General features: G+C 41.7%; 2 protein-coding genes and 1 long non-coding RNA gene across 5 annotated transcripts; all 3 read left to right on the top strand.

Moving 5' to 3' along the window:
* The first annotated feature begins 1,640 nt into the window (after nt 1-1,640).
* LOC146549608 (uncharacterized) lies at nt 1,641-10,639 on the top strand. Its single transcript, XR_014890429.1, has 3 exons — nt 1,641-1,779; nt 4,543-4,673; nt 10,096-10,639. It is a non-coding gene; the product is annotated as an uncharacterized LOC146549608 (long non-coding RNA).
* A 3,179-nt stretch (nt 10,640-13,818) lies between these two features.
* topaz1 (testis and ovary specific TOPAZ 1) lies at nt 13,819-28,357 on the top strand. Of its 3 annotated transcripts, none has more exons than XM_085261826.1 (20): nt 13,819-14,252; nt 17,210-19,715; nt 19,801-19,850; nt 21,579-21,682; nt 22,009-22,055; nt 22,150-22,214; nt 22,365-22,423; nt 23,010-23,096; nt 23,305-23,362; nt 23,501-23,652; nt 23,747-23,839; nt 23,935-24,047; nt 24,125-24,188; nt 24,282-24,453; nt 24,588-24,688; nt 24,793-24,958; nt 25,974-26,126; nt 26,362-26,565; nt 26,767-26,950; nt 27,176-28,357. In XM_085261826.1, exons 1-20 carry the CDS (start codon nt 13,958-13,960, stop codon nt 27,372-27,374), a joined length of 4,872 nt encoding a protein of 1,623 aa, XP_085117952.1. In that variant the 5' UTR covers nt 13,819-13,957; the 3' UTR covers nt 27,375-28,357. The 3 variants fall into 3 exon arrangements, with proteins under 3 accessions (XP_085117952.1, XP_085117951.1, XP_085117953.1); XM_085261825.1 differs by having other exon boundaries at nt 22,362-22,423; XM_085261827.1 differs by lacking the exon at nt 27,176-28,357 and having other exon boundaries at nt 22,362-22,423; nt 26,362-26,380; nt 26,517-26,565; nt 26,767-26,906.
* Nucleotides 28,358-35,218: 6,861 nt separating this feature from the next.
* On the top strand, nt 35,219-73,853 carry trim71 (tripartite motif containing 71, E3 ubiquitin protein ligase). The gene is made up of 7 exons (XM_085261828.1): nt 35,219-37,055; nt 56,693-56,860; nt 60,254-60,388; nt 65,481-65,723; nt 65,847-66,344; nt 66,588-66,728; nt 66,924-73,853. The coding sequence occupies exons 1-7, from the start codon at nt 36,306-36,308 to the stop codon at nt 67,494-67,496; spliced, it is 2,508 nt and encodes an 835-aa protein (XP_085117954.1). The 5' UTR covers nt 35,219-36,305; the 3' UTR covers nt 67,497-73,853.
* The last annotated feature ends 48,043 nt before the right edge of the window (nt 73,854-121,896 follow it).

The raw sequence follows: 121,896 nt of genomic DNA, 5'->3' as shown, positions 1-121,896 counted from the left end.
GGACGCGGCTCTTTGTTTTTGTCTGTGGTAACTCGTCGGTGACAGTGTTAGTGCGTCCCGTGCGAAACAGTCGTCTTCTTTCTCTCGATGCTCTGGTTGAAGCAGAGATCTGAGATGAAGTAGTCACAAAATGGAGACAGGAGAAACACAGACCACACCTTATGTTATGAGCAAAAGGGAACAAACACGCAAACACACACATCGTGCGACACATCCTTCTCCATAGGGTTAACAGCAGTGCTCTTGCTCTGTCTGATGGCCCCCAGTGCTCTCACTCTGAATAATGTAGCCTCCCGATATCAGTGACAAGAGTCTCGAAACCAAAATAGCATCTTGAGCTCCGATAAATATAGAAGGTAATTAAATCGGCAGCAGGAGAAAGAGGCAGAGAAAAGCCAGGGAAAAAGGAAAGGTCTGCTTTATGTGCGAGGGTAAAACTCCCCTCTGCAGGGGATCGCGAGGATCGATTGAACGCCAGCAAAACGCCATTCGTTGTGTGGCCTCATTTTCCTCAAACTCGCTCTGTCGATTTTGTCATTTTCGGGGTAGATTTGCGTGCACGCACACACACGAGATATGGACTGCGTGTGTTTCAGGGCCTTCAGAGCGCAGTGAGTCAGCACTATTTCAGCGGTTAGTTCTCATGAGACTCGGCTGCATGTGAGCGCCGGCTGCCATCTGCCTCTTGCCACTCTCTCGCCCTTTTTACTGCCTCTACCTGCCCCCCTCCCCCCTGCAAAAATCAGATGTTTGCACTTCATATGAATATGAATCTGGGGATTGATCCTGCGTGTGGCAGAGGAGTGGGGGGGTGAAAGGTTACCGGGGAGGTTTTGGATGTGCTTGTCAGAGCAGCCTGGCCCCCATCTTGACATGATCTCCCTCTGGGAAAGTGTGTGTGTGTACACGCGTCCACTCAGTGACATGTTGTGACAGAAACTGACTGACAAGCTCTTTGCAGCTCAACACCAACCACTGCAGAGAGACTAATGATGACATCTCTCAGGCCGTACACACTGCTTTCTTTTTCTCCCTCTCCATCTCTCACACACACACACACACTGAAACACTCACACTCACGATGTCTTCCTATCCCTCACTCTCTTTGTCTTGTGTCTCTCTCCCTCGACTACCTCTTCCTCTATCACACGCCCACACAGACAATGGCATCCTGTATATTGTCTCCCTGACGCAAAGGCGCAAACACTCGCACACACACATTCGAATCAACACACACACTCACACACTTAAATTCATGCCCACAGTCATACTAGTCTGCATGACAAGTATTTCTCAAATGCACATCTTCTTTTCTCTTGCATTGTCTGTCTCTCTCTCACATGCACACTCTCTCTTTTTCTCTTTCTCACACACACACAGACACACACACAAACGATGCACTACTCTCTCTGTCTTGGAATTTTACATTTTGATGAAGGAGGAAGCACGTCGTCCAATCAGAGCGGGGAGAGACCATCTCGGAGCAGACAGCAGGGAGGTTTGGAGGCAGTCGGCCGGGCCCTCCCTGTCAGCTCTGGCCCCTTACGTCCCCTTGGCTCGGTGCGGCTGGTGGTACGATCCACCAGTGGCTCGATAAGAACCCCCTCCTCTCTGTCTCCCCCTCTTCTGTCAGTGCTAGGGTGTAGCTGCTGATCCCATGGTACAGCAGCGAGAGAGAGAGAGTGAAAGGGAGGAGGAGGAGGGACATCAGGTGTCACAGATCTGCAACCCCAGTTGAAGCTGCATTACCACGACAACCAACTCCGGGGGTGCCTCCAGGTGAGTCTGAGGACACACACACACACACTTTGATACACATGCTGTACACATGAAGTGACTGCACATGCAGGAACGTGTTGAATTGGCAGAGTTACATGCACAGGTGTTCAGCTGCTGATGTGCTCTGGCATGTGTCACTTTTTGGGATGCTGTTAACACAATAGTGGAGCTGAGTGGAGTGTGTGGATTTGTGTGTGTTTGTAGCCATGCCAGAATGTACAGTATATGCGTATATGTGTGTGTGCGTACGTACGCCATCCCTCCCTGTGGTGGTGGGAGACAAAGGGTCCCCTCTGTCTGGCGCTGTAGCACCACTGCTCACACCTCCGCCAATGGGTGGGAAAGTTCTCCCTGTCAGCAATCATATGTGATCAGAAAAAGCCCCAAAAAAAAAGAAGTCAAATAGGATGCCCACCACCACCACCTCCCACCCCATCCTCGTCGAACACTCCTGACTCACGGTGATAGGAGGACACGGTCACAGCAGATGATCAGCCGGTCGGTGGGGGTGGGGGTGCGCTCTGAGGACACGGAGGCTGAGAGGAAGGGGGAGGGAGGGTGGTTGGCGGTCATGACACTACTGTAATGTGTAATAGACGTACAGAACGGGGTTAAAATCTGTGTGTCCGGGCTGGGGGGGGGGGGGGGGGGCAGTGGGTTATCAGCCGTTCACATGACTACATGCATGCATGTGACAGAGTTCGAGCAGGCAGGGAAAAAATAGAACAGAGAGAGAGATGAGGAACATAAATGTGCCAATCCGTTACTGACCGATGATCCCAGACAAAGGGGCGTTGGATCATATGTGCAGTCTCGTGTCGTGGGTGGATGTGTGGGTGGGGGTGATGGGGGTTGGGTCCGTACATTGAATGGTATACGCTCCATAAACGCCTGCAAACTGTAACGCGTGAGCGCCACGTATGAGTATGGTGTTGTTCGTCTCCCGAAGATCACACGTGTGAGTTGCATTGCGCCGCTGTGCGCGTGGTCCTCTCTGACACCCTCGTTCAACCCGTCCCATTTGACAGCCGGTCGTCATCCCACCCTAACCCTCCGCCGTCTTGCAGCAGCAGCGGCACCAGCAGCAGAGCCTCCCTCTAACAAGGCTGTGAACTGGTTCAACCCCGTCCATATGACACTAAATTATCAATCCTCTCTTTGTGTCAGCTACTGTAATAGATGTTCTCATATCCTTAGGTGGCCTTTGTTAAATTCTGCCCATGTGACTGCAGATCTTTGTAGAGGGAGTGCAGTCTGGGGAAGTTTATAGTCCTCTTGATTAGCATTTTATGGGCTTTTATTTTAAAAAGGGGGGGAATGCTGTATCAGACAGTTGGACGCTTGAATTAATGAAGGTTTTTGCATTCAGAAGGACCCGTTTACTTTGGACAAAAATATCTCTTACGTAAGAAGAGACTATTCCATCTTTTTCCCACATCAGGTTTGTGGTGGATCGCGCAGTGTGGGTGAGACAAGAAAGTTAAGGGTCTACGAGGGTGGAAGAACCGGGCTCAGACCCGTGACACACAAGTGCACGGGACCCATATTCTGAACACAAGGAACGATGCATCGAAGTCAAACAGATGGAGGTTTATTAATTGCATGACAGGTGTGGGCTGTCACTCAGTGCTATTCTATACATCGTAAGATCTGAGTCATCCATATCCTCCCCAAAAAATGAAGCTTTCGGTGTCCAAACTGCACAGTCTGCGAGGGAAAATGGTGGTGACAAGAACGAGCTGTACGTTTCTCTTTCAGTGTCCTTTTCTTCTCTCTCCCTCCTTTCAATTTATTCCATTTCTCACTCTTCCATTTCCTCTTTTCTCCGAGCTCATATGCACACACTCATTCCCCCTCCTCCTCCTCCTCATCCTCCATATGTGAGCACTGACAAGCTGTAGGGCGTGCCCCCTCCCCACACACACACACACACACACACACACACCCAACACCGTAATGTACGTTTACAGCGAGCCATGCAGCGTACATACATCCACGCCATGTGGAGTTCACACACGGCTGCACACTCAACTGACACGCCGGCCGTCATACGTGTCGTGGGTTTCCACTGAGAGGCCCCCCACGCAGAGACACACTTCAAAAAAGACGTCAAAGACCCACAATTAAGGCGTCCTCTTATATATTTTGGATAATATGAGGTAAGTGGCACAGCGCGGTTTGTTCGTGTGACGGCTGGAACGCTGCAAAATGACGGCGTAAGCAACAATTACCCTAATTGAAGATTCCAGAACAGTCCTGCAAAATGGCTGCCGAGCCGGCATGTCGTCTGTGATGGCCGACAAGAGTGTGTAGGTTTGAGGCGTGTATAGCTGCGTGTGTGTATTTGTCTGTCTGTATGCCTGATTGTATATAAATGTGTGTGTGTGTGCGATAAGTCTATATGAGAGTAATCCTGCGTTTGCTTTTTTTTTTTTTTTTCGTTTGCTTTGTGTCAGGGGAAGTCTCCGCTCGCCGGAGAGCTCTGCTAATCCATAATTACCCACCTCAGTATACCTAGACTGTAGGAGCCATTATGTCAAACCATCTTACTGTAACAGTTGATGATTATGTTTCCTGGCTTCGGTAAAAAAGCGCAGACGTTTAGCTTTGAGAAGAAGACTCAACATCTCCGTTTTTTTATTTTTATTTTTTTGGCTTTCGGCTTCACGGCGGCCATCTTCAAAACGTCTGCGTTATCACAAGATCGCCATTAAGGTGCTGAATGTGTTCTGCCGAAAAGCTGACTTTGTTGTTTCTTTACAGCTCTCTGCCTTGGCCAGTCCAGGACCCAAATGCACGGCCAGCACCACGTCCAGCTACCCACCCACCCATCCATCCGCCCAAACAGCCAGCCCAGCCCTGCGCAGAACTGGCAACTCGCAGGAGTCATCAGGGTTAGTGCTCCATTGGCACGCCTCCGTGCCAAAATCATATCGTAAACCTATAGATCTGCACTTAAACCCAAAGGCCAGACAATCAGATAATATGGAGGAAAAGCCGAAGCGGGTGAATGAACAAAGAGCCGCTAATAAAACAAGGCTGCTTCTCGCAGTCACAATCCGAGCGACGAAAAGCGGCGTATCCTTGTCATCTTAAGGGGGGTGGGGGTTTACTGACGGCCATTTTGTTTGTTGACATCCTCGGATCTCTTCATGCGTTTACACAAAGAGCACAGAGTTCATTTTCCTCATCAGTTCTCTTCTGACAGCAGCTCGATACATTATCTAAGAAAGAGCAGCTTCCAGAGGTGGCTGCCTGCTTAAGTACACACGCACACATGTAGTCGCACACGCTTTTGTACAGAGATAAGCAGCATTCTTTCATTTACATACCCACTTTTTTCTGCTCTTATTAGCCTACACACACACACACACACACACACACACACAGATTATAAGCATCACTGGATTAAGCTAAAGCTGTGCCGTTTTGCTAATAATTCAAATACTGCAAGTGCTCGCCTTTTCTGCAGTTCATCAGGGAGACGCTCTAAAAAGACAAAGCTGAACTAAATGACTACCAGCGCTCGGGCCTTATCGCGACTGTGTGGGTGTGCGGCTTGTGTGCTCATGTGTAAGAGAGAGCGACGGCGTGTGTGCGCGTGCGCACGCCAAAGGTCGGGCGTACACATATAGATCTCTGCCGCCGCTTCCAGTGCATTTGTCAAGCGATGGCATGGACACAACGTCCTGTCGAATAGCGGCGAGGAAAGACGGAGACGAGTAACGCGCCGCCGTACGTTCACATGAGACGGGCCTGCTGATGGGGTGTGTCTGTGGATGTGTATGTATAGGTGTGTGTGACATAAAGAGAGTATGCGTGTGAACGTGAGATACCTCTGCTATCTGCTATTGATTGAGTGTATAATTGTCTCCTCTACGCTCTCGCTGCCAACTACTGTAATATCAATACAAAGGAGCCATTAGCTTAATGCCTATAAATACAATAGAGGCTCCAGGGGAGAAAAAAAAGGCAGCTTGGCTTTAAAAAAAAAAAAAATAGAAGAATTTAAGAAAACGTCGAATATGATCTCTGAAATTACCTTCTACTCTTAATGGGGACCAGATAACCGTAAACGCATCGTGTTGTTTTCTAAATGAGACAAACGCACATCCTGCGATATTTTATCCGTCATAATATCTGATAATTATACGTGCTGTTACAGAGCAGTACAAGTAGAGACTCACTTAAAAGAGCTTCTGGTTTTCGGTGCTAACCTAAGGACAATTTAAAAATCGGGCCATACAAGAGGTAAAGTTAAAGAGGCCGAAGTAAAGACATAATCTTGTTTTCTTAAACTGTTTGAATGGAATTATATGGATGCTCACTTTGGACTAAAAGGTAATATGAGGACATGAGTGTGTGTGTGTGTGTACCTGTGTTTGGCAGACGGCCTTTCAGACCTGAGTAAAAAGGAAATGGATGCTTGGCAAATGCTCAGCCAGCATCTTTATCGCTGCTGCTCTCAGAGCTGACCACCACAGCTCCTTAATAACAGACACACAAAACACAGAGTCACGTCTATTTATACTCGCAATAACACCTCGCAGCCTGTCAGTACCTTTCTAGAGATAATATATAAGATGTGCCGCCATACAGCGGACCGCTCGGCTCCATTAACGCAGACAGTTATCATCTGATTTAAAGAGGAAGAGGAAGGAAACGGGAAACTAAAGAAATCATCATTGTGACCATTTTTTTCTTCGTTTTCCCCAGCGTGTGATGATTTGCTAAAAAAAATAAATAAATAAAGAGGAGGAGAGTTTGACAGAAGTGGGTATTGCGGTTAATAATGTGGGTCTAAAATGCAGACAGGGGAGGATGTTCTCCACAGCAAAGCTTTTTGCCTCCCTGGCTTCCTTCCCAAGACAACAGACATCGTCATTTTCCAACTCAATTTACAGACGCATTAGGAGATGCTGAGACGCGCCCAACTCTCTCAAATGCAATCAGCCCGCCTGTGTGTTTTAAGAGGAAATTGAGGGTGCCTTCTTTATCGACTCCTTTTTGACTTCTCCTCTCGTCTTCTGGAGACTCGCTGTTTTTCTTTTTCTGCATGCAGACTTTATTCACAGCCAACCTTTCCTAATTCGACTTCCTTTTACATGAAAATCTGAGCACGTGTGTGCTGAAACCATTCTGTCAAAGCTTTAGATGTAGTCATCATTTATGCTGTGGTAGGTTCAAAATATCACTGCTCTTTAGATTTCAAAAAATCAGGTCTGTCTTTAGCTGCTTGGTTAATGTTCATTCATCTGAGCACGTTTTGCAAATTTTTGATTATTTTTAGGTGCCGAAGAACAACAAAGCCCTTTAAGTCCTAAGATTTAAGGCCTCACGTCTCCTGAAAAGAGGTTTTTCAATCAATCTCACAGTTTTATTTCAGTTAATGTTATTCCTAAGCTTCTTTTTTTTTTTTTACAAAGGGCCCATCTAAAATTAAATGCAGGGCTAAATGTTAAATGCAGCCCACCACATACTTACTTAATTACCAAAAATAAGCTAGTTTGACAGTTTTGTTTCTGTTGATCTCAGATCCTGATATAAATAAAGAAGCACTCTTTAAACCTGGCTTTGTGAAACCAGCAGATTCTCTCTGTCTCTGTAATTGATTTCACACGTTTAAGCTTCGCAGTAGTTTTGTGAGTGTGCTTAGTGGAGACACTCAGGACAAAGTCCACTCTATCCACGTAGTTCCAGTTGCAATGCCTACAATCCTGCAACGTGCAACATCCTGTTTGACCCTTAGCTAAACATATGACTAATTGCGAGCTCAAGGTAATAAAAAAAAAAGCAAAAAACTGAAGAGGCAGGAGCAGACAAAGGAGGAGGGCCGGCAGCGGCAGAAATCAGAGGAAGAGATGGAGAAAGCGGCGGTTGAAAGAGAAGAAAGAGACACGTTTGAATAGATCTGCCATTACGCCGCCTTATCTTTCGGTTCCTGCGTTCTCGCACAAATGTCACAGATCATTCAGCCTCTTTTTTCACCCTCCATTTCTCGCAGCATCACCCCATTTCTTGTACCAGCTGTTCACTCATCTGTTTCACTTTTGATCTGCTCATTTTTGCATCACACTCTTTCTCTCTGCCTCCTTAACAATTTTTTTTCCTCCCTCTCTTATAAGCCTTAAACACTCACTTTTCTTCAATAAGCACTTCTCCTGAATCGCCCTCTGAGAACTCGCTCACATGTATAGCGCCAATATTGATTATTTCTCACTCGGCGAGCACACAAAGCGTTATTCGTATATGCTGTTAAATGGCTTTTTTTTTTTTTTTTTGTCTGCCGAGCAGCTGTGTAGATCCATAGTGCTCAGGTGGAGGTGGGGAAGTGAGGAGGAGGGGTAGTGGAGGGGGGGTCTCTCTCTCCTAGCTTGTGGACGTTATCTTGAAACGAGGGGCTGGCTGCCATAGCAACCATATGATGAAGCAGGCAGGGCTATTTAAAGGAATTCAGCTGCTGCTCGCGTTCCCGTCAGCTTCAAACCGGTCCAGCGAAAGACAAAGAAATAGATCCCCGTCTTTCCGAGCCCTCCGATCTAATGGCTCGGTGACAAAATGGAGAAAATGTGACAAAGGGAACGTCTAAATGTAGACGTACTCCCCTTAAACAACTTACAATACGTACAATACTGAAATATTCTGTTTTGTTTGGTTTTTTGTTGTTGTCTACAACTCCTCAGGATGTATTCTCCAAGCACCATTTGAAGTGTTTTTAATAAATCAGCTTTAATCGCAGCCTTCCCGGCAAATCTCGCATCCAGCTTCTAACTGCAAAAAAACGAATGCACTTCCTGTTTTCTGTTAAAATATAAAATGTAGTTAAAGCTTGATGTTTGTGGCATTTTCTTTATTTTACATTGATGTGTATATGCTTGAATTATCTGCAGAAGGGGCCACTGTACTGTGTAATGTCTCAAATTATTCATGACAAATAAACCCATACTTTTCCTCCAGAGAGGTATTTCTCAGTGGACAGCAGCAGCACACGAGGAAACAAGTGCGAGACGAAGAACAACTGCTGTGCGCGCGCACACACACACACACACACACACACACACACACACACACACACACACACAGGAAAGCAGAGAGCGCGCACAAAGGGAACACACTCCTCGTACACCGCTTTCTCTGTCAGTATAGTCATTTGAAGATGCAGACTTGAAGGAAAGCGTACATATATTTCCTATTGCCCTCTTGAGGAAATTGGATTTTAGCTTAGCCTCCCATGTGTCGCAACATTTAACTGATGAATGAGAGGCAGTGCTTTATTTTTCTTTTACTTCTCCATCTCAGCTTTACACCAAATAAGCCCCCACAGGAAGCTGTTATGAGCACAGTATTCAGGATATAAAAGTTAGTTTTCCCAAGTCAGCAAATTAAGGCAGAGATCAAATAAGCTGCAGCAGCCTGGGCGATCCAGGAGTGAAACAGTGATGTTTATTAATCAAGGGGGAGGAGTCCAGACAGCACTTCATTTTTGACCTTAATTGTAGGTATTTGTGTGACGTTTACACAGTTTCCTAAACTGTTAATGGTTTAATTAAGAAAATAATGGGAAGGTTAATTTATATTAAACATGACAGCTAGTTGCAGACTTACTTTAATGGGTCTGTTCCAGAACAAATTAGCATCAGCTAGAAAAGTGAAAACGTTTAACACTTTGGAGGAATCAGACTCGCTGGTTTGGGATGACTGGGTGGATAGGTGATTCTTCCTCTCTCATTAATGTTCTTTTATCATGCTGATATTCACCACCATTTTAATTTGAAGTGCACAATAACGGATAAAACCACTGGTGTTCTTTATCACTGAGTCGAGCCCAGCGTGCTGTTCCAAAGCCTGTGAGAGCAGTCAGGAAGATTTAAAGTGCTTCATAGAAGCAAAATTATGAGTGACCTCTCTCGTAACACTCCCTCCGCTCGTAATACTCGCTCCGCTCTTCACTCTGCTCTTTATCTCACTCTAATCCCAACTCATTTCATATGCTAAGTAAAAGCTTATATCCCCTCTTCACTGTACGTACACACACGCACTTCATCGCTGTGGCGTGATTATAAAATTTGCATAGAGGATGTTTTCGGAGCTGTGGAGAGCTAAAGCGGGGGTTGTGGGTGGTCTAATGTCTGGCAGGTGTAGAGAGGTGGGACAGAGACTCCCAGAATCTCGCTCACGTCTGGATTTACGATAACCCAACAAGAGGAACCCAGAGAAAGTTCCCTCGTGTCTCGGCGTCTCTCTCTCTGCTCGCCTCAGATGGTTTCCTCGGATTCTAATTTGCATCTTCTTCTTCCTTTTTTTCTTTTTTCACAGCTGCCACAGATGTAGCGAAGATTAGGAGAGAGAAGAAGAGGCATAGCTGACTCTGTGCACCCAGGGAGGATGCAATGAGGTGGAACTGCCTCTCAGTTTCCCACTGGAAAAAAAAACTTTACCCATCAGAGCGCCATCTGCTGACACGGACACGGTGGGGCGGGACAGCTGGTGTTGTGAATCAGGCCGCCACAGTCCAGGGACCGGCTACTTCCCAACACCAGGGTCTCACCATCACCCCTCACATCTCATTCTGCGTGTATTTGTCAGCTAATGTTCTAGTTTGGTTGTTGTTGTAGTCTCTTACATTCGTTCATGTTGTTACTTGTTTGTTTTTTGTAAAAACTACTTCTCACTTGACTGAAAGTAAAATTGCCTGTGTTGTAAATTACACACTATAATACCTGAAAAAATACAACAAAAAACCCAGTTGAAGTGCCATTGTGAGAGTAAATCTTCCAAAAAATATGGAAAAAATGAGACTATAAATTATCTGTCGTTTTAGTAGGGTAATTAAATAAAGTCGTCAAAATATTTCTGAGAACATTTGTTAGTTTTTTTGTTGTTGTCCCAATTATAATTTGTAATAAAATGTCAGAGTTGCCAATACTCCTCACTAGTTCCATCCATATTAAATAGGAATCAAACAGTAATGGGATCCCACAGGGCTCTATTTTGGGGCCTTTATATTTGACTTTTTGACCTGTCCAGGTTGTACCCTGCCTCACGATCTGAAAGTTTCAGTGATGTAAATAAACTTAATTTATGACTGGACATCTGGACATTTATGGTTTTGTGTGATAAGCCCAAGGAAAGGGCTTACTGTGGTGCCAGCGCTCTTGAACTTTAGTGCACACTGACTGAATCACATAAGCCCCAACACATGTGAAACTTAACATTATAAAATGTGATGAATATATGGCACATCAGTTTTACCTCCTTCTTATTAATCTGCATCCATCATTATGCTGCATTCATCTCGTTTCCCCGTTTCAAGAGATGCATGATCTACTTGAAAACTATGCACAAAATACATAGCATACTTTTTTCAGACATCTGCATGAATAGCTGGCACAAGTGTGGTTGATGGAAAGAAGTATATAAAACACCTCTAAAATTAAGCCCCGCTTTCAGGATGCTATAGCCATAATTGGGCATTTTCAGTCAATTCAGAAAAGAACTACGTAGAATGCACTCCACACACACACAGTTTGATGCAGTGCCGGTCTCAGCTTTTTTTAAGCACACCTCTCCCGCCTCACTAAAAAAACGGAAAGAAGACTGTTATCAGTCCAAACGCCACCAGCTGTGTTCTCACCTGCCTCCCCAGCACCGCCCCGTTGAGCCCACTGCACCACTCCACCCCTGCAGCCGAGCCCGGGACCACACCTCCACCACACACTAATATCAAACAATTACAGTTTCGGTTCACTCGCACATCTACACACAGTATTTGCTGCACCACTCTAGTTCATGTCTTAGTTTTAGACCTTGGATAAAAACAGTTTTCTATTTCATCCCATTAATGTACTTATTACACTCACATGAGAATATGCAGCTATATCATCTAAATATGGCCTGAGGGCTGGAATGTGATCCTTGGACTATCTCACTCCAGTCAGTAATATCCTTAAGAGAATTAAAGAACCCTTAAAAATGAAAATGGGAAGGGTTATGCAGGGGAATCTCAAGGTTTATGACTGTTCTAACACTGCACTGCTACTGAACTCTACTCCATCCATCCATCCATCGTCATCCGCTTTGTCCGGGGTCGGGTCGCGGGGGCAGCAGCCTAAGCAAAGAGGCCCAGACCTCCCTCTCCCCAGCCACCTCCTCCAGCTTGTCCGGGGGAATACCAAGGCGTTCCCAGGCCAGCCGAGAGATATAATCTCTCCAGCGTGTCCTGGGTCTGCCCCGGGGCCTCCTCCCGGTGGAACTCTACTCCAGTGACATGTATTTCATCACTCATTCAGGTAGTGGTGCATATCAGACAACCAGCAAAATGCCGGCTAATTTATTTATTATTTACAGTACTGTGCAAAAGTCTCAAGCCACCATTTATTTCTTTATATATTTCTTGGAAATGTGGAAATATGTGAGGTGATTTATTGATATGTGCAAATATAAAAGGAAATACAGTATACAAGGCAAAATCGGAGATTGTACAAATCTAACAAGCTTGAAAGTCAATATTTGGTATGACCACCTTCAACACTACCTGAACTCTCTTAGGCAAGCTTGCTCATAATTTATTTAAAGAGTCAAGGAATAGTTCGAGGCTTCTTAGACAATCAAAGCTCTTTGGATGTTGGCTGCCTTTTCTTCCATTCTCTATTAAGATGATCAAGATGATCCCACACTAATGCTGAGATTCAGGCTCTGGGGAGGCCAGTCCATGACTTATAGTGCTCCATTGTGTGTTTTTATATCCAGGTATGCTTCATTGACAGTCTGTTTGGGATCACTGTCATACTGAAAAATAAATCTGCTGCCAAACCATACATTGCAGATGGTATTGCACAGAGCTCAATGTCTGATGGTACTTTTCTCTGTTTATAATTTCATCAGTGATTGAAATTATAAACACATATTATATTTTCAACAAGATCCTCATCGTAACTAGCTCATGTAACCCCAAACCAAGACAAAGTTTCCACCATCTTTTACTGATGACTGTAGAAACTCACTGTTGTGTTTCTCTTCTGTCCTCCTATGTACTTACTGATGACCATCCATTCCATTCAGGGTTGCAGATGTGCTAGGGATGGGGTGAAAAGCAGGGTATAACCTGAACAGCAACCTGTACATTAGTCTGTACATACAGTGATGTGAACCAAAGAATTTTGGGTTCCTTACGTGATCAGAAATGTTGTTCAGTCCACTTCTTTTGTAATTTGGCATACATAAGCCTTTTCTTCCCAGTTCCCTTTATTAGGTACGGCTTCTTTACAGCCAACCTTTCACTTGCAACATTTCTGACGAGGCTTTAGTGAACAGTAGATGGATCATCTGAAGGGCCAGATGCATGTCTCACGTCCTGTGTCAGGTCATTGCTGGGTTTTTTTCCTGTTTCTTACATACATGACTTTCAGTTGCTGTTCGTCTGCTGTGGAGAGTTTTTGGCAGGCTTTTTGGTACCATTTTTCTTAACTCTTCAATGATTCATGGGTCAAGTTTTAGTCATTTAGCACATGAAAATATTCCTCTGAAAATAGTCCAATACAGGGACAAGAATGAAAATGAGTGAAAAAGCAGCCAATGTCCAGAGAAGACTTTGAAAGACCAAAGCCTGGAGAACTAATGCACAATCATTAGAATTAAAATTCTCTTTGAAATAAGTTTGTGTTCACAGCAATTAATATGATTTTATTATATTAACATAGTGCGAGATTCTGTTGGCTTTAGACCAAAATTCCTGGTAGAAGCGTACTCAATTGTTACTTTTCCCTTGAGTACATTCCAGAGCCTGTACTTTGTTGCTTTTACTTGAGTGAATAGGTTAAATCATTAACAAGAGTATTTTAATACAAGTATGTGCACTTCTAATTGAGTACAGAATATCTATAGTTGGGCCACCTCTGGTTAAAAGTTAGTATAGTTATAGAAGCTATTTGGCAATGTGCGTAGGACGGCTAAGAAACGCAAAATGATCTGCGCATGCGCAATGATTCGGGCACGCCTTAGCTCCCCATGTCAATCTCAAATTAACAGTGAGCGGCAGCAACACGAGTGCGAGGGCCCCGAATAGTAACGTAATGATGGTTTAAGAAGAACAAGTTCCAGCGTTACTCTGAAAAATACTTTTATAGCAGCCTGGTAAATTATTTAATAAGTTTTGGAAGGCACAGTTTTAACTGTTAGCATGTTTCCATCTTCTAGCAGGGTGAAACTCAACAGAGTTGCGCTAAAAGACGTTGTTGGGTTAAAGCTGACCCCGCGGCGGAGACGAGTCCCAAAGTTACTGAATAGAATTAAGGCTGAAAGCAAAAAACAAGAGAAAAACTTTGATTCCGTGCAGCTAATTTCAGAGAAAGATATGGTGTCACCTCCGGGCAGCAATGAACCCGACCAAAACTTAACGCACACAATGGGTTCCGAAAAGAAGACACAGCCGCCGAGCACTCACGACGAGGAGGAGCCGGAGGAGAATGGCTCAGGTACGCAGAAAACAAAGAGTAAAGTAGACTCTGAGTCACGAGGCGCTGATAAACAAGACGGGCCGAACACTAGAGGCAAGTATCAACAGAGCAGGGGGGGGGTCAGAAACACGTGCCTCAGACCGCGGTTTATTTGGTGTGTTTTCAAACGGCTCCACGGTAGGACGAATCCAAGGAGTGAAAGGTCCAAATATCAAATGAAGCTGACAAGCCAGGCGACTCTGGCCAGGAGGAGGAGACAGACCGATTTAACGTCGGGTAGATGTCCTTTCAGACAGTGCGACGTTAATGGTAAAAGTGGTGTGGCACGCCGGGCTAAAAGCGTGAGGGTCGGTGTTAGAGAGGGACGGAGTTCAGTGAAGGCCACGTCCGCCGGGTGTGATCCTCAGCCCGCTGCTGCTTCTGCAAAATCGGGAGGAGTGCGAAGGGAATCCCAAGTAAGGTGCACTTTAGCTGGATTATAAGTTAGAGTTTTTAAGGTTAAAGGTTTTAAGGTTGGTTAAATTGCACTGCCTTTAAATTGATTTTACAATTGGGCGTTTTGTGATAGGTTTATGCTTTTAGCTAACTCTTTGCTAATTTGTGCCAAATTGTGTCAGATGCTAAGCTAACAATGTGGTAAAGTCCTACTGAACACGATCCAGTTTTAGTGGATATCATGCAGTTCATGGTTGAACCTGACATGAAGGATCTTCTTAGCTATTACTTGCCCGGATTGGAGCTGATGGAGTTTAATTATACACTAACTAGCAGCCTGCTAATAGCAGATACATTTCCTGTTCATATAGCTGGCACTCGTCTTACTTGCTGAACATGAGCTAGATTGACTAAATAAATCCCCGGCTCTATATTCCTATTAAGGTTTTTTAATATAATCTATTTATTTTATAAAGTGTATAAAAACAATGTTGTTACAGATTTGTCCCCATATTGGACGTGATAGTACCACCGGTTGCTAGGGAAACATGCCTATTCCCACACTTTTTGGGAGTGGTTCTTATGTTCTTGAACGTTGCTCAAAAAGATGGTGCACTTGCCTGTAGTTTTTCATGTTTGTCTGCAAATACTGCTCTCCCAGCTGAAGTAAAACCTGAAGATGGTCTTGAAAGTAAAAGTTCAGCCTATGCAAGTCATTCGCTATCATTTAAACCAAAATCCCGGTACTATGCCAGTGACCAAAGCAGTCAAAAGTATGTTTCATCCAAATGTTTGGAGAATACACCTTTTTCCCTAGTAGCAGGTGGTTGCCAGGGGGTCTCGCACCGGTTTATCAGCAATCCTTTAGTGAATGCCATTAACCTCTAGCATCCAGTCAAAACTGGCTGGAGTACTCAATTTTCCCTCATTACTGATGGTTGCGGGCCTGTGTGACTGAGGCCTTATTCACTTGCTCGTGATAGTCAAACGTCCAAATGGCAGGCAGTTTAATATCACCTGGTTAGTGCTTCACATATCGACAAAACCTCAGTTGGGTAATTTGGGGATTGTCTCATTCACAGCCTGGGAAGCTGTTCCACATAGCTGCCACTCAAGCTTAGTGAACCTACTCTTTACAGTTCTTTATTAGAAGTGGGAACGTTAACCAAATGTATGTTTTCCAGGCTCAGTCAGTCGTTGTTACTAAATCATAACCAGTTATAAAGTAAGAGCTTTTTTTTTCTTTCTCTAAACCTTAACACACATTTACATTTTTGTATTTCAAGTTCCCTAAAGTCAATCTTTTGAGTGATATTTTGGTTAGATGTCTGAAATAAGATCTCTGGTTAACACAAGCTCTAGACATTTTTTTCCTGCAATATGAAATACTTCAGTAAATAGTGCCCCAATTGTGAATCTTTTTTTTTATTTTTTACATTTTTTAATGATGTCCATTGTCCCAGAGAAGGTGTTGTCTGGTAAATTATGTGTACAGTGTCATTGCACTGAACACAGAACATTTATGGCCTAACAAAAGTGTTATAATTTAGTGTCTTCATTTATTTCCTATGGAGCTTATTTTCTGACATAATTCAAAACCTCTCTGCCTTTTTGTTGTACCAGTCACAATTATAATCAGTTATGGGTTAGCCTTCAAAAAAAGGTTGTGCCTGGGTAGATTCGGTAAATTAAACTGATATGAAAATCGATTTTTATTTTATTTATTTTCTCAAGGATGAGACGTTAAGAAGGACAAATCCTAACAAAGTTCTTCAAGAAGCAAGTCTCCGCGACTCAGAAGCCATCTCAGCTGATTTTGAAGCCTATACCTAAATGAACAAAGAGAGCACCTTAACTTTGAGTTGTCATCAGAATTTAAAATTATATGCGGGGGGGAAAAAAAGGTCCCTGCTCATCCTGACAGAACACTGAGCAAATGCCATTCTAGTTCATTTGAATAGACACTGTTGATTTAATTGATCCATGAGTAAATATATCCACCGCGATATATGTGAGGACGTCATCCACGTTCCTCAGTGCAGCAACACGATTGGTTCGTATATCTCCTGGTTTGGCTTTTCAAAATCAGAATCAGAAAGACTTTATTTATCCCCAAGGTGCAATTAAGGTACACCAGAGCAGCATGACGTTGAGGGTAAGGACGGGGCATAAACAGGCAATAAGAGTGAGATAATAAATACACAGAATATACAGTATATACACAGTTTTAAAATTTTGATTGATTTTCTTGATTTCTGTTCAGGTTTTTTTCGTTTGATGCCTCTGTGATTAACTGGTCTGTTTGACTTTCCTGCCTCTAATGAAATCAGTCATTGCTCTAAGCCTTTGTTCAAGATGGTGAATGAGATGATCCCAAATGGTGCCGATATTGATTGGAATCGATGCTGTTTGAAAAGCAGTTATTAAAAAGAAAAAGAAAAAAGGAAAGAAAGCTACGGTGATGTTTCTTTCTGATGCTTAGGTAAATCATTGTTATTTCGTTTTGCACTCTCTGACAAGTGTTTTGTTTCCACTTGCAGATGTTGGTAGACATAAAGAGCCAAACCTCTCCGGTCTTACTGGTTCAGAAGTGTTACTAAGAAGAGCCGTCGGAGCCTCCCACTGTGGTGTCTGTGGGGAATGTAAATACACTTCCCCTCAGCGCAAGGCGCCGGGTAAGCTAAAAAGAGCTAGCCCAGGGTCAGAGCCACCTGCTACTCAGTCAGAAATCGAAAAAGAAAACACAATCACTCAGAGCTCTAAGAAGATTATCGTGTGGATAAACCAGTATCCCAAAGTGATCCTTTGTGACGTTGCCAAAAAATGTGAAGCTTGCGGTCACGATTGTGGGTATGTGTTACCGGATGCTCTCGAGAACAAGGTTGTGCGTTGCTTCCAGCAGGAGATGAGAGCTTCAATACGGTTTTGGCCTACTTGTTTAAGGCATAATGAATCAGAAACTGAGAAAAAGGCTCTGTTTAAAAGTAGCAAGTGTTGTCCAAGTGCTCAGGATGAGAAGACCGTCTGTCAGTCTCAAAGTCTGATCCGCCAGAACCACCTGGATGAAGGCATGCATTCACAGCCATTATCCCATCATACCGTGAGTCCTTTCCACCGGAGTCAGACAGGCGAAGACTCTGCAACTTGTTCTGCTTCTTTTTTACTAGATGAGCATACAAAGACAGGCAACTGCAGAGGTGGCATGCGTGACAGAGATGCTGAAGTGGACCTTGGTCCAGGATCAGATCCAGTAAGCCCAGAGACTTGTAGAGAAAAAGGAAAGGTAGGGGATAGCATTGAGTGCAGCAGCACTTTGGACTTCGCGCCCACCGATAAGTGTAGCGCTTCAGGTAGTCAGAAAGGCGATCCCACAAATGCTGATGGATCACACGTGTTGTCAGATCTCATCGATCATGTTAGTGACGAGGATACAGATGCACCAGAGTCGTACACTTGCCAGAGAGTAAGGGCGTATTTGAGAAAAATACATTTTTCATGTGCACGCACTTACATGGCCTGGCCTTTCTCAAAGACTTGCACAGCAAATGCTTCTACCACAGCAGGGACTATTGATCCATCAGCAAAGGATGGGATTGACTCTGCAACAGCTAATCAAAGTATGCCAGGTTCATCCAGTAACCTGTTCAAGGACATTCCCCCGAAGGCACCTACAGAGAAATGGGAAGAGGATGGAGAAAGCGCTTTTGCTCAGGGAAATGAGAAAAGGCACAGAAAAGACATGGAGACCTCACCGCTGTTTAACCAGCCTGAAGAGTTAGAAACCAGGCCTAATTCAGATACGGCATCATTCCCCCCTCCAGCTCAGTGTGGAAGGGAGCGTGGCACTGATGGAGTCTCAGCCTCGGCTTTGCTAGTTAATGGACCAGAAACTGTCACCTCCATATCGACCCCTTCCCCCTCAGTCCTCGGCCTGAGTGACTGGGACACTGCCACCACTCTGTCTCTTATGTCATCTCCATTCACACAGGGCAGCATGAGCAGCCTCTCAGCCACAACATCTTCTCTCCCACCTTCATCGCTTATTCCCAAGAGAGTCAATGTTGCTGACAAAATATTGTCCTCCTGTGAAGAAGCCCAAACAGCTTCTTCCTCTCCCAATGTTCCTCTGCACAGCCCTGACTCCTTTCATACATGTGAATCCTTTGTCCTTCCTCAAGATGAATATGAAAATGACAAGGAACCATTCCCATGCAGGAGCCCCCCCAGACTGGACCCATATTATTGTGCAAGTTCGTTTAGGGGCAATGCTTCAGTGGGTTCACTATTGTGCAGCATCTCCCAGGAACACTGCGTAGAGTCAGACTTGAATGAATTCATGCTTCCACCTTTGCTCTCCCCTGTCCATTCACCACAACGGCAGTTGTGCCAGAGAAGCTTCTCGTGCTGCAGCTCAAGCAGTACAGATGAGGAAGAAATGAACAAAGATGTGAGCAACTTGCCACAAAATGATAATTGCAAGGATTGTCTTGAGCACCATATTGAAGAGTTGGAAAGAGACTTGTCAGACTTTACAACTCCTGAGACACCAAGGGAACCTCAGTCTTCTCCCAGCAGTGAAGAAGAAAGTGATGACGAGGATGATGTGGAGCAGGGTAACCGAATTTCAGAACAAGTTTCCTTACATCGTAAAATAAAGCCGAGCCTTAGCTCAGGTGTTCTGACAGAGCCCTGCTCTTCTTCCTGCAGCGACGAAAAGAACGGTGCGGCCTTGAGTGATGGAGAATCACACTCAGACACAGAAGAGGGATCAAGCCCGTCTAAAATAGCAAACAGCGAAGAGGATAAAACCCAAGGAGAAGCAGCTGGTGATTCTCAGCCTGGCATTTTGGACGAGTTAACAGCCTACGAACAGGACATCCTGCTTGTTGACGTGATCCAGGACGACCCAGAACTGTTTGACAACCTGCCTGATCAAAGTTTGCTGAAGCTGGGTCCTACCCGAGCTGCCGAGGCTCCGGGAACCAAACCTGCTGCTGTGGTGAATACTCCAAGAAGAGATGGAGCGTCACAGGAGCTGCAAGAGAGGTAAGGTCTTATATTTAACATTAAGTCCTGCAAGTGACAGATTAATTGTTGAATGCTTTATAAATAAAAGTTACTTTTGTTCTAGATTGGCTCCAGTTACTGTGGATTTGCCTTGTGACAGTCCCAATAACACAGGTACGATCAGTGCGCAGAGAAACTGAGCCATGATGACAGTGTCTTCTATATTTTATTGTTTCCTTCGATATGTATAAAGTGAAAATAAGACAAAAGAAGCTAAACATTTTTAAAAAAGGAAAATAAGTAAAAACAGTAGAACGCTCGGTAAAAGTAAAGGCATGTCAGTGTTTGTGACTCAACCTAAAGTTCTGCCACATGGATGGGACGCAGTGCTCGTCTGACAGCCAGAGTCTGTGATTTTTACCTGTTATGATCTAAAGTAACAGGGTTGCTGTTAGGGCTGTTCGATATAATGATATATATCAGATGACCATATGAAAACATCTATTGTTTCATTTTACGCTATCATTTGTTTCGTGGTGTCACAAAATAAATTGTTTACGGTAATATTTTTTTCATGGTTTTGATGGTCACTGTAGAATTAATTTTAATTAAGTTCTCTCTTTCTCTTATATTTAATATAACCACACTACGGACGGACAAGCGACTGCTTTTATGTGTTGTCATTAGCAACAATGACAGTAAAACTATCGCGTGGCTCCGCCGTCCGCTTATTTTCCAAATAAACCTTTCACAATAAAGCTGAAGATCCTGTTAAGATTTTTCAAAATAAACCGAATCACATGAAATAGTATGCAGAGTGTTTACGGACAAGAAGCTAAAAAGAGCCGTCAGGTGCTAAAAAATAAACCTTAGAACAGGATTTTGCCTGCAGCGCGCCGTGTAATAAATGCTCACAAATAAAACTGTGGCTGTTTCAACTTGTGCCTTAAAATGTAGTTTAATGCATCGGTGCCCAGCTGAAGCCACTTCACGCAAGTCAAGTTGCAATTTTACAGAAAATGTAAAATTTTTGTGATATTTATCATTGTTGGGATGATAAATGTCTTATATCGGGAAATGAGATTTTGGTCATATCACACAGCCCTAGTTGCTGTGAAAGAAATGGAGAAAGCTGCTTGTTTTTTTTGTTTTTTACAGATATAGATAAACAGCTGGAGTCTGGAGTTTTATGGATTCACTTACTTGCTGGAAAGAGCAGTCCGACTGCAGTTAAAGCAATAAAAATGTCCTGGTTGATTCTTTTATGTGGCTAAAATCCACTTTGGCACCTCTGCAGCAGTACATTACTAAGTTACTTAGTTCTTGCATTGCTCCTAATATCTCAAACTGTTTTTAATTCAAAGATTAGAGAGACATGTAAACTGGTTTTACGGAGCTTACTGAAAATCCCAACAGCTCCTAAATGAGAAACTCACTGCTTTTAAAAGGAAATTAAATTTTTTTGCATTTTATATTTAACTGACTGCTTATGATGTCCCACATGAAAATACCAACATGTCTAAGTTGTTTATCGCCATTAAGCTTTAAAGGATTGATTTTCTGGTTAATATTGTGCAGTAAGTTGATTTTCTTACACGAGTTTCAAAGCTTGTGGTCCTTTTGTGAGAGATGAAATGTGGTAAATGTGATTATATTTTGTCCAGTACAGATGTTTGTTCAAAATTTCAAGTTATTGTCTCAGACGTTTTAGTTAGTAAGTGGAAATTTTAAGATGCCTAACTCAACTAACTTTGATAATGGCCATTATAATGGAGACAATGGCCTGAAATGACCCAAAACTTTGACATACTTTAAAAAAAATTCCCCTCTATGATTGGAACAGACTTCAGTAGACCAGAGATTAACTTGTGATTGTTTTTTTTTCTTCTTCAAATCCTATAGAGGAGAGTAACAGCAGGCCATGGAGACCTCATTCTAGCAGCACCCATACTGGAACACAGAGCGACACATGCCCTACCTCCACTGAGAAGCAAAGCAAACATGTGGTAAAGTAATGGGTCCTCTGCACAATCAGATAGAGAAAGGAGCAGCGTGCACGTCAGTGGTTTTAACTTCCCTGAGGTTTTGTAGAAAAACATGGCAGGGCTTTTAACAGGGCTTCTTCTGCATAAATGCTCTCTGTGCATTTTACAGAGCACTGAGTCTGATGTATTACAGCGACAATGTTTAAAGATCTGACACATCAAATACTGAATTTAAATAATTTTATTTTCAAAGGAATGGGTGTTTCATACGTTATCCTGCTTCTAAAGTATAATAAATGCACAATAGTGTATCTGTCATGTGTTGTTGTTTTTTTTTTCTCCAATAGGTTCAATCTGATACCAACAGCAATCATGTAAATAGTGGCCCAGAAAGGTACCAGTTTGCTTAGTGCACATGACCTGATCTTTGATTTGTCACATTAATCTTTCAGTCTCGCAATCATCATATTGTTTATGTTCTGTAACAGGAGCCAGCCCATCAAGACGGTGAACTCCTTTCAAAACATCCCCCCACTCATGTCCATGGGAACCGGTGAGGGAGAATGAAAAGGGCTCAGACAATGAACTTTAATTGCTGTTGCGTTTATCTTGTTCTCACTAATAACTCCTCATTTTATAACTTAATTGCCAATGTGAGTGCTCAGCGTTACTTTATTCTTTGGCTCTTCTGGTCTCCAAGCAGGGGCATGGATCACAAACTCCGCAAACATGATGGATTTTAGGCGCCTGAAATCAAGTTCTGTAAGTGTTCCTTTGTATATTACCATGTTGCTACTGAAAAAATGCTCAGTTTAAATACATGTTCGGTGGCGTTAGCATAGATTGGACTTTCCAGTTATTTAATAGAATATAACTGAAATAAATCTGGAAAAGTCAGAACTGGTTTTGGAAGTTCTAGTAGGACAACTAATTTTAAACTTATAAAGAAATTACTGTCATATATACAGTATCTGGAGATATGAGGGTCCTTTCCATAGTCTGTGTATAAAGATGGATGTGGCCTTTTTGAAAATGAATCTTAAATACCTTTAAATCTCTGACCTCAGTAAACAACTCACTGATGAGTTTGTGGTCTCTAAAACTAATGAATCCTTGCTGAATACAGCACGATTTCCATTTTCTAAACCATGAACAGAAATGGCCTCAGTTTCACGGTCTGCTCTGACAATCATTCGGTTTCAGCTTGAGGTTTCCCTAAAGAATTAAACTAATGTCGCCGTGGTTACTGTAGATGTACAGTTCGTTCTTCTGTACAATAAATATGTTTTGCACTGTGGGTGAATTGCATTGCTATAACTTGACTGTGTGATGCTGTCTAAATGCTCAGTACTGCAGGCTGTACTTCAGTGAATCACTGACCTGTGGGTTCAAAATGTGTCGCTTCCAACATCTGCCTATGGAGGGGGATGAAAAGGTACACTCTGTGGTTTTTACTTTATTTATTTATTTATTTATTTTTTCTTGATTTCACCAAAGACAGTAAATTGTTTGTGTATTGTGTACATTTTATGTTTTTAATCTTGAATTTAAAAAATCAAATTGAATTGTTGGAGATTGCAGGGCCAACATCACCCTCTGTTGTGACATCGCTGTAATTGCACACTTTCTTTTTCATTTGCTAGTTTTGTATTGAAAACGTGACAAGATTCATCAAAAATCCAACGTGCCTTCAGAAAGCAGGTGAGTTTCCTTCCTTTCCTTCCCACTTCTCTTTTTCTCCCACAGCCTTTGTGCACGCTGCATGCTAAACTGATTGCCCATCTTTGCTCCGTCATCGGTCTCCTTTCTCCTCTCCTGCTCTACCCCTGTTCTCCTCAGGAGCTGTGTTTACAGGATATTACCAGAAAAACCCGCCAGGAGTGTATTTCTCTTTGCCGATATTTTTCTCCCTCCTCTGGGCTCTGCTGAAAGCTGGCATGTTGTCCGAGGTCTTTTCCGTCCTCAGTGTTGGCTTGGCTCACAACATAGTGGTCAGTGTAGCAGTCCTGACATTAACCACGGAGAAAACTAAACAACTGATTGATGCTGACATGAGATTAGACGTTGATCTTGTTTTCTTTTTAGCCCAGCCACGAGTTCCTCCTCTCCCTTTTTAACTGCGTGAGAGAAAAGGGTGTGATGGGCTTTGTGCCTGAACTCATGCAGCTCACTTTCAAGGTATCAGTTGTTTGCCTTTCATTATGCTCTGAGTTTAGCTCATTTGCTTTATGTGCCTCTGGAAGAATTTAGACTACCTGTCTGTATGTTTACAGATGGCCAACGCTGGACTAGAGCTGAGTTTGGACTGCCTCGACTGTGTAAGGAACACTCCTCTTTTCCAGCAAATGATTCATCCAAACTCGCCTTCGGTGTCCGGCAACAACAAGTGAGTGAGCCACAAAGTTCACAATTGTTTTCATTTGTTAATCATAACTCTTATAATTCTTATTTTCACTCTTAAAGGGTTTCCTCTGGTGCACCGTTTCCAGAGTACCTGAATTTAGCCCATTCCATTGTGGAAATGGAGGTAAGAGCTTCACATCTTTTGACAGCTTTGTCTGTAAAGATGGTGGTGCGTTGTGCTCATGTGTGTATTTGTTGTATTTGTTGTCTGTGTCAGCTTTGTATGAAACAAGAGGACTGGAGGAGGATAGGTGAGGTTTTTAGAGGGATCTGCCAGTCCAACCAGCACCCCAGCCAAGTGGAGCGCATCAGTGGTCGCATTGCTGTCGCGCTCCTGTCTGAGGGCAAAGACAAGCTGTCACTGCCCTTTTCTGTATTTGCTGAGACAGGTAAAAGCTCTAAGTAGAGATAAACATCAGTTTTCTTCTCCCAGTGTGGTTCTGTGTACTAGCACCTTCCAGATTCCAATCTGGAGGGGAAAAAAGTAGCTGTTCATTTATTTATTCATTCAAATGTTCTTTAGTGTGTCAGAATGAAAGTGAGGACAGCATGGTGAGGAGTTTCGTAGGCAGAATTGGAGTCTCTCTGATGTTACGGTACCACAAAACGCATCAGTGGGCCAAGGTAATCAGGCCGTGCAGCTCGCATCACACTCTCCTCGTCACATCTGAGCAGCATCTTCGAATTTAGGATGTCATTGTTTGTCTGTGTCATGTTTACTGATGCAGGGTCGCAGGGTGGTCGAGACGCTGTCTGTTTTAAAAGTCGGCTTCTCAACTCTGAAAGGTCTGTTTGGGAACGAGGACGGAGCGTCACGATGCTGCCTGATCACTGTGGCTGCAGAGGTCTTCCTCCTGAGTGGCAGCGTGGAGGGAGCTCTGAACACACTCCGAGGTAGTGACTCGTGAAGCTGATCGATGTTTATTTAGCTAATGTCGTCATGCTTAAAATGTAACCAGCGTTTTATTTTCATGGTTTATAAGTGCAGAGTTTCACAGCTCGAATAAAAATGGGATTTATGCTGCATTAGCAAAGCAAAGTCAACTAAAGGGCCAACTTTTAACTGGTGCTGAGATATGTCAACTTTACAGCTAATAGCTGTTTGTGTCAACAAGCTGAATCCCAAAGATTTTATTTTGCGCCTGTCTAAACTGTGTCATCTTTGGCATAAAGAAATGGGAACAAATTATGTCTGTGTAGTTTCTCATTCATGGTAGTCTTAAGAGCTTGGAAAAAAGGAGACTTCATTACGTTTGTCAAGACATTTGATCCAAGAGGCTTTTTCGGATCAGAACTGAAGTTTTCTTCTTTTTCTGAGCTCTTAAGATGAAAACATGATTTCTTTTGTTTTTGTGACTGGCTGCTAAAAACAAAGTGCCTGAAGAATCAATGTCAGAAATTGTCTGATATGTATGGGCCATTATGAATCATTTTATGCTTGGATGAGTTCTATGTCAGTGTTAAGTAGCTTTGCAAACAAGAAAGTGGTCAGGTGCAAGGACTGCGCTGAAGATGAGGGGAAAAGCAACCAATGTCTAAAAGACAGATTTGAATGACCATCAGAAAGTGCTGAGAGCTGCTGCTCAGGATCAGTTGTGTAACAAAGACAAGTCTGGCTTCTTGCGAGGAAAGTGTAAAAAATGACTCAAGACTTTGCACAATCCTCAATAATAGGTTTCCATTAATGTCTTTTCTTAACACTCACAAACTTAAAGTTCTTTCCCTGTAAATCAGTAAAAGCAAATTTGGTTTTATGTCCTCAGACTTTATGTGGAAACCTTAAAAGTGATAGTCGTCTCGCTGCCCTGAGAAATGCTAGCTTTCATAGTCTTGTAGGTAATGTTGTAGAACTGTGAAACCAGTTATTTGCTGAATTGTTTAAATTTTGTTTATACATCTGTTAATCCAGAAAACAAGTGGTTCCTGAGTTCGTCCTCATGGCCGTGTGAGCCTGCCGATCTGGAGAGTAGGACTCGTGTGCTGATACGTCTGGCTGAAAAAACCTCTCACAGAGACACGCTGGAGCTTCTCTGTAATCTTCCTGGAGTTAAAGAGTCAAGTGGTGAGTAACCTACAGAGAGCTGAAATTAAAGTTAAAAAAACAAACAAACAATGATACAGCAGGTTAGTCAGCTTTGCTACTAAACTGGCCAGATCAGTATCCCACAAGTTTAACTGACTCGCTACACTCTGATTAGAAAGTGCTGGTTTAATTTTGTACAGTGTTTGCTAGCGCTAACAGATGCTCAGCTGTGAGAAAAATTTAGTTGATAAAGAGGTTTTTCTTTTTTCTCCAGACTCGATGGATATCTCCAGGTACAGCCCCTTGTTTAACTCTCACCTTCAAGTGTGTGTGGACAGGCAGATACTTCCTGTGGCTTCAGACACGGTGGACTTTATGTTCTCTAAAAACCTGGCTGTTGACCACACAGTGCTTCGGATACTTTTACAGAAACTGGGCAAGCAAAACCTCTGGCTCCGGGCTCGGGAAGTCTTCAAACGTAAGTACCACACTCTGGTTTTTACTGCTACACTTACATCATTGCATCATAAATGTGAGTTGTCGAAGGCAGGAAACAGCTGCAGATTCTATTACGGCACCAGATGTTGAGTCTGATCAGTCTCAGCTAACGTTTACAAATGGTCAAAGATTTGGATTAGATTAGACTCTGAGGTGTGCTCGCTGCGTTCATGTTCATTAGATTCTCTGAATGTGGGCTACTACCCTGGAGTCTCAGCTCCCCCTGGTTTCATGACACTGATTGTCCCCTGTCGACTGGGGGAGGTGGAGCTGGCTCTCACCTTCGAGATGTTCATCACTGTCAACGCAACAGTCATTCACCACCTATCAGAGCCCATTACTTCTCTCACCATTACTCTCAAAAGGTAAATTGTGTTTTTGTGTATAAGGAGTCTGTTCAGATGGAATCAGTGAAATATTGGCATGGGGGGGGGGCTGGATTGATGTCAATTAACTTTGATATGTGATAATTTCACCCAGAAATAAAGAACTCTTTGCATTCAAAATTATAAAAAAAGATTGTCCATGGTTAGTGTGTGTAAAGATTCGACTGCAGTGGTACGTGATGTTCGTGCTTTCTCCTCTTCCAGGACTCAAAGCTGTGAGAGCGAGTACCTCTCTGCTGGCAGCCGCCTCCTCTCTGCAGCTTGTATCCCTCAGCCCAAACTAATAGTCCATTACACAGCAGTCAACTCAGAACAAGAACAAGTGTTCATGCTGGACGTTCCCTCTGCCCGCCGCTGGCTCCGCCACAATCATCTGTGGGCCCATGAGGTGTGGACACACTAAACCACCAGCTGTTTATTTCTTTGCTGTCTACAGAACTCCTTCTCTTTCCTTTAGAAACTGCTTGTGCTCAACAGCCGCTGACTCTCAGGAAAACAACCAATGAAATCAGGAATATGAAAGATTGCATATTTCTTGGTCATGTTTCAATTGACTTGAACTGAGGAGCAGAAAAACACAAAGACCAAAAACTACTATTCTTTTCTTTCTTTCTTTCTATCTTTATTTTTTTTTGGTTCAGAGTAGTTTTAAAATAGGTTAAGAGGTTGTTTCCTGAGTTCTTTTAGCTGATTTGTCAATCTGTTTGTGAGATTGACTCTTTGAAAGCAAAAACTCTGTTTAGGAACAGAGTCCAGCATGTTTGTTGCACGATTGTGTTTACTTCATTGTAAATAACATCTGAGTGTAAATAGGTATATATTTATAATGGTGTTTAGTCTTTGACAGTATTATGTTGTTATATTAATGTCAAAACCTCAATTGTTGCCAGTTAAGGAGCTGTGATTTACCTTTTCTTTGTATGAAGTTTTTATGTATCCATAAAAAAAAAGGTTCTACTTAAAAAAAAAAAGGCTCTTTTTTTTTTTTTCTTCTTCTTCTTCTTTCAAATGAGAAAGAACATTTCTCTAAAAAGTGATTTTTGGATTTGACCACAGTTGCTTCCCTGCAGTCTTTAACATTTCTCCTCCAGCAATGATGTAGCGGGTAAATGCAGCGTTACTGGAATCTCAGATTCTGGCCACTTTACAATACACAACATTACTTATAATTTCTGTTCCAGAGAACTTTCCTATTCAAAATTCTTTCAGGCATGTTTTCCTCTTCTTTTCGCAGCCAGCATCGCTCACTGTACGGGTCTCATTTTATGGTCCCTGTAGTAGAAGACGGGTTCCTCATGAAAGAAAAAAATCAGTTATCTGTGACTGCGACATGTTTGAGGAGCTTGATTACTGGAACATCAGTTGAGGCGTGAAGCATTTGACGCGGTGTCTTGGTTAAAAAGCACAACCCTGGCTGACTGACATGTCTGATCGTGCGTGACAGAAAGGTGGATTTAATATTGTTGCAGAGTCTTTGCAGCATAGGTTGAAATGTCTGTCACAAAAATATCAAAGTGCTGATTGACAATAAAAGTTTTTGCATACTATTTGGTGAGGTTTTTATTTGATTTTTTTACTTTGTGGCAGAACAGCTAAATAATTTAATGTAATTTAGTTGCTTCTATCCAGAACTCACTGACTTGACTTTCCCTTCAGTGCTTGGAATAAAAGCCCTGCTGTGGCCCTTACGTGGTGTTTCTGCTATTCAGCCACTAGATGGCGAACTTTGACATGAGCAGACCATAAAATAAACACATTTGCTGACACATGGTTTGAAAGCCACAGAGACCGGTGTTTAGAGAAGATGTTTCTCAGCTGTTCTGATACTCCTGACACATAAAGGATCACTGAAGGTTTTCGCTCAGGGAGCAGTTGTCCTCCTCTTTTAATATTATACAAAACAAATGTATAATATACATTTGGCCGCCGTTTCTGTGGGGATGGTGTTTGCTCTGTGTTGTAGCATCCTGATGACACTCGGTTTGAGCTCAAGTAGATGATTTTAAATGTCCCCCATTACTGATGGGAGTCTCACAGTCTAAGAAGGCTACCCGTGTCATTTTTCATATCCTTCCCCATGATCTTAATGCGGTGGTCCACCGAGTTACTGTGATCAGTGAACTGTGGTACGTCTTGAAATTTGATTTTCACCCAGGTGTCATCACATACCTGAACCAATGACTTGGTGTTTCAGGGCAGGATAACAGAGCCCTTTTTTCCACTTCTTCACTGTACAAGACAATTTGCCTATAAATGATCAAGAAACTGACCTCACAGCTCATTGTTCATTCAGTGGTGCTTATTTCAGTTATTATGCAAATGTACAGTGGGGCAAAAAAAGTATTTAGTCAGCCACCGATTGTGCAAGTTCCCCCACTTAAAATGATGACAGAGGTCAGTAATTTGCACCAGAGGTACACTTCAACTGTGAGCGACAGAATGTGGAAAAAAAAATCCATGAATTCACATGGTAGGATTTGTAAAGAATTTATTCGTAAATCAGGGTGGAAAATAAGTATTTGGTCACCTCAAACAAGGAAAATCTCTGGCTCTCACAGACCTGTAACGTCTTCTGTAAGAAGCTTTTCTGTCCCCCACTCGTTACCTGTATGAATGGCACCTGTTTGAACTCATCATCTGTATAAAAGACACCTGTCCACAGCCTCAAACAGTCAGACTCCAAACTCCGCCATGGCCAAGACCAAAGAGCTTTCGAAGGACACCAGGAAAAGTATTGTAGACCTGCACCAGACTGGGAAGAGTGAATCTACAATAGGCAAGCAGCTTGGTGTGAAAAAATCAACTGTGGGAGCAATCATCAGAAAATGGAAGACATACAAGACCACTGATAATCTCCCTCGATCTGGGGCTTCACGCGTGGGGTCAAAATGATCATGAGAACGGTGAGCAAAGATCCCAGAACCACACGGGGGGACCTGGTGAATGACCTGCAGAGAGCTGGGACCAAAGTAACAAAGGTCACCATCAGTAACACACTACAACGGCAGGGAATCAAATCCCGCAGTGCCAGACGTGTTCTGCTGCTGAAGCCAGTGCATGTCCAGGCCCGTCTGAAGTTTGCCAGAGAGCACATGGATGATACAGCAGAGGATTGGGAGAATGTCATGTGGTCAGATGAAACCAAAGTAGAACTTTTTGGTATAAACTCAACTCGTCGTGTTTGGAGGACGAAGAATACTGAGTTGCATCCCAAGAACACCATACCTACTGTGAAGCATGGGGGTGGAAACATCATGCTATGGAGCTGTTTTTCTGCCAAGGGGACAGGACGACTGATCCGTGTTAAGGACAGAATGAATGGGGCCATGTATCGTGAGATTTTGAGCCAAAACCTCCTTCCATCAGTGAGAACTTTGAAGATGAAACGAGGCTGGGTCTTCCAACATGACAATGATCCAAAACACACCGCCCGGGCAACAAAGGAGTGGCTCCGTAAGAAGCATTTGAAAGTCCTGGAGTGGCCTAGCCAGTCTCCAGACCTCAACCCCATAGAAAATCTGTGGCGGGAGTTGAAAGTCCGTGTTGCTCGGCGACAGCCCCAAAACATCACTGCTCTCGAGAAGATCTGCATGGAGGAATGGGCCAAAATACCAGCTACTGTGTGTGCAAACCTGGTAAAGACCTATAGTAAACGTTTGACCTCTGTTATTGCCAACAAAGGTTATGTTACAAAGTATTGAGTTTTGAGCAGGGTGCCGCCGGTGCATCGAGCCGCCTGGGGGGCTCTTCAACTGGTGGGGGGGATGGTCACATCTGGCAGGAGCTTTCTTCTCTCAGGAACTCTCTGCAGGAGGGGGAGATACAGGAGAGGTGGAGGAAGATCTCAGCCTGGGCGTTTACCGTCTTATGTAGTCTGGAAGATGTGTGGTTGGTGGGGTGGGTGCAGTTTTCTCTGTGGTGGGGTTGGGTGGACTGTCCAGGGCTCTGTGGAGCCGGGGGGCGCTACTGCACTGGGCCCCGGTCTGATGGGCCTGGGCCCCCCTTCCCTGGCGGGTCGCGGAGGGTGGGAGTGCCTACTGGGGTCAGCGGGGGAGCTGGCCCCAGGGAGGGGTTACCTGCCCCTCCCTTCCTTCCCTCCCCATCTCCAGCTGCCTCCCTCTTCCCGCTCCTCCACAACCACCCACACATGCAGGGCCTTGGAGTGGGGGTATGTCACCAGGGTGCAGAGGAGGCTACCCCCCCCCCTGTCCCCTTCTGGCTGCCTCTGCCTCAATTTTATCCCACAACTTAGACATTCACATTATTCACACTCTCATTACACATACATATAGGATCTTGGGGGTGGGCACAATCACGGAGTCCAAATCACCATCAGGGTGTATACCTCACCCCTGACGTCGTTGCCCACCTCTCAATTTTAAATACACTTAGTCATTGAGGGCTAGCAGGAGGGACCATGCGCTTACCTGCTGCTCCTTGGCAGGTAGCTCCATGCCCTCCTGGGTTTTAATTGCACCTTAGAACACATATGCATCAACACTACAATGAGCGGGTGGAGGGAGGTTTGGAGTCTTCTCCCACCCCCATTCTCTGCGGCCTGCTGGAGCGGGGGGGCTAGTAGGAGGAGTTGGCCGTCCGACTGCGGTCTGGGGTGTGGGGCCTCCCTGCTGCTGCGGAGTCGGGGTGGTCTGCCTCTCCCCACCGCAGGGAAAAGGGTAACACCACCTGGGTCTGGGTGCAATTCCCCCCTCCAGGGGCAAGGGTACCTAGACCCGGTTTGTAGAGTACGCTTGGGGAGTGTGATTGTGTGTACAGCGTCTCTTTATGTCTGTCTCCACGTTGGTTGAGTGTGGAGTGAGTGCATATGAGAGCATGAGGGTGGGAATGGATGTTTGTGTCTGTGTGTGCCTGTATGTCTGTGTCTATATGTCAGGTTGGGTATCAGACGCCACCTCTCTGGGGACACCTCAGGCCCTCCAAGGTTTGGAGGCCTATCTCCACCCACCACCACTTCCCCTGCCGGTGGCGGACTCCCTCAGGTGTCGGTGTGTTGGTGGTTCTTTGTGTCTGGGGGTGGGCGTCCGGGTACACACCGGCTCACTCCTTGGCGGCCGCTTGTCGGGGCCTGGGGCCTGGGGCTCGCTCGGGCCCCTTTGGAGGTGGGGTGCCCCCGGCCTCTCGGCCTAGGGCTCGGTCACTCAGGCGCAGCTGGGGGCCGGCGGAGCTCACGGGCGCGTCACTGCAACCCCCCCTGGCTTCTGCTCCGCGGCTGCTGAGTGAGCCCTCATCTGGGACTCTCCTCAGCTCTTACTGGAACAGTGGCGCGGCTGCCCCTCTGTTGGTCTTCCATGGTCTCTTGTGTTCTGGGGGCCTCTGGATGTCTGGAGTTTTGATCTCCTCCATACCCGCTTCACACCCTGGAGGATGGGGCTGTGGCCCCCCCACACTCCCTAGCAGATCATTACATGGAGAAACCTTTGGAATGCAAGCATGCTGATCCACACAGGTATGCACACATGGGTATTCACAGACGCGGACTAAAGCTTTCTTGGCTGCTGCCTCAAAGCACACTGTGCGCTGTCTATCTTGCGTGCTGCACAATATCGTTTATTACTTAGTAAATACTGATATCTATGACTAGCTAGTTTATTGTGATGGTGCTTTGTTTTCTCTATTATTATGTTGCTCTTTGTTGTTTGCTGTCTCCTCTGTTTGTTTGTTTGTTTGTTTGTTTGTTTGTTTGTTTGTTTGTTTTTTCTCCATACAGGTGACCCAGGAGTTTTTTTTTTTTTTTTTTGTCTCTCTTCCCCCCCCTTCTCACCGTCTCTTCTCCCCTTGGGTTTTCTTTCTTTCTCTCCCCCTCTCTCTCTCATTCATTCCCCCTGTCCTATTTATTAAAAAAAAAAAAAAAAAAAAAAAAAAATGACAAAGGATGAACTGAAGCTCTGCCATCACGTAATGTCGCATACTGCTGTTTCTGATGTCATTTAAAAAAAAAAAAAAAAAAAAAGAAAAAAAAAAAAAAAAAAAAAAAAAACAAAGTATTGAGTTGTATTTTTGTTATTGACCAAATACTTATTTTCCACCCTGGTTTACGAATAAATTCTTTACAAATCCTACCATGTGAATTCATGGATTTTTTTTGTTTTCACATTCTGTCTCTCACAGTTGAAGTGTACCTCTGGTGCAAATTACTGACCTCTGTCATCATTTTAAGTGGGGGAACTTGCACAATCGGTGGCTGACTAAATACTTTTTTGCCCCACTGTACTGTTTATAAGGTGGGTAAAACCTGCAGTCAGCTGAGACTGGGAAAGGTTTCTCCCACTGAAAACTCTTCATCCAGATGAACAGAATCAACTTTCTGGGATTTCCTTACCTGGATGGTTGAGCATACATCAAGACTGTCCAGATGGGTCATTCTTTACATGCATGTGTGTCTACTCTGCACTGATTAAACAGCACTGTGAAGGTGTGGCAGAGCTTCATACCCACCAGGGGGAAGTATTGTGTTAAGGTAGGGTCAGCAATGAGACAAATGCTGCCATTTAAAAAGGCAAGTGGAGTACAATACAGGCTTTAATGGTCCCTTTACTGACCCCTCGGTTTCTTACAATATGTCAGTATGTGATGGTGAAATCACTTTTGAACTCACAAGCTTCACTGCCTTTTAGAGCTTCATTTTGAGAGACGCTCAAGTAATAAGGAGATATGTCTTTAACAATGAGAGTCAAAATATGCCCTCACGTGTCTGTGGACTATGAATATCTGTAGAGACGACACTTTATGTGAACTCTGTCAAGAGATCACGAAGTCAGATGATACAGCGAGCAGGAAAACGGGCGCCTGTGCATGTGTCATTCCAGGATGGCACCCTAACAGAGGGCCGTTTGTCTGACTCATTTTCACTCAGAGCAGTGGTCTTAATGAGCGCCTTCTTCAGTCTCTCAAAACAACCCTTTGCACTTTGGCCCGTGTCATCTGACAAACGGGGAATTCTTCTTCTTCAGCTTTAAAGAATACACTAATTCTGCAGTCAGTGCCACGAGCAATCATCCGCTGTGCCTGCAGTAGCTTGTTCGAGGAACAGTGTAACACATCGTGCTTCGTGGACAGTTGAGTGCAATGTTCTCTCACTTTGATCATTTCCACCCATGATTGCGTTGATATGACAAAACTGAGGGAGGATGCCACCGTTTAGCCCACTTTAGCCACACCCCTGTGTTGGTGAACCCTGTGGCATTAGCTTAGCAGAGCATCTACTGTTATTTTAGAGAAAACAGAAAATTCTTTGCTTGATACAATGGATTAAACTTAAAAAAAAAAAAGAGAGTGAGTCTGTAACTACATCTGTAAAACATCCATCCATCATCCACATACAGAGATGCGTCAGGGGTTCAGTATCTTGTAGAGACTGATCAAAATATCGATGGTATTGATGTCGGTTCAACACTAGCATGATATGATTAATGCTGTCCTCCAAGTTCAGTATGCAGCCCACTGAATTGTGTGAAATTAATTATTATTTTGGAAGTGAAAAAAAATCTCAAACATGCACAATATAGCCTATAACACAGTTAAACGAGAGAAGCTGGCCCAACGAGACAGGCACATTTACATTTCAAATCCCCCCCCCCCACACACACACAAAAAACTATTTAAAAATACACAAAGTTTAGTTTTTTTGCTGTGTTAACTAATTATTGCTGAACTTAAAAAATCACAGTGATTTACAGGTCTTTAAAATATGACAAACTCCTGTTCCCTACATAAGATGGTTTGTAAATTAAAAGTATCGGTATTGTTTTCAGCAATACTGACTGTATTCACTTGGTAACAGATCAATATCAAAATGTGGACTATTGCACAGCGATAATATCTCACCAGAGGACATTTTGAGTTACATTTTGGATCAGGCAGGGTTCGAACCCCAGACCTTACAGTTGTCGTCAGTACACGCGGATCGTGATATTTCGTGCATGTACAAGAACACCATTGAGGTTACTCAGTAAAATTGACATTTTCAGGCCCAGATTCTCGACTTCGGCAGCCATTAGCTAGTCTAAACTAAAAACAACAACTATACTATTTTATAATAAAATATACGCGCAGTATATTATGAAGGGAAGGTAAATTGATGACAGCGAATCCCTTTAAATTCGCACTCACGCGCACGTGACCACATACCCCCAGCTATCGGGAGCGTGCGTTTGGCGCACACCCTTCTCTCCTCCCCTAGGGCGGAAGTAGCTGGCTCCATTTCTCCTCCTCAGTCCGATAAGAGCAGCTCGAGGAGCTGCAAGCCCAGCAGCACGCGCATGAGAGCGCACAGCTTGTTTTTAATTTGACTTTTTTTAAAAAAAAAAAATTCATCCGAGAATAAAAGAAAAACCAGCAGCAGCACATTAAAGGTCCAAACTGTCGCTGTACCGAGTTTCACCTGGTTGTAAGCCACCGTTCCCACCCCCACCCCCATACACCGAGCCGGGGAGAAAACCCTGCGCATTCCTCCACGCAGAACCCGGAGGGAGCGACCAGCAGCGGGGAAAGGTGAGCTGGAAGGGGGCCTCCTCACAAGGTGGGCCGGTGAATTCTCCCACACTGGGGATAGACGCGCTGTCTTGTGGTCTGGCTTTGTTGGAGGTTCGCTGTGGTTGTTGGTGAACCCTCGGTGACCAGAGGCACGCTATGATACCCTTGCTTTGATGAATAATTTAAGCTCTCGCGGTCCAAGGCTCGCGCTGCGACAACCATACGACCGTTGGCCGCCTGAACGGATCCCGACGGTCAGCCACACCGGTCTGAATTTGGAGGCTTAGCGATAACGGAGAACTAAAGGGAAAACATTTGAGGTAGCTACTCGTCCGGGTGCTGCTTTGTAGCTCTGTCCTGTAGTCATGTTGCCGATCTGGTGGGGGAGGAGAGACCGAGCCCCCCAGCCGACCCAGTATCTTTCCATTTTCGGGTTTATGTTATGAGCTATCCCGAACAGCATCGCACTATTTTTCTCCACGGAAGCACCAGCGTCGTCTGTTGCTGAATGCTGTATTTAAAAGGAGGACTGTCGGTTCTGCTAAAGAGAGAAAAAAACGCCTCACACAACTGATTTAAGTATTCTGATTTTTCATCTGATCTCACAACTGTTTTTGAATAACTTTATGAATAAGTGGCTACCTCCTTGTTTTGTTTTTTGTGGCAAATCTTTCTTCCTTTTTCATTTTTTAAATCGTTGAATCTACCTCAAACGCCACATTAACGCGGAGAGATAATTATCTTCTACACACCCCAAACGGGCTGATGTGTCTCCAAATGAATACCTCAGCCTCGTCGTCGTGCATGTTGTAAACTGAGCCCAGTTTTGGTGACGCTGCAGATGGCTTCGTTTCCCGACTCGGACCTGCAGACGTGCCCGCTCTGCAAGGAGCTGTGCGGCTCTTCTGCTCCCATTTCCTCCAGCTCTTCTACCTCATCGTCTTCATCTCACACCTCGTCTTCCTCCAGCCAAACCACCAAGAGGCTCCACGTTCTGCCGTGCCTGCACGCCTTCTGCAGGCAGTGCCTGGAGGGACAGCGCAGTCCCGGGGACCCGCTGAAGCTGCGGTGCCCCACCTGCGACCAGAAGGTGTCCATCTCAGAGGCCGGAGTGGACTCCCTGCCTTCCTCCAATTTCCTCTTCAGCAACCTGCTGGATGTGGTGGTGAGCTCAGAGGAGCAGATCCAGAACAAGAATGGCCACCACCACCACCACCACTCCCGGGGAGGTCTGGGTGGAGGCTCCTCTGGCTTCAGTCATCCGTCACGTGGAAGCCTGTTGCACTCGCACCACCTGGGAGAGCCTCAGTGCAGCTCCTGCGACGAGGAGAACCTGGCCACATCCCACTGCCTTGACTGCCAGGAGTACCTGTGTGATAACTGCGTGCGAGCACACCAGCGGGTGCGACTCACCAAAGACCACTTCATCGAGCGCCTGGGAGAGAACCTCCATCTGAGCAGGGTCAACGCTAACAGCAACGCCAGCCAGCCAGGGATGTCAGTGTCCCTCGCCCAGTCCCTGCAGAACAATTTCGCGCTGCTGTCCCTGTTCCAGGATCGCATGAGCTACTGCCAGCACCACGACAGCGAGGTAAGTCCAGCACTGGGGAGGACAAACACTCATTCATAGTACCAGTATGTTATAGATACTGGCTAGTTTTTAGTCTCAGTATGTAGTATGGAGTCATACTGGGGGGCCATATGGCCTTGGATTCAAAGGGAGCTAACTGGCTCTTCACCTAGTACCCTGGAGATGAACAGGCACGTGTGTTAAGCTGGATTTTTTCTCTCTCTCTCTCTCACACACACACACACACACACACACACACACACACACACACACACACACACACACACACACACTCTCTCGCTCTGTGTGTACACAGAGTCTGGTTAATCTGTACCACACCATCCATTCAGGGCAGACAGAGGCCCCTGTAGTAAGTGCACACATGTTTCTCTGACTGTTAGAAGTTCTTGGCTTTGGACATGCTGTGGAGATCTACTTTTGCTCTGGTAATGGGAAAGACAAGTTGGAATTCTCTCCTTGTGCGCTGTGTGATCTGGGCAGAACTACAAAGGCCCGTCAAACAGGAAAACAGCTTTTTCTTGGTAGAGTCATATGGTCAGGAAGAATAACAAATAGCACCAGCAGGAGGTCTTGGAATGTCATTTTTGACCCACTTCTGGTTTCTGTTGAGTTGCTTCCAAATAGTTCTCACTGCATCTTCTAGAAACAAAACGCAGTTTTGCCCGAGCAGGTCAGCAAACCGGTTGATCGAGAGTGGTCAGCAGATGCAGACCAGTGCAGAATATCACCCGGTACATTTACCTGCATTCTAGTAAGTCACTTAATCAAACAGAATAATAGACTGCAAATGTTAAAGCAGAGCTAACTTTTTCACATAACCAATAACAGACGTGGGTTGCACATCAATCTTTTAAGTTGCAGCAGCATGTGTAGCCTTGTCCCAGCAGTTAAACGCTGTAGACGCCGCAGGATGCCATTCATTGTTAACAGAACCTTGCAATGACTTAAGGCTCGCTGTGCACACTGAGAATACAACGCTGAGAAATAAAGGGTTTGACTTTATGAAAATGTGCCCTTTCATGACCAGACGGCTATTTGCTTTGTTCTAAACTGAAGCAAATTGTCATCACCATCAGCCAGAAGGTGATGGTGATGTCTTTTTATCTTTGTTTTTGTCGTCATTTGTTGCTGATTTTTGTTAAATAACAAAAGCAATTGACTTGTTTTATGGTTTGAACTTGCCATGAGACAAGTCTTAACTAATATGGGATTGATGTGATGCAGCTAACATCAGTAAAGGTTTTGTCAATATCGGTCTATAAGGCCAGTATCGGCCAATAGAGATTGAAAATGTGACGTCATTCAGGGGTAAAACCGCAAAGGATTCTGGGAACTCATGGCAAGAGGTACTAGCGCACGCAGGCTTTCAATTGAAATTGGTTACACAGCGATAAAAAGAAACAAAAAATGGCAAGAAGCTGTTGTATTATTAACTAGCGGTCGCATGTCAGCCACGGGAAGCCGACGGGTAAAGAGATCAATTGTTATCGGATTACGTCGTTGAAGAGAAATTGTTCGAGCCATGTTTCCGAAGTAACAAAGAGCCGACGGATGGCCTGGATTGCAGCCATTCAACGACCAAATATAACGTCCCAGAACACTCCAGCTCATAGGTTAGTCTGCTCCAAGCATTCCCACAAAGGTCAGTGTTTTTTAGCAGTTAATACGTCATTTTTCTTAACATAATTGGTGATATAGGTTACAAGCAAGTCTGGCGCTGAACAGAAATTGTCGCGCTATGCTCCTGTGTTTATTGTGCATAAATAGTAAATTGTCCTGACACAATATTGGGTTTCGCTTCTGTTATTATGGTACATTGACAAAAACATATATTTTTATTCACAGGATAAAACAGGTTTTTTGTATCACTAATTGCCCAGTACCATTACAGCATACAATATTGTCACTGCTACATATCTGTAACGCGTACCAGAAGGTATTTCCACTATTAATTAATTACTGTTTAGCTCAAAGTTCCCATTAATAAACTGTTAACGAATGTGTATTTATGAAGACGATTTGTGAGACTGGTAAACTTATGATACGTACGATGATTGTCCATTGGTAGCATTTAAGCATAAGAAAAAGAATAAGAATATGAAACCTTGGATAACTAAGGGTCTTGCAAATGCGTGTAAAAAGAAAAATAATTTATATAGGGATTATATAACACATAGAACAAAGAATGCGGAAATGAAATATAAAGTTTATAAAAATAAGTTGGTATTAATATTGAGGAAAGCCAAGAAAGACTACTATAAAAAACCTTTTCAGGAAAACAAGAATAATATTAAGGGCATTTGGAATATTTTTAAGGAGGTATTGGGTAACAAGAACACACCCTTAGATCGGCCTAATTATTTTATTAAGAATAATCAAGTTGTCGAAGACAAGACTGAAGTAGTAAACAAATTCAATTCCTTTTTTGTAAATGTTGGACCTACTTTAGCAAATTTAATTAGGAAAAATGACGATCCAGAATATGAGGAAGCCTGGAAAGGAGATAATAGAATGGTTAATTCCATATTCTTGGCTGATATTACCATAAAAGAAATGGTAGCAATTGTAGAAAATTTTAAAAATAAAAAATCTACTGACTGTGATGGTATAGACATGGTTATAATTAAAAAGACTTTAGATTGTATAAGGATTCCTCTTTGCTATATTTTTAATCTTTCGCTACAATCAGGAGTATTTCCTGATCGAATGAAAGTGGCAAAAGTGATACCCTTATATAAATCAGGAGATAAGCATAGTTTTAACAATTATAGGCCAGTGTCTCTTTTGTCACAGTTTTCAAAAGTGCTTGAAAAACTCTTTGCGCAAAGACTTGATAGTTTTATTGAAAAATATCAACTAATAAATGAAAATCAATTTTGAGTTCGTAAAAATAGATCAACGGCATTAGCATTGTTGACTTTCATTGACGATATTTCATCTGCAACCCATAATAATAATAAATATACAGTGGGGGTATTTGTTGATTTAAAAAAAAAAGCTTTTGATACGTTACAACATTCTATTTTGATTTCTAAATTGTATAACTATGGTGTGAGAGGAGTGGCATTGAATTGGTTAAGGAGTTATTTAGAAAATAGGTTGCAATATGTACATTATCTCAGCAATACCTCTGAAAGATTGAAGATTGTATGTGGCGTTCCTCAAGGTTCAATTTTGGGACCTAAACTTATATATTTATATATTAATGATATCTGTGACGTATCAAAAAGGTTAAATTCTATTTTATTTGCAGATGACACAAATTTTTATTGCTCTGGAGAGAATTTGAAAGATTTGGTTGAAATTATGACTTCTGAGATGTTAAGATTAAAAAATGGTTTGATGTAAATAAATTATCTTTGAATCTGACAAAAACAAAATTCATGATATTTGGCAATCGTCTAAAGGAGGATGAAGTCATTATGTCCATTGATGGAGAATTGATTGAAAGAGTTACTGAATTTCGTTTTTTGGGTGTAATAGTAGATGAAAATTTGACGTGGAAATCACATATTGACTATATTAGAAAGAAGATGGTTAAAAGCATTTATATTTTGGGAAATGTAAGAGATTTATTAGATTATAAAACAATGCGCATTTTATATTTTTCATTGTTTTTCTCATATTTTAGTTACTGTGTTGCAGTTTGGGGGAAAACATATGAGAATACTATAAAACCTCTAAACTTATTACAGAAGAAAGTGATATGAATGATTCATAATGTTAAATATAGAGAACATACAAATAAATTATTTATAAAATCAAAATTATTAAAATTATACAGTTAGCTAGGACTACACAAAGATTAATGAGTCCAACGGTTAGGGGTATACGACTGTGGAACTCTCTTCATTATAATTTAAAGAATTGTATAAGTTTACATTGTTTTAAAAAGTGTTACATGCTTAAAACGATAACTCAATATGAAGAATGCGAATGAAATTGGAGTTCATTGAAAATGGATCCATTATAATTTTTTGTTTTATTTATTTTTATTTTATTTTCTCCTTGTTACTATGTGGAATGGTATATTCTGATTGTAAATTGGTCATTTGGTTTGGGTTAGGACCGGAGATAAATGTTAATATTAGTTTGTTCCCTGATTTTTGGTGCCCACTTGTAATATAAGTTGGAATGTAGATAGGGGGCAGGGTTTAATAAGAATATTTTCTTCTTCCTGCTCCTTTTCACACATGGTTGTAGTGCTTTATTGATAGAAAGTGTGGTTGGTTTGTTTGATTTGTTGTACCAAGTGTTAAATAAATAAATGAAAATGAAATGAAAATGGTCTTTCGTTCTACACGGTGCATTTCAAGGTCCTGTACCCATCCGTCGGTAAACTGTACCTGGGCTTGTTGCAGTGACCTGAAGTTACTAAACTTCATGAGTGTATGCACTCACTCCAAGAACCGTATAATTAGCGTGGTGAAAGTTGGGCAGCACGCTAACGTATTTTGTCCACTCTGTGTGCTCGTAAGGGTCTAACCCTTTCACTCCTTTGATTTTTTTTCTTCTTTTTTTTTCCTCGTGTCTTTCTTTGACTTTTCATCAAGTCTGTCTTTGTACGGACTGGCATTGTTGCTCTTCTTCGTTTTGTACATAACTTTTTTGGGGAGCAAAGAAAAAGCAAGAAGGTATTGGAACCGGAGAATGAACGTTTTGCGGTGCTGCAAATGCTCGCATTTGATGCGGTACTTGGATTGTTTTGCCACGAGTTCCCGGCATGCAATGCGCGAAAGTCACGTGGTCTGTCAATCTCTATAGTTATTGGCCCCTAATTGTGAGTATAAGAACAGAAATATAAGAACAGAAATGCATTGGGGACTGTTGTTTCCATTGTTTCCAAGATGAACCTTTTTATGAGCAAAACACACACAAATCTACCATCATTTCACACACGAAAAACCCAACTGCAGTTCCTTGATTGGCCATTTGAGGCCAGCTCCAAAAATAAGTCTCTCTTCATAGAGTCTCATGTTAAAATGCATTTAAAGCAAATATAAACCTGTTTATAGTCTGGCTTAAAACACATGTTTGGTCTCTATGAGTGGTTTAACCCTTAATAACAAATGTAGGAGGGGGATATTTAGAATTTGCTAAGGCTTAAAGTTAGGGGTGTGGCTGTTTTCCCAGTTCTCGGCTTGCCTAATTTGAGCCAATGACCTGCACGTATCAGCTGTATTTGTGCTGTTGGTGCCTTTGGAGCATTAGGGTGGTTAGCCCAGTTTTATTTGCCGGAGGTGATGAAGGCTCCTGTGCTGTGTGTTAGTGTGTCACAGGAAATAAATCCATGACAAGCAGGGAGAAATGGTGGCTGTCACAGATGATTGAAAAAACAGCCTGAAAATGCTCACCCTCTACGTGCTGTGCCTGAGGCCCCCCAGATACCTAAGGGGAAAGCCTGTCATTAGTGCTCAAAAACTTCTCAGGGTGTGTTAAGTGCTCAGCCTTAAAGCACCCACAAGGCGGAGGCTTGTGAAGGGTAAAAAAGAGAACAAACAGCCTTAACCCTCTCTGTTTGAAACAGATGTTAGGAAAGTCAAATGTTGCCATTTAATTTTGCCAACAATAATGTAACAACACAGGTAATGTCTCCCAAGTAAAGTATCAGTTTAATGACTTTGCCTCCCCACCATTAGCGCTGTTTAGCTCAGCTTCCTCTTGCTTTACTTTTAGCTGTTTACTGGCGTGAGTGGGGTTCAGTTACCCGGTGTTCGTTAAAATGTGTGAAATTTAAGTAAATGGGGCAGTGTTTAAAAACGTAACCCAACTAATCACTAAAGCCCAGTTCAAATTTCCAATTTAATTTTCCAATTTAAGTTGTTTTTTTTTTTCGTTTTTTTTTTAATTTTATTTTTTTTATTAGAATAACCCCTACCCCCGCATACCCCCTGTCCATTGCCAGTAAGTAGGTGGGTTCAGTTTTCCAGTAAGGGCTTCATTTCCCATTCACTTACTCAGAGCTTCAGCCCTGGGGGAGGGAATGACACAGGAGCAGGCGAGTCTTTCTTTGCCTGCAAGCACTGAGAAAGCTGAGACATTGTCCAGCATCCAGGACTGTGTCTATCATATCTTAAACTTTCATCAACTGCCTAGTCTTTCTGACTGACGGGAGAAACAATTTTAGCTTTTTTATAGTTGGTCGTTTTTCATCAAAATCAGTTTCTTGTGTTATACTAAATCCTGTATACTAGTCTGCCTTATAGTTTACACGAAACCCATTTGAAAGACAATTTCTTAGGTTGTCTGAGGTAGGGGATTGGTTTCTTTGCTCCATATTATCATTGCTGATCTATTAAGAGTTGGAAACCTTTTAAGAGTGACAACATGATTTTAATATCTGGCAACAAAGTATCAATAGGAGATAATTTGATGTAATCGCTGAAGTGATAAATTTCACATCTTTTTTTCTGTCATCCAGTTACTGACATTTACGGCTTCACTTGTGCACAGTGAGTCAGTATAGCTTCTTCATAAACCACATATAGTCTCGTACAGTTCTGGGTATGAGAATGTAAAGGCCTCTCAATACTCTTATACAGCAAAGTTTTAATCAGATGTTTATGTACTGTAATTGTGTGCATCATGGGAGCTAGTTACTGATCACGGGGCTCTATATTTGAATTATCCTTTATAAATAGACATGTACTAGAGCAATAAAGGTTTTCTGCTTGACCGTCTGCAGAATATATTCTGACTAGTTGCTCCCTCTCATGTAAATCCAGATATTCATGTTTGTCTGGCGTTCAGCTGGCCATCAGCTGTAGGCTCTGTGTGTATTCAGGTGTAACTCTTAGCAGAAGTCGAGAGGTGTTATGTGCGGCTTTTGCCTGGGCTAGTTCTTCGAGGCTGGCTTGGTCTGCGAGGGCCCTCAAGAGTTTTTCTAGGAGCTGTTCCATCTGAAGAGTTAAGCAAGCCCACTGAGGTACTGTTTTGAGCTGTTCTGAGATTCAAGATGGCCATTAAGAGGCAAAACTTGACTCCAGAAGGACTTCTGATAATATGTGCTGAACTTCCAAACTCCCCCAGAAAACATTCTGAAGAACACTGGTTCAGGCAGCGGTTTGGTTTGGAGAAACACTAAAAGAAATGATGCAGTGCAGTCTGCAGACGTGTAAAGGTTTGGTGTTAATTGTAAGCAGCTGATGCTTCTTATTTCGACTGTTTGTACTGGCAGCTGCTGACGTGCAGTGGGAATCCTGTCTGTTGATACTCTGTGCATGATCAGGTTTTTCAGCCTCTTCAAGCATTGTAAGAAAAGATGTGATGGTGTTGGAGAGACGTGCTGAAACCCTCACTCATGTTTAACCTCATTAGCTGTAATGGAGAAAGCCACCCCTCTCCCCCTTTAAAGAATCCGTATAATGAATCTTAATTTGCTCTGGCTTGAGTTTTCTTGCCGTTTGCATATTTACCCTACTGGTTTAATCTACAGATGACTCGTTTAAGGTATTTTGGCTACAGCTTGGATTTGATTGATTTCCAACTGGTGGAATTGCCAGTGAAGAGTTGTGGATGGGAGACAAAGCTCTGTAGGCCGTAAAGGAAACTGGCCACACAGTATAAGATGTGATAGACCGGTCCATGCATACTCGCTAAGAATTGTTCACAAAAATCAAAACAGCTTTTTTTGAAATCTGGCAACAAGGGAAATGGCTACAAAAACAACACCACAGTGACAAAAAGCCACAGACTGAGCAGCAGATATATCATCGCCTTGATGTCCACCTTTGTTGTCGCGTTCGCGTTACATATTAATTGCATCACAGGACGCTCGGCTGCATTACTATGATGACGACCACGCACATTATGCATGTGGTACTCGATTGTTATGGAAAAAGAGTCGATCTGAGTAGGTTGTAATTTAAAAGGCGCTTTGTGGCGTTCCAAAAGCATGTGTCTAATAAGGAAGTTGAAGAGCACCTTCTGTACAACGTCAACTGTCACAACATTGCTGAAGGGTGTTTCTCTCGACTCTTCTTGACTTCTACCGGCTGTTATAAATGACGATACTGATCAATCGTCAAATGGCTAATGTTAACTGGTTTGCACTGCAGATATTCCACATTTCAAGAAAACATGTGGTAATATTAACATTTTATTTAAATTTAGTTATCATTTAAAATGTAAAAAAAAAAAAAAGGGAATATCATTTTATTCATGTTTGCAGGCAGCAGCACTTGTGAGTGTGAGCAAATCAAGAGCACTTTCCATCCTCCTTTTCCAGGTAGCTTCAGGTGCTGATGACACACCGTCTAATTTGAGGTGTGAATCTTCTCAAACAGTGCCAACAGCAGTATCACATTGCAATAGTAGTGACTCAGCATTATATCCAGTGACACAGCACTGTCAACTACGCCTGTAGTTGTAGTGTTCTGGCTGAAAACCTCAAATAAAAGTACAACATGGCTGTTCCACAGCTAAAAGAACACAATCTTGTTACCAGTCAGGAATGCACTGATATATGAATATTTTCTGCCTGGGAGGTCATATCTTGGGTGAAGCTTTTTAACCAGCTCTGTTCTTTCACTGTTACTGCATCAGTAATGTCCATCAACTTTTTGCTCGCAAATGCTGCAGCATGCTGATATTGATTGATTTATGAGGAAAAAAAATAAAATGCGAAATGAGGATGTAAAGATTTAAATTTGTGACTTTGTGTATGCTATCCTCTTGTCAAGAAGATGGTGGAGAAACTTGGGTTAATGAACTGTGGTCATCCAGAGTTCTTTCTTTATGGCTGAAGCTTTCTATGACTTTATTCTCTTCCTCTAAAAGAAATCTAACTTTAAAACTTGAGTTTTAAATTGCTCTTAATGCTTCTGGCTGGAGAGCTGGTATTGCTGCACTATAGACGATGGCCAAGTGAATATGTTGGTCTACTTTAGCAGCATAAATGCCCCTGCTCCTAATCTGGACTGTGCAGAGAGTGTCCCACGCTGCGTCTGTGTGTTAGTGTGAAGCAGCAATGGAAAATTGGATTACATCGAAGGAGTGCCCTCTGCTTGCTGTGGTGTCACCCTCCAATACCCAAATACATATGGATCCTGGTCTGAGAGAGGGATAATGGTATGATAATCCCACAGAATGTCACCCTGTGCTTCAAATTAAATTGTTGTCGCCATAGCTACGTGGGTGGTTGTGCACGTGCGTGGTTTTTCAGCAGCACACGCCCAAATAGTCTCGGGGGTTGGTGGAGCAGCCTGAGAGCAGGCACAAAGTGGATGCTGGGCAGTGAGTACCTAAATTGTGCAGCGGTATGAGGATGAGGTGAAGTTGAACTAATTACTTTGACGGTGCTCTCGTATCTGCTCAGGGACCAGTTGGGTCAGGATTTAAAGTCAGTACTGGTGAGGAGCGTTTGTCAGGCTTTTCCACAGTTCATCTTGTTATTTGTTAAACTTTACTGAACCATTGTCATGTTCTGCCAAGGAATGTGGTCACTTAAAACACATGCATGCTCGGCTCTGTGATCCTGAGCGCTACTCCCCCCCTCTCCCAGAGCTCGCTAACACAGAATGTTTGTAAGGAAACCTAACCCAACACTGACGCTGATACAAGGCCAGAGGAATTCCTGTAACTTGAGTTTATACCTCCTGGGTTCTCTTTCTCCCCCCTCTCTCTCACTCACACACACACCGGGTATTTCCTCTGTCGACTCCTGTCTTTCTCATCAGCACTCTGTTCTGTGTCAGAGACGATGACCATTATAGATGCAGAAAGTCTCCTCGGCGTGATGTAGCAGCTGTTGCTGTTGAGGAGCGAGTGATTTCTTTTCATCACTCAAAGTATCTGTACGAGTGTGGCAGCAGCATTTTCATCCAAGAGCATCTCCCATCTGTAGGTAGTTATCCTCTGAAGAGGATTTTAGTGTTTCTGTGTGTGTTTCCACACAGCCACCAGAGTTGGATTATATGAAGTTGGACTTCCAGAGTTTTAATGTGCAACATGTGCCTAGTAATTAGAAAGCATTCCTTGTTTCCTGTGTGTTGTGACTGTGTTTCATGTAGGCTAAAGGGAAGTGTGTGTGTGTTGACTTTGAAGTCCATTCGAGGACTTTGGGCCATATAAATTTAATGGATAGAAAGGAAGGCATTTATCACATTCTCTCTGACAACTGGATTTAAAACCCATTCAAAACCTGGAGCCTGCCACTTCCTCCTCCGTGGCTGTGTCCAAATGGGGTTTTAATTGGCCATTATTTGACCTCACTCGGTGGGATTGTGTTGTTAACACATTTGACTTTATTTGGGTAACACTGCACAGCTTCCAGTCATAATTTGTCCACCTCACTTTATTTAGTCTTTAGGCTTTAAGCAGGTGTTTGATGCAGTTGCGGTAGTTTGCATGCTTTGTTGTTACTTTTGGATGTGTTTTCCATGACCTGCTTTTTCTGAAAGATTGCACATTTGTGCAAGTGAAACACTGTGTGATAACGCTGAGTTGTTCAACACAAAAGGCAAACCAATCACATTTGCTACTTACTCTGGCTCACATTCCAACATTAAAGGTTTCCTCTTCCAACAAAAGAGAACGTTTATTAATCATTAAGATGTTAAGTGTCCTCCTCCTCCATGCCTCCAAAACAGAAGCAACGCTAACATGAAGAAGTAATCTTTGTACTGTACCAACTGGATTTGACCAGTGACTAACGTGCTTTCTTTTTCCAATAAGTTAGAAAAAAGCTGATATACACATTAGTTGTAAAAATTAAGAGAACTTAAGAAAAAAAAACCCACAAACATTCAGAATAACCCAAGACTTTCTTTCAGTCATTTGAATGTTTTATATTAAGAATATGTGTAGCAGGGAAGCTGTAGCTTTAAAAGAAAATAGAAAAATAAGTCTTAATCCTTCCTTCATAATATTAGTTTTGGGCTAGTCTGTATTAGTATCTTAGCCTTTCATACGTAAGAGTAGCTAATTGCCTGATTTGTGGTGATTGCTAGGGCTTCTTCAGTTTTCGAGTGATGGCTCTGTGCTTGAGGAACACGTGCACCAGTTTTTGATGCAACTCACACTTCAGGTCTTACTGCCACTTCACTTTGTGACATTATTTGCAGCCTCACTCACAATGAATCTCTCAGCTTTCAGGGCTGATGTTGTGGTGTGTGACAAATCAGATGATGGACGTGAGACCAAAGAAGGGTGACTGCAAAGAAAGGTGGCAACATCAGAGCATAAGTAATGTGCAGAGAACTGGCTACAAAAGTACAGAAAGTAAATGCTGAATAACAGCTAGGATGGCGGGCTGACTGTGAACATTGTGTTTTTGTAACCAGTGTCAGAGTTTATTAAATACGTTGTGAATATTTTCCAGCAAATGAGCTTTCAAGATAACAGTTGAAGCCTTATGTTAAGAAAAAGAGGGGAAGAGGTGGCTGTGACGAGCTGAGGCTCATGGAGCATGTGGGTTGTTTATTAGGCAGAACGCTGCTGCACATTACATCCTATTCATTTAATTCCTCTTTTCTGCCGGCTTGCGTTTCATAATTGTATTGTTGCGATTATTCCTTTTATCTGCCCCGTCTCTGTGTCATTACTTCAGTTTATTTATTTATTTATTTTTAAACTTCACTGCTCCAGTGAGCACATCACAATCACTCACATGCTGTCCATGCAAAGGAGGCCAGCTGACTGTGGGTTTTTCCTTCAGCGGGGCTGTCCAATCAGATCGTTGTATTACAGCCACCGCCCTCCGCGTGTTGTAGCTGGCTAAGTTTCAAAACATCGGCAGGAGTGTCCGTGTGCATGTTGTGTTCGTGGCAGCGAGCCAACGGGGGTTGCCACAAGAGGGCGGAGCAGCGGCCGGTGGGGGTGGGGGCGAGGTGTTGAGAATGAGGAGAGGAGAGAGAGAGAGAGAGCAATGGTGGGAACAAAGAGGGGAGGGAGAAACTTTGTGAACAAGATATGCAGAGCGTTTTCTCAAAAGATAAGAGTAGGTGTCTGTGATTTGCATCGAAGGACCTTTGTCTGCCAGATGGCTTTCCAAGGATTGCTGGGAATGTTAGGATCAGTTATTCCTCAGATTATCCAGCCCGAACATACCAAAGTGGCTTAGTGCTGATGCTGGCTGGTTAGGCTTTCATAAGTGGAGTAACTCTGCTGATCTTCCTCTAGTTTTCTAATTTAACTCCAGCACATGCTGAAGTTAGTTTGCTCACTGAAGGATGACTGATGCATAAAATCTGCCTGGTGTAACAGCCTGTTTGAAGAAAAAGGACCTCTGCTGTAGCTGAGACAGCTTTTTTTTTGCACTTCACATTGTGGCCTCTAAGTCATGTCTTAGTAAAGGAAGGTTTCGTGTGTGTACGTGCACATGCTTAACCTTATGTCCTGACGTCTGCTCCTGCCTGAAGTGTTGCAATGGGGTGTGCTGCAATTCTGGACTGGTAATCAAGTGTTTGGAAGTTTAAAACCGACACACTTTCTAAAAATGATAACAACAGTATTTATTTAGCTTTTTTTGCCTCTTTGTGATTGTGTGAAATATATTTATTGCTGAACTTTGTTTTACATAAAAACATCTTTCAAGTGAAGTCCAGTATAACTATCTTTAAAAGCAGTGTTTGAAGTTTTGTTGTCTTCAAAAAAGAGATGAGCAGTCTGAGTATAGTAATTACATAAAGTGAGTTACTTAATCACTTGGTTACTTGAAGCTTTATTTTTTCCACTGGTGAATAAAACTGCCTTTCACAAATTCACACTGACATGTGACATCAGCTTCTAGGAATTTTCCTTTTCACTCTGACCTTTTCTGTCTTTGTGTTGACAGGCAGTTAAAGAAAAGAGCACAGAGACCTGAGGCGATGACACAGATTAACAGAAGGTCTCTATTTAAATGATTCAAGCAAGTCCTGTTGTACTCATGCGTCACTTTTTGAACTTTGGAAACCATTTCCATTTAAAAGATGTTTTAAATGAATTCAACTTTAAACAGATTCATTCTGGGTTAAAATGTTCATGAGTTTTCTCACAGAGCTCTTACACACTGTTGGTGGAAAAATAAAATACAGGAGGAAACTCGTTTGGATCACAGCTGTTTTTTTAAAATTATGAAATTAAAGTGTAAACTTGCTAAATCTTGCTGGCTTCAGCTTACTTCAATTTACTTCAGTTGAGTTTAAAATGATAGTATTTGTACAAATTAGAGGAGGCTGCACATGCGGACATGCAGTTGCTAGCAGGGCTGTGAGTCGGCCTTCTAGATGCTGGAGCTGCTTACTGTCAACAACACTGGAGACAACAATCTTCTGCTTGTGCTGCTGTTGATCATTGAGTCGGCTTTGGAGGAGACGAGGTTCTGATATACAAAGTGTCTACATAGACAGTCACCCTTTGTAGACAAATACCTACAAATTTCAGCTGTCAAACATAAGTGCTTTGTAGGGGCTGACAGAAATATGGTTGCCAGGTCTGAAAATTGCTTGGTTTTTTGTGCAATTTAATAAATTCTTACAATTTTTTTCCTTTTCAAATCTCAATCTAGTTTAAAGGTCGTGTTAACAAGAGTCTCTTAACTGGTAACAAGCTGAATTAAGCCGTAAGTTTACAGATATCCAAGTGTCTCTGCCCGGCAATCTTGGCAGCAGGAAAAACTCAGGTTTTTTTTTTTTCTTGTGTTTGTTTGTGGATAAAGCGTGTTGCGGGCTGGTCAAATGATGTGATGGTAAACTGCTTTATTGACACTACTATGCTTTGTAAAAGTAATCCAGCAGGTTAACGTCTATTCATTGTCTGGTACCAGTGGGCAGCTGTAGAAATTCACTGCTGCAATGCGTGCGCGATTAGTTTTTTGTTTTGTTTTTTGAGCAAACTTGTTTTCAGTTTCCCAAGCAGCCCTGTTTCTGTGGCACCACTGTGTGACATTACATGGCCCTCGTCCCTTCCCCCCACTCGGCTGTGCACGCAGGGAGCGCATGCATGCTGCATGCAGTGATTTTTTTTTTTTTTTTTTTTTTTTTTTTTTTTTTTTTTTTTTAAATTGGCTATTGAAGTTTGTGCCCCCCCCATTCCCAGTGCATTGCATGGTGGGAAAGGGGAAACAGGATTGATCCTGCTGCTGTGTGAATACAAATACGGGGAACTTGCAGCCATTGTGCATCGCTGTTATTTCCCTCAGGAGTTAACCTTTTTGCTTTGTGACGGTGCTGCGGCGTGAAACTATTGGCATTTATTTAAAAAGACAAAAATGCAACACAACGTCAGATTCGGGTGAAAATGCACACCCTAACTCATCAGTGTATTAATCAATTCATGATTTTGAGGTTACAAAGATCAACACTAAATTTTTTTTATGTATTTATTTTTGTCATTGAATCAGTTTCTGTTTACTCCTCTTCCTCTCCAGCTTCTCCTCTTTGTTTTTAGTTTTATAATTTTAAGATTTAGGATGCCTACATTTCATACAGTAATAATAATAATAATAATAATAATAATAATAATAATAATAATAATAATAATAATAATAATAATAATAATAATAATAATGGATTGCATTTATATAGCGCTTTGAGGGTCTCGAAAAGCGCTTTACAATTCCACTATTCATTCACTCTCACATTCACACACTGGTGGAGGCAAGCTACAGGTGTAGCCACAGCTGCCCTGGGGCAGACTGACAGAGGCGAGGCTGCCATATTGCGCCATCGGCCCCTCTGGCCTTCACCAGTAGGCGGCAGGTGAAGTGTCTTGCCCAAGGACACAACGACCGAGACTGTCCGAGCTCGAACCGGCAACCTTCCGGTTACAAGACGAACTGCCAACTCTTTGAGCCACGATTGCCTCTGTTGCTGTTAGCAATACTAACAGCTAAAATTGAAGTTCACAACACTGAACAATGATTTTGGGGCAAATTTCAGGGGTCAGACCTCCTGTTTGAACAACATTAAAGTGGTAAACATAGGTTATCATAAATGTTAAAAAGTTAAAGTTGTTTAATGATTAAATGGCTAATATTAACGCGTATTGATGTTAGTCCTTTTGCTATTATGAATTACCCAATAATAGTATTTATGATGTGTTAGCTAAGGTGTTTACCATTTTCATGAAATCGTCATTTCATTTAACATTCTCATTACAGCACAAGGCTTTTGTGAACTGTGGAGCCGAATGCAGAAGAACCAAGAAGGTATAGGAGCAAAATAACATTCAAGCAATAAAAGTGTGCAAAGATCCAGCAGTCTGGACGTGATTGGTACTTGACCCTCTGTGTCACCATGCCTTTTGGATGTAGACGAGCAGAATGTCCCTCTGCCTGAAGCCTTTGCTCGTGCCACGCATTAGTGTGTAATAAATAATGTTGGTGAGTCTGCTCTGCCTCGAGGCCTCCCCTCCAGGCTGTTCTCTGTGGAATTTACAACTTTGATGGCATTACCCACATTTCACATCTTTTCATGTTGTTCTCATTTCTTCATGGCAAGCACATGGTGCTGCCTGATGTGACATCTACAATATTTTGGACATGTCAGAATTGTCTCTAGGGCTGCCACAAACGATTATTTTGATAGTCGACTAGTCATTGATTATTTTTGCGATTAGTCGACTAATCAGATCATGCATCCATTGGACGTAAAACGTACAGCTTATTGCGCCAGCAGCATCTGCTCTTATATAACTATCATTAGCTTACAGCTTTAAGTGTTTAAGGTATGTGCTAACTAAAAATAAAGACAAGATGGTAGTTTATTAAATTTTAATGACATTTGCAGATTGTTTCGGTGGAATTTAATAAACTCAGCCGTGTGCTCCTTGCTATCTAAAATATAACAGGACACCGGAGTATATTCTCGAGCATCTCACACTTCTGATAATCAGTTGCCTGCTTGACGTTTATTCAGCTGTGTAAAAACTATAACTTTAATCTCAGACAAACCGCTTTACTCAGGAACAAATAAAATACTGAAAAAAGCCAAACAATAACATTTTTAAGTTATCTAAATGACTATGTATCATGTTTAACCTGAGTAGCGAAAGACGGAGGTGGGTTTGAAAATTATTTGCCAGGAGTCCGGTGTTCTCACCGGCTCTAGTGAGCCGGAAAATGAAGGGCGCATTTGTCGGAGTCTTCAAATTTGGACAGTCTTCGTCGTGTCGCTGTAACGTAATCGGCCTACAAAAGTGGGCACAGGAGGATGCGGTTCCTGAATTTGGACACAGCTACGATACCGGACACTGCTTCTTCTTTTTCGGGGTTTAACGGCAGCTGGCATCCTTGTACATGCAGTGCTGCCATCTTCTGTTTCAGTCCGTTATTACACGCTTAATTCCTACTACTTATTCCTGCATGTTTTGGGATCTTACAAAGCTTCAAACGACGCGTCAACTATTAACAATTTTCAACACCAGTGCACATGTTAAGTTTGAAAAGTGAATGTTACAGTTGGGTCTTTCAAAGTCTGCAGACTGTTAAAGCTTTGCTATCTCTTTGATAGCTTTGTTTTTTGTTTTCCATCCTAGTGATGGCCTCTCTCTTAGCCTGGCTCTACCAGAGGTTTCTTCCCGTTAAAAGCATGTTTTTTCCTTCCCACTGTTGCCAAGTGTTTGCTGATAGGGGGGTGTCTGCTATTTGGAGGTTGCTGTATTATTGTAGAACCTTTATCTTACAGTTATAAAGCGCCTCGAGGCAAATGTTATTTTGATTTGGCAATTGAAGTTCTAGTCAGACGCTTTCAAATACAAGTCCAACACCTGTAGTCATCTCAGAATATTTATGTAATTTGTAATGGGGTGACCAGGGAACAGGCTTCACCTGACCATGACACTGCTCATCAATAAATTGGCCAGTTACTTTTGAGCCTCTGAAATTGGGGCACTGTTTACTTAAAAATGACCATAAGTCCTAAACAGGTAATGCAAAGTTGTGGTGGTACATAAACACAATTACAGAGTGTCTCACTGTCCAAAAGCCTGTGGGCTGCATCTGTAAATATTTTTATTTTTTTAACTAAACTCCTTTTTAAAAAGAAAGTAAATAGTCTTTTACAAAAACTGGTTTCCTCCATAACAGCTCCAGGGGAAGAATTTTGAACCTTTATTAATATAGGGTATTAGAGAGAAGACATGAAAAATGTGAGACAGCAGGGGGAAGACAAGCATTAAAAGGACTCGGGCAGATTCAATTTTTGACATTTTTTTTTTCCCCCTTTAAATTTTAAAATCAGTGACTGTGTAATACCCCCGTCCTTTGCAAATAACTTGACACATCACTGTTTCATTAAATGTTAGCATTTAACCTCTGGGCAACGACAGGATGGCAGTGTCTCTCTTTCATGTACAATCTGTGGTCCTAACTTAAAGCCACAACTCTCAGGCATGATTCTCCTATTTCTAATAAAAACAAAGTCCTTATACAGTTTAAAACTTGCAAATCCACTTCAACCGATCTCCTAGAAAGAACCTGCCTCAGACTGAAAGAGGTACTGAAGACAGAGGCAGGCTGAGAGAGAGCACTGCCTTAAAGAGACTGTATTCTGTGCAAGTCAATAATATCGATCCTTGCTCCTAGAGGCCTGGTGTTGTTATGTAATCTCCAACACTGTGTGTATGAGAGAGTATGATTCACCTCAAGGACCGTTGATGACATGTGTGGAGCAGATAGGATTAAAAATGTGTGAAGGGCCTTGCAGTGAAGATCTGCTACCGTGAAAGAAGACTCCTGTTGTTTTTCTCTTGGCCATGTTACAGCATGCACAAATGGCAGCCTGAAATAACACAGCTTTGAGGTATTGGTTTCTGAATGACCCATATTAAACTTTAGTGATGATAGAGGTGTTCAGTGGAATTGATTCCCTCTATTTGTCACCCTAAATGATTATAAGAAGAGTCTTCATCTAAAATTATTTTCCCACCCGCCTTAAACATGGATTTCATTAAATAACTGGTCATGCAGTAGTCACTTGGAGGAGTTGCGTTTGATCCCTGTACTGCTGATTTGCAGCTATTCGTCAATCGCTCAACCCCACCCCACCCCACATCACCTTCCTCATCCTCCTCACCCCCTCCTCTCCAAACCAGCTGCATTCCTCGCTGTTGTGTGTCCTGTGCTCCTGGAATTTGTGAGAAGTCATCGGGGGAGGGATGGGACAGGAAAGCCGGGAAGAGGAAGGCACTGAGTGACAAAGTGGTGCCGAGATCGAAGTGAAGCACTGACGTTAACAGAAGGAGAGATTGTAAGAAAAGCACAAGAAGAAAAGGATCCAACAGCCAGAGGCAGAAAGAGGAGGAAGTCTGATAAAGGGGGAGGTGTGCGTCCTATTAGATTATCCTGCTCCCCAGGGGAACAGCCAATATTGATGAATTGATTGCAGGCCCCTCCCCATCCACTCAGGTCTCCTGCTATTGGGTGCCACTGATCTGGTGTCTCTTTGGGATATGACGCCCTGTGCATATTTAATTAGCCCTCCATTACAAGCGATCGGTATTCAAGCAGGAGGGTTTAAAGCAAAGCTCAGCGTTTAGCAGCAAAGGTTAAATGACATCTTCCATTTCTGTCCTGAGGGACATTTTTGTCCACGATGATCAGTGCAGCTTTTACCTCATCTCCTGTATGTGGTGCATCCTGATAAACATGGGAGCATATTAGCAATATTTGTGTTAAAATCTCAACAAGCCCAAGACTTCTTTCCAGATTGAGTATTGATTGAGTTTTGGTGGCCTCTTGGCCGCCATGTTTAAGAAGAGAAGTGCGCTCAGGGGTTTTGAGCTCTGTTTGAGCCTCCCTGCTAGGACATGCATATGGATAACTTCTTTATCATTCAAAGCCTTTTCTCTTAAATTAGGTGTGTGTGTGTGTGTGTGTGTGTGTGTGTGTGTGTGTGTGTGTGTGTGACTAACTCTTATTGTGGTGCTTAATTTATTCATGCTGCTTGTCTCATTTTACCGTCGACCTTTTGTTGACTCACAGCAGCAAAACACAACGCCGACGCTGCATCCAGATTATAGTTGAGATGAGGAGTCGGGCACCGTTTCAGAAATAACATCCATCAGTAACAGGCGTGAAAACGCATATCACCTGAACATTTGCTGCTCGTGCTAGTAGCGATTTAAAATGCAAAAAAACAAAATACAGCATAGATGGAAGTCATCCAGTCAAACCAGACTCGTTTATCTTACGCTGGACCTCAGTGCATCGCCCTCATTGTATCCACTCTCTAAAACAAGCTGCTTTAGGTCCCGCCCTCCCTTTAAGCCAGCTTTCTTCTGTTTGGTTGCTCCACATAAACCGACGGTTCGAGAAGCAGATGGGTGGGGCTTTCTTTGCCAGACACAACCATATTAGCAGTATCCGAAAGAGAAGACTTGATTTTACTATTTGGAGATGAGGTTCATGTGTCAGCATGTGTGTAGCATTAAGCCCTATGTTAAACTGTTCTTATATAGCACTTTTCTACTCTACCCAAGTACTCAAAGCGCTTTGTACAATATGCCTCACTCACCCATTCATATAAGCACTTTTTTTTTTTCCTTTTTTATGTAAGTGCTATATAGCTATCTAACATTCACACACATTCAAACTCTGATGCATGCCTCTGAGACTGGAGTTGCTGTGGTCAGCACCCAGACTTTGGCCCCTTTGAGCTTGATGTTGATGTCTGAACGCACAGCTGAAACGATGCGTGTGCTACCTGTTTTCTCAGGTGTTTCTGTTCTTCTGTGAAACCTGCACGGTGCCTATCTGCAGAGAGTGCAGCATGGGCCGTCACATGGGCCACACTTTCGTTTACCTGCAAGACGCCGTTCAGGACTGCCGGGCCATCACCATCCAGCTGCTGGCAGATGCACAGCAGGGACGACAGGCGGTGCAGGTAGGACCGCAACCTCACTGATGATAAATTCTGTTGTTTGTATGTTGGTGCTGGTGAGGTGACTCAACACACTGTGTTGGAGAAGAATCAGAAGAACGTGATTTGAGTGCTAACTCAACAAACCCAAACAATTCAAGGACTTACAGGTAAGGTTGTCCTACTTCTGACAAAAACAAGGTTCTTGCCAAGATTAAAATATCCAAATGAACCTTTATCACTGCCTAATGAGGCTGAGTGGAAACTAGAGAGCAGCTGTGCGTGCCCCCCCCCCCCCCCCTCCCCCCTCAGGACAGAGTGACCACCTATGGGAGACAATCAGCTTCAATATGTTTGAGAGTGACCAGTCCCTGGTGCTGGGAAGCCTTAGGGGTTAGAGGTCTCCAGCTGGCCCTAAAAGAAGGGGGGGGGGGGGGGTGGGGCTGTATGGAATGAGTTCCTTTGAGTGGGGGTGAGGGTGGGGGGGATAAGGCTGAAGGTCAAAGGGGAGGAGGAGTGGAAAGGAGTATGGGGGAGGGTAGATGAGGTATTTAAAGGATTTCAGAGAAAGGAAAACTCCCCTCTTCTTTCACAGAAGTGCAGCACTTTGCCCCCCTGTATTCACTCGCTCCCCCTCCACCTCTTTCTCCCACTCCCACACAAACACACAACACCTCTCTTCATTTACATAATTATAGATTGGGTGGCAGCTTCCTAAGCCCCCCCACCCCCAACCGAAATTCCTGCTTATACAGTGACACATGAATAAGTTGGAGGAAAAAATGTGAGTTTTATTAACACTTTAGTCTGCCTGGTCATGTTTTGGGTTTTTGTGTTTTTTGTTTTTTTTGTTTTGTTTTGTTTTTTTGTCACATTAAAAATTCCAAACAATGAGCAGAAGGATTTTCTGTGAGTAATAGTGGAATCTTCAGTTATTCACATGTCAGTCTAAATTTTGATTAAGGTAGGGGGAAGAATGGATAAATTGCAATGAGCAGTTTAAAAAAAAAAAGAAAAAAAAAGAAAGTTTATAAATTCCTTTTTGAATGCCTTGTGGTCAAACACTCAGCCAATCGTAAAGTCGGGTAATGGATTAGTTGTTAGTTTGAAATGGTAACTGGCTCACAGGGATACGTCAGACACACGAGTGTTATCTAAGTTGCCTCAAAGGCGGGGTGGTGGTTGTGACTTTGGCAAACACTCACCCAAAACATGAAACACTAGCTCATTGCGCTGAGGTCACACGACTTGCTGGCACGTACTATCTATTCAGTAGAGCATGTGCCTCGCCTATCCATTTCCCAGCTTAACCTCTGTGTGACCGCGCCTTGCTTTGTACCTTAATGGATGGGTAGTTGTAGGGATGCACTGATTGTGAAATTCTCAGCCGATACCAGTGTTTAAAATAGCAAGTTAACAAATGTGGCTTTTTCGTGTGTTCGTTTTGTTGTTTGTTTTAACCCTTGGCCTTTGTCACACTCTCTGTATCTTTGTGCTGCTTGGCTGATTTATTGGTGCGTGAGCAGCGCTTATGTCAACAAATTCAGAAATGTCACCACATAGATTGCCAAACTCCTGGCCAGAAATAAAAGTCATGTCCCACAGCACACACTGGGATCATCATTATCATCAACAACAACAAACACCACACACTTGGTTTCATGAGAAGCACTGGGGTACGAGTAGCTGAGTCATAAGATACACCACCTGTCGTCTGGCAGCACCTTGGGCTTTGTGTGTGTGTTTGTGTGTCTGTCCACTTTTGTCCAGGTCACCGCGGGAGTAAATACTGACGCCAGATAATGTGCAAACAGAAACGTAGGCATAGGCAACACACACGCACACACTCTGCTGTCCCCTGAGGTAGGAAATTTCCGCCCACTCTATACCCATTATCTTCGTTGACCCCTAACCCTGGACTTGTGACCTCCTGGTTGGCCGGAGCTCTATGCCTCAGAAGGTTTGATTGGTTAGTTTGACTCTCTTTGTGCTGCAAGCTGTGCTCCTCTGGGAATGTGAAGAGAAATGCGGAAGATGATGGCGACACAGAGACTGCGAGGGAGAGAGAGAGAGATGGAGGGGTGGAAGCAGGAGATGCAAAAAAAAAAAAATCACAGGGAGGGAAACAGAGATGGTTAAGAGAGGAGAGGGTGAAAGAAATCGTTAAATAGATTTCCTATCAGTATCAAAAAATCAATCTTGTAGAAATGTACAGATGGTGAGAAAAAGGTGGTAGCATTTTAATTTCAACATGGCTCCTTATTAACTTTGACAACAGTCGGCCCCTCTGATTCCTTCAGAATTCCCGTCCTGCTGTTTCTTCTCTGGGGGCCTGATTTAGTTGTCCCTTTAGCTGGCTGTTTCAAATAGCCAGGCCAAAGAGAAAAGAGCCCTGCTGCCAGGCTTTATTGCTGCAGGGATGCATTGGGGGTGTTATGTGTCTTAAGACCGGGGCTGCAGAGCGCGAGCGGTGGTTTAGCTGACCTTTGATCCTTGCGGCCGATATCACAAAGGAAGACTTAAACCCTCCTCCCCTTCGTCCCTGTGAGGTCCTGATCACCCTCTGACCCCCCAGAAACTGCCAGAGGAAAGGCCAGATAAAACTGAGAGGCGGGGGGAGGCAAAGGGAAACTCAGTGTTGTAAAAGCTAAGACCTTTTGTTTGGTGCTATTGCTTTTCAGTGCTTGTATTGATCCAGGTTATAAACGTGCTCTTTCTGTTGAGCCCGACTGTAAAATGAGACTGCTTTTAAGTTCACAGAGATTCACATTGTAAATACTTTAGTCTAATCTAACCAGTCTAACCATGCAATGGCATCTTCCAATACTTTTCAGTATCCATTCTGTGGACTTTAAATCCTCAGTGTCTCAACAAATGGAGAAATCCACGTCAAACATGATCTTCATGTGATTTTTTTTTTTTTTTTTTTTTTTTTTCTTCCCCAAAGTCTGTCCCTTCTAGTAGGAAGTTGCATCATTTTTGGGCAGTGTGAAGTGACTTCCTATTCCTGGCTCATGTTTCCTCTTCCCTTCTAAAAGTACCACCAAATGTGACAAAAGAATAGATCACAAAATCTCTGCAGGTGCTCGTGCACTGATTTGGATGTCACATACAGTGTCCTTTTATGTTTCCTGATCCTCTGCGTCCTGTTTCTGGGTCCCATATGGCTAATAAAACAGGCCAGTCTTTATACGTTCCCGCCCTTTGTCACACTACAGAGTGACAGCTACATTTGCACATTATAGTCCTCTCTTTGTGCCTTTCCATTGCTAGTGGTATTTTTTTATTTTTTTTATTTTATTTTTTTTATTTTTAATTTTTAAATAGCAGCCTGGGTTTTCTTTTCTGTTCTGATTGTCTCCAAAGTTGACAGCATTTCTATGTCACATCTTACAATTTTGTGTTGTGTGTCTCTAGCTAAGCATGGACAAGGTCCAGGCCATGTCCGAGCAGGTGGAGATCAAGGCTAAAGTGGTGCAAACAGAAGTGAAGGCTCTTGTCCTGAGACACAAGAAAGCGCTGGAGGAGAGGGAGTGTGAGCTTCTATGGAAGGTGAGCTGCTACTTTGTGTATTTATCAGCCTTTAGTGAAACATTTTTACACCTGACTTTGAACTCATTTTATTCAAAAGGGACATATTAGTGTCAATGTGCCAGAGTTAGCCAAACGGCTACCTTTTTATCTGTAGTCCTTTAAAGTCCTTTAAAAACACACACCATCAAAGATAACAAATCAGTCCAAAATGAATGCTCACGGATCTGATTCCTCTTTAGCCATTGAGTTTTAAATGGATTGGCGGTAGTGCATTGTCTTATTATAGCTGAAATATTAGTCCAAATGTCACTACGTTTGACTGATAACACTTCTTTACTAAATATTGGATGTCTAAAAGGTATACTACTGGTCACTGTTCATGGTCAGCATGGTGGTGTGGTGGGTTAGCACTAGTGGGGCAACGGATCACGGTTGATCCGTAATCCAAACCGATCCCACTCCACGGTTTGGCACGTGATCCGAAGATTTAAAAACGAGGGGAGAAAAAAAAAAAGTGTGTGTATGGTGCGTGTGGTGGGTCTGTCAAGCGATAGTTATGGCCAGCGCTAGCGGTCCAAGTGGAGGAGCAGAGGAGTTTACAGTATTTAAGCAGCCCTTTGCTGCCCAGTCCGACCGGACTAAAGCTATTACAAAAGCTGCTAGGGTGTTTAGCTGCAGACGGGAGGCCGTATTCTGTTGTGCAAAACAAGGGGTTTAAACTATGATGAACGTGCTTGAGCCACGCTATGATATCCCGTTCGCGTCCACTTTAGTGGCAAGATCGTTCCAAGCATGTATGAGCAGGAAAAGATTTAAGTTGTGGCTGAACTGTCCCAGGCATCTTCTGTTACCCTAACTACTACAAATGGGTGGACCTCCAGGGCAACGAAAAGCTACGTGACCGTGACAGCTCATTATATCACAGCAGAGTGCGATATAATGAGCGATATGTATTATTCTAGGGTCTACCTTACAATATAAAGCGCCTTGAGGCGACTGTTGTTGTGATTTGGCACTTTATAAATAAAATTGAATTGAGTGGTAGATACAAAGACTGTACTGAACTATATTGTACCATATTGGGGTTTTTTTTAATTGCGTGGAATGAGTCTAGAGTTAAATGTTTTTAACAGGCAAAAAATACCTCAAGAAGTAAATGTTAAATTTTTGTCTTTTTTTGCTGATCCGAAAATTGATCCCATCCGTGACTTAAAACCGTGATCCGATCCGAACCGTGAGATTTTTGATCTGTTGCACCACTAGTTAGCACTGTCCTCACATTAAGAACATCCTGGGTTTTAATCTACTGACCGGCTTGGGTCTTTCTGTGTGGAGTGTATGTTTTTTTTTTTTTTTTTTTTTTCCTGTGAAAGTGGGACTTAAACAAAGCAAACTAGACTCAGATGTTGCTTCCAGTGTCGCAGAGTTACACCTTCCTATAGGAAAAGCAACTACAGGTCATGTTGTAGCAACAACACCACAGCAACAAGGATAAAGGACATTACACACAGAAGAAAAACACCCCACACTTCAGGATTTTTTTGGATTCAAACTTGTTGTAACGTATAAACAAAACGTATAAAAAAATTTCCTCAAAAATGCACTGAAGTCATTCAAGTGACGATGAGCTAGTCCTGACGTTTCTAAACAGAAACAGAGATTCTGGATTAATCCATTTTCAAGTTGAAGCTGTATCATGACCGCTTACATATTTCAGGTTGTTACCATTTCTATATCATTATATATCCAGCATCTGTGCATGTCTTGAGCTGTGAGTGCATTTGTTGGGAAATGCAGTAATGTGATTGGCTGGACCTGTTTATTTGCATGTGAAAAATGGAGCTTGGTTCAAAAATAGTCCAGAAATATTTTAACGCAGGACATATTCACAATCACTTTAGACATCCAGTCTTTAAAGGACTTCAGGATGGAGGTTTTTTTTTTTTTTTAAATCTGGTTTGCTCCATCCATTTTCTTTCTCCTTTCCTTTTACCTTTCAGTAAAATAACTGTTATTTAAGTGGTTCATATCCAATGTAATCATCTCAGCTTTAGCGTTCACGCACACCAGTGCAGGAGTGAAAATGCAAATGATAGCACCCATTGGGGCGGAGTCTCCGTGGGGATTAAACACGGGGCTGTAAATCATAGTTAAGGGGAATACGCAGTGCTTGAAAGCATACATGTCGAGATTGGTTAATTAAACAAAATCAGCTGTTACGCTGACAGTTTGGCCTAAAGCCTACAGAAGACGCAGGGCCACCCAGGTTTACAGGAAGATCCATCACCCTGGGATAACTCTGCTTCCAATTCTCCAACATGCGTATCATTATTTGAATCACATGAAAATAGTCCGTATGTCGCGAGTTTAGGAAATATGACTAAGTCTGATATTTTGACCTGATGGAGCGTGACACAGTGCTCCTCCAAACTCTTCTATTGTTTTAGTCATTCTTGTGGTTTTTCATTTTTCTCTTTTTGAATCCTCACCACAGTAATAGCAGCCTTTCATCCTCACAACACTTTGGAAGTCCTTAGCATAATATTGATGTGCTATGAGTTTTGCAAGCTAGTTTTGTTCCATTATGTGTCTGTTAATTTAAACAAAATGGTATTTGGGTTATTTGTAACTATTTTTCAGTAAAAACACAATTTAAAGAGGTTTTTATAATGGCTAATTGGAGTAAAACACGATGAGCATCAACCTAAATGCAGTGTAACAATGTAACCAGTGTTATCTATGAGGACTGTTTCCGGACTTTGCTCTCATACTATGGGGAACTTGCTGGGTGCACTGAGCAGCTCCTCATGTTTGACTTACTGCATTTTAAACCAATGCAAACGGGCTCCTGTGCTGTCTTCCAATATACCAGTTGCACATCTCTCCAAATGCTCCGACAACCAACTTGAGCATAAGGATGATTCGCCAACAGACCGGTCGTACCACACGTAAAACAGGACAGGGATGCTGTCTTCTGCTGGCCACTGTGAGGGTTACTGGTGGGCGCGGCCCAGTGGTGCTAGAATAAAGGAAACAGTCTCCAGTCAGGTGCTCTTCAGTCACCCAGCACTGTATATCTGAAAGTGGACAGTTTCATGATTCTGAGTTGAGGGTAAACATGCTGCATACGTGACTGAGTCAGTGTGCGCTTGAATAACTAGGACAGGAGCTGGTCCTGCTTTGCTCTGTCTCGTTGAAATGCACACCACCTCAGCCATTCCTCTCTTCACCACATTCAGCCGAGGGACTAAAACTAGTTGTCTGTTCATCAGAAAGCCCAACTTGAGTCTTTGTCCTCGGCGACTCTTAAGTGTAACTCTAGTCTCACAGATGCAAATTACAGTTTCACCTATGCCACGGGTTAACAAAGAATCCCTCTCTTCTGGAGTCTTTGTTTCTTTTGGGTCCCTCCCCGCTATCAGAAGTCCTTCTAACCACAGAGGCAGTCGGGCTATTGTGTTTTACTTCTTTTTTTTTTTTTCTTTTTTGTTGGGTTGCAGTAAGTAAGAGCCCAGTCGGTGCTTCTCAGGTTATACCACCCTCTTTAATGCTTTATACTCTCTGACTCTAATGGAACCTAATATGACTTCTAACAGGAGCAGTGTTACAGTTAAACGAGAGTCAAAGTACTTAAAAAGAGGTGGAAAAAACCACACCATTTTTTTTTTAAACTAATAAATCATTTTGGTTCTTCCCCTCTCAGCTTTTCATCTCCAGTCCTGGTGTCTTTGATACAGTGTTACGCACTTTATTGTGTTCTGTTGTTCAACAAAGGAAAAAGGTCTCTGGACATTGGTTAGGAAATCTTGACTAGAGTCGTCTTTTTGCATAGATGATGATGTTTTGTGAATGTTGTATTTAAAATATAACAGAAATATATAAGCAACTATTTAGAACATTTAAACAAATCTTTATCAGTGTTTTTCACTTGCAAAGGTCTTCTAAAAAGGTATTAAGAATATGTGCTACATCATGATTTTATTACTTGGATAAAGAAAATGTTTTTCAGTTCATAAAAGAGGAGACTGTTTTCTCTTTGCTTGACAGTTCAGAATAATCATCTTGTATGTTATGCTGGGGCTCAGTTCATGCTCTTGAAACGAGCTGTTTAGCTGCTCTGACTTAAGGCCAACTTTCTTTGGATTGACTGGCCTTCACAAATGGAAAATTTAAAAGGCAGATGACTGTTCTTTGGTCACAGCTGATGATGCGTACCTGAGACGGTTATATATCCTATCTGACATACAGGGCTAACAGTAGAAAAAACTGTCTGAAACGGCACATTTAGAGCATTTGATGACTGAGCTTTTTGGTTCAGGGTAAAACGTACACTGACCTGATATTTTCACTGCGTATGTATATGATAGAAAATAAGAAGGTGCGTAATCTGTTTCCTTCTAGTCGTAGTTTTAGCAGTTTGATAAAATTATTGAAAGTAACTTATAACAGTAGCATTACTAGCCTTCATTAAACTTAGTGGTTTAGTATTTATAGACATTATTGGTGTGTGACCTGATCCACATGGCAGAAACTATTCACCGGCCACTTCATTAGGCACATCATTAGGCTCGCTAACTGCTTGTTAAAACACACATCTAATCAATCAATCACATGGCAGTTATGCAGTGCTATTTAGTAGACATGGTCAGGATGATCTGCTGCAGATCAAATGGCATAGGAATGGGGAAGGAAGGTGATTTAAGTGACTTAACGTGGCATGGTTGATGGTCTTTGGAGTATTTCAGAAGCTGCTGATGTTCTGGGAATTTCCCACGGAAACATCTCTGGAGTTCACAGGGAACGGTCTGAAAAAGGGGAAAATATCGAGTGAGCGGCAGGACTTTGGGTGAAAATGAAAATTTCTCTTAATGATCTTTTTCATTTTCAGCCTTTAAGTTCTTTTGAACAAGAGGGGGTGACACCATGAAACAAAATAAGTCTGCTAACTGTGTGTGTTGATGGGTGCATTTATTTTTGCAAGACTCTACTTTGCTATTGTGAGTCAAAGTGCATTTCTAATGAGTTGAATCTTGTCGAACAGGATGCTCTTGAATGTGGGTAAACATTCGCTGTAGCTGTCTTCCTAATCACCCGTACCAACTCCTTGCAGGTGGAGAAGATCCGCCAGGTGAAGGCCAAGTCTCTGTACCTGCAGGTGGAGAAACTCCACCAGAGTCTCACCAAGCTGGACAGCACCATTGCTGCTGTAAGCCAGGTGTTGGATGAGGGCCACCACCTGGATGTGTTGCTGGCGAGGGAGCGAATGCTCACTCAGATCCATGAACTCAAGGCCCTCAGAGGCTTGCTGCAGCCACAAGAGGACGACCGCTTCATGTTCACTCCTCCAGACCAGGTCAGCATTAGAACGATCGCAAGCCAGTCTTAGCTTACCTCATTTCACTGTTCAGTATTTTCACATTTACAAATAAATGTTATAACACAGAAGCTCAATTAACTGCATCAATGGTCCCTGCAGGCTCTCTACATTGCCATCCAGTCCATGGGCCTGATTAGCAGTGGGGCTTTTGCCCCCGTGACCAAAGCCCACGGTGAGGGTCTGAAAAGTGCCCTTCGCAGTAAGCCTACCTCCTTCACTGTGGTTGGATACGATCACGATGGCGAGCCACGTCTTTCAGGTGGGGACGCGCTGTCTGCAATAGTCATGTCGGTTACAGATGGTAACGTGTCCACAGCTGATGTAACGGATCACCAGAACGGCTCGTACACCGTCGGCTACCTGCCAAAATGTGAGGGGGAGCATCTCCTGTCCGTGCTGGTGTGCAACCAGCACATCCAGGGCAGCCCCTTCAAGGTGATTGTGAAGTCTGGGCGGAGCTATGGGTCACTCGGCACCCAAGTGTCATCCTTTGGCTGTGAGGGCGAGGGAGACGGTCAACTTTGTCGACCCTGGGGCATCTGTGTGGACAAGGAGGGATACGTGGTGGTGGCTGATCGCAGCAACAACCGTATACAGGTAGGTTTGTTATTGTGATGTCATCACTAACGGAAAGACTTAGAAATAGCACTTTATTGAATTAAAGAGTGAGCATGAATTTTAGATATAAAATACAAGGAACAGCTTGGTTTGAGGTGTTTGAGTGATGCTTAGCATGAAAGCATTAGCTGTGTTTACATTAGCGTGAGTGCATGAATGAGTCTTGCAGTATGGAGCGCTGTGAAACTTTTAAAGAGTAATAAAGCGGTGTTTTCTCTCCAGATATTCAAGCCTTGCGGTGCCTTCCACCATAAGTTTGGCTCTCTGGGTTCTCGACCTGGTCAGTTTGATCGTCCGGCTGGGGTTGCATGTGACTCTCAGAGGCGAATTGTTGTGGCTGATAAGGACAATCACCGTGTGCAGGTATGAAAGCCCCGTTAGAGATGATCAACACAGCTGGAATTGCCTTTGACTTTCCATTATTCACAGAAAAATTAGGTGGGAGGGTAAAGCCCTTTAAAAAGTCAGCTTTTGATAAAACCTAGCGCCTCACGCTTACTTTCTGTCTACTCCTCATGTAAACATAAGAGGCTCTAAAATGTTTGCTCTCTCTGACAGGTGTTTACTTTCGAAGGCCAGTTCCTGCTGAAGTTTGGGGAAAAGGGTACCAAGAATGGGCAGTTTAATTATCCCTGGGATGTGGCTGTCAACTCTGAGGGTAAGATCCTGGTCTCAGACACCCGAAACCATCGTGTGCAGCTCTTTGCCCCTGACGGTTCTTTCCTCAACAAGTACGGGTTTGAAGGGGCCCTGTGGAAACACTTCGACTCTCCCAGAGGTGTAGCCTTTAACCACGAAGACCACCTGGTGGTGACCGACTTCAACAACCACCGCCTCTTGGTTATTCGACCAGATTGCCAGTCTGCTCGCTTCCTGGGCTCCGAGGGCACCGGGAACGGACAGTTTCTGCGTCCCCAGGGCGTCGCCGTGGACCAAGAGAACCGCATCATCGTGGCCGACTCCCGCAACCACCGAATCCAAATATTCGAGCCCAACGGAAACTTCTTATGCAAATTCGGATCGCAGGGGAGCAGCTTCGGACAGATGGATCGCCCCTCCGGTGTGGCCGTGTCGCCTGATGGAGCCATTGTGGTCGTTGACTTTGGAAATAATCGCATCCTCAAGTTCTAAAAGGAAAAAAACAACCTTTTTTTGTATTCTCTCCCTACCTTTGCCTTTTTTTTTTTTTTTTTTTTTTTTTGCAGTTTTTCCGATGAAGGAAACGGTGGAGAGAGAATGGATCGGCAGAAAGGAGGAGAGCTCAAAGATGATTGGGAGCATGCTGAAAAGAAGGGAAATTGAAACTATAGATTATTTTTGTCATTTTCATTTCTATTCTTTAAAAAAAATCTGATACCTGTGATATATACATCAAAGGGGGACCTCTAAAAATTGATAATCAATAGAAAAAGAGCCATATTTCCCTTCCTCTGCCTCAGCTGTTCCGAATTCTCTGTCGGCTCTCCTTAAGGAAACATCTCAGGGAATTTCTCACTTGTTCAAATCTTGTACTCTCTGCTCCGTACCTACCTCATTTACCTTATGAATGTACACAGTCTCCAAGCAGAGGTTTTTGTCCGTGAAGTTTTACAAAGAAGAAAAGTCTACCTCTATACTTTGTTATTTAAGAGAGACAAAAAAACAATAGACTCTACATTTAATATTTGCACAGGATTAATAGAATTCTTTCTGTGCATTTGGAAATTTGAGTAAACCTCCTGAATGTTGTTGCTGAGACAATACTCAGACCGCTGTAGAGGTTGCATGATTCGCCCTAATTAGAAGGCTTGGCTGAGAGGAAACTCGTAGAATAGCGTCTTTTGATGTTTGTAGTTTTGCTTTTTTTTTTGTTTTGTTTTTGTTTCTTTTTTTTTTTTTTTTGCTCTCGCATTTAACGTTGTCTTTGTGTGGCTCTGTGGTGGTGTTAGTGTCATGATAGCCTAAGAAGTCTGTGTGAAGCAATGCCAAACTTGATAGACTTAAAATGAGCTCAGGTCATTAATTAACTGTAACCTCAGGCTCTCCCTCTAGCTTTACTGGCTAAGGCTTTTATGTTGAATTTACTGATGTGTAGAAATATAAAGTTCAGGAGGTCAGATTTTACATAGCCCCTCTAATGATATGAATTCTTTGAATAATACCCCATAAACCCCGGCCTCACCTCTAACCCACTGACTGGATTAGTAATTACTACCCAGTCAGTTAAAGAGAGAGTAATATGCAAGGAAAGCAGCATCCTTTGTGTGGTCTCCCAATAGGAGGACTAGATAAAGGATTTTAGAATTGAATCTTCCAAGATCTGTACCTAATAGATTTGTCTGAACGTTTAATTAAGAAAATAAATTAAAATGGTTATTTAAGTAATCGAATGACACCCTTATGATGAGGCGTGCTGTGTGACGAAAGCCTCGGAAATGGACACCTCATTTGGCCATTCAGATGACATTAATGACATCAGATTAAAGGCCTAACATTACAATCCTCTGCATTCACATTGTGGTTCAAAGCCACTTTCTTTGGCTCCAGGGGCCAAGTATTCAGTCCTGTCCAATGAGAGAGGACGACCTCCAAAGCCCGGCCCTACTTATTGATGCTTGGAGTTGAGACGCCTCCAGACTGAACGCTAGTAGATCAATTCCTCTAAAGATGGAGGTCTACAGAATAACTACTAGAGTCAACCAAAGTTAGAAATCCTGCACAATGGCCAACGGAAGATTTGGCGATTTTAAAGCAAATCAGAATCTCAATTGTAAAACATTTCTCAAATAATCATTGTTGTTGAGAAGTCTAAAAGTTGATAACACTCATTGAAATGAGTTGTGGGTTTTGAAGAAGAACACGTGCTTGGGTGCACAAGTACTTCCACTTCCCACTAAGACACAGGCACTGCCTGTGTGAGTGCATTTTTAAATTAGATCCTTGTCATAGAGTACAGGAGATACTTGCACCAAAGAGAAATTCTCCCTCCCCCCTCACATTTATCACCCCCAGCTCATCGAGCAGTGCCACAGTTTTACCATAGGCTCAAAGTAGCGTCTTTGGTCATCCTCGCACATATCCAGATTCCCATAAAGTGATGGAGACTCATTTGTGGTGAAAGCACTATGGGAATCCCCTTGTCCTTCAATCTACCTCTCACCACAAACACCAGACTATTGCAGTTTTGTTAACCACTTCCTTAGCCTTGCAAAGTTCTTGAACTATTAAATATTGGCTGACTGGCTCTCACCTCTGAGGTGAGGTCTGTCTGCACGTGATCAGGATTTCCATCCTCTCATCTCACATTTCCTTTACCTCAGAACTGTTTCATATACCTCAACTCTTAAAAAATACCTCAAGTTTGTCACTCGTTGCTACTGTGCATGTAAACCTTCAAATACCTCTACTTTTGTTATTCATTCTGAATAGATCATGTTTACTCTTTTTATGCATACCTCCTAGGATATTTATACCTCATTCACATACCGCACAATACAGTACATGCCCCATAGTTCTAGGACCAAAGATCCACGGTACTGTTCAAAGTTTGAATGAAATGCGCTTTATGGTCATCGCTCCATGCTCGTAAACCTGAACAGCCCTTGGTTTGTTGCATCTACTGTAAATGTCGGGGTATGTTTATGCTTTTTCTCACCAAGAAACCAAATGATTCAGACGAAAGCATTGTGCCAAAATGATTTGTGATAGTTCTGTGCCAAGCAGAGTTAAAATTTTTTTGGACCATGCCTTTGTAGGCGACTAATGTCACTGGACTATTATCAAAGATACAAATGTTAAATCAGAGCACCTGAGGATAAATCCTCTTCCTCTGACTGGATGCACTTAAGAGGGCTGGGCCCCGTTTACCTTTACCTCATGATGATAATGAACATGTCCATTCCACTTGTAAGTTGTTCTAGTGAGCCGGGGGTGAGGGCAAGAGGAAATGTCCTCTTTTAAAGCGTTACCATCACATGTCCGCCTTTTTTGACTGCACATGAATTACCTCTTATTTCAGCACAATATTGCCGCGTGGATTTTCAGGATGCTTGGTGTTGGCTCTTCCAGAGGAGTAGCCTCTGGGAGTATCCTTTCAGACTGGTGGTTTAAAGCAGTGATTCCCAACTGAGCAAAACCTGTTCCCCAATAAAGATCGAGTGAAGATGAAGAAATGTGAGGTGTAAAGTTAACAAAAAATAAATCCGGAAAAAGCTGCAAAATGATTAACTAGTATCAAAGTGAGAAAATGGTTGGAAAGCTTGATGGTAGGCCAATGGCATGCAATGTAGTTACAACTTTAATCTGTTGTTTCTACACAAATTTAAATGAATACTTATAATTTAAATGTTATATGATGTCCCTGAAAATCACATTTAAACTGTTCACTACCCTTGTACTAATTTTTGTATGAAATAGATTTTTTTTTTTCCCCCCACTTTTTAAAAGGTGGTGGTGGTGGTGATGGGGGGGGGGTAAAATATCTGAGGATATTCTGAGGAATCAATGGTGGAGTCACCAGAGACAGTCTTGCATTTCAGATTTTCAACATCATTTGTATCATTTCAAGATGGGATTTCATTTAATTTGGGTTAGAATATCACAGTTGTCACCTCCTTTTTAAATCTTTGTTTTCTTGGTTTCCATGGTGACACGTACCCACTTTCTCTGGATAAAATCGTAGACTGTATACAAAAGATAGACTTGGCTAACATGATGGCATCCACTGTTATGTGAATCTCGCAAAAACCACATTTTTGATGAGGGGCAGGTCAGATTGTGAATCTTACTATTTGGCTAACGAGTAGTTAATCATAAATCATTAGCCAATGAGCGTACCACGGATAGGCCTCCATTTAAAAACATGGTATGTACAAGATTTATAAAATGGACTTTAGTATGACTTGAGACAGGTGGCTGAGCACAAACTTAGGAGGAAAGACAAGACAGCCATTTCCCCACATATTTCTGAAGGACCAGAAGCCTTTTTTAGAACTATAGCTATCGCCATCTAGTGGCCTTTGGATAGAATGCAGGTTTAAGGCACTGACGTATCTGCTTCGTTTTTCCATTCAAAAGCTACGTCCATGTTTCATTATACTCTGTGGTGAAAATTCTGCTTCTGACAAATGACTCACAAATTTGCGCTCGGTCACAATTCATGTCTATGACTAAAAATGTAAAAAACACAATCGATCAAGAAGACAAAAATTAGCCGCTATGTTTTTTGGGATTTTTCTTTGACAGTTTCTGGTTTGGTGCGAGACCAGGCTGTAGTACATGATGGATGAACTGTTAAATTGTTTGCCAAAACCATAGCCAAACAGTTGAATGGCAGTATGGATAAACAAATAAAACTGAATGGGTAAACAAAGGATGTAAAGGACACCTTAAACTGCTAGCTAAAATTATTTTTCCAATTTTTATAAAACATCTGTTATTTGACTAAAAGTACAGGTAGCAGATAAATTGTTAGCTAATAGCTTGGATTGAATAGTTAAAATAGCCAGATGGAATGTCAAAAAAATTAAAATGTAGTAGTAGTAATAGTAGTAGTAATAGCTACAGGTAGCGAATGAATGGCGGGAACATCGTGAAATAGGTTGGAATCACTGGTTTAAACAAATGCATGACAGGATTGTGGATGTAGCTATTAGCACATTTAACCACTGCTGCTTTGACTACAACACCCAGTTTCAACCAGTAAAGTAGAACATTTTTTTTCCTCTTCTTCTCAGTATTACTCTTTGACATGTTTGTTCATGTTGCATCGGGTTTTATTTTTTAATTAAGATTACAGAATTCTATCTTTAAGATCCTTAGGTCTTCACTCTTAAAGAGGAAAAAAATGTATTTTAAACCTTTTTTTTTTTTTTAATTTTGTTGCATGCTTTAAAAAGTCTATGTATTATACTGATGTCTCTTTAGATAGATGATAAACTGAGATGGAGTGGGTAGCTGATTATTGGGGTGGTGTTTCCAAAATGGATACCCAAAAATGCGTGTGTGTTTGAGCGCGCGAGTGTGTGTTAGGATTGCGTTGGATGGAATTAACCGTTGACTTTTGTGATTGTATTTCCTGTTCTCTAGAGGCTCTGCAAAGCACCCACTGTTTGGGTAGCCATACTTTGAATCCACAGAAACAACCGGCAGAGTTTTGACTAGCGTGACCCTCGACCGTTAGTAATGAATTTTCCTCAACTCCCTCTAAAATGCTTTATATGAGCGGGCATATAGGAATGCTGTCCTTTCATGCTGAAGTGATGTAAAAACCTTCCCTGCTCAAATTTAAGATGAGAAATCCTTTTAGTAGGTGTGAGGAACAGCACAAACTAAAAAAATCGCCTCCCCTTCTTGAATTCGAACCCGACAGCGTGCAGGGATGGCCGCTGAGCACATGATCAGTCGACTGTGGCCCTGCTCTGCGTTGCTTTTTGTTTTGTTTTTTTGTTTCTTTGTGCTACCATTTTATTTCTGGCCTCCCACAATTTAACAGGAGAGAACAAAGCAAAGCCAGGTGTGCGAGGTCATAGACCTGCTTTTAAATGATTGTATACGCTTAAGAAAAGAACGAGGGGGAAAAAAAGGGGTTGGGATGTGTTTAGAAAGGAAAAAGACAAAACTCAGGTAGTTCTCAGCAGCGCTGTGCTGCAGGTGTCTCATTGAATCGTGTAGTGATAATGTAGTGACTTTTTTCTCCCCACTCCCCACTGTTATGATCTCTGTACTAGTCTGATTCTTTTTGTGTGTCCACTTGCATATATAAAACAAATAATTTCTCAATTTGAAAATAATGCTTTCAATTTGTACCCTGATTTTATTTTTCTTTCCCCTCTGGTTCAAGTTTTGGTTTGTTTATTTTTATCTTTAACAAAAAGTACAACTATTCACACCACTTGATGCTCATTGGCCCTTTTAGAATGTATTTTGTGAAGAAAAGGCTTAAATGGCATCTTGCTGCTCACTCGCCGGCGCCATCTGCTGGTGGCAGATACACGACACGGCAGAGACCACAGAAAATCTGTGTTACCACCGGCCGAGGTGGGAGCCGTCTCGTCCTGTCAGCTGTATCCTGTTCTTCCAGCAGCTGGTTGTTGCGTGTCAAGTGGGCGCCATGTGCGTGTGTCTGCGTGTTTGCGCTGCATCTGTGTCGTCTGTGCAGAAATCCACTGAATGTATCCTCCTCGCAGTCCAAGAGCTGGGGTGAGCCAGCGTGGCCAGCTGAGTTTAGATGGGTGCTGCTGGTGCTTTCTCATCCACGCTGCAGTGTGTGTTGTTATCAGTTCAATCTCAGTGTGTGTGTTTTTACACATGTGTGCACACACATGCACGTTGTAATGGATGGAAGTGCAAATGTCAGGTCTTCAGTCTAAATAAGGCATCGGAGACTATAAGATAACGGCCACGTGCTGCTCTCTCTGCACTCTGTGGACTTTAAACATTTCCTATGCAGTTTTTTTTGGGGGTTTTCTTTGATTACACTTAAATAAAGTTGTGTTTCTTTGACTTAAATCTCCTGTGAGTGGTTTTTTGTTTTGTTTTTTTGCTCTTAGGCCACGCTAAAACACTTGAGGATTGCTTCACACAGCCCTGTTTCATCACATGTGGGCCGGCCCAGTGAAATTCTTTTAAAATAATTTTTTTTTCCTTTTGAGATTTTTGGTTTTTTTTTAGTGAGCAACCCATTTTCAAAGCTTGACACTACACATTCAATAATCAGTGAAACCTTGACACAACCACTGTTAGTACTGCAACCGAGACCTCACTCTGATAACACTACAGCTAACAACTGCTTCCTAATGAAAAAACACAATATTCATGCCCAGTTCTGTGCAGTTCTCAAACGGTGTGGCTCAGACGTCCACTGAGCCTTTTGTCGACCAATCCTGGCTTACTTCCCCAGACAGTATATTGGTATTTACAGTGTATGCAGTCCAGTGGAAAAACTAAGCACACCCAACAATTCAGTAGCTTGTAGCACCACTTTATCAGCAATAACATCAACTAATCTTCTGCATGACTTTATCTGTCCATCACATTGTTGTGGATGAGTTTTGGCCCTCTCTTCTTTACAGTGTTGATATTTGTGGTTTATCAGTCAGATTGAGGTCTGGACTTTGAACCACTGTTGCACCTTGATTTGTTTGGGGTCGCTGTCCCGAGCTGGGTCATGAAACTGGAAAATCTTTAGCTGGTAAACAACATAATACTGTGTATTAAAGCAGACATTTAGAGCCTAAATAACTGAATGTAAGGGTCTGTGTTAAGTTTCTTAAGTTTCAGTTAAAGATTCCAGGAATAACTGAGTAAACGGGTAAACCTGCCCTAGGCTGGATTTCCCCCCCCCCCCCCCCCCCCCCCCCCCCGGCCCCACCCAAGCTTACTATTTAACTGGATTGGACAGACACTGGTTTCACTGGGGGAGGGAAGCAAGCACTTCATCCTATTAGGCAATCATCCTTTCTTTGCTAACAGCTTTACAGTCCCCACTGTAAGGAAACAATGAGAAGTTTAAAAATATGTGAAGAAATGGAGCAGTATTGTTTGATTAAAATTGTGCATTAAGTTATAAAAGTCTCATGGAACTCATGTTGATAGTCCTTGATTAGCGCATTCTGGGCTGTCATCGCCATCTAGTGGACACGATGGGTAAAAATCTTTGTTCAAAGTTACAAGATCACGAGACAAGCTCACATGCAGGACTGAACTCCAGACCGGCGATGATCTTGTCAGCACTTCACAGACTATTTGTGCACTGCAAAGTTTTTAACCTGTTCGACTATATCCTTTGTTACAACCTGGCCTACTGCTGGGGTAGGTTGTAAACATTTAAACCTTCTTAGTAACCACATCTTAGTAATTTTGTCGTGCACAGACCAACACTCCCAACATGTTTCTGGATTTTATACAGCAAAAAGCACTCGCCTCTGACTTTTAAATCAGTCAGCTATAGCTACAAAACATGTGCAATAGGCTAAAAGAAGAAGAGTCTAGGGAAAACTCATAATGAACTTTTTAAGGTGTTGTGTGGAATTTTGAAAACTGCATCTAGTGAGACCGCAGCCCCATCTACACACAATGATTATTTTTATTTTGTAAAAGACCTCACAGCTGAAGTGTCAGAATAGCAACAAGATATGGTACTAAAATCACCATCTCCTTGAGATACATCATTTAAACTAATGCAAAATTGCATAATGTAGAGCGAAAACCTCATTCACCCCACTGGAAGTTTACATTAAACATCAGTAATGCAAAAAGCTTCTCTCTAATGTTGCTTTTCAGTGAAACGTCTCGCTACATCATTACTTCTTACAGAGCTCCTATGTGCATCAAGTGGGTGTCTCATTTAGTTTTCTTTATCACATAGCAAGAAAAATGAAATTAATAATTTAGAAAGCTGGTATAAGCTGGTTAAGCATATTCTCCAGGGTGCTGATATTTGTGTTTAAGGGCTCTCAGGGGAAACCTAAAGATGACTACATTTTAGAGTCTATTTGAATTAAAGACCTTAAAGCAGATTTAGATTAGTCTTTAATGTAATAGTCCACACCTTCACATCCTCTCTGCTGGACTCCTATCTCCAAAAACAGCAGATGGGGTTTCGTGAATTTAAGTAAAATATATGAAAAGGCTTTGAAAGGACTGTACACAAAAAACAATCACTGTTTTAGAGAAAAGGAGTCATTAAGAAAACCTTTAGGTACTAAGGTAATCCAGGGTTGGGTGATGCATGCATAGACTGCCCATACATAGCCCAATTTGGCAGCCGCTATTTTTGTTTGTTGTTGTTTGTTTTTTCATTAGAAAGAAATGGAAAGCATATTTGGGTGACAGTGGAGCGCTGACAGCAAACGGCTAGCAAGCTTGTTTATCTAGGTATGTTGCTGGTGACTCATTTCTTAGTTGAGTAAACAGGGGGAGGGCGGACATTAGACAAGGAAGACTCAGATATCAAGTTACATTTGAGAACCATTACATTGACGGCGTTAAAACTGTCTCAACTTATAAAGGTGTTGTTTTTTTTTTTTTGCTATCATTAGCTTTATTTTCTTTTTTGGCAACAAATAATAAAATTCAGTTAGCTGCTAACACCCCCTCCTTATTTCATGATTTGGTTTGGTCCAGGTGCACGCACTCGGCTCGTTGGGCTTCAAAAAAGAAAAGAGAGACAGGTGGAAAATAAACTCCTAGAGAAGTCCACATGAAAGAAACTGCTTATTAGTTAGCTTCATTCCTAACAGAAGATAACGTTTGTGTTATTTTAGCCAGCACGCAGACACTTTGGACATTTGAGTGTTAAATAACTAATCTGCCGACCTGCTGCCCGGCTAAACCGATCAACCCTCTGGCTCAGGCTCAGTCCCACTCCCATCTCCCCACACTCCTGACCCTTAACCAGGCCCACTGATATCTGAAGGGCCTTCGAATCCCTATTGATCCTCTAGTGAGTCTACCTAATCACACGACATGAGCCAAGGTGTAAAAACGGGTGTGGGTCACCAAAGTCAAAATCTGGGACTCTCCACCAGTTGCTCTTAAAACTGAAAATGTCACAGTCTGGCGAGGGCAGACTGTATGAATTGAAAAAGGACCCAAAATGCAGACTCCAAGGAACAGGGAACAAAACTTGAATGTTAACAAAAAGCGAGCCGTTTAATATGGCTGGTAAAAAAGGTACAAACAAAGGGCAAGGCAAACTGAAGCAAAATTAACACAAACCTAAACTGGGAAATCTAAACAAACAATAAGAAAAACCTAGACAAGAAACTTGGAAGCATGGCATAGGCAACATGGCGTGGACAACAGACGACCTGACAATCACACACTGAAAACAGAGGACTTAAATACACAGGAGGTGATTAGGAGAAGTGGCAACACCTGGGGAAACAGCTGGCACACATGAACATAATGACGTCACAGTGGGAGAGTAAAACTGAACACGATGAACACAGAAACGCCAGACCTCTTCACAATAAAACAGGAAACAGAGTGAGATATAGACATGACAACCTGAACTTGACAACATAAGCCACAGACATGAAATACATGAAAAGCAGGGGAGACTTAACATGGTGGAAGCACGAGGGGGAAATAATAACTAGAAACACTTAAGCATGATAACAAATGAACTTAGGAACCTGAAGGGCTTACATAAACTAAAACATCAAAAATGAACTAAAACTCAAAACACTGGGTCATAAGACCCAGGATCGTGACAGAAAAAGCTTCTCGGATGAAAGGTGAAACGTCTTCAAGAAACCTAAAAGGGTCCAGACACCTTTCTCTCCAAGATTATTTAGGTTATATTTACCAATACTAAATATTATAAATTAAAATCTTTAAACAATTTTACACAATTTTATTGAATTATTATTATAATTATTATTTTATTTACTTCATTCCAAAAAGTTAATGTTTATTTTGATGTAAGGAACCAATCAATGTTAAAAACAAAACAAACAAACCCTGATAATGTTGATTAAAATGAAGAAAAATGGCTTCACATCTCTCATCAATCTAATCAAAAAAATTATTTATCTAAGCAGAATATTGATCCATGTCTGCACAGTGTTATATTTCTGATTCCTGGTGGCACCCCTGCCTCTTATCACTAAGAGTAGCCCAGCCATCCTTTGGACAAGGCTCGTTTTCATTTCTTGGATCTGGGATCCTATTCGGTGGCCTTAAAAAACGAAACCCTAACATTACTATACCTGATAAAATTTCCCGACTACTGATAAAAGCAAGGAAAGCAAACCTATTAGTATAATTAAGTACAAAACTGCCTAAAATCTTCGTCTGACAATAGCATTAAACTTTTTTTGGCTGTTTCTCTGAAAGCAAAATTGATCAACGATGGTGCAGATCAATCAAAAATAGACATGGAGGTCCACTGTGCAGCACTGGGAGGGTGGAACCACTGAACCTGAAGGCAGCTGTTTTAAATGTGAGCTGTATAATGGAGGGTATTTTAATCCTCTCAACTTTTTCCATTTCTAAATCTGATTGTGTTTTGACGTCTGTATTGAGCGGCTCTTTTCTTCTACAGTTCCCGTGAGCTGGAGTGTTTTTCTGACTGCCACTCTCTCGCCCTCGAGGATGGAAAAAAGTGCATCCAATGCAGTCGAATGCAGTTCCCTTTCTCTACAACTTGATGTCAGCAGTGCTACACCTCACTTCCTAAGTGCTCCACTGTGGGTTAATTATGACACAGTGGATTTGTGGTATGATACCGTGTTGATGCAGTGACTGCGCTCTGATCAAGATGAGGTTTGCAAGCTGTGTGAAATGCAGGTCTTCTGTGGGCCATAAAAGTGATGATGATGATGATGAGCTCTCTTGTTGTGTAAAGTGCTCTTCTGGTCCTCGAGCAGAGAGAGGGGGATTCTTACAAAAGAAACAGCTGTTTGGACAGACATGAGTTGTGAACCGCAGGTTTGCAGAATCACAATGACAAGGAGCGGCGCGGCGTCACTGATCAAACACAACAGCAGGCTGCTGGGACCCCGGGCGTCTCCTGAGCTCAGAGTTGGGAAAACAGGAGCACCTGTATGTGCGAGCCCCCAGCAGATGGCTGGGAGGTCCTGAGTTGGTGTGTCAGTGTTTTTCGTGTGGATTTCTGCATCCACTGTGTTTATGAGTGACTGTACACGGCTCTCAGAGGAGCCAATTAGCTGCAGCAGACTGAGAAGGCCCCGCAGAGCACCGAGATCCAGACTGCTTCGCCTTGGTGGCGGCACAAACTCGACTGTTCTGCCAGAATCCGCCGAAAGCTTCAGTCACCTTTAGCCACCAAAGAGCTGAAAGATAGTTTCACAGTTTTTAGTAGTTAATAAGAGGGAAAAAATGAAAAATAACCGAATCAAGAAATCATGAAGAAATTGAAGTAATGATTAAAATGCATGAGGACCTTTCAGATAGCTAGCTAGCTCCATTAAAACCACTAACAAGTTAAAAATGGAGGTTTAACGTGAGGTTCAACAGCACATTCCCATTACGGTCCCATTAAAAATGATTCTTTTTAACCCTTTCCCCCTCTGACACCTACTTTAGGAAACCCTGGTTTCTGTTTTCTGAAATGAGCAGTTTCTGTCACATGGCTGGGCGAGGGTGAGCATTACAGCACTACACAGTAGTGCTGTGCAATACTGCAAGTTTATATAGCTTCATAGGGCTACCCTCAGAGACACATTGCATGTATATTGCGGTGTCAAATTAGATCAAATCTCAGTCATGATGATCTCAAGTGGGGGCAAAAGGGAAGGAGAAGGGAAGAAAGTGCATCATAACTCCAATACACTTTACTGGGTAAAAAGTCATTTTGAGTCATCTATGCGCTGCTACGTTTGCTGTGAATGAGTTAAGAAGTTTCTTTCTTTCTTCTTGGAGGGACCTGATTTTTCACCTGATACTCCGAGGCGTGGGCGGATTTGGCCGACCCCATTCGTACGGAGCGGAGCTGGCAGCTGACGCAGTCTTGACGTTGAGGCGATGACGGGCGTGACGTCCTCGAGGCTCCAGAGGAATGTGACCATCCCTTCCACCCTCCCCCCCCACCCTTTATGTGCCTTCACATCCAATTGAAGCCTCTGAGTTGAGGTGGTGTCAGGAAGGCGGTAAAGAGGGGGCAGATGTGTGGCACGAGTGGCAGGGAGAGGAAACCACAGAGAGAGAGAGAGATGCACATCGATTTTGTCTTGTATTTCACAGTCTTCAAAGACTTTTCAAGCACATTGACCCCAACTCACAGCCAAGAAATGTTTACGCTCCGCCTCATCACAGAGACAACCAGAAAACAAGCCTGCCCATGAGATAATGAGGCTTTCCACTCAGACAGATAACAAGACACACACAGTGAAGGCAGGGAAAAACAAAAAAAATCAAAAAACTTCTCCTGACCGGACTGACATAAAAACATTTTATGCATTTCCCCCCATTTTATTTTTCATTTAGCTCTCATGCGTTGTCTTAAGTTGCTAATGTCTGCTCCATCTTTTACTGTGCGCGGTGTCATGTAATGTGTGCAGTTGGATTTCTCTCTGTTGGCTCTTTTCATGCCTGCTGAACAGAGCTGTGGACAGAAATGCACAGACAGATTTTGCTCAGCAGGGAGCTAAAAATAAGGTGTTAAAGTCATCCTTATGTCCAGATGCAGCAACTGTTAGTTCTCTGTGGTTGCTTCTGGGACCGTTTGTGTCAGGCCAAGACTTTACCTCATCCACCTCATCTATAAGGAACAAGCAGTTTAAAAAAGGAAGCTAAAACATCAAAAACTGTCATTCACTGAGTAACCACTTGAGTCTGGCTCCAAAAGTGAGTAAGTCCCCCAAAGACTCAATTTTTGAAATACCCAAAAAGTTTTAAGCCCTTTGTGATTGGTTGCTGACATTAAAGTTGATTGCCAGTCCTCAGTTACACAATGCTGAATGTTCACCTTTTCCAGTTTTGGAAACAGAGTTTCAATCCCAGTGGGGTGCCTGCAAGTCAGGAGGTAGAGCAGATCATCTACTACAGAAAATTGACGGTTTGATCCCTACCTGCTCCAGTCTGCATGCTAAATATCCTTGTCCATCTGTGTGAATGTTAGAAAGCAAGCACAGATAAAATAGCTTGTATGAATTGGTAAATGAGGCATGCTGTATGAAGTGCTTTGAGTGCTCGGGTAGAGTAGAAAAGCACTACATAAGAACCAGTCCATTTACAATTCAGTGGTTAGTTTATGATTGTTTGCGAAAAAATCTGCAATTTCCATACAAAGTAAAGGTGACACTGGCAAATAGCTAGCAACCATAGCAATCCCAAGGAGGTTTTTGGCCCTTATTCTAACTAATTTCACCCAACAACCCCCAGTAACTACTTGCCAAACAGTTGGGGAACATACATTTTTCCTTTGCAATCAGATTGCCAGCAGGTCTGCAACTGGTCTCCAAGCCTGCTTGAGCTAGCTCTTATTAGTATTGTGGCTTAGCATTATTGCATTGTTAGAGGCTGCTAGCTGCCTGGATTACGAGGAAAGTGCTTACAGTCTGCTGTCACCCACACTTAAGACTCTTAAGATCTCTCAAGACTATTTGTGTTTTTAATTCAAATATGTGATAACAGGGCTCGCTGTGTGGTTAATATTGCCACAAGGCATTCAAGAAAGTTTTGCTACAGACTCCCAATCGAGCTTGCTAGTCTTAGTTCATAACTGACATCTTTTCTTCCAAATGTACTCACTCCCCCCTCCAAAAAACAAAGATGGCCATAATGCCAAACTTGAGACTTCATATCTTTTAAATACAGTGTCAGTACTCACTGGCACTGGACCACCTCTGAAATATTTCATGTATACAAGCTAACCTTCTTAACGGAAGCAAAGACCCATTTTCAGGACAGTCCATGAGTTTCACTCTCACACACAAACCCACTCTCATACATCCTGAGCACACTTACTCACCCAACTCTTCTACACAGATGACAACAATACTCAATGAATGCTAACCTAAGAAGTTCATGCCCCCTTTTCTAGTGAGGAAGATTGAAGTGACATGTTGAGTCATGCTTTCGCTCATTTTCCTTCCTGGTAGTTTGGGGTTTTTTTTGGTAACCCCTCTTTTCAGAAGATGGGATAGAGCCGTGTGGAAGACACTGTGCTGCTGTAGCAGCTGGAGCCATAGGGTAAGTTATAGACGTATACAATGAACTTTATTTCTTCCCATGTTGATTTCATCATGACATCTTCATCTTTCTCCCATCCTGTCAGGGAGTCATGGCAACTCCACAATTGCACCATTGTCAGACACAATGTGAGTAATGTGAGGCGGGACATAAATCAATACAGACTCACAGCAGCCTTGTAACCTCAAAGTTTGCCTAGGCTGACCACTTCTCTACGTGGTCATCGTGCATCACAGCTGTTTATAAGACAGACACACACACACACACACACACACACACACACACACACACACACACACACACACACACACACACACACACACACACACACACATTTGAGCAAGCCTTCATAGAAAGCAGTGCACTGACAACCACATGAAGTGACCGGTGCAACATAGAGTCATGTTGGAGCCCACTGACCCCTGCTGTTCTGGGCACAGTTATTCTCCGGTGCAAATTACCTGTCCATCCATCCCACGTACCCTCTTAGCACAAGGAGACTGACTTTGGATGACTGACTTTCCTTCACAGATGTAACCCCCTCCTTTCCAGAGATTAGGCTTCTTTCATTTGTGTTTATGAGCAGTAAAGTCACAGAGGAAGCATAGGAATGAAAATATATCTAAATCCTGTTAAACCTCACCACACACAGATCTGTGTTGTACATAAATGTAAGAATAAAAACATGATTCTGCAGGAATATGTTCCAAATCAGTGTTATATGGATTAATACTACTACTGAAACACACAAACTAAACTGTATAATCTACTATAGTACATCATATTCTATAAAATAATGTTTGTGTGACTCTCCTGTGAGGACCACATATCTCTAAATCTATATCTCTGTGTTGGCAAAACAGTTGTTTTAACTTGAGTGATTACGCAGAGATGCTGAAAGTGCTAGCTGAGGTTTGACCTATTCAGCACGCCTGTTTTGTTTTTGTTTTTTTCAAATTTGATGTCTCCTCTTGATCGTCGAAGTTTCCTTGCTAAAATGCTAAAGTAGTTACTAATAACCTTTTCACACTCCATCTTTTCTACATCAAAGATGTTTGCCAAGGTGGTTGGCGAGAAGAAACCCATGTCATGATGACAAATCATAGAAGGTTGTTTACCAGGAAATGCTTTCTGTTTCCAAAGTGCAACTTGTAACTGATCTCAGAGCAGTAAAAGTAGAGCCAGAGGCAGCTTTCATTGCGCGCCTCCCATTAGTTTGTGTCAAACACCACAGGCTTATCCACAATGTGCATGTGCAAACAAACAGAAAAGCTGCTAAACTGTTAGCTCGGAGAGCACCAGGCATTGTTACCGCACCTGTGAAATGGAGACATGCTACAGTTTTCAGCAGGATCCAAGGCGAGAACAGCTTTCAGAGACACAAGCGAACTGCGGTCACAAGATGGCAGCGATGCAAAGAATGGAAGCAAATAGGCAAGAAGCTTTATAAGAGGATGGGAAATATCACTTTCACTTTTTAATTGATAATTGGTAAGCCCTGCTTGCCCTGAAAGGAAAAATTACAGGCGATTGTTCTGCTAGCGACCAAAGCAATGACCACAAGGTTTTTTGGTCCACCACCAGCCTCCAGGAACCGCCTCCAAAAGCAAATGTTTCCCTAGCAACTGGTGGTTGCATCACATTCAATATGGCAGACAACTCTAATGTGTGCATGATGTCATATGAGAATCTCAAAACTGAAGTGTTTAAAAGTTTGTTCATGTGGTGTCAGAATCCAAGTGACCGAAAAATTCATATGACGGTCCCCTGAAGGTAAACATCAGCTCCCTCCTCGATTGTCTTTCCCTTTTCACGTAAATGACCTCCTCAAACCAGCGTTCCTCCCTGTCCAGGATAAGTACATCCTCATGCCTCAAAGAGTGTCCACTGGCCTGTAGGTGTAAAAAGACTGCGGAGTCCTGGCCTGACGAGTTAGCTCTTTTGTGTTGTGCCATCCGCCTCCCCAACAGTTGTTTGGTTTCCCGAGGCGATTGTTTAGCTTTTAGATGTCCCCCATTACTGATAGAAATCTCACAGTCTAAGAAGTCTAACCTGTCCTTTTTTATGTCGTCCGTGGTGAATGTGTTGGTCCACCGAGTTACTGTGATCAGTGAACTGTGGTACACCCTGAGATTTGATTTTCACCCAAGTGTCATCCACATACCTGAACTGATGACTTGGTGTTCCAGGGTAGGATAACAGAGCCCTCTTTTCCACTCCTTTCATGTACAAGTTGGCCACAATGAGTGAAACTGCCCAATTACATTTCATGCACTGGCTTGTGGACAGTAATACAGAAAGTTTTTCCAAGCAGCTGCAGTTTTGAGGTCCCCACATTTGAACTCACAGCAGGACGCAAAGGAAAAGACACAGGCTTCCTGCTAAAACATAAAACATCTTTACATTTTCAGTATAAATATTCATCTATTCACTTGTTTTTTGGTCTATGTCTTGCTTCCAGATAAGCTCAGTCTCTCCAGAGACTGGCTTAATTTAACAATTTGTCTGTTTTTTAATAATTCAGCCAGCCAATTTGTGATTTCCCCCCCACTCCTCTTGTTTGTTAAATCAACCCCCTAGAAGTCAGCCATGCATAAACAAGTGCTGCTGTCAATATAATACTTTTATTTATTCATTCAGCATGTCTCTTCATCTTTCTTGTTCTTGTTTCCTGCTAGTCTGTCAACAGCCTGAAGACTGAATGAACTACTCTTAAAAACTAAACTCCATGTAGCCGGTGTGAAAAAGTCAGCACACATGCATACATGCACGCAGGTCATCACATGAACACAGATCAATTATCATCACCCATTTTCCTGCATCTGTGTCACGATTGTGTTCTTTTCTGGGTCCTTTCTCTTAACCTCCCACTCATTCATAGAGTTTTCCATTTGTTTCTTCCTCTCTGGTGACTGTGGAAAACCCACTGGTGAAGAGCATCAAAGTTTGTTTCATGCTGAGGCTTTTATTCTGAACCTCTGATGCGCTGTAGATGAATTTGCTGGATTTTTAAAGCCTTGTGGCCTGTTTTATAAATTAGTCTAAGTAATGAGAGCTCAGACCTTAGTCACGTGCATTTTTGATAGATCCATCCTTCCACTGGATCTATCATCCTTCCACTTTATAAGACAACAAGAAAACATTAGACATCTCATGCATAAACTCCTGGGATACATCAAATGGGCAGGAATGGAGAGGAAAACCCAGCAAAAACCGAAAGACATCCGGCTCAGTGACAAAAAGTACTGCAAAATTATGTTCTGATACCAGCTGTCCTTGAAACGCCCATAAAAAAGGTAAAAAGTCAGACACACACGAGCAGCTGAGGCAGGAAACACTCACACGCCTCAAGCAAATCAACAGCACTGCTCTCTACGGGAAGCTTAAACTTTTAAGCTTTCAATTTTGGATGTTGCCCTAACTCATGGGTGTATCTCAAGCAAATTAGGTGTAGGATACGGTGAAGTCACAAGTGAGGAAACAGTTTAGCTGCTCTGAGGTTCACTGTTTTTTGTGGATTTACACACCTGAATTTAACCAGATGTCAGCAGATGTTTAATGAGTTGTCCTGGCTGATTTCCATCCTCTACACTGACAGTACACAGTTTATTCTGTCTTTATATTAGACACTGTACAGCTGGTATAAAGGTGGAAGTCAGTGAATAAACTCAGCATCAGCTTAAATTCAGATTAATCTCTGCGACACTTGATGTAACCTAACTCTTGACCATGAGCACCACAGCTGCTGTGCACCAGTCACACACTGTTCTTTACTTTAAATCCATCACAGTACAGCAAACTGAACTGTTTATCCTGCAGAGGATTTTCATGCAGTCTTTAAATAACACAGTTAGTCTACCTCAGTTAGTCTACAGCATGTTTCACAATATAAAAAAAACCCATAATGTTAAATGTACAGACCCAATATCTGCTTTAAAAACATAAAGACTTAGATGTAAGCTTTACATTCCCATTTCTTAAATCCCACTGAGCAGTCATTACCGTTACATCTAACCTCTTTTCTTCCTCTCCTGCCCTCTTTCTTATCTTTTTCCATCTCTGAGTGAAGTTAGCTGGACCTTTAGCTAGCAACACACTGTGAGACAAACTGCACACAGTTTGTGTATTTGCTGATGTTTGTTGAGCTCATAGAAACGCTGCATTTAAAATTACCTGCCACTTAAAAAGTCACTCTCTTTATGTTCTCTCTTTATCCTTTGTCGCGCTAGCTAGATGCTGAAGTTGCAATTACAACTTATGTACACCTGCACTGTTGGTCTGGTGTTATGCTAAAAAAAACAAAAAACTCCAAACAAAAAACAAAACATCCACTAGTTACCCAGATGATTCATAAAATAAAGAGACTGGGTCATTATTTGCCATAGATTACCAGGATCCGCCTCTTAAGTCTGATATCATTAGCCGTTTCCGGGTCCCAACTAGTTTTATTTCCCAAACTCAAACAAACACCTGTTAAACACACAAACACATTATTATTATTATTATGTAATAATAATAATAATTATTATTATGTAATAATTATGCAATCAGTTCCACTTGTCTTACTGTTTGCACAGTAGTTCACAGTTTTCAAAATATAAAAATATAATTTGGTGGGGATAAGAAAAAGAAGTTGAGTCTGAGGGTTCAGGTGGTAACTGTTCTTAGCATTTATTTTATTTAGATATGACTGATTTTAAGGACCCAAGTTGTTAATGATCTACAGGGGACACGTGGGTAAACCTTCGTTCATGACGGAGACAAACCGCACCTTGACATAAATGATATGTGCTCAACATGTAAAAGTCATCTGATAGCGAGATAAGGGACTGCAATACAGTCTTTGTTTCATTGCAGGTAATCATTCAGTCAATATCACCTGAGGACGGCAAACACGGAGCTGTTGGCACAACAAACCACTGAGTGATTAGGTTTCCAGGGGCAGGGTTGGGGTCGTAGTCATTCAGGTTTTAGTTGTGCTGTATATCCTCACATGCATTTGTTTGTTCTGGATAAGTGAAACTACTGTTTTCTAATAGATTTACTTTTCTTTTTTTAAAGGTAACAATAACAGGTCTGTCATAATAATATGTCACAATAACATGTCAGTGTTCAAGCTTGATGCTCAGTTGGCTTTGAAAATCAGGTCAGCACAATAAAAAAAAGAAAAGCAGCTTACAAAACCAAACCAGAGCCCTAATTTCACACATGCTGCTAATGTTCCCTTCTTTCTTGATGCAGGAGAAGAAAAAAATAAGCACAGCTCACAGAAAGCGTGGCCTCTTTTCTTTTTCACAGAATTGAGATTTAAACTTCGGAGCCAGATTTGCGAAAGCCGACGTGTGTCAGTTGACACCACAATATCTGCAAAGTCTCTGGGCCCATCAAATATTGAAGGGATGTGCATTAAAAATGCACGAGGTTAACAATAGTGAGTTGTTTCTCTGATCCTTTTCCCACTGATCACCTTTAAAGGACCCAGACAAGCGGCCGCTTACACAACGAGCCCTCGCACGAACATGAATCATCGCCAATACGGTTTCCAGTGCAATTTCACTCGATGGGTTTTATTTCTCTGGGAGCACACGGTGTTATTGACGTCGAACAAATTGAAAAGAAGGTTGTTTTTTTTCTCTTTTTTAGATGGCAGTACCTTTTTTATTATTGGAAGAATATGTCAAACATCTTCCACTTTACATCTTTAGAGGAGCCGTGACCCTGAGACCATTTCTCTGTCATCAGCACTTCAGTCTGCATCTGTAATTATACACTGCAGGTTTATGCATATTTAGATATTACGCTTCACTGCATTTACCCAAAGGCTCCAGTTTTTCTGCATTCCAGCTGGATACATTGCTCTTAAACTGATAGTTGAAGAGAATGGCAGAAATACATTTAAAGTGCAAATGTTCTTTGATATCTCTGCCGTCTCCCTACCTCTCTCTTCCTTTGCTCCCAACTCTATTTCCTCTTCCTTTATTCCCTTTTCTCTTTCGTTCTTACTCTGTAACAAAAGTTTGGAATAAAAACTAATGAAGACCAGGGAGACTTCATAATGGCACGTCACCACAAAGGTCTGCAGGCTTTCATGAATTAAGACGGAATGACAGTGAAGGATTTTTTCATCTTCATCATTATTATGATGATGACTTGACTTGAGCTAGAAACTCATGTGATATTTGGTGTAAAATGAGGAGCAGACCGATAACCTTCCACCATGCATAGACCCCTGTGTGAATATCCCTCTGCAACAGCAGAAGCACCGCCATATGCTGTTGTGATTGTTGTGTGTCTCAAGGCTGCTGTATTTTGACATGCAGTGATTGTGGATGAATCCATCAGGTTGAACAGGACAGGGGGATCAAGAGATTAGAAGCTTTACTGCCGTCCTCGCTGTCAGCATGGAGGACAAGTGATGTGACGCTGCTGGGAGAACTGTAGTACATTTTTAAAGAGGCAGTTATGGATGGATGCGTGCCTTTTTTTTGCATTCTCAAACGCATGCTAAATCTTTCACTTTGACAGCAAAAACACTGGTGATCAGTGGCACTACAAAAAACACGGAAGTGCCACAGGGTAAAAGTTAAAAATTTAAAATGTTGACACTTTATGGAAAAGCTAAGATTGGGTCTGCGGCTTAAACTGAGAGCACTGGTTTGTTGCCTAAGATAGATATCCTTGACTCATACACGATTGTTAAAGTTACTTATTGCAAATTCCTATTTTAAAAAGCTTTCTTTACATTTCTTAAGAAAATGTCAAGAAAAAAACTTCAGTTTTTTATTTCCAAAAACATCTGTGTGCAGTACTTTGTTGAAGTGATATCAGCTGAAGCTTAAGCAGGGCTGGGCTGTACTTTTGTCAAATATCAGCTTGTACCACTAGGTGGTGTAATGAGCTATTTAGCCAGGAAATGCATGCCCACTGGTGGTGATAGCGTTAGTGAAATTATTCAGAGTGTAATGAGTACAACATCTTTTGGGGACAGAGTTTACTGTTATAGATTATTTTTCATGACCTAAGCCAAACTAATACAAAGCTTTATGGAAGGATGCACAAAATAATGAAGTGGAAAACTGAACCATGAGCCGAAGGGTCGTTTTCCACTGACTTCTATGTAATTGTAATTTGTAAAGACTGATGTATACCACTACTGACCATTAGAAAGAATCCAGGTTTAAAGGACTCCTGCAATCCATTCAACTAAATCCACTGTTATGCTTAGATATTAGTAAAATTATTATCCTTACACCTGAACCTATTATTATTATTATTGTTATTAATTAATAAATTAGACTACTGGTGTCCTGTTGTTTTCAAAAAATAAACAAAAAGAAAAATTAAAGGGTGTTTGTTCACCAGAACAGTGAATATTAGTGCATTAGATAAGAAATTGGGGGAAGACGCACATTAATGTACCCTTGGTCAAACTCAGGCTGCTGCAGTGAGCCTTGCAGCATATGGTTTCTCTTTAAACCAGGTGAGCTAAACTGGTGCCAGTGCCCTATTCTATTCACAGATGATGTTGTAGAGAGCATAACGTTCACCAAGGTGTCTCCAGACTGTGAACCTGCTCTCATCTGTGCAGAGAATCGGGTGCCAGTGGTGGACCTGCTAATTCTGGTGATCTCTGGTGAATGCCAGTTGAGCTGCTAGGCTGTGACTACATCCCACCCTCACGGACACTAAGACCTTTGGTCAGAAACATGCCCATGAATAACCTGCTCGAGGTCATTCTGGCAGTGCTCCTCCTGTTCCTTCTTATGGACCAGATAGCGCTCCTGCTGCTTGGTTGAAGTCATTCTACGGACTTCTCGAGCTCTCCTCGTGTATCTCCCGGCATCTCCTCTACACTCTTGAACTGTGCAGGGAGACAGTAAAAATTCCTGGAGCTGGAGTCCCTGTGCAACCTAAATGGGCTAGGGAACGTGCCATGCCACCAGCAGTGAGAAGGACACCAGTGAAAAGCAAAACTAAAGAAAAAACCAGTGAGGAGGATTATGCAATGGTCTGTGGCCACCACCTGCTAAACGGTTCCCTTTTTAGGGTTTGTCTCGATAGTCTCTTCACCTGTTGTCACTTCCATTTGCACCAAAGCAGATGAAATGCATTCACCGTGGTTTCTGCTTCCTAGCTGGACAGATGACATCCCTGAAACTTCATTGACTTTGTGTCACGCCGTGATGATCGAGTGTTCCCTGAATCATTTCTGACCATTGTGTTGTCTCTAGCTGTTGTCATTCTCTCAAACTACACAGTAACAAGTTGTTTTTCAATTATCGACTGCTTCTCGCAGGAAATTAAATAATCTACTGTAATAATTTAATTAGGAGCAGCGCTGGTGTATTTTTGGTAGGGTCAGCGATAGGATGGCCTTCTAGAAATCGTAGCAGTCGATCATCGCTGCGCTGTAGCTCCTGCTTCTCCTGACGAACAGTAAAGGAGAAGAAAAAAGACAAAACCACAGCTGTGATTGAGGGACAGACAGATGTTATCACCCCCTCTTTCTAATTAACACCCCCTCAGACAAACATCAGTGCAGATTGATTTTAGTCTTGAGTGCTCCATTGTCAATTCCCTTGTCTTAGAGGGAGTGATAATTAGTACTGTTACAGGACATGGCTTACACTAAAATGACAAGTAATCAGTCAAGAGAGGTAGTTTGCCCTAAATTACATAAAACATTTGAGACATTTTGTCTTTATTAAAACCTCCCAAAGGTTGCCTCTTTACTGTATCACCCACATACTTCAACCGAGGGGGGCTTGATTTTCAAAATTAAGGCATCTTCCGTGCATTCTGGAACAAAATTAGGAGTTACGGTCAATGTCGATACATTTATTTGATTTAAAAAATAAATTAGCCCATGCCCAAACTACAACAGCACATCTGGGGCTAACGTGCAGTTTTTAATCTTCCCCAGAAAAAAAAAAAGAATGATCCAATTCATTCCCGAGTAACCTTGATCACCGAAAGACCCAGCTGTTCACTGCTGTTCGCTCATCTCGTACAAGCCATTAAAACTCGCACAAAATGAACTTCATAAATTCTCGAGGATAAAATTATATCTAATATCCATGTAGTGGAGTGATAAGACTCACTGTGTCATTTCAGCCGCGCAGTTTCTGGTCCATTAGTGTAATATGAGTCAACTGAATGGATCAAAGTGCAAAGCATGCTGTGAAAACTTGTTTTTTTTCTCTCTCTGTGATACAACATTTCAAGTAACTCTTCAGAATTACTGTATTATTTAATTTAAAGCTGAATTAAAACAGTAATGCAGTTGTTAGATGGCTGCACTGGTGCAGGGGAGAACAAGAAGGCTCTGGGTTCAGTCAGCTGGAGCAGATTGCATGTTCTCCCTGTGCTTGTATGGGTTCTCTCTGGTCTTCTTGCTTCGTCCCCAAGTCCAAACATATGCATGCTGGGTTACATAGAGCTTTAAATCGGCCTTAGGTGCAAATGGTTGTCTTTAAATGTTAGCTCTATGATAGGCCGGTGACTCCAGAAGGGTTTTCCCAGCAAGACTCCAATGCTATCAGGGAATCACTCCAAACCACTAACATGGTAAACTTCATACGGTTAGTGAAAGTCAGTATTCATAACCAAATTCATAAAGATGACCACCGAGGAAAGTATTACGATATTTATGTATTTACCGTATAAAGAGCTGTGAAGTCTGGAAACGCCTCTTCTATTAACTGATTACTTAGAACACTTTAGGGAGCAATGTAGCCAGCAAGTATTTTCATAACGGGCTTCCTGGATCATGTGCCATCCCACGTTCACATTCAGATTCAGTCAAATAAATAAAGAAAGCAAAGCCGATTTTTAAAAAAAGAAAAAAGGAAAACATTGTAAGATGGTAGCCAATGCTTTCAAGAAAGCCAATCAGCCGATGTGCTACTCTTCTGCTCTCAGACTGTTTACTTGGATGAAGCCAAAGTCCGTTAAAACATCCATCCACTGACTCATCCACTCAAACAGGACCGGGGAAGATTCTCTCAGCAGACTTGAAATGAAAACCAAAAAATGTTAAGATGTCTACAGATGTCTGATTATTACTGTGTAAAGCTTCAAGCATGAAGTAATTGCCAGAAAATTATCATTTTTTGCTGCTGTTGCTGTCATATAAATAAGAAAGGGGCTGCTGAGTGAGCTACGCTGACTTATGTCACACTGAAAAATTCCCCTAAATCTTGTTTTATTTATTGCTCTCTAGTTTGTTTGTTTTTTTACCATTTGCCCCTTTGAGTGATACACACTCACTTAACTACAGGTGTGACCTATTTGTTAATGACTCTCACAACATATAATTTTAATTACAGGACAAACACCACGCTCAATCCGAGTAAAACGTCACGCCTGTGTCACAACATATGGCATCCACAGACAGAGACAATGGAAAAAAATATTAAGGAACGTTTTTTAATTCTCTGCTGAGCAACCTCTGAACTGTGACGTGCTGCTCAGATTTAACACATACTGCTCGCTGAATTGCAGACTGTTGCGATTCGCCTTTGCTAACTTAATAAAAGTAAACATTTCATCTGCTGCTTATTTAAACATTCATTTTAATAGCTGAAAACAAAACCTAAGAATAAGCACGGGCAGTCAGGATGGGGCTGCTGGTGAAGTGGGCGGGCCCTGGCCCCATGAGGCCCACCCACATCACTCCGGTGGGGTCTTATTCCTGCAAAATGTGGTGATTTAGTTCCTGCTAATGCAAACTGAGCTTTTCCTATACTGTTGAAGCTTCAGATTAAATACTTTATTACAAAATAAGCACATACAGTTTTAAGTGGGCTTAAAACTTACAGCTAAAATGCACTTTTTCATTTCATGACCTGTTGTTAAACAGCTCAACACACAGTCTTACCTAAAGACTCACTGAAACCATTTGATTATTCATTGATTTATTGAAAAAATGGAAACGTATTCTAACTGCTAGTCCAATAACCAAAAGATGTTTTAAGGATCTGGAACCATTTTTAGATTGTAAATATCTCCTATAAATAAAACTTCTCAGTTTTATTAAAACTCTTGGCGGTTTACCGTCGGTCAGAAGAGTAAATCATGTCATCTGAACACTTCACAAACACAAGCACAAGCCAGCCAGGTCGTATGACATCATAAAATCCACACAAGGGTCAATTTAAATGTTATTACAAAAAGGAAACATGGAGTACAGCCTTTTTTCATTTTCACTTTCACAGCTCTATAACCAAATTGAAGAGCTTCACACTTTCTCTCAGACCTGAACATGGTTTGTTTTAAAAAGGTTTTCGCACAGCGACAGAAGCTTCATTAGTTCTTAAAGGAATTTTGAAGCCTACACCCCCCTAACCGGTTGTGGATGGCGCCATCTGGGAGATGGGCGGCTTGGCTCCTCTGAGATCGTCTGTCAAGCCTTAGTGCTGCCTCGCCTGTTTGGCTTCGTCTCTGTGGGATTCTCTGTAGATTCAGGTTGCTTTCTTCTTCGTCTTTGTTTTACTTCGGTATCTCGTGGACCACATGGACTAATGGGCAGGCAGTTTGCCTGCCACATGGGTAACGTGGCTGTGCATTAGACGTCTCTGCTAACAAACATTTATGAGTCCGCACATTGTTAATTTCTTAGCCTTGACTTTTGTTTAAAAATGTAGAAGTTAAAAAGCTTTTATCTAATTTTTAAGCAACTCTAGAAAAGAAGATGAAGCGTTATTGCCAAAATTAGCTCTGAGCAAATATCTACCTAGTTCACTCGCCTCACGGAGCGACTTCCTTGTTAAGTTTTCCTGCTTCTCTCCTGACAAATGTGAAACAGCATCTTTGGTCATTAAACCTAAAGTAAGACAAATACGAGTAGAAAAAAGGAAGTTTTACAGAGAAGCAACTGGCTGCATGACTTTCAAATTTTTTATGGATCCCATTTGAGTCTGAAAAGAACAAAATAGGGTGAAATCGGGAAGCAATTGAGCAGCTGATCTAATGTAGCCATGCCCAACTAACCAGACCTTTCCCGGAAAGTGAGTACATACCACAGTGTGTGCAAAGAAGAGAGAAAGGAGAGTGGAGAGAGAGAAATACATTCTTAAATGCTAATACGTGAACAAGGTCCAGGTGTACAGGAGACAGGCAGAAGAGGTACCATCTGCTTATCTGGACAAGGCATGCCAAATATGAAATATTCATTATGATTCATAGACACACACACACACACAGCCATACCATGCATACTGCATTTCAGCAGGGTTCGAGGCTACGGACATCCATATGCAATAAGCTGGGAGCTGGATGTAGCTGTCGGGATGTGTGAGAAAGAGAGACCGAGTGCCCACATAAAATAACTGTCTGGGTTTCAGTGCGGCTGTTGTCATGGCTCTGTGACTAATTCCTTCATGCCAGCTCTAGTTAGGAGCGTTTAGCCTGTCATTGCTGGGCTACTATATGACTGTGTTATTCCAAGGAAAAAAAGAAACGTCCCCACCATTCCCACCCATAAATGTTTTCATAGTATTTTTGTGTATGTGTGGATTTTTGGATTTATTTCCAGCAGTTCTGTAAAGTAAAAGATTTGTCCACAGTTTTAAATATATGGATGATAAAGATTCTGAGAATAAAGGAATTATTTGTGAACATTTAAACAAGGTTAAATTATATATATAAAGGATGAAGCCCCTATGACACCCATGTGAGTGATTGAAGTCTGATGTTGACGCTTCAGTGTAACATCTCAGCCCCCATCTTTCTGGATGCCTTGAAGGCCGTTGATACTCGAACTGCTGCAGTTTTAAATTTTATTTTCTGGCTGGTAATTTTTCAAAAATTATTGCAGTGTTTTTGTCTTTATATCAGGTCTCCAATTATATTAATTTTATTTTAAAAAAAATGTATACTATATTTTCACGTTTGTTTCTACAAAGACGTTGTCTTTATCGTAACAATTAAAATTATTAATTATGAAGGAAAGCCTAACCACGCTGTTATTAATTGGGATATGTCTTTAGACATACACACATAACTTAGACATAACTCTACCAGAAGTCGTGTGTGTACAGAAGACATGCAGTATGACAGGAAAGGAACTGGAAAAATCTATTTCTGAGCATGTGTGAAATAAACTGATTTCTGTGTATGTGGATCAGAAAGTGACAAAGCCAGTGCTCGAAAAAACAAGTACAGTCATGCAGATAATAATAATAATAATAATAATAATAGTATGTTGTTGTGATAAGTTCACTTATCTGTCTGGTGTTTAACAGGGGCGGATCTAGAGAGATTTTCTTAGGGTGGCAAAGAAATCAAATGGGGTGGCAAAATCAAAGCCTTTTTTTTTTCAAACACATGTGCAGGTGGTTACATATGGTTAAAATAATTCAAATGCAGTAAGTATACACATTTTTCATATAAATATAGTCTATAACTTGATTATTGTCTGTAGCCCACATAATTACACACTTTAGTTACATAAAACATGTGAGTTTGGATCTTATGTACTGTATAGCCTGTATAATAAATAAATATGTAGCCCAATAAGTATAAAACCCAGAAAGCTACACAACATGGGGCGGTTCATTTACAAACACAAGTCTAACTTACATTTCACACAGTTTTTTGTTAGAAAACAATCACATTGTTACAGCTTAAATTACACAAAATGTCAGAAATCTGCACTGTTATGAACAAAAATTTAAACCTAATTTTTCACGATTTGTTGGATGAACCCTCTGAGGTCTGAAATACAACCGGCCATTTTTGACTCCTTTTGAGTTTACGTTTGTATTTCACCCTCAAATTGTTTCATTTTATTTTTTCCCCTTGCCTCGTTTGGTATCTTTCTTTTCAGCTCAACTGAATTTAACTGTTTTTTTTCACTGACATACTGCATTAGTATTACTGATCTGAAATCACACAAAGAACTTAAAATCCTAATAGTATTTCTTTACTGTAAAAAAAACCACAGACATGTGGAGTAAATTTTTATAACTTGAAATGCAAATATAAATTGTACATTTTGGAAACATAAACAACAATTTATCTAAAAATGCGGCCAATAGACCTGACGTTTTTTTTTAATTTTGTACAACCATTTAAAAATATTACTAAAACAATCAGGTGTTGCAATAAGATGCCCCACAAATGTTGTGTGCCAGTAAAAACAGGAGAACAGCACAGGGATAAACCTGCAGGCCTGACAACAGGAGGTGTATCACTCTGCTGGTTTTCTACTTAGTGACAGTGTTTACGTTGCAAATGTGTCTTAGTGACATTCATTAGTGCCCTCACTGACACACAAAACAAAACGACTACACAACAGAACAACTACACAAGACAACACAACACACTAAGTATACACTCCACACTAAACGTCACAAATCTCCCACATCTAAAAACTCTCTCGCTCGCTCTGTCTTGCTGCCGTTGCCGTCACTCCCAAAACTCTCCCCTCTTCCTAAACAACCAAATCCCACGTGTTGACTTTTTTTTTTAATTGGTCGACATGGTACATTTTTCCACCGATAGGAAACATGTGGCTTTATTTCTTTCTTTACCGTTTTTGCGCTGTCCTTAGAAAACGCTTAAAACACACACACACACAAACGTGACGACAGTATTTAGAAAAAAGCATGGCTTATATATATATTATCATAATTCTGGATTTACTGGCCTGTAATTAAAATGTAAAAACTTTGAAGTTCGAACTTTCAATGTGGGCTGAAATAGAGACTCAGCGTGGCTGCAGCTTGTTGCTATGTCAGCTTACATCAGTCATGTGATTTGGAGGTGCAGCGTGTCCGTGGACCACGCAGGGTTAATAACACTCACCTTCCTTCCATTTCCACAGTGTAACATCCAACCACCTGTGTAAAAAGCGAAATTTCCAAGGTGTTGTTCAAAATGTGCTCTGGCACAATCATAACCATCACTTGCTACTGAAAACAAGAAAAAAGCCTATGGGCTGAACCATTTGTTAATGGTGGAGGGGGGAACACTATGCAATATATTCAGTTTTAGCATTTATATTCACTGTTGACTGTAACTACGCTCAAACTGTTAATGCTATCTTATTTTAATAAACAACACTGTCATATGCAAAACTGGGGTGGCAAGGGATCATTTTAGGGTGGCACTTGCCACTCCATGCCACCCTTCTAGATCCGCCCCTGGTGTTTAATGGTTTACGCACTAAAACATTCACAGCAGGTGGGATATCCAATCTTTTAAGTGATGATCTATAAACCCTGCTTCTGGGTCCAAACTACTCTGCGTTTATTAAGGCCTTTTATGTTTTTAATACATTTTAATGTTTTGTATCTTGTTGTATTTAATCTGAACAAGCTCCTAAAAAAAGTCAGTGATCACTGTCAGCCTCTCTCTGTTTTTATTGCCGCTATTCGATTTAAAACTCAGTTTTTAAAACCTTACGATGTAACTTCAGCCCAGCCCATGCAGCAGTATATTATTGACTAACCTCGTATTGTGGATGGATTATCTCAGTTGTTCTCCTGACTGAAGTTTTGTCCGTTGCCATTTGTCCCTAACCATCGGGAACCCTCACGTTAAAAAAGTTAGCGTTCATCATTCTTCACTGTGTTAATAATGTTTATATTATGCTAACCACAGCTGTATAGCTAGCCACCACGTTAGCACATCGTTATATACCAGCTAGCCCGACTTCAATAACCCTATAACCGTCACTGCTGTTTAGTTTTCTGTCTTTATGTTGGAAGTGATAGCAGAGCTGTATGTTGTAATTTTTCAGAAATCCCTCAATCAGAACATGGTATATTATTTAATCTTAAAATTTCTTGGAGACTTCCCACATGCCACTAGAGGGAGCCCACGTACCACCAGTGGTACGCGTACCACAGTTTGGGAACCACTGGTTTAGCCCTTGACTGTCACATTCAAAGCTGAGCTTATCACGTTTATGGTACATTTACCTCTGATAGAACAGCCCTGACCCTAACGCTAACTGTTAGCTTTTTTAATGTTTAAATTTACTGCATTTTTAGCTCCAAGAAGAAAAGAAAATACTGTTGTAGCTGCATATTTTTATTTTTATTTTTTACAAAAAGAAGGCTTTAGGTGTGAACATATCACACCAGCCTTCTGATCTGGCCTCAAGTTCTCAAGCTAGAAACTGCAGTTTTCAGCAGTTCTGCACTGGCTTCATTTTCCAGACCTACAGGTTGCTGCTTATGTGTTACACGAGTTGTTTGTAAGGCACTCTTCTTGAAACAGACCAAATCTGCTCTCAGTGGGTGTTTGCAGTGCTCATAATTAAATTTCTTGTAAGCTTTTGTCTTCTTTCTCTGTACTAATAGCTCTGTATAAGAGGAGTGTTTTTGCACCTCCTAGAGATAACCTGTCAATCAGACAGCACTTCCTGTCAGCACTCTCTCCGTAGGTGGCACTCTGTTTATTCAAGGTGGCGATCAGTGTTCAGCTTACTACCCACTCCTTTTATTTATTCCCATCAAAGCAATGATAAAGGTCAAATTTTGCTGACAAAGTCCCATCAGAAAACAAATGCTGTATAGCCGATAATTTATACAACAAATATTATAAGTTTCCACGAAAGCTGCAAGTTGAATTTCTACTTTAGCAAAAAAAAAAAACCAAAACCCAAAAAAACACAAATATAGAGTTAAAAGTCAGATTCATAGATCTATCCACTGGTGACATGTCCAGGTATACCGTGCTTCTCATTCTGTGACAGCTGGAGAGACACCAGATCCAGGTCCAGGACACCAGTTGATTCCCTACACTGGAAACAACTAATCACTTTAAACACTTTTAACATATTTTGAGCAACTGATGTTGTCTGTGAAGGTTCTCAGTCATGGTTTGAAAGAGGAGTGAAAGAAGCCATCTATGTCCACTGTGAGCGACCATCTTTGAACAGAGGCGGGGGTTTACGACACCAACTCTCTGCCATCTATAATCCAGTTTTGAGATCCCTTCCCAGACGCCTTAATGCCCACTCACATCCTGGGCCATCTGATCCCAGGATTTCGCATGATAAGGTGGGGCCAGGTTTCACAATGAACGCACCCGAAACTCTGGCTGATTGGGACCCACACCCAGTTTCACACCTTGGCTCAGGCGATTAGAGGATCATCAGGGGGTCCTTTTGTCCCTCTGTGGGGGGTCACTCCCACTAGGTTATATCTGGTATCTCCACCATTTGACCTTACAACTGAAGAAGCTTCTTGGATGAGAGGTGAAACGTCTTGAAGTAACTTAAAGAAGTCCAGACGCTTTTCTTTGCAAGCTCCTTTGAAAGCAACTGATGTTGTTTTGTTGAACACATCAAAGCATTTTGAAGTCCTGAGGGTGCTCAGAAAAAAAATTAACTGTCATCCTAAAAAGATCATGGTCTAGAAATTACAAATATTTAATGGAAAGTAAAAACTTTACTTTTATTAATGTGCTGTTTGAGCTCACTGAGTGAGCAGGCAACCATATAGCACATGAAAGAAAAATCAGCGGTCCAAATTCAAGTTCAACTGGTCGCCCATTGCTATCTTCACAGCTCTACTGTGCAAAAAAGGGAAAAATACCGGAGCTATAATTAAAAAGTAAACTTAAGTAATTAAAAGTCTAATAAATAGATTTTATTAATATATACATCTATAGTTCTTATTTTTGTTGCATATTTGTCACACTTAAATGTTTCAGATCATCCTAAGTAAATACAAAATGCAGTTTTTAAATTATAATTTCATTTATTAAGTGAAAAAATGTTATCCAACCTACTTGGCTTGGTGTGGTTGTGCCACCCTTGGGAGTAATAACTGGAATCAAGCGTTTGTGATTACTGGTAATGAGTATTTCCCTTTGGAGGGATTTTGGCTCGCTCTTCTTTGAAGAATTGCTTTAATTCTGCCACACTGGGGGGTTTCACCATAAACAGTCTGTTTAAGGTCAAGCCCAAACATCTCAACCTGATTTCACTATGTGACGGGACTCAAATTTCCTAAAAGTTCAGCGTTTGTCTCACAAGTCCACAGAATATTTTTCCCAGAAGTCTCAGGGACCATCAAAATGTTTTTGGGCAAATGTGAGACAAACCTTTTTATTCTTTTTGGTCAGCTGTGGTGTTTTTCCTTGGAGCGCTCCCATGGATGCCATTTTTGCCTAGTCTCTTTTTGTTGATCTGAAACATGTAAGTGTGGCAAATATGTAAAAAGCAAAGAACTCAGGAAGGGAGCAAATACTTTCACAGGACTGTGAGTGTGATAAAACTCAGAAAGATTTATAAGAGCTAGGGTGACATAACCCATATGGAAAAGAAATAGAAAAAACTTATAAAAGACTTGGTGGCCTTTCACTTCATATAGTGAATCATATAAGCCTTATATGATTTACTCATGAAAGTGGCCACTTTCATGTATTGTTTTAGCAAGTATCCAAAACATACAAATTTCATTTATATAATTTTTCTAGGGATCTTATATCTGTTTTCACTCTTATATGCTTTTCATACAAGTTTCACACAAGACAGAAACAAACTTTATAAGATTTATATATATCTTTTCCATATGGGAAGCCCTGAATATCACCCTAAAAATCTTTTGGATTGGATCGACTGAATCACTGCTGCTTAGGAAGACTAATAGATGCTTTCCACTTCTGAATTCCTCAGTAGCATCTCTGACATGTGCAACGTACCTCAGTGCTTTCAGCATCTGTCATTCTCTCGGGTCAGTGCTTGCACACCCCCACACACTCTTCTTCTTCTCTGTGCTTGGACCCTTTACTTCTGGTAATTGCCAAATTTGTGTCACATTACTACTCTGAACTCTCACAGAGCCAGCAGCTGCCAAACTCCACTAACGCATAATTAATAGTACATCCTGTTCGAGGAAGAGCCAGGCAAAGGGTGTGTGTGTGTGTGTGTGTGTGTTCTTAAGTCATTAACTTCCCTGCTGTCTTTACCATTCAACAAGTATTTAGAAATGGAAGTTGAAGGAATAGTGAGAACATTTGTATGAGGATTTTAGTTAACTGACACTAATTAGTTCTAATTTTTATGACTGAGAGACATGAAAAAAAAGAAAAACCTCATTCAAATTCAGCAAAGCTTGCAGGAAAGCTTACAGAGCAATAGGTAACAGAGCGGACCAGCGATCTGCTGCAGTCACACCTTCAGTTTGGTGTCTGTGGTGCAAACCTTTTAAGCCTTATCTGTTGTTCTTTTTTTTTTTTTAACATTCATGCTGCCTAATCACACAACAAATAAATAAAAAATAAAAATAGTTTAAAGTCAATATGCTGTGTTATTCTACGCGATCCAGAACACGCAGTATTATACATTTCCTTGAGCAATAGCACGTGTCACATGCGGCGCATAAATATTAATCTCAGCCGATCAATATTTGGTTAGTTTGTTAAGATTGTGTTTGATCGTTACAACTGCAGCAATCAATAGAGATTCTCTGGGCTGGATTTTAAATCTAGTTAATGGTTTCCCCTGATGACAGATAACGACCGCTGCTTATCTCCTTTTATTGGCCGATTCCTTCTTGTGTCACCAGCGCAAACATTGAACACAAAATCTGCGGCGCACGCCTCATATACGCACATCCAAGTGTGAGTCCATCATTCTAAATGACAATTAGCTTGTTTGTTTAATATTTAATGATTTATCTAATGGATTTGTACTTAACTGGCTTTGACGTGAGTTGCGGTTCGCATTAACGCGCCCGACTCTTCCCAGGCAAACACCATGAGGTGGAAAAAGAAAAAACAAAACATGATGAATCAAGTGAAACTTTCCAAAAACCAAAATGAAGGGAGAGGATTTAAATCAGAGTAAGTGTTTCTAAAGTCCTGGACAAATTAATCATGAGGTTTCCTCCCTATTGGATGCGATACAACCACCAGTCACTAAGGAAAAATGCAAGTTTCCCCAAAAACCTACTTGTCACTGCATTGGTTGCAAGCTGTATTTTGTATAAAAGACAACAACTTGTCTGCAAACACTTGCTAACTACTTGCCAAGAGGAAGCTAAACTGGAAACCCACTTGGCTTCAAAGTAAAAGTTTTGCACTTTAAAGAGCAACTTTTACTTTTTGTTTCTTGCTTGTGCCACAAAGCTCTAGCAGCTTCCAGACACATCTGCAACTTGTGACCACGGCTGAAGGCCACAAGCTGAAACGCGTCAGTGAGCTAATAAAGTTGTTCCAGATCTTTGTCCTTCTTTGGATGTGCAGTGTGCAAGCAACCAAAGTGACTGCAAGGAGCTTTGGCCAACAGCTCAGGGAATAACCTCCAGCAACCAGTCAGGGAATAAATGTTTCTCTTCCGTGCAGTGGTTGCCAGAATGTTGTGGATCCGTCCCCAGGCTTGCATGGACGGAGCCCATCACTCTGACTTCACCCACGGAGTAATGTAGTCCTGTGGCAACATCTCTGTGACAAAGTATCCGTTAGACTGTTGAGCGCTACTTTTTAAAAACTTTGACTAAATAAACGAGTTGCTGGTGAAGATGCTGATTTTGTCTGGAACATACAGCTGTAGCTTCAGAATGATGAGTCATTCCATCTCAAATCAGCATATTTTACAAACATTTTCTAGTCAACCATTTTTTCTTTGCCTTAAAATTTTATGGTTTAAAGTTTGGACACATAGAATGATTATTGTGAGATTTAGTAGCATACTTTCCTTTTTGCTAAAGCATATAGTTAGGGCTGGACCAGGTGACCCTGAATCCTCCCTTAGTTATGCTGCAATAGACGTAGGCTGCCGGGGGATTCCCATGATGCATTGAGTTTTTCCTTTCCAGTCACCTTTCTCACTCACTACAGGGAGTGCAGAATTATTAGGCAAATGAGTATTTTGTCCACATCATCCTCTTCATGCATGTTGTCTTACCCCAAGCTGTATAGGCTCGAAAGCCTACTACCAATTAAGCATATTAGGTGATGTGTATCTCTGTAATGAGAAGGGGTGTGGTCTAATGACATCAACACCCTATATCAGGTGTGCATAATTATTAGGCAACGTCCTTTCCTTTGGCAAAATGGGTCAAAAGAAGGACTTGACAGGCTCAGAAAAGTCAAAAATAGTGAGATATCTTGCAGAGGGATGCAGCAGTCTCAAAATTGCAAAGCTTCTGAAGCGTGATCATCGAACAATCAAGCGTTTCATTCAAAATAGTCAACAGGGTCGCAAGAAGCGTGTGGAAAAACCAAGGCGCAAAATAACTGCCCATGAACTGAGAAAAGTCAAGCGTGCAGCTGCCAAGATGCCACTTGCCACCAGTTTGGCCATATTTCAGAGCTGCAACATCACTGGAGTGCCCAAAAGCACAAGGTGTGCAATACTCAGAGACATGGCCAAGGTAAGAAAGGCTGAAAGACGACCACCACTGAACAAGACACACAAGCTGAAACGTCAAGACTGGGCCAAGAAATATCTCAAGACTGGTTTTTCTAAGGTTTTATGGACTGATGAAATGACAGTGAGTCTTGATGGGCCAGATGGATGGGCCCGTGGCTGGATTGGTAAAGGGCAGAGAGCTCCAGTCCGACTCAGACGCCAGCAAGGTGGAGGTGGAGTACTGGTTTGGGCTGGTATCATCAAAGATGAGCTTGTGGGGCCTTTTCGGGTTGAGGATGGAGTCAAGCTCAACTCCCAGTCCTACTGCCAGTTTCTGGAAGACACCTTCTTCAAGCAGTGGTACAGGAAGAAGTCTGCATCCTTCAAGAAAAACATGATTTTCATGCAGGACAATGCTCCATCACACGCGTCCAAGTACTCCACAGCGTGGCTGGCAAGAAAGGGTATAAAAGAAGAAAAACTAATGACATGGCCACCTTGTTCACCTGATCTGAACCCCATTGAGAACCTGTGGTCCATCATCAAATGTGAGATTTACAAGGAGGGAAAACAGTACACCTCTCTGAACAGTGTCTGGGAGGCTGTGGTTGCTGCTGCACGCAATGTTGATGGTGAACAGATCAAAACACTGACAGAATCCATGGATGGCAGGCTTTTGAGTGTCCTTGCAAAGAAAGGTGGCTATATTGGTCGCTGATTTGTTTTTGTTTTGTTTTTGAATGTCAGAAATGTATATTTGTGAATGTGGAGATGTTATATTGGTTTCACTGGTAAAAATAAATGATTGAAATGGGTATATATTTGTTTTTTGTTGAGTTGCCTAATAATTATGCACAGTAATAGTCACCTGCACACACAGATATCCCCCTAAAATAGCTCAAACTAAAAACAAACTAAAAACTACTTCCAAAAACATTCAGCTTTGATATTAATGAGTTTTTTGGGTTCATTGAGAACATGGTTGTTGTTCAATAATAAAATTATTCCTCAGAAATACAACTTGCCTAATAATTCTGCACTCCCTGTATGTGTTAATAGACCTCTCTGCATTGAATCATATCTGTTATTAACCTCTGTCTCTCTTCCACAGCATGTCTTTTATCCTGTCTTCCTTCTCTCACCCCACCCGGTCGCAGCAGATGGCCCCGCCCCTCCCTGAGCCTGGTTCTGCCGGAGGTTTCTTCCTGTTAAAAGGGAGTTTTTCCTTCCCACTGTCGCCAAAGTGCTTGCTCATAGGGGGTCATATGATTGTTGGGTTTTTCTCTGCATCTATGAAGCGCCTTGAGGCGACTTTTGTTGTGATTTGGCGCTATATAAATAAAATTGAATTGAATTGAATTGAACTTTTTAATATGGAATTCTTTATCAGTTGTGACCTAAAAGAAAAATTGAGAAAATGCTATTTTTTATTCAAAATTCATGCTGGATTAAACAAATATGTCAGAATCCTGTCTTCTCTAAATAGAATAAAAATGTGAAGTTTCTGATCAGCTAATAAAATGTTTGCTAATTCTTTTAAAAAGTGAAAAATAAAATAAAGAATTTTGTAAAGTATGTCTTTATTTTCAGAGCCTGTCGTGGGTTTTTGAGTTTGTTTAGACTTCTTGTTGCAGAATATTGAGAGAGCCTCTGAGTTTTGTTGAAGTTCTAGTTATTAGTTCTTGTTTAATTTCATTCCCTTTTCTTGTCCAGTCTCTTAGTCCTTCCTCGCTGCTCAGCGTCCAGAGTGTGTTGTCAGTCATGTATGTTTACATTTAACCCGTGTCTGTTGGCCTCGTCATGTGTGTGGTTCTCATGTTCTACTTTGGCTATTGCTTGCTTTAATGTCTGTTCCCCTTTTCGTGTCCAGTCTGTTGTGTGTTTCCATGTCTGTTATCAAGTGTCCTAGTGTCAAGCACGTCTCAGTGTGCTGGCCACTTCCTGTTTTATTTTGATAGTCCCTCATCTCATGTGCATTCCGTTTGGTTTTGCTTCCTGTGTTTCATTAGTTGGATTTCTTCCATCTGTGTTTTCCACCTGTTGCCCATCCTCTTTTTATCCTGTGCATTTAGGCCCTTAGTTTTCCCGTGTTCCTTGTCACATCGTCATCATTCCTTCCTTGTGTGTTTCCTATTTGTTCTGTTATGAACACAGTAAGTTCTAGATTTCAATTTAAGGTGTGTTTCTTGTTTTTTTTGTATTTTATTTTGTGAACTGTTTGATCTGTTTAAGTTCTTGTAAACCTGCCAAGTCCTGCATTTTGAGTGCTCTCTCTGCCTACCATACACCCTCACGCCACAGACCCCTTTTTTTTGTTTGCACATTGAAATCTGAGGCCATAACTGAAGATGAATATCAAAATCTATCACAAATAAAACCCCAAATTTTCCCTGTTCTTTCTTACAATCAGAGTAAACCAGAATCTGTCATTTGGGACACATTCATCAACAACTGTATGCTATGTTTGTGTTTTTTGATGAAATACGCATGTAATGAGTTTGTTAAAAAAATTGACCTAAACATGCACTCACGTAGAATACACAAGTGGTTTCACTGCATGCGTAATCATCAGCAGTTTATCCACTCATGATGACGAAAAAGATGTGCCTCCTCTTCCCTAACTGTATCTCCCTCTTATGTTCCTAATTATAATATTTTTCTTAGCTTTTACCTCGTTTCTGTCAGTTACAGCCGTCTGATTTGCAGCCCCTATGAGTCAGATTTGATGAAAAGAGTCCCATTTGCCCCTTTTGTTAAATTGAAGAGAAAAAAAAACCTCATACTGTTTCACATTTACTGCACATGAGTCCGTGTCTAAGTATAAGTGTAGGAATAAAGCCATCTCAGATATCTTTTCGCTGCTTGATGCCGCTGTTTGCTCAGTCGGAGTAACCTACAGTATATCCACTGTCGTCTGTCAGCCGTGACACACCACAGGATCATTTATAATTCATTGCAGAGACCAAGTAGAGCCAGAGGAGCCATACGGATAGCTTTCCTGCAGACAACGCCGCAGCCGAGAAACAACCACCATCCTGTCGGGCTCCTCTCCTCTCCACCCATGTGTGCCGCATGTGTAAACACGCCGTGCAAATTCGTTGATGACATTTTAGAGCTTTTAGATAAATACCGGGAGGACTGACAGTGGGAATCCATGTTCCATGAGAGAATTAATAAGGTTTCAGCTTACCCCATCTTCTTCCATAGGCCTTCACTAGTTTTTGTCACAGGCTGCCTTTCCTTCAAAAGCTTTGTTAATTGCTTTGGGTTCAGAAATGTGGTGTCAATTAATGAAGGCTCATCAACTTAATTGGATGCGCACGATTCACATACAGTCAATATAGCAGCTGACTGCACACATACAGATAAATGTGCACGCGCACATACTGTACGAGTTGAATGAAAAAGTGCACGATAACATATTTGCGTCCTGATTCAGGCTTTAGCCGAGCAGCTAGGAGGAAAATTTATTGTACAGGAAATAGTTGCTTAATGGAAGCTGTTCCTGTTTTTGGGAAGAATATCCAAAAAAGCCATCATTTCAGCTGGAAGCCTTTTGCAAGCATTAATGAGCAAGTTTTCTCTAAAAGCCATTCTTCCTCTAAAGAGGCAGATCCATGCTTGGTATTGCAGGTCAGGATATCTATAAAAAAACAAAAGGCCTACTTATTTCGACAGTTTTCTCTTCTTCTGGGCTGTATCCCTCGACGCCAGTAGTTTTCTAAATAAGAAAAGTGATGCTGTTATATAACAAGTCCTGACGAGGAGATGCCAAAGATCAGGACACGAAGGAACAGTTTGCGAGAATATAGCTGAGGGCAAAAACCTGGCTTCCCAGTGAAATACAAAATATGTTTCTGTATCTACATGTTTTCCTGAACGATAATGACACTAAAAGCAAGCAGACTGTTACAGCTCTGCTGCATTTTACATCCTAGGTTGACATGAGGTAGTAGTCACTTAAATAGATGACCCCATCTCGGTACAGTCTCATTACCCACCATTACTAAATGTGGAAATCGAGTCAGTTTTCCCACTTTTCCCTGTTTGACATCATGCAATTTGACATCTGCAAAAGTCACAATGACACATTTAACACTGTTTGCAGTTCAGTCTACAGCAACAAGGTGACTGAATAATAAGAAGTGTCGTGTGTTCTGCCCTAAATCAAAAACGCCTGCCTCTGTTGTGCCAGGCTTGATGAAACTGATTCAGATGTTGTTGAGGGCAAAGCTATAAAATAATGTTGGCTGTTCTTTACTTTTGACTTGACCTGAATCTGGATGGCCTTCAGTATCACTGTGAGGAATCTTTGAGTCGTTTTTGACCACGATATGTCCTTCAATGTGCACATGAAAGAAATATGTAGGACTGGTTTGTTGCATTTGTGCAGTCTCTCAAATTAGAAACTTCCTGTCTCAGAGTGATGCTTATTGTGGTTCATTATTATCAGGATGTCCTAAAACCTCCCTGTTAAATTCAGAATCAAATGTAAAATCCTTCTCCTCACGTACAAAGTCATAGCACCGTATCACCTCATTAGAGGACGTCGCTGTTTTTGTGCTTCCTGGAGTATTTAAAAGTAGAATGGGAGGCAGAGCCTTCAGCTTTCAGGCCCCTCTTCTGTGGAACCAGCTTCCAGTTTGGATTTGGGAGACAGACACTATCTCTACTTTTAAGATTAGGCTTAAAACTTTCCTTTTTCATGAAGCTTACAGTTAGGGCTGGAACAGGTGACCCTGAATCCTTCTTTAGTTACGCTGCAATAGTCCTAGGCTTGGGGGCTTCCCATGATGCACTGAGTGTTTTCATCACTCACCTTAAGTTTATACGTCACTCTCTTGAATCATTAGGTATTATTAATCTCTGGCTTTTTTCCACAGTGTTTCTTCTCATGTGTCTGTTTTTCTTTGTTTTTTAATCTGAATTTTAGGTTGATCAGATATTTTCTCATGTTGCATTATTATAAGTTGGACTACATGTTTGTACTTTTCTTATTAACCTCAAGCAGTAAAACCGTAAGTTCTTTTAATGGAGCTACGGGAACATAGCAGGAGGAGTATTGTTGTTTAAAAAAAAAAAAAGGTTATAGTTCATGTGCCAAATCATGCATGTTTTGATGGAGCTGATCATTCAGTGTATGCTCATTGTAGAGAACCACATGGGTACGCTGCCATGGCTTATTTGGCTGGAGATGATGTAAATTTTGCATGTTTGGACTACCAAATAGAAGCAAGAGTCTGCCAGCTCGCTGGAGTTGGCTTGGTTTTTGTGACATTCACAAATTAGTCCCGAGCTGATGAGATGCAATTTAGCGAATACAAAACTAACTTGAATCTTTAGACTGAGAGGAAACATAGTCTTCTCAGTGAATACAAAATATAATGCCTTTTATTTGTATGGAAATGAAACATGCAAAACACAACCCACACTGAGTGTACTCTACATAGACTGATAACCACCGGCGTTTCAAAGTTAAATATGAGAAAAAGGCTCATTTACTACAAATCGCAGAGGACCAACTATGTGCTGCTGGAACAATGTGTTAACAGATGAGCTTATCATGAAATGTGAAAAGTGGAAAAATGAAAGCGCAGATGCTCCTGGAAGCCACGAGCTGCCTTAAGCTCTGGCAGCAGAGAAGCTTTTCAAAAAGCAGGTGAAACAATGTTTTCATTAAAGTGAATCCATACTATTGACCACCTGAACATCTTTTAAATAACAGCTAAACTATACCTGCTGTTAATGATTCCTTCCTTCCTCTTGTTTTTTTTGTTTTTTTTTTTAATCTGAGCCTCTTCCTTTTGTCTGCTCTTTTCTGCTGTCTGTTTCCCCTCTTTTCACTCCTGTCGTCAGTTTAATTTAGAATAGAAAATGAACACCACAGAGGGAAATCAAAAATAAATTAGATAGCCAATATATTATATTAATTTCTTCCACCTAATACAGGGAGTGCAGAATTATTAGGCAAATGAGTATTTTGTCCACATCATCCTCTTCATGCATGTTGTCTTACCCCAAGCTGTATAGGCTCGAAAGCCTACTACCAATTAAGCATATTAGGTGATGTGCATCTCTGTAATGAGAAGGGGTGTGGTCTAATGACATCAACACATATATCAGGTGTGCATAATTATTAGGCAACGTCCTTTCCTTTGGCAAAATGGGTCAAAAGAAGGACTTGACAGGCTCAGAAAAGTCAAAAATAGTGAGATATCTTGCAGAGGGATGCAGCAGTCTCAAAATTGCAAAGCTTCTGAAGCGTGATCATCGAACAATCAAGCGTTTCATTCAAAATAGTCAACAGGGTCGCAAGAAGCGTGTGGAAAAACCAAGGCGCAAAATAACTGCTCATGAACTGAGAAAAGTCAAGCGTGCAGCTGCCAAGATGCCACTTGCCACCAGTTTGGCCATATTTCAGAGCTGCAACATCACTGGAGTGCCCAAAAGCACAAGGTGTGCAATACTCAGAGACATGGCCAAGGTAAGAAAGGCTGAAAGACGACCACCACTGAACAAGACTCACAAGCTGAAACATCAAGACTGGGCCAAGAAATATCTCAAGACTGGTTTTTCTAAGGTTTTATGGACTGATGAAATGAGAGTGAGTCTTGATGGGCCAGATGGATGGGCCCGTGGCTGGATTGGTAAAGGGCAGAGAGCTCCAGTCCGACACAGACGCCAGCAAGGTGGAGGTGGAGTACTGGTTTGGGCTGGTATCATCAAAGATGAGCTTGTGGGGCCTTTTCGGGTTGAGGATGGAGTCAAGCTCAACTCCCAGTCCTACTGCCAGTTTCTGGAAGACACCTTCTTCAAGCAGTGGTACAGGAAGAAGTCTGCATCCTTCAAGAAAAACATGATTTTCATGCAGGACAATGCTCCATCACACGCGTCCAAGTACTCCACAGCGTGGCTGGCAAGAAAGGGTATAAAAGAAGAAAAACTAATGACATGGCCACCTTGTTCACCTGATCTGAACCCCATTGAGAACCTGTGGTCCATCATCAAATGTGAGATTTACAAGGAGGGAAAACAGTACACCTCTCTGAACAGTGTCTGGGAGGCTGTGGTTGCTGCTGCACGCAATGTTGATGGTGAACAGATCAAAACACTGACAGAATCCATGGATGGCAGGCTTTTGAGTGTCCTTGCAAAGAAAGGTGGCTATATTGGTCGCTGATTTGTTTTTGTTTTGTTTTTGAATGTCAGAAATGTATATTTGTGAATGTGGAGATGTTATATTGGTTTCACTGGTAAAAATAAATAATTGAAATGGGTATATATTTGTTTTTTGTTAAGTTGCCTAATAATCATGCACAGTAATAGTCACCTGCACACACAGATATCCCCCTAAAATAGCTCAAACTAAAAACAAAAACTACTTCCAAAAACATTCAGCTTTGATATTAATGAGTTTTTTGGGTTCATTGAGAACATGGTTGTTGTTCAATAATAAAATTATTCCTCAAAAATACAACTTGCCTAATAATTCTGCACTCCCTGTACATTCCCATCTCTGTCATATGAGACGGGAGGAATAACATGGACCAAAAGAAAGAAAGAAAAAGCTTAACAGGAAGAATTTCTGAGCAATTCGCACGTGATAATATGTGTGAGCATGTCCATCATAGTGGGTCCATTGCTGCGGTGAGATGAGTTCAGTCTCATCAACCCATGTGTCAGAACAATTGATGGGAAGCAGGGTGTAATAGGTCTCCTTGTCCTGTCCGTGCTGGTGCTCCATCTCCTGTGAGATTCATTCACACGAGACATCGCCTACGGTCCGCGAAGGAAAATGGAAAAGCTTCATGTGTAGAAATGAATCCTAAATGTCCAGCAAAGGGATGAATAAAATCTCTGTTTTAATAATGTTTCCAGTTTTTTTCACTAGATTTCTATAAAAGAATTGATTTAGATATATGGTCCGTGTATGGTAAGCTAACAATGAGATTGAAAGAAACTGAGATCTGCATAAGGATGCTGAGAAATGAGCTTTTACTATTCCCTTTTGAGTTTGTAATGGATGCAGGATTGGATGATTTCCTTCCAGGTATGCGCGTCTGCTTGTGTAGGTGTGTAAAAGGGAGCGCGGGGGCTCCTTCCTTGTCTAAATGCAGCCGAGTGCCCAGGTGTCTTTTTCATACTGCACTTGAAACTGAATTCATTGGGACTCGAGTGCTGCTGGACCACCTCAGTATCAGCACAGAGCATTCATCCATAATGTAAAAGTATGTGTGCTTAAGCTGTTTCAGAGCAAACCTGCGGGCATACACCAGTGGGTGGTTGCTACACTGTTGTGTTGCTCTGCACTTGAACTGAGGTAGTAGCTTTACGTCATAACACACAAAGGGTTACTGAGAGCTGATGACAAGCACTGGATATGTAGTGTCATCTGCTGTTGTCCAAGACAATTACCATTATTCGTTATTTATCGAAAGTTTTATTGCAAAAAGCATAAGAGATGAGTCGCTGTGACTCATCAGTCAAATAGGATTATACATGGCTATGACAGATAACACAGTCTGGAACAAGACTTACGCCTTTACACATCAAGCACGCTGCGAAAAAACAGCTGGATTTAAATTTGTCATGTAACGCATGTGCCACATCATTTCTAACTTGCCACAATGACAAAGCCGTTATCACACAAACATACTTTCGGAAATATTGTTGGAGGTTATATTTTTCCTTCTTCTTATTGACACTTTGGGCATAATTTGGACATTTTCCCTTAGCAGTATACTTACTTTTGTTGCCAGTTGTTTAGACATGTGTTGAGTTATTTTGAGGGGACATCAAATTTACACTATTATACAAGCTGTACACTGATCACTTCACATTGTATCAAAGTGTCATATCTTCAGTGATGTTTCATGAAAAGATTTAATAAAATATCTACAAAAATGTGAGGGGTGTACTCACTTTTATGCGATATTGTATGTAGCAAAGAAAGAAATGATAAATAACTCTAAAATGTCTTATATTTTAGACTCCTGAAAGTAGTGACAGTGCTGCAAACCCTTGGCCTTCACAGGTGCGTCAGGATTCATTTGTGGAATTTCTTGCCTTCTTAGTGGGGTTGGGACCATCAGTTGTGTTGTGCAGAAGTGAGGTTGGTACATAGCTGACAGCCCTATTTGACAACTGTTAAAATTCACATTATGGCAAGAACCAATCAGCTAAGTAAAGAGAAAGTCCATCGTTACTTTAAAAACTGAAGGTCAGTTAGTCCGTAAAATTGCTCAGACTTTGAATGTGCCCGCAAAAACCATTAAGCGCTACGATAAAACTGAGGACACATGAGGACCGCCGCAGGAAGACCAAGAGTCAAAAAAGTTAACAGCGCAGATTAGAGCGCAGATAAATGCCCCACAGAGCTACAGTAGCAGACACATTTCTACATTAACTGTTCAGAGGAGACTGTGCGATGGTGTGGGGGTGCTTGCTGCTGACACTGTTGGGGATTCAAAACTGAAAGCACACTGAACCAGCATGGCTACCACAGCATCCTGCAGCAACAAGCCATCCCATCTGGTTTGCATTTAGTTGAACCATCTTTTTTTTTTCAACAGGACAATGACCCCAAACACACCTCCAGGCTGAGTAAGGTCTATTTGACCAAGAAGGAAAGTGATGGAGTGCTGCACCAGATGGCCTGGCCTCCACGGTCACCTGACCTAAGCCCAATGGAGATGGTTTGGGATGAAATGAGCCTCAGAGTGAAGGCAAACAGGCCAACAAGTGCTCAGCATCTCTAGGAACTTTCTCAAGACTGTTGGAAAACCATTTCAGGTGACGACATCATGAAGCTCAATGAGAGAATGTCAAGTGTGTGCAAAGCAGTAATCAAACCAAAGGGCGGCTACTTTGAAGAATCTAAAATATAAAACATGCTTTGAGTTGTTTCACACTTTTTTGTTTACTAAATATTGTTCATTCAATATGTTCATTCATAGTTTTGATGCCTTTAGTGAAAATCTACAATGTAAATAGTCATTTAAAAAAAGCGAAACCTAACATAACCTTTCCTAAAAAGCTGATTCTGTTCATCTGGACGTAGCGCTTTCAGTGGGAGAAACGTTTCGTCAATCATCCAAGGGACTTCTTCAGTCTCAGCTGACTGCAGGTTTCCCCAACCTTAGAAACAGTACTCATGGTCATGACAATTTGCATATTAATGATCAAGGAATTGACCTCACTGTCCATTGTTCCTTCAGTGGGCTGGTTTCAGTCATTGTGCAAATGTACTGTTTCTAAGGTTGGGGAAACCTGCAGTCAGCTGAAACTGAAGAAGTCACTTGGATGATTGACGAAACGTTTCTCCCACTGAAAATGTCCAGATGAACAGAACTAACCTTTGGGATTTACTTACCAGGATGATTGAGCATAAATCAAGACACAATGACCTAACCTTTATTTTTCTTTCTTTTTTTTTTTTTAAATAAAACAAAAATGAGAAGGTGTGCCTAAAGTTTTGACTAGTAGTGTAGATGGCTAGTCTCTAGGCATGTCCATAAAATACCACTAGGCCACTGTATTCAACATGGCTGTTTCCATAAACTGCCACTCACACCTATTTATTTTTAATGGGTTTACTTTAAGTATGAGAAGACATGTAACCAATGCATATTTATCAGTACAATATCTTTTCCCCTGATCAATAAACTCAAAAATTGATTGACACTACCTTTAAAGCATACCATGTGAAAGTTATGTTTCTGTGTAAAGAGCTGCAGCATTGTTCGGATGAACTTGTTTTTTGCTCTTTTATCTTATCAAAAAAGATCAAGAGCCTGACTTCTTGGTTTGGTCGGTGTATGAATGCTGAGCTTGATTGTAACACCTGGGAGAACAACTACATTGATCATGTAATTGTAGAAAAATCTGGAACATTTTTACCTCTGCTAGTGCCTCAGTCTGAGTGTGTTTGTTGAAGAACTAGGAAATAGCTTGTTATGTCAGGCATAACAATTAGCACCGTTGCTCTGGTTACGTAGTTGGAATAGTTATTTTTAGGGAGCTAAAGGTGGGGTTCATCTGTTTTCTAGAACAAATCATTATCCTTTTTTGTATTTGAATGACCTCTTTTTACTTGTTTAGACCTTAATTATGCAAACAAATAACTCCAGTTTGTCATGATCATGGCAACAGCAAAGCAGTGTTGCTAAATATAGTTTAATATTTGTTTTGGTTATTTTTACTCAGCTCATAGCCTCTCAAACAAAACTTAATACTGCATGTATATACCTGTGTAGAAATGATGGGTGGAGCATCATTTTTATGCTCATGCCTACAGTGTTAGAATCTGTAGTTGCATGCAAACTCATGTTTTAATTTTAATTGAAGATTTCTGGTTTAAAAGTCTACGTGGGATGAGAAATGTGAAATGAAAACAGTCATATTTTACCATGCACCATTGCATTTAAACCAGGGGGGTCAAACCTAAGGCCTGCAGGCCAGAATCCTCCCTGCACAGATTCTTATCGGGTACACTGGAAAACGTTTACAGCAGTTTTACAGCTTTTTCTGCTGATAAAGACCTCCCCCATGGCAATTTATACGACACCAAAGTAATTAAGTAATAGATCAACAATTAAATAACGGGAAAGTTCATGTTTCCCCCTATCTACTGTTTGTGTTATGTGGATCATTGTGCAAATTAACAAAAACTTTCTGTTTTATAATTACAAGACAGTCTGTGCCATGAGGTACCTGAACCTTTCTGTAACTTTACACAGTAATTTCTTACTACTTAAGCTCAGAGAGTCGTGCTGACAGATTTATTTATTAGAGCAGTATTTCTGTATCATGTAGAAAAACTGTACTGTTGAAATTCTTTGTCTTATATTAGGATAGCTGAGCGATTAAATGTGTAGTTAAACTTATTTACAGTGAGGTGACTGAGGTGGCTAAAGCACAGACTTTCTGTACTTAAGTAGAAGTACAGATGTTTTTCTTAAATAATACAACTTCTTCACTCAAGCAGAAGTGAAAATGTAACAGGCTCTGAAAGGTAGTCAGAGTAAGAAAGTAAAAAGTAGCTCTCTGAAGGACAATTCTACCTACCATTTTGGTACAAAGGTAACTGAACTATGTGCTACATTTCAATATAATAATTAAATAATATTACATGAGAATGCAAATATACGAATCTAAATTCTAATACAGTTGGTATAAAGTTGATATTCTAAGTGTCATTATCTGAAATCCAAATTCATTTCTGCTACCCTTTAATCTAACTCTGACCATGAGCACCACAGCTGCTGCGCACCAGTCACACACTGTGCTATACAGCAGTCCCCAACCCCCGGGCCGTGAGTCGTTTGGTACCGGCTGCGAAAGTTGAAGCTCACGCGTGAAATTTATGGTTTTCAGGGTTTTTATTATTAACTCTGTCTTATTTTGAAAGAAATATTTACGCGTTACCATAGCGACCAGAGAGCATTAAGGGGTAGAGAGGAGGATGTTACTCTCAATTTTGTTGGCGCATTTCAAGAGGACACTGCTAATAAAGTTACACAATTACACAGTGAATTCACGTTTATTATTATATTTACAAAAAAACACAGATTTTGTCTTGGCCGTATCATTTTATTTTGTTGTATTTATCCGCGACACCTTAAAGGCCGTGAAAATATTGTCGGACATTAAACTGGTCCGTGGCGCAAAAAAGGTTGTGGACTGCTGCTTTACTATACATTTACCACATTGATGCAAACTAAATTGTTTATCCTGGACAAAACTACCAGGATTTTCTTGCAACATTTGAGCTGTTGGAAATGTTGAATTTGAAATTACCTGCCCCTTAAATTATGTCATTCCCTTCATGCATCCTGCTCTTCTGCAGCGCTAGCTAGAATCTGAAGTTCCTCAAACATAACTTACGGACACCTGCAGTCCTTCCGGCTGTATAAACCTTATGAACCTAAAGTCTGTTTTGTTAGAAGTAGAAAGTACAGATATTTACGTTAAAATTTAGGGTGTAAAAGTTGTCAAAAAAAAATACTTAAGTAAAGTACAGATACCTAAAAATTCTTCCCACCTCTGATACTGACAGATCAAAGTATGTGGCCCAAGGTGTAAAATGAGTTTGAGATCCCTGAATTAAGGTTTAAGAACATGTGAGGTGCAGGAGTGCGTCATTCATCCAGAGTGTATTTTCCTGCTGTCTGGCTATGCTATGGTCTTCGGCTTTTGTGATGTCATTGAATTTCGGTTCCTGTTTTATTTTTTTGTCTTTCAGTGGTTTTCTTTCTTGGTTTCCTTACATCTTGTTTCATTTTGTACTACTTGTCTACCTTTTGCTTTCTCCCTAATTGTTTCCACCTGTGGAAACCTCTTTTGTTCCCTCTCTGAGTCCCCCCTCTGTCAGATCATTGGTTCATCTCCAGTGTTTGTCCTAATTTGTCTTTTTTTGTGGGGGATTTATACAATAAGCTAAATAAAAGACACCTTTTCATTTCTTTTGTTTGGCGGATTTCCTGCATTTGTGTCCTCTCCACACCACACCCTGACAGATTAAGGCTGTGACTGTGGCAAGTATAGCATAATAACAATGTCCAGTCAATCAACAGAATGCCATTTTAGCCTGGAAGCCACTATAATTGGGACGTGAAGTAATGCAGAAGAAATTCCTTCAAGCATCTGTGCAGTGACTGCACAGAAAAAAACAAAATATTTTCAAAATGCTTACATGTTGCAGTTTTTCTTTTGTTCATGTGTGTATATCTGTGTACATATGTGCGTACATATAGATATTATGTGGACACTGAGATAATAACTACCAAATAACACTGAAAGGCATAAGATTGCATAAGTTTATATTTTTTCCTACTCCTTTTTCAGTATGCAAATTGTGCCGTATTTCTATTGGCTATTTGTATTATATTATTTTTGCTGACATCTTCGAAATCAATCAATTAAAACTTGCATAATAAAACACGTAAATATGTAAGCCATTTAATCGTGACTGCTCTAAGACGCTTGTTTGAGTGGAGCACAATGCTACTGAGACAGATGCATTAATAGATCTATGCATTATTTAGTGTGTTTACTAACTGTATACCAAAGCTGTAGCAAACCCCTCAGCGAGGGGTCTCTGCCAGTTGTCTCTATAATTACGCGCTTTAAGAATAGTTACTTCTGGAAATCTCCTTCAGCGTCATCAGTTAAATTCTTCATTCGAAGCAGTAAAACCCGCCTGTCAGGCCAGATGTGTGCTGCAGATAGATGCTCAGCTCTTGGAGTGCAGACTTTTTGCTCACTTCCACTAAAAACTGAGAGTGAGAGCAACAGGTTGCCTCTTGGCTGCCATCTCGTCTGTCCACATCCCAAACACACATACACAGCCCAAGAAGAGACGCCCAAAAGCAAGTGCCTGAGACAAACATGCACGCCTCCCACACCGCATGGTTAATCAATTCTAATTTGAACGACCGTAGCCTCACCTCCTACACTCATGCCTTCTGATGGTTCCTGGAGAAAATGTCTCAGTGATCTTCAGTGAGTGGAAAAGACGAGCAGAGTGAAGCAAAAGCATGAATGTGAAAATAGAAAAAAATGTCAGGGGGAGGTGATGTGATTGGCAGATACTCATTGTTCCTGTGTGGTGGCTGGGAGTCTGGCTCAATGTTTTAAAGGCAGCTTTGCAAGTGGCAGCCAGAAGTGCTAGCTTAATTGGATTGAGATGGTCATCAAATGTGGTGTTAGTTCTTGGAGGATACAACGTCAAGCTCGGCTGCAGTCAGTGCTAGAACACATCAGCTGATGGTGCAAATTTACACAAGTGATATAAGGTGCTTTACTTTGGCTGCTTTAGCCTGGCCACAGTCTAAGTTCAGAGAACTGAAGAAGCTTTTCGGATGAGAGGTGAAACGTCTTCAAGCTACTTAAAGAAGTCCAGACGCTTTTCTTTGCAAGCTCCTTTGACTACGATGACCTGGATGACTGAGAACCTTCACAGACATATAGCCTGACCACAGTTACTGTGCAAATGCAAGCCACTTTACAACCCACTGACCAAAAGCAAGGAACCCACTAGCTTTTGGTCAATCCATCCATTTTCTTCTGTTTATCCAACTCAGGGTCACGAGGAGGCTGGAGCCTTTTGTAATTATGTTCTAGCATTTCGTTGTTATATTGATCTTGAAAGTGATATACAAATAAATATTTGACTTTACTTACTTACCTCCACACACACACACACATTCCCCATCCCCATGCTGTATGTAACTTAATCAGTGTTGTACATGTTGCCACTGATGCCTGATGTTCAGTGCTGACTTCTCGCCGCCTTATGAAATCCATGTGTGCACAAAAAAAGGTTGGGGATGTCCCAAAATGAAATCATGTTGCCACATAGATTAGATAATATTACAGTACATGGAAAAATCAATCTTCTTTTAACTACAGTGGTTCTCACTGAAGTACCATAATTTTTTTATGATGTCAGTAAACAGTTTACAACAGTTACACAACCTGGTGAGGTTATGATATCTAATGCAAATTATATAAAACATAAAACCTGATATATTTTTTTGGCTGCTTGGGGGCATTGATGTGTAAGGACAAGAAAGAGCTAATTCATTAGTTTGTGTGGAAACCTCGTGGCGCTTTTGTGGATCTATACCTGTAGATGAAGACTGGTGAATCACACTTTTTTGTTTATGTTTATTTCCTTGATGTACTGTAAGAAGTATTAGTGTTTTGAGTTTAAAGAACCACAGTGCGCCTAAAAGAGCTGTGAGAGATTGTACAAATGAGTAACGTTGCTCCATGTATATACATTTGCATCAGTAAAGGCAAAACTCACAAAGCTACACTGGTTTTGATTCATCTTAATCCAAGTGTGCAACAGATGAAAGCAGAAAACACTGAGAAATATCCCAGCAGTTGGTGCTGAATAATGACTTTTTTACACATCCAGCAGCTACATTGGATTTCTGACATTTACTTAGATTCATATTAATGTCCATCTGACAAATGTGAGGCCAGTTTTTACTCTTCATTTTGGTGCATTATTAATGCAGTTAAGACAAATAATATTGATGGCTCCATGGTTAATATAGTTAATGGCCCCTCTAAGAAGTGTGTGCTCCAGTGTGGGAGATTTGGGTATCTGTGTCTGTGCGTTGCATTGTGTATGGATGCATCTCGCTTACTAGCAAGCTTAGTAAGCTAGCTTATTAAGCCACTGACCAAAAGCAAGGAAACCACTAGCTTTTGGTTACATCTGGCCATTTTTTTTGTTTATCCAATTCAGGGTCTCTAGCAAGCTTGGTAATAGAATAGAATAAAATTCAACTTTATTGTCATTGCACATGTCACAGGTACAGGGCAACGAAATGCAGTAGCTTACTAAAGCTAGCTAGCTGATATGTTAGCACTGCACCTGTTCAACCAGATACAACCAACCAACGTGGCAGCTAACTAACTAAAATGCTAACTCTGGGGGTTCAAAATGCTCAATCCAAAACCAATAGCTAGCATCATGATAGCTACGTCCATGGTGGGATTTATTGGAGGTGTTGGGCTCCGTTCATCTGTTAAACCATTTTCATTCCTGGTGGGGATCAGTATTTATATCTTAAAACAGTTTACAGATCACACAACACTAAAACCAGGAACTCTCTTGGGATTTCAGCAGATGATGATGAGTTAGATTTATTCAGCTTTTTATTAAGCTACCAAGCACTGGCGTTTCAGAGTGTGCAGCTTCTTCTGTTAGCTATAGTTCTTGCAACATTCTCCAGGTAGAAAACCGTGTTATGAAGGATGTCTCTGAAGACATTACCCGCACAGTTTGTTGGCTCTGCAAATGATAGTGCAGCTGCTGTGATGAGCTGATATAGAGTAGCAGCCACCCTGCTTAATGAAAAGATAAACCTTAACCTGTCTGCCATTCACTTAATCAGTCACAGCTGGAACTCGGGCTCCATTAGACTGAGAGAGTCATTTTCACGTATTTATTGACTCTCCAACTCCAGAAGTTTGCAGCTGATCTCAGTAAATCGAGCACTTTTGTCCTCCTCTGATGCAGATGTGGGTTAAAGGGAGGCAACTCGCTGCAGGTGATGTTATGCAAAAAGCAGAAAGAGTACATCGTCAAAGTGGACTGTTTTCTAAGTTTGATATGTAGAAATTTACTCTGCAGGGTGATATTTATATATTTGTTTCTTTGGTTTTGAACCGACAGCATTTTGTTCTGGTGAAATATTAAATGCATTCAAGTGGCACAGCTGACCAAATAGCAACGAAGGAAGTGGGATTTAATTCAATTTTATTCATGCAGCGCCAAATCACAACAACAGTTGCTTCAAGGCGCTTTATAGGTAGAGCCTACAATAATACATACAGAGAAAAACCCAACAATCATATGACCCCCCTATGAGCAAGCACTTTGGCGACAGTGGGAAAGAAAAACTCCCTTTTAACAGGAAGAAACCTCCGGCAGAACCAGGCTCAGGGAGGGGCGGGGCCATCTGCTGCGACTGGTTGAGGTGAGAGAAGGAAGACTTTTATGACTAATATGTAATTATTTAAAGCACACAGGATACAGTGAAATGAATATTGGTACTGATGACATATTTATTTCCTCCTGGGTCTTTGACACTGCGAGTGACCTCTTTCATATTGAACACTGATGATGTAAGCTTTCATCTGGTGCAGCTTTGCATATTTTACAAACCTTTCCACTTTGCTAATGCAAAAATATCAATTCAAACATGGTATTAAATGTGTGAGAAAAACTGCAGCAATTTTCTAATCTCTCTGTTACAGGGTCACACCATTAATACAGCTTCTATTTGTGACTTGTGGCTTAAATGCAGCTAACTCTCAGTGTCTTTATATATGTCTGGCAGTACAACTTCTGGACAGGACAGGTTAAAAATAAATAAATAAATGTATATAGGTCTACATTTAAAATCTTCATCTTTTAAACAGTGGATGGTGTCTTTAAAGAGATTTTTCATCTGCACTGGCAAAAAAAAAGCAAAGTAAAGAAGTTAAATGTCAAGAACAGCTATTGCTTTTAACAGAAACCCCTCAAAGAATCTTGGAATTGTGATTGTTTTTCACTTATTTGACAGCAAATAACCAATAATCCATATTTCATGGAGATGTAAGCATACTGTAAACTGTAGCTGCTTTGAAACATTGCTCAAGTACAGCTTCAACGTCCTCTCCATTTCAGACCCGCCACTCATGTTTCTCCAGTTCAATTGTTCACTTTAACCTTATTTAACAGCCTTATTGACGCTATGTTATCTCAGCAGGTAAGAAGAGCCCCGGCGCTCTAAGTCGTCCACCAGCATCGGAAAAATCAGCCTCATTAATAAAACTGTTAACCCATAACAGCTGATCCATAGCAATCAACCGATTTGCACCTGCATGATCAATGAGGCGGGTTAATAAAAAGTGGACAAACATCTTGAGAAAGTTGAGGGTAAACAGGAATGTTTCCTCTGGATGAGTCCGACTCTACCAGAGGAAAAGGGGAAAGATGCAGAGAAGACAGCGCGAGAGGTTAGAGAAGCAGAGAGGGTGGGGGGAGAGAGACAGTAGGTGGATGGTGAGGAT

This window comes from Mchenga conophoros, linkage group LG22 (genome assembly GCF_057382185.1).
Source record: "Mchenga conophoros isolate Kocher_MC1m ecotype Shallow Benthic linkage group LG22, M_conophoros_male_GT1.1, whole genome shotgun sequence".
Lineage (NCBI taxonomy): Eukaryota > Metazoa > Chordata > Actinopteri > Cichliformes > Cichlidae > Mchenga > Mchenga conophoros.
This window is presented reverse-complemented; position numbering and strand designations above follow the sequence as displayed.

What these genes read in the sequence shown, in the direction of transcription:
- topaz1 (XM_085261825.1), top strand. Translation starts at nt 13,958, where the DNA reads ATGTTTCCATCTTCTAGCAGGGTGAAACTCAACAGAGTTGCGCTAAAA. An exon ending in AGAAGCAAAGCAAACATGTG is followed by an intron (nt 21,683 to 22,008) that starts GTAAAGTAATGG and finishes TTTCTCCAATAG; the next exon opens with GTTCAATCTGATACCAACAG. An exon ending in GTAAATAGTGGCCCAGAAAG is followed by an intron (nt 22,056 to 22,149) that starts GTACCAGTTTGC and finishes GTTCTGTAACAG; the next exon opens with GAGCCAGCCCATCAAGACGG.
- trim71 (XM_085261828.1), top strand. Translation starts at nt 36,306, where the DNA reads ATGGCTTCGTTTCCCGACTCGGACCTGCAGACGTGCCCGCTCTGCAAG. An exon ending in GCCAGCACCACGACAGCGAG is followed by an intron (nt 37,056 to 56,692) that starts GTAAGTCCAGCA and finishes CTGTTTTCTCAG; the next exon opens with GTGTTTCTGTTCTTCTGTGA. An exon ending in AGGGACGACAGGCGGTGCAG is followed by an intron (nt 56,861 to 60,253) that starts GTAGGACCGCAA and finishes GTGTGTCTCTAG; the next exon opens with CTAAGCATGGACAAGGTCCA.